Here is a 104162-nt window from a genome sequence, read left to right as displayed (position 1 = left end):
ACCTGCTAAGAACAAGTGTAAACTCAAGTGCTCAGCAATCATCTTTAAAGAAACTCTCCCTGCCCTGCAAGTCTGAGCCCACACACACCCTGCCAGAGGATGGCTACACCCTATGGAGGATCTCTACAGAGAGCTGTGCAGATCTTCCCAGGAAGCAGGGCCTTTACTGCACTAACTTGGATTGCACCAAGAAACTGTGGCAGAAGTATGGCCCAAGAGGTTGTATGTGGGCCGGGGTGCTGTACACCAGAGAGGGAAGAGAAGGCTCTACTGCTTTCCACTTTTCCCTGTGTAATCTTGTGACTTCTGCTGCTAGGCCTATGCCCATCTGGGAAGAGGTTCTGAGGACAAAAGGGAAACAAGGCTTGATCCAGCTCCCACTTCTCCAGCAAGCTGGGAAAGCATGTTCTGTTTAAGCTCCTCTATACACTCCTTTTCTACAAGCAGGTAGCTCCAAAAAGAGCAACTTCTATGCTTTTCAAATATCATACCCAGCCTTGCCTTAAGGGCTCTTGTTAAAGTAAACAACATACCAACATCAGAAATATCTGAGAAAAAAAAGTGTAAGTCATGTGGAAGCAGGTCTTTGGTATCCAGGGCCAGATGCTCTCCTTTTTGCAGCAGAACATCCGTTTTCTACTTCACAAGTACTCACAATTTCTAATAGAATAAGCCACAAGAAAACTAGGTCCACTCTGGTCACCTGACCTATTGTACCAGCAAACACGCATCCCAATTCTCCTGACACTCTTACATGCTCCAGTAGCATCTACAACATACAGTATATTTACTGAGCTTGAAGTCACTTTAAGAAGCAATTTTTAATGTAATTTGATGACATTTTGATGAGTCACACCACTTTATTACAAATTTGGATCAGCTCTTATTTTTAAAATTATTTCTAAAAGTGTAATATGAGTTTTTCAAGCAGATAATTAGGGGTTAATGCCCTGAAAAGCTCCAATCTGTGCCCCTTGATCCTACACATATACAGGTAGACTTGACTTCAGCATCAGGGCTTTAGATATGAATTTGGACAAGGAACAGGCAGAAAGGGGGCAAACCCCAGAGTGACTAAGAGAGCATTCAACATTTTGGTTGCTGTGATTTTTACTGCTTTTCTTCCCTTTCTCCTGAGTTTTTCATCCAGTTCTCACCCGTTCACAGCACGGTGCAGTGGCAGGTGAATCTTTCCTTTGGTAGAGCTGAGAAACTAAAAATCTTGATTTTAGAACTTTAGGAAGAGTCCCTTCAGTCATGATAACACCACACAGTGTGATGTTGAAATACAGCTGGGAATTAACGGGTCAGAACAAAAAATTTTCCTCACTCTGGAAAAAAATATATATTGCTGTTGATTGCTTAATTGCTTTCCAAAGTACATGAGAGAGATTTCTTGTCAGTAAGATTTCAAGAAAAGACAAAAAAAAAAAAAAAAAAAAAGGAAAAAAATCACAGAGACTTTCTGTATTTAGTAGCTTCTAAATTTTGGCCCATTTTCTTGCTAAAAATACCTAAATGGTATTACCTATTGTTGTGGTGGGGGAATCGGTATTCTGCTTTTTACCATCCAATTATCCAAGCAACAAGAGAGGCAGACAATTGCAATTTGATATTCCCTGACAGTTGTCTGCTGAACACAGAGCATTTAAATGCCTATTTGCAGAACGTAGTCCAGTTGGTGCGTGACTGAGGTGCTTGGCAGCACACACAGCTGTGTCAAGGCTCAGCCCAGAGAGCCAGCAAGCAGGATATCAGTGCCACTCCTCACCTGAGGCTGGGAGATAGTGCCCTCATTCCCCTTGGGCAAGGCACAGTGAATGGAACCACAGGCCACCAAAGACAGCAGCAGGATGTGCACAAGGAGAGGGAACATGCCTGGAGCAAGGTACCTGCCCAAACTCTCATTCCAGGACTCCTCTGAGCAACTGGGATACACAATCTATCCTCATTCCTGGATGAGGATGTAAGCTATTTCTTTAGGGAATGTGGGACTGTGCTTACGCTGTTTCTTTTAAGCACTGCCCCAGCATGGTGCCTGTTAGGCAGCCCAGTGCCCAGCACCGCTGATGACCTAAGCTGGGAGCATCCACAGCCTAAGGGGACTTGGTTGTCATAGCCAGCCCTGCTTGGTGCCTGCATCTGTGAGGAAAGTTACTGATGCTGCTGCAGAATTGTGCTGCCCATTGTAACCTGGCTTACGTGAGTTATGTTTTTGGACCAGGATCTAGGAGCAAGTTTCATTGGGTTGGTTCTTAGTTTCAACCTTCTTTATGTGACCAATCATCAATTTCTTGGGACTCAGCCTTCCCTTCAGTATAAATACCACTAAGTAGTATGTGACTACCTCCAAAGAATGAAGTGGATTTTATAAGTATGCATGAAGCTGCTGAGAGCCATTGGTTTAAAGTGCTGAGCTGTATCCTTTAAAAAGTAGCACTGTGAACCTATTATTCCTAAAGACCAGCATCTCAAGCAACAAGAATTTACAAGAGCATCTCTAGTCACAGTGATCTAGTCTCCTCTTCCAAAAGAGTAACAGGGCTTGGGAGGCAGCAAGTGCAATGTCTCAACATTTTGACATGTGACTCAAGATAGTCAAGAGAAGATTGTCTAAATGAATGTGCTGTGGGATAATAACATTTGGTTAGAAAAACATTTCTTTAAAATAGTTATCATTATTACATTGCCAAATGAAAGGTGTATTGAGTGGATCCTACAGGTATTCATTGGAGGGTCCAGCACTAGTCAGTGTTTCCATTAATGACTTGGATAATGGAAGAAAGAGAATACTTATTAAATCTGCAAACGACATCAAGCTGAGTGGGACTGAATACACTAGAGGACAGAAATAGAATACAAGACAATCACACCAAATTGGACAAATGATCTGAGAACACAAGATAAAATTCAACCAGGACATATTCATGGAATTAGACTTAAGCAGGAATAGTCAACTTCATTAATACAGGAAAAGGAACAGCTGTCTAGGCGACAATTCTACAAAAAGGAGTCTGGAAGTTACTACACACCACAATCTGAAAAGCAGTAAAAAACATGTCTCACCAACACAGGACAAACAAGTATCATACTGGGACTCTAATATCAGTCTGACGGACCTGCGATGTAGATTTTTCCCTGAAGGATTATTTCCAGTGTTAGATGTCCCACTCTGAGACAGAGGCCAATTGGAGAGAGCCCAGGAGAGAAGGGGAATGATCAAATGTTTAGGATCCATGGTCAACAAGAGTAGACAGAACAGACAGAGGATGTCCAGATAAAGAAATGATGACTGGGGAAGCATACCATAACAGTTTTCAAATATCTGAACAGCTGCTAGAAGGAAAAAAGTAATCAGTTTTCCATGCCCATGGTGAATAAGGAGCAATAAATTCAACTTCAGCATGGAAGATTTGGGCTAATCTGTTAAGAATAGGGAAGCACTGGAATAAATTGCCCAGAGCTCAGTCAAAATATTGACAAAGGCAAAGGAGGTGCAGCTGGATATGCCATGGGCAAGGAGACAGACTAGATGATCTCTCAAAGCCCCTTCCAATCCTATTTCCTGTAGCTTTTTTGATCAGTAGTAGCAAGTTTAAACCAAAGATATTCACAGAACTCTGCATTCCCCAACCCTCACATCAGATACTTTCCACAATGAAAAGGGAGAGTTTTGAAGTTTTTACAGTACAGCAAAACACACACCCCATTTCCTACCCAGCTTCAGCAAATCTCTTTTCTAAATATGCCAGACACATATGTGCTCTCAATGCTATGTGAAGCAGAGCCTGGAACATTAATCTTTCAGCAACAAAACCACAGTCCTCTTCCAACAAGCCTGTGTAACTGTTCCTAGGGGTGACTGGAGAGCCTCACACCTCCATGGTTGCCTGCACACACCTCCCTCACACCATAGCCCCAGCTAGGAAAACTGTTTATATCCCAGGCTCACTGGTGTGTGTGTATTCCAAAAATATAGAGTTTAGGGGGGTTGTTTTGTTTACATCTTCCCATGTGAACTTCTCACACCCTATATCTAATGCACCCACCCAACAAATTAGTCTCATCTAGAAAGATTATAAAACCCTAAAACCAGTGTCAGTCTGGAGTCAAAGGCTCCAAGAATAGGACTAATGGCAACTAATGTTTTTAATACCTGTAGTTGAAGTCAGCCCCCCATACCTTTACAAAAAGAAGAGAAGTCCTGCCAAGAGCTAGAGCTGTTGCAGGACCTGTGTGTAGGCAGACATGTCACAGTGTTCTGCTGAAGGGCAGAGTGTGCTCATGGAAATGGGCAGGGAGCATGTGCTGGGAGCATCATGGCCTGCAGTGTCTCCATATTGGTCCCATGGTGCTTCTCTCCAAACTGAGGTCATGCTTCCTATTCAGTCTGCCAGCAATAAAGATCATTAAGGCCATTTCTTAGATGAACCATAAAGTCACAGACCAGCACTCAGCAAAGGCAATGAATAACATATTTTGATGCTGAAGAGCTTCTGAGACAAGCTGCCAGCTGACCCCAGCTGTCCCAGCTTCTCCTGCAAGGGCTCAGCTGCGGCTGAGGGGTTTTGCTTCCCTGCTGCTCTGTCTGTCTGGCAGGGGGCTACTGCTGTTGCACACTGGGTGTCCCCACCTCCTGGGGACTTACAAGGAATGAGGGTGTCTCCTTAAGTGGCTGCCCAAGCAGGACATTGAATAATTTTGGTACAAGACGGAATGAGCTCCTCTGCACCTCATCTGGGGAGATACGGGTCCCTGCAGCCTAAGAGGACATGCCATAGGGACAGGACACAATTACGCTTTTCTTATCAATGCACTCAAAGGGGGAACGGGCACCCCTGGGGCAGACTTTCTCTGCAGCTGGCCATTCTTCCTCTCCCATCTCTCGCCCACGGCAACTCCCAGTGATGCTCCCAACACTGGCTGTGCCCCTGCTGCTTGAGTTAATTACAGTAATTATACCTGTGCTCTTCAGCTCCAGCTCACTTCTGTTGTCACTACCCTGCCCATTCATTTGCAAATCTAATCACTCCGTGGATTTTTTCAAAAGAAAAAGGGGTAGGGAGAGCAAGGATACAAATGAAAAAAGGAAGTATGATTCCTACAACAACAATACAACAGAAACTGAGGCGCCATTGAGCAGCACATGGGGTTTCATTTAGTGACCCTGTGAAGGCTGCACGCTGCTCCCAGTTCTGACAGATATAGGCCTTTGCTGGGTTACAGCACTAGAACAGAGTGGGGAATAAAGAAAGAATTGCATCAGCTTCCCCCAGTGCCTGCCAATTGCCTCAAGATACTGCCTGGTGCTTGAGAGCTCACTTGCAAAAAGGCAGGAGAACTTTCTGGGCATCCAGTGTCCCCAGCACAGCAGGATGCCCACATGGGCATAGGCACCATGAACCCCCAGCAACCACTCTGCTTGGTGTGGGTCCTTACCCATTTCTTGGGCAGGTTTTATGTGTACAAGGGGCGCTGCAGGATCAGCTGTGGAAATAGAAATCTCTTTTCATGCCTGGGAAGGCTTTCCAGCACTGACCCTGGAAGAGCCGTAGCTAGATGCATGTACTTCAGGTCACCTGTCTGATAAGGATAGATTTGAGGTCAGTCCTTTGAACACAGAGGTGAAAAAGTGTCGAGAAAAAAAAATGGGCAGAAATGGCTTCCTAATTGTTTGCAGGTGCTCTGAAGAAGAAGAGAAAGCAAGAAGAGGAAGCTGTGATGTGCCCTGCCAGCTGACACTGGGACCAGTGTTATATTGCTGCCAGGCAGCAAAGGAGAGCAGATGGGTTTTGTCACCAAGTACTGTGTATAAGGTTTTGAGGAGAAAAATACAAAACAGTTATTTTTGCCTTTTACTGCCAACAGATACAGTGAGAGTGAGACGCAAAGGGACAGCCTTGTTCCTTTGCACTAAGTGCAGCAATTTAATTACACTGGAGCATTTTCACTGCGTTTTCACTTCAGTGCATTAAATGCACTGAAGCATTTTCACACCAGCCATTACACCAGTTGTTCTGTGTAGCCACACTCTTCTGAGCTTGTTCACAGTATCATCCCAGATGCCAGAATTTCCCACTGTGTGATGACACTTCAGTACCAGGGCTTCTTTCTCTCACTGACTATGCTGGAAAAGCAGCCCAGGGGCTGCAGATGTCCAGGAGGCAGAGAAGGTTAGGATAAACCAATTTCCTGATAAAGTACTAGAAGTATTTAAGACAATAGTTGATGATTCTAATTACCAGAGTAAATGTTTCTTATCACTGTATGCTTTGTACACAAAGTATTTATTGTGTGCGTATCTGCATAGGCAAGAGAGCACTTCTCTGGACAGGAGCAGGAGGTAGAAAGGCCTTCTGAACATCATGGACAGGAAGAGAGGTGATCAGGGAAATATTGGAACTGTAAAGCATTTGTATTTGAAGTTATTATCCAACTGGAATATTTTTGGTGAAGTGAAAGCAACAAATTCATTTTAATGTAACAGACGGGAAAATGCAAACCTCCTAAAGTAATGTCTTGTTTCCAGACAGGAAATATGAAATGAATACTACGCTGCAAAACATGTAACTGCAGCATGGCAGACTAAAGGATCTCCTTTAGGTGACATGCTCAAAAGGGTTTTCTATCTCCCAGGGGGCTGATTGCTGGGGGAGGAGAGAGAGGACCTACAATTAGGTTGATTAAAATAGTGGTCCCAGCATGGTCTGTTCTTCACTGTTGCCAGGAGACTAGAAGGCTAGGATGAACAGTTCAAACTTTTTGTAACAAAAATAGGTGTTTACGTCCACACCATATGATCTTGGCCCTCTCTAAGACCTAGCATTCTCCATTAGTTCACAAAAAAAAAAAATACCAACCCAACTTCACTTTCTTAGACTTGTGTTAAGATGGATTTACCATGTTCAAAACTGCACCAATTCTTCCCTGCCCCCATCATCCCAGCCCAGTGCCAGTCTATGTTAACTGTTCAGTGGCTGTTCTTTCACTTTTTGTAACATTAATCTGGTCTTTCTTTCCAGATCTGGGCCCTAGAACCCAGTAAGCAGGTCAATTCTAAGTTACTTGTCCCCTCCACAGAACGTACATCTGAAGCAAAGGTTGGGCAGGTGGCTCAGCTGATGGGCAAGGACACTGAGATGGGCAGCCATTCACAGGTTATTTGGTGGACATGCACTACCCTCAGTCAGTGACTTATGCTGGAAGAGGTGACTGTAATATATCAGGAAACAGAAGATCTTGATGGAGAAACCAAGCCAGGCTATCTTACCAACTTGCTTCATTTCCCCCTCACTTTTCCCCGCTGATACAGAAGTAAAAGGGAACACTAAGTATATTGGTGGGAGAAGGTTATAGTCCAAAGAGAAGCCCTACTTTTTTCTTCAAGTCCCTTTTGGTTAGCATCTTAAAGTATACAGGAAAAAAAAAAAAAAAAAACAACAAACTTAAAAAAAAAAAACCAAACTGCAGTAGTAGCTGTTCCAAAGTTCTGATTTTGAAGATCTTTATGTATTTGAAGCATTTGATTTAGGTCCTTTGCTTCAAGGAAGGTCTTGTCTTTGCTAAAGCCAAGGGCATTAATAAAACTTAGCCAATATGCCTTTTCTAAGGCTTTCACTTGTTGTACTTGTTACTACAAAAACTGTACATGTCAAGCAATGTGTTTACTTTTTAACACCCCAATGGGTGTTAAAATCCTGAAGCAGGTGGCAAGGGGCTGTGATGGATGGATAGCAGGCATGACAGAGTTTTAGAAAAGAAGGACAGAGATGGCAGTGAAGGTAGGAGATTGCAAAAGTAGCAGCGAAATTAGCTGAAAGCTGAAGTCCTTGCTACAAAAGTACTGTACATGCAGGGTTTGAATGCCAAAAGAGAGAGGATCCTTGCTCCTGTTAACACAACAGCAATCAGGAAATAGCTGGAAAGAGACATTTAAACCTCCCTGTGTAACTGTGTTGCAACACAGTACATAATTACTCATTGTGCTCCTTTCCACAGCCTGCAGAGGCTGCCTGCTGGAATTCACAGAACCACAGAATGGTTTGGGCTGGAAAGTACCCTAAAGATCACCTAGTGTCAACTCTCCTGCCATTGACAGGGACACCTTCTAGTAGACCAGGTCACTCAGAGCCTCATCAAACCTGGCCTTGAACACTTCCAGAGATGGGGCATCCACTACTTCTCTGAGCAACCTATTCCAGTGTCTCACCACCCTCACAGTAATGCAATTTTTCCTAATATTTAAACCTACTCTCTTTCAGTTTGAAGCCGCTCCCCCTTGTCCTATCACTACCTGATCTTGTCAAAAGTCCCTCCCCATCTGTTTTGTAGGCCCCCTTTAGGTACTGGAAGGCTGCAATTAGGTCACCCTGATGCCTTTTCCAGGCTGAACAAATCCAGTTCTCTCAGCCTTTCCTCATACGGAGGGTGCTCCATCCCTATAAAGAACTTGGCCCTTCACTGGATGTACTCCAACAGGTCCATCCCCGTGTTGGGGACCCCAGAGCTGTACACAGCACTGCAGGTGGGGCCTCACCAGAGCAGAGGGGCAGAATTCCCTTCCTCACCTTGTTGGCCACGCTGCTTTGGATGCAGCCAGGGATACAAACTGTGTCTCTGGGCTCCAAGACTTTGGTCATGTCCAGCCTCCCACCCACCACCACCCACAAGTCCTTCCCAGCAGGGCTTGCTCCCATTCTGTTCATCCCTAGCCTGTGTTGATATAGGAGGTTGCCCCAGCCTGGGTACAGCCCCTTGTACTTGACCTTGTTAAACCTCATGAGGTTCCCATGGCCCCACTTCTCAAGCTTATCCACATCCCTCTGAATGCCATCCCATCCTTCAGGCGTGCCAACCACACCACTCAGCTTGCTGTCACCTTCAAACTTGCTGAGGGTGCACTTGATTCCTTCATCTATGTAATTAATAAAGATATTAAATAACACTGGTCCCAGTACAGACTCCCAAGGGACACCACTTATCAACTGCTGTACTCTGTAGCCACTTCAACACGGCTTGGCCACGACACTCCTTGGATACCATCCCGATCAGGCAGAGAGGAATTCACACAAGTACCTAGAAGTTTCCTGACTAAATCCAGTCATGTGCATGAGGCCTTCACAGTCACCACACCAAGCCTGCTGCTTGCTTGTACACTTGTGGAAATACAGCACCATTCACAGGGATCTCTAGCCAGAGAAAGAGGGCAAGCAGCAGGAGCGCTACCACAAAGTCTGGTTTGGTCCTTAGTCTTCAGGTACGTCACCATAGACTGGACAGCAGCCCTGTTAGTGGCCCTTCCCTGCATTTGCTCCAACAAATACACCCAGTACTATGAACAAGGATCTCTGGCAGACACATCCAGGGAGGGGCTCAGATGGGGCATGAAAGCACAGCCACATTAGAGGAGGATACAAACCCACTATTAATAGCACTAGAAAAAGAGCCTCAGCTTTCTCACCAGCATTTTAATAGGATTGTTTCTGTTTCAAAACCACCTTGACTGGATGTCAAGGACACATTATAAAGGCAGGTCAATCCAGGTGTGAAGCAATGTAGCATAGAGATAGCAGCTGAAAGAGTGCCAGAAGCAAAAAACTAAGAACACACCCCAGAACCTTAAGCCCAGCAAGTTCACAGTGGAATTACTAAATGAATTGCTTCCTCCAACCTCAGATGCTAATTATTTTTGTGTTTTAATTTTTGTACTTAACATTCTTCTGTCCGAGTTAAAGTAAATCTAATGTAATGCCCCCACACAGATTCCAAACATCTTTTTCCTTAAGAGCTTTTGCTGCTAGACAGCACCTAGACACCACAGGAGGAATAGTGTAATTTTAACTTCTGTTTTTTGTCTCCATGTTGTGAAGACATTGAATTGTGTAACAGGTAAAGAATGGACATTTAGTAATGTCTGTCAACTAGATATAGCTATCTACCCTTCAACAAAAGCTATTGGGAGGGTAACAGAGCCCAAAGAAATGCATCACAACATGTTAACAGCATCCAGTAGATGCTTCTCAGGTTCATTTCTTGACTCTGCAAGAAGGGAGAGCCAGCCATAGAGCTCAAGGATGCATTTCCAGCTTACCCTCATAAATTCCTATCCATTTACAAACTCTTCTTGGATAGGCAGCCTCAGAGCCTTGCTTATATTCCTTCCATCTTGGATATTGCTCCTCTGACATTGTTCATTCCTCAAGTTCCCAGAGAGTCCTTGTGGCTAAGATAAGATTTAAAAGTCAAGACTGCTTTGTAGGGTCTGCAAAAGCAAAAGTTGTTATTTAGCATCTTGACATCAAAGTAGGTGGTGAATTTACAGAACTATATATCCAAAACCTATTTTGCCACAGATTCCTATCACTTCACAGAAGCTCTTTGCTTCCACCTTGATGACCTTTGCCTCTGATGGTAGGAGAGGAGGACGTTTGTCTCAGCAGATAAATGGCTTCACAGATACAGAGGAATCTGTGAGGTAGGTTATTGAGTAGCTGACACAAGGGGGATTAACAAGAGTATGGGTTATCTTCATAACAAATACAGCTTGCTGCAGACCTTCATATTTAAGAGCAGCCTCTCAGGGTCAGTAGGCTTGGTAGCTTTGGTCAGTCAATAAGACCTAGTACTAGTCTCAGCAAAAGTGTCAAATACTGCTTAATAAAACATGGTTTATGTTTTGAGTCTCCCAGAGATCTTTCTACTGCAACCTTCTCCTCACATGGCCAAATTCTTTAGAAGACCAGGGAGGAAAACAGAGGTGCTGGTGAGCCAACAGGCAGCAATGTTTTCTGTCTGTGTAAGCAATGCGTTGATGCACTCAATCAAAATTTTCCTCAGTGACATGGGGTGAGGAGGAATACACGCTGGCAGACACCTCCACAAAACACAGCTCCCTCCAAAGGTCTCTGTCCTGCTGTGCTTGTCTCACACTTTCTCACATTTGTCCTCAGCTGCCATCACAGGCCATCCCATGCCCATAAACGACACACAAGACAGGATGAAGGTCCCCTCATGGACTCATTGTCAGGCTCACAAAGAAGTTCAAGAAGAGATACACTATCATATTCAAAAGCCACCACCATCTCCAGGAGCAGCACTTCCACTAGCCACCCTTGCCTTGTTTTTGCCCAAAGAAGCAGGCAAACACTCACCTTTCTCCAGGTCTCCAGACAAAACAACCCTGCTCCTTGGGACATCCTCCCTGCTCTGGACTATTCCCCCTGCCCCTTCTTCCCTTCCTTCTTCATATCACGCATGTGTCACACCAAATGAACAACCAAAGCCTTCAGCAGATGCACTCGTTACCTCCAGCAAGAGAAAAGGCAACCAGAATCCAGAGCTGCAACCTCTTTATAATTTGTAATGAGTTGATGGGAAAATATTTCTGCCTGATTAGAATCTTTAGCAATCTCCTGATTATTTTGAGTGGAATATGGCTGGCCTGCAGGAAGCCTATTGCAGGACAGCTTCTAGTACACTGCATTTATCCCTTACCCTCAGCCTAGAAGGAAGAGGTATACTCACTTTTCCCCTTCTGTGCCACACCCTGACAACAGCAAAAGAAAAATACTACTGGTATTAATATATCAGCCCTTGCTGTAAATCAGGGTTACACTTTCTGCTGCTTGGGAAAAACCTTTAGTCATCAGCAATGTCACCAAAGATGTCAGCCAAAGACACTGAGTCATGTTGCACCAGAGAATGTGCTGTGGATGGGGGTTTTAAGACCCTGTAACAAGTGCTTGGAACCAAGATGCTCTTTTTCCCTTGTATTACACCTATTAAAAAATTATTTGCAATGAGTACTGTTGAGTACTGCAATACTGCAAAATAGGTATTTACAAAAAAACAAGCACTCAATACTGAATCATAACCACAGGGATGGAGACTCCCAAGGCTGAAATGCAGCTCAGGAGCTATCATACTGGACACTTGATCAGCTGGATCAATGCATCAATGCTGGAGCCAAGACTTCTTCCCTCCCTCCCTCCCTTCCTTCCTTCCTTCCCAGAGAGGCCATGACAGCAAATGTTCCATCATCCCAAGGGGGATCCCTAGAAGCTGGGCTGTGGTGCATCTGCAAGGCTGTTCTCTTAATCATATCGAGAGTTTTCTTGTCTTCTAGCTTGGAACTACAGATGTCCCCACAAGACCCTGTCCCTCCATAGCCTCCACATTTCCCCAGCACTGTAGGCCCACCAGGCAGTGGCAATCAACAGAGGCCAGACCCTCTCCACCCTATATTTAAAGTGTGGGGATACATAAATACACAGAGGTAAATTGAGGGAGGGAGGGAGGGAGGGAGGGAGGGAGGGAGGGAGGGAGGGAGGGAGGGAGGGAGGGAGGGAGGGAGGGAGGGAGGGAGGAAGGAAGGAAGGAAGGAAGGAAGGAAGGAAGGAAGGAAGGAAGGAAGGAAGGAAGGAAGGAAGGAAGGAAGGAAGGAAGGAAGGAAGGAAGGAAGGAAGGAAGGAAGGAAGGAAGGAAGGAAGGAAGGAAGGAAGGAAGGAAGGAAGGAAGGAAGGAAGGAAGGAAGGAAGGAAGGAAGGAAGGAAGGAAGGAAGGAAGGAAGGAAGGAAGGAAGGAAGGAAGGAAGGAAGGAAGGAAGGAAGGAAGGAAGGAAGGAAGGAATTCTTGGCTGCAGCACTGATGCACTGATCCAGCTGATGAAGTGTCCAGAGTTCTCAGGGAACATACCTGGCCTTTGTAGGGGTACCTCTGTATAGATAGGTTTTCCTCACCCTGGAGCTATGTTTCTCTTTCTATGCAAATTAGTTACAATGCACAGTTCATTTCTTTCTGAAAATGGCTCAGAAGTTTTTGGGGGTCTTTGGTGGTCTTGATCTTTCCCTACAGGACTGACCTTGGCTCAACAGTTCATCACCGCTTCTTGACCTCATACCTGTACTTGCACTATACTCTGTTGTGCTTATCTTCAGGAGCCAGAACAAGGATATTTGTCCCAGAAAAGCACTGCCCTACCTCCATAGGGCGCCTTTCTCCAGCCACATACTGTTCTTGCTTATTTGCACAGCATGTTCTTACCAGCAGTCCTTGGTTGGCTCCATGACTATTTGGCTGTTGGTGTTTGAGACATGCATATTAGCCCCTTATCTTCTAGGCTTCTACAATACCTTTACTGTATTTTTCAAGACACTCTGGAATTTACATGCAGTTGACTGGAGCAACTGAAGTGATCTTGGGAACTGAGATGCCTCATATGGTCTTGGTGATTCAACTCCAGCCCACACAACTTAAGTGCCTAAGATGATCTGGTGACGTGATGGAGCCAGGTGATTCATATGATTAGGAAGGCTCAGACAGGACACCTTAGTGACCACTGTGACTCAGTCTTTGCCACTATTGTATCACAAGGAATGGCTGGGCCCAGAAAGACACAGTTGGTTTTTCACTGTGCCCTGCATTGAGCTGGGCCCAGAAAGACACAGTTGGTTTTTCACTGTGCCCTGCATTGATTATGACAGTTTCAAAGTACTCAGGCACAACTGCAATATTTGTAAATACATACATATATTCATAAATTTTAAGAGGGACAAACTTTCTTGTTAAAAGTTTAGACCTGTTATAATCAGAAGTATAAAGTAGGAAGAAGCTGCTCCACTTGGCAAGTTTTAAGTGTTGTCCATTCGTATGGCTTTTCTACCGCCCTCTGCACTAGCCAGAAAGAACTACTTTTAGAGGCCGTAGGCTGGACTAGATGGAGCATTGATCTAATCTGGCAATTAAGATTCTAGTCTTATGTTACAAATTGTGGTTTTTAATTGTAACTAGTGCTAATATTTTTAATTACTTTTTTTCCATCCATTATCCTTTAGTCTCTGTAATTCCAGATGTTTAGAGCATGTGGTTTGTCCTTCCAGCAAAAGAGAATTAGAAGATTTGTGCCTGAGAATAGGGGTACACATTTGCTTTATACACACAGCCCTGGAGCAGAGGTGGTGAAAAGCCTGCAAGTGCTCTTCAGGAACCTCAGTCCAGGACTGGTGTGGATTTCCCTTTGAACTGACATTGATGAAAACCTACAACAGAAAAGTGGTGCTTACGAGGCTCTCACTTTACGTCTCTTTACTCTGTCCCAAATCTTGCAAAATCCCTGTGCCATATCATAACCTTACATGGCCAAACAAAAGAAAAATAAATTGAAAGACTGCGTGTAGTGGGATCACCCACTGGTACATACCATGACAATATAAACATATCCTGTCTCCTGACACTGGTTATTCAATTTTATACTCAGGCATTGATACTCAGGACTTGCAATGCTTTCAACCCCTATATATCAAAACCCTTCTGTGAAATGAGAGATGCTGTGTAGGCTGCTAGAAGCCTAGAGATAACCTGTTAGGATTTGGAAATAGTGGCTAATATATTCACTAACCCAGATGCAGATCAAAAAAGTGAAAAAACCCTCTGCCCAACATACAGCTGGTTTGGTGTGAAGCCCAAAATGGCTTCCCTGGAGTAATGTAGTATGGAGTTCAGAAACATCTTTATGTGAACATTGTAGTAACATAGAGCTGCCTTTGTAATCTAAATTCCCCTTTTCTTAATATAGTCTCAAGCAGAATCTGTTGTTTGAATCCATGAGGCATAATATACCTACCTGAGCACTTCTCACTGCCATCCCAATACAGGCAATGAGGTCAGAGATTAAACTCTGCTCCCCAACCTCTCCCACATGCAGCGTGTGTGTATTTATGGGCAGAGGCTGCAGTGTCCCACTGTGGAGAGATCAGTGGGCAGCTTTTTTCCATTGAACGTGTGAGAAATCAATGACAAAATGAGGGTGCTGCTGGAGGCTGAGTCCCATCCTGCTGTAATAAACCCCGCCATCTTCTGTCTCTGCTGACCAAGCAAGAGCCCTTGACTTTTTGCTGTTTGCTTTTTATTTCCCTTTTGCTTTCTCTTCCCATCCAAACCACACTGTCTTCTCTTAGAATTGCTCACCCCCTCCTTCTCCAACTGTTGTCCATGCTCAAAGTGATTAACTCTGCCCCCTTTTCTGGGCCTGTTCCTCTGAAGATTACTGTCTCATACTTGGAGTGGATAATCCATCAACCAAATGGCCTGCTGCCACCCAGGGGTCTGTCGCAGTCCTTTGGCACTAGTGCTAGAAGGTCTCTGACTGCACAACCAGTGGAGCGTGGAGAAGGCAGTGCACGGGGAGCATAACCAGCACAGGCTGGAGTTCAGTGTTTCAGCCAGCATGTGCACACATAAAAATCAGCACACATATGCACACTTATACTAGCAGCTCCACAGCCTCAAATCCCAGAATATGGCTGGAAGAGGAATACAGGAATGAATTAGCTGTAAGGAGACAACTTGCCTGCTCTCACACTGCAGTGACCTCCATTAAATCAGATGAGGAAACTCTCCTTGCTAAGAGCGAGATAGGTTTCAGATGCCTTGTGGAACCTGAATAGTGCTATTATCTAAAACAAATATGGAAGTGAGCTGGAGCTGAACATCATGCCCATGCTGAGCCCACATCCTGTGAACACACAGGGTTCCCTGAACCCTGTTCTTGTAATGTTTTAAGACTTTCCTGCCAGAGCTGGTGCTTCTACTGGATGGTTGACAAACTCCTGGCCTGGCGATGCCATTGCAGACTTGGCTTTCCTCATAGCCTTGCCAAAATGCCTCCAGCCTGATTGCTGTGCCTGTCCCAGCTGCCCAGTCTGGGCAGAGATCTGAGTTACACCACTATTAAAGACTAAACTATTGGTCTTTGAAGTGATCTAAACCACACCCAACATTCCTCCACAACAAGGACAATTGATAAGCAACACCAGCATCTTTACAATACAGCCCAAACCACAGCCAGGTCTCTTTTAGCCTGGAGAGACAAACCAAGCATGAGAGAAACATCTCTGCAGAGTGGGCTAAGAAGGAAGGGTGCAGCAAGAAAAGTAACAGGGAAATGACTTGGCACATGGGTCTACCATGCAGACTGCTTTGGGCAGGTGGGCACAGCCCTACCAGCTTCATGCAGCCAAGATGGGGCAACATCTGTCTTGTGGCTAAAGCAGGGACCAAAGGGAAGCTGTGCCCTATGGTCTAAGTCCCCCCCTGTGCCTTGTTTGCTGTGCCCATAGCACCAGCCAGCAGTGCCATGAAATCAGGCACACAGGGTTTCAATGTAGCAGAAACCGGAGAGAAATCAGGCTCAGAAAACTCATTGCAAGTGGAAAAAATACAAAAGAAGAAAGGCAAAGTGCAAGACACAAGCTTCTTGATGGGAGAGGAACTAAGCTGGCCAGGCTGCTGGCAGAGTGAATGGGCATCTGACTGATATAACAAGCCATTTAAGAAATCCATTTTCCTCTACTTTTCACCATTTTTTCTTTCTCTTTTTTCCTTTGTGTTTCCCTTATTAGTCATTTTTTCAAGGGCAGACAGCTTATCCCATCAAGCAGCCCTGAGAGGAGGGACTGGGCTGCCTGAACCTCTACCAGTTTCCTACTGACAAGCATCTATTCAAATCCTTCTCCAGTTTCAACCAAGAGAGGCATACAGATCCCAGAGATAATTAAAGTCTTTTAGATGTAATGAAAATAGGTAGGTGGAGAGAGGAGAGAGGACTCTCTGAGCACCCCCACTGCGAGAGACTGCAGTGTGAGTTAAAATACCAAGTACCAGCAAACCTTCGTGGGAGAAATCCCTTAACCACCTCAGGCCATAGGAAACACATTTAATTTGCCACTGCACTCAGAGGGGCACTTGCAGCTGGACATGGAGCAGGGAGTCAGCAGGCAATGGAGGCAGGCACAGCCCATAATGTTGGATCAGCAGCAGGTCTCTGTTTCTGTGGCCTCTCTGCAGACTGTAGGCACAGCATCTGGGGGCAGATGCATCCATTGCACCCAGTTTATCATGTGGGTTTCCTTCCTGGCATCATTGGCCAGCCCTGAACTGTGCATCCATGTCTGGTACTGCCGCAAGTGTTTAAAAGGCTTCTCCATGTCTCAAAAAGTAAGGAGGATTCTCATCCCTTTTTACATCTGTCCCAAGGAGACTGTATCCTCTATGTTAACGATGCTGGGCCAGCTTTGTAATGAAGCCACACTGTGCCACTAATGCTCCCACATCCTCTAGGCAGAGCAAGGCCAATGAGCCTGCTCTCTGTGCAGCTCTTCCCACACCCTCTCTGCAAATAAGCTCGTGCCAGGTCACAGCCTGACTCCACCGCTGACTTTGCTGGCACATGAGTGCCTGACAGTTCCTTCAGAAGTTGCTGAACAATACGAACCAGGCTTAATGATGGATGCGACTCTTGCATGCTCCCTGCAGATTTTCTGTACTCTGCTTGGGAGATTCCATTTCCTCTCTGAAGGAAGTAGGCAGCAAATGGAAGGGCATTATCCCTCCTATTTGCACCGAAACTTTGGCAGAGCCAGCACATAAAAAATGGAAGGAGCCATATACCTTCCTCTTTTAAAAACAGAAAGACTAGGATGCTTTCCAAGCTTAGAGACAAACTTAAGGCCAAGGCTGACATTTCAGGGATCACTGCCAGTTAACTTAATGAACAAAATTCTCTTCTTCAGCCATGCTCTGCGCATGCTGGAGAGGAGCTAGATTGTTTTCCTGCCCCAGTTCTGATTAATAATTTTTGCTGCATTCACTGAGAGACATCTGTCTGTTTTCATGCCTGCAGTGTAAGCTGTTGTTGAAGTTGCATCTGCTAAGGAGTCTCTCAGCTCCCCATCCTGGGGGCTATTTCAGGGCAAAAGTATCCATTTACTGCTTACTCTGAAGCACACATTTAACAAAAGCATGAACAAAAAAAACATAAGGCTCAAGGTCTGCAGATAAGTCACTGGCTACAGCCATGCCTGAAGAGATGGCGAGGGAGTGGTCATGAGCAGGGTGGGGAGGATGCATAGGCCCCCCAGCACCATGCCTGTGCCATGGCCTTGGCAGCAGGACTTGCTCCTGGGCATCCCAATGCAACCAAAACCTTCGGAATGCACAGTGCCCCCAGACAGCCATTGTTCCCAAGGGCAGCCAGACTCTCATGGTAGCTCTGCCCACTTGCTCACTGGTCTCGGGAAGGACACACACTGCTTCAAATCCTTGCAGTTCCTACAGACCTGAATCCACATCACATCCACCCTCCTCTCACTGTCACCGAGGCCCAAGCAGTGCTCCCCTGCCTCACAAAGGGATGTTTCACCAACCACAACTAAAAGATGCTGAATAAAATAGCAGTGAATTCCAAAATCCACTATAAAAAGAGAAAGGGTGAAAGAGAGGCTTGGGTGTGGTCTGTTTCAGGGGGAATTAATGACTGGAAACAAACCCCAGATCCCTGAAAGCTCAGAGAAAACAGGAACAAAAAGTGGAAGAAAACCACATAAGCAGGAGGGGAGGCAGTGAGGAGAGGGGCTCTTGGTATTGATGTTTGAAACGGTCTCTTTAAAATGGAAGATAATGACACCGAAAATTATTCTGAGCTTTTCAAAGCATAAATGACCAAACTGCCTCCTGACTCCTGAATTACATTATCCAGAAAGAACTTAATAGCATGTTATTATCGCTTCTCCTCGCTGACAGGATTTCAGCACTGAAAAGACAAACAAGAAGTGCATTCATAATCACAACCGCATTCACCTCTGCGACGCACTGGCCACAGCTAATTTCAGGTAAGTGTCTCAGCAGCCAGCCGAAGAGCGCAGCAGTGAGGTAATTGCCTTTGTCACTACCTGAGAGGGAGCAGCTGGGTGTCCCCAGTGGCAGCCAGTGCCAAAACCTTGATGTATGGGGAAGAGGGGCATGCCCTGGACTGGCTAATGACAGCTGGTGGGAATGTACCTCTATGAGGCAGGCCGGCTCCAGTGGATCACGATGTGTCCCATCCTGGCAGGTACCTTTGAGGGGCCCGAGATTGTGTGGATGGCAGTAGGGTCCCTATGTCTGCTGCAGCTGTGGTTCCATTGGCCTGATGGGAGCTTGTAAGAACAGCAACATGACAATAAAGGGGGATATAGGGATGTGTGAGGCGTGGGGAGTGTGAGTAAACAGCATAGTCTGAGCTGTCCAGGTACAGCCCCAACCCTTGGCATTTGTCACATTGTTAGTTTTCATGACCAGCAGCGCTCAAGGAGACAAAAGTGTTGCTGATTTCCAGAGCTGAGCAGTTTTGCCAGCCTCTCTCCCTATTCCCCTACCTCTGCCACCCCATTCCCATGCCTCAATTGAGAGTTCAGAAGGCAACTTGGCCATATTGTGTTCCCTGCTCACATTCATGCCCTGGCAATGTCCTGGAGGGGCCTGGTAATCATCCTGGTGTAAGTTGGGGATGACCCTGCTGTCACATAACACCACAGTGCCACTATCAGAGAGTAGTTTCCTTTGGGCTATTCCCAAGGCTTTTCTTTACATCTTCCTTGTGCTCTCCGAAGGTGTGCCACTGCAGTACAAAGCACCTCTCTCCCAGAGGGTGCTCCATCTTCTCCTGAAACCTGCCCAGTGGCCAGAGATGGGGCTGGCTGCAGCTAAGGCAAGGCAGCATAGAAGCCCAGCCCAGAGGGAAAGCAACAAGGAAGGGAAAGAGGCAGAGAGCCGTGTCCGGCTCTGCTGAGCTGCCACTGCCATAGGATGCATTTGCACAGACACAGATCACGACCCAGCCCAGCAGGATCTGCAGAAGACCATCCCTGCTATGGTGCTGATGTGACAAGGCCAAGCTAAATGCCAGGGGCAGCCTTCACGCTGCACTGTGTCCTGCCCATGATTTATGTCCCAGGTTTAAGAGCATTTCATTTCAGCAGCCATGCTCTGACATCTGCAGGCCCCTGAGCAAGTGAAGAAGGAAACTGCCAATGCTAACAGCCAGCTCTGTGCTCTGCCGCCTGCCTGCTACACATGTAGTTGTGATTTTTTCCCCCACAGCTCAGTATAGCAAATAATCCTTCCCCACTCCCAGCAGAAGACAGGCTGTGGAGAGAGCTTATGCAGTGCACCCAGAGCCATCCACATCATCAGGGTAGGACTCCCCAGTCCATACTTTGCAGAAGGCTCCAGTGTAGGACCATGGGCACACCTGCTCCCATAGCAAAATTTGGATGCTGCCAAGGACAGTGCACATAGCACAGCAGCTTTGCAACCCCATACCCTCCCATGGAGACCCCTACAGGGTCCGTTTCTTGTGCAGCCACTGCTTGGCAGAGAGAGCAAATGCAGCAACCAAAGGAAACCATGGGAAGAACACCTTGGACACACCTCCTTTGACTAAGACCATGGAGCAGTCTCAAAAATGAAGGAGTTCCATCCATCACATAACCTGGGCAGGATGAAGACTGAAGAGCAAACTGCAGGGAACAGCCCTCAGCCAGCAAGAGCTACAAGGGCAACCTTACACAGCCTACGCAGCTCTTCATCACATTCACTGGCTTCAGGAACTCTCCTTCCCTGGAAACACAATTGAACAGCCAGGTATGGTTTCTCCAGAGTAAGACTCTTCTCCTATAAAATTGCTTGTTCATCCTGTTGTGCAAAGTTATCAGTGGTACCACACTTCGCTGATTCCTGCACCGTACCAGTCTGCTTTCTTCCCTTTGTCTTCCTCTGGTGCTCTCTCCAGTTCACACCAATGTGTTTTAGGCCCACTGATACCCTAAAGTAAATCATCAGTCTGCATCACCTCATTGCTTAGGTCTCCAAATCAGCTGTTGCAAAACAGCTATTTGCCTACTGACCTTTTGCTCACAGAGACTACAGTGACAGGCTTGCCCTGCTCCAGTTTATCTGATGATGCAGAGAAGCTACTGCAATCCCAGCGCAGACTGGGTGCAGTGCAGGCAGCCATGGGACTCATTGCCCTGTGATGTATGCATCTTATATTGCCAAATTTTCCTTTCAGCCTTATCAGCATGATGGATAGTTCAGCCTTGCTGAAGTACAAGACAACAATAACAATGCCCGTGACTTTTTTTTTTCATATTTTCTTTAAGAGCAATATGTTATTACCAGGCTTCATGCACGTCACTTTGTTTATTAGCTACCATTTAGTAACCTCTTCCATCTTTGCTTTATTAAAGCTAGATGTCATGTTAGGCTGAGGGTTGAGAGGAGAGCAAGGGCTCATGGGGCGCCACCCTGGGGAGATGCTTGCTTGTGTACATCAATGCTGAGCCTGAAGCTGCAAGCCTGCAAACCACCAGCAGCTAATGTGCATTTTACATGCAGACTTGTCCTGCTAGGTCAGACCCAAGTCCTGTAACCTTCTTAGCAGAGCTTCAGTTACAGGAAGAGACTTTATGAGTGTTTTTTATGCTCGTATGTATCAGAGTATGGAAAAGTAGCCCCAGCAAAAAAGACTCTGAATCAAACTCAAATAAAAAGAAAGTAAAACAAAATAATAGTAAAATGCCAAGGCTCCTCTCTACTCCACTGTTCATGAAGTCTAGGTGAACAGTCTTTACCAGATTACCAGAATTCATGAGTACCTGGTTACAGCAAGCAGCTCAAGGCAAAGCTGTGCACAGAGCATCCAGAGTTCTGACATCGTGGCTGATCTGGAGTGACAATGAGGATGGCACAGAATGATGCTCTCTGGATCACACAAGTCAACCCAAAAAGGTTGTTAGCATTTGACAAGGTCACCATGAGTTGCACAGGGTCAGCAGAAGGTGTCTGGGTAAGAGTACGGTCAATGTCCTGCTCAGGGGTCCCTCAGGGCACTGCTGTGGATGGACACACAGCCATGTTCTCTGCAAGGGACAGAGGTACTGATCACTACCCTGCACAGGTGTAATGCCATTCAGGGCACTCCAAATGCCCTGCCAGGGAAACTTGGAACTGTCCTCATGGGACCTGATTACCATCACACAGGGATCACTCAGAGTCTTTCCAGCCCACTCAGGAAGCCTTCAACTGGTTGTGCATACAATTTACTCCTGGTTTAAAACCTACTTAAAGCCTGTATTAACCACAACAGGGTCCTGGGAAGGCATCCACTGCCTCTTCTCTGGAAGGCACTGCAACATGCAGGTTTTGCCCAAGAAAGGAGGACACAAGAGGCAGCTGGCTGATAAAAACTGCAAGCCAAGCCACCCAGACTGGCACTTGACAGTACAGGCAGGCTCACACACAGCTCCACAACTGAACCAAACAAAAACAGTTGGTAAGCCCTGGCCTAGTCTTCAAAACAAAGACAAGACCTGGTCAGGGATATCTTGCATCTGAGCACAGACAGTGACACAGAAGGAGAGCTGGAAAAGCTGAAACTCAGATCCAACCTCATCCCACAGCACTGACTCAATGGCAATGTGAGCCAGCTCCCTGCCTGCTCCATGCCATGGCTGAATGGCTTCACCAACAGGCTGGCTGGGAGGGGCCACTGGGTGTCTGACTCCTCTCCTGCTGTGAGAGAGACTCTTGCCAGCAGACCAGCTGAGCCACTCTGCTGGGCAGCCAGGATGGAGACCCTTTCTAGGTGACATGTCCTAGTTCTGCAACCCCTTCCTGGTGAAGTTCATTCCTAACTTTGTGAACTCTGACTTGTGGCCATCAGCCCTTGTTTACTCACCTGGTACTGCTAGAAGGACATTGGCTCTAGTTGCCTTTCAGAACCTCCAGCCATTATCAACTCATCCCTTTACTTCTTCCTTGCAGGACTAAACAAGTCCACCTCCCTTACATGCTATAGGAATAGGTCCTGACCACGTCGCGTGCCCTCCACCAGACCCAATACAATTTTCCAGCATGTCTTCAACCAAGAGAACTGAAAGAGGACATAGTTTCAGATGTGGACTCAGTAGCACTAAGCTGAGGAGAACAGGTAGCCCTGAACATGATTTCCACTGTTAAGTTCATGTTTACCTGGGGTGCCCCATAACACCTTCCTGCAGGGCTGCTAGTCCACTAGTAGGTTTTCCTAGTTCTAGTGATACCTCATAGAGCGACATGTGAGGTGATGTCACCATCACCTGTATGATTCTTGGAAAGGGCAATTTTTCTTAGGCAGATAATTAAATTAATTAAAGGTCAGTCTCTTACTGTCCAGCTCTTTTACAGTCCTGGCCAACACCTGAGCAGATGCTGAAGGAAGGAGGATGACCCACATCCTGCAGGCACTTCAGTGGTGCTGATAGAGGGTCACCCCTTCCCTTTGCGATTCCCTTCTTTCCCTTTCCCATCCCCTTCCTCACCTCCCATCTCCAAACTCCCAGGACTCACTAGCAAAATTAATTGCTGCAAACACTCAGAATCACATGCATCCTCCCACTGCTCTGTGAAGAGCAGTTTGCTGCCTGGCTGGAGCACCAACAGTGTGCTAGCCACTGGCCACTGCCACACTGCAGCAAAGCAGCTGAGGCCAAGTCCTCTCACACAAGCAGGGGCTGAAGAGCAATCACCCCCTAAACGGCAAAACTGAGGACTGCCAAGGGGAAGGAGCAGAAAGCCTTTGGGTCTTGCAGGCTCTCTCCACAACATGGCAGGAGGAAGTGAAAATGGAGTGGTGGCAGCAGCAGCTTGCCCCCGGAGATAACAGCAGCTGGCACCTCGCTGCCCAGGGTGGCCCCTAAAAACTTTGGAGGTCCTGGCCCCCAGCACTGCTTGCAGCCTTGCCCAAAGGGTGAAGCTGCAGTTATGTGGGTTAGGACCCCAAAGCAAGAGCAGCAGAGGACGGCAGGATTCCTTGGGTGCTACTGTGTTCAGACAGCAAACAAGACCTTCATCTCAGCCTGCAGGCAGGAGATGGCTCTTTGGTGCAGAGAACAGCCCTTCTGCTGTTTTTCAAAGGACACCAAGAAGGAAGTCATGAGCAAACCCGAAGACTCCACCTCCTTTCTCTACACACCCTGCTTCACCTTACAGCACATCTATCCAAGTTACCGGAGAATCAGCAGCCCCAGCCAGACCTGGATTTATCCTGAGGACTGGGAGCCTCTGAAGCATTCCTCCCACCTTTCATCACAGCAGCACCAGCAAATTCCCCCTCCCAGTACGGTGCACAGCCCCAGCCCACACTCCTCTTATCTCAGTGCTGCTTGTTTGCTCTGGGCCATTTGAAAGCTGCAATACAGACTTCTTGCCATCCCCCACACAAGCACAAACCCTGGGTGACATGGGCATGGACAGAGTTCAAGTTGCAGAGGCAGAAGCTGGCCCCAGCCTCTCACTTCTAGAGAGGAGCCAAGGAGGAAGAAACATCCATCCCCTCTTTCTGAGGAAGAAACATCCATCCCCTCTTTCTAGCCATTCAGTTGTCAGGGGATGAAAGGAATAAGGCACTCACTGCCCTGAGGCTGTATCACTCCAGGCATCCCTCTTCCCTCTCTCTGCTCCCATCTGAATGCTGGGCATCTTGGGACAGCCCACTGTGTGACAGCTTCTTGCATGCTCCAGTACCCAGCCGGCTGCCCATATCTCTTTGGACGCAGGGTATGGGGGTGGAGGAAGTAGTACAGGGAGATGCAGGGATGCACAGTGGAGGTGGGGGAAGAGTCCTACCAAGTGATGCACTGGAAGGGGGAGTCATTGAGAGGGGAATGACTTTGACACTGGCCAAGCTGCGCACAAGTCACAGTCCATAAGACATATGCCGTGGGAAGCAGCGTGTGGTTCATTCTGAAGCTTCTACACTGCAACTGCATGAGGTTTGTACGCCCCTGCAAGATGGCAGACAGCACCATGCAGCCTTGATCTGCAAATCTAAATGTCAGCCACCTGGCATCATTAGCATTCACTAGATGGGCTAGGCAAAGGCTATGCCGTTCTGTCAGGCCTAATGCTCTCTCTGGCTTTTCTTCAGCTGGACGTGTAAAAGCACGTTCACTTCGTACCCAAGATTCTTGAAGTTTTGCAGAGCAACTTCATTTTCCCTGACTGCTCCATTTTCCACCTCCAGAGGATGTAATGATGGTACACATACATGGTAGATGAAATGTCCACTGGTTTCCCAACACGTCTAAGAGCACTAGATTTGTGATGCCATAAGGCTACAACAAAGTACTTCATATTACTGAAAGACGTCCATCAGTTTTGCACCTCTGGCCACAGCTCTAACCCCCATGTTAGTCCTGAGAAAGAGCTGGTGGGCTGCAAGGCCAACATTTAGTGTCTGCACTAAACTTCAGTTCACTCACAGCTGAAGCTGGGCAGACAGCAGCCCATGTGTTGCCTGCAAGCAAAGCAGCAGAAGCTGTATTTGCTGATGGTGAAAACACCATTAAATGCAGGTTGGAATGAGAGGCCAAGTGCACAGACCTGATCCAGGTTACCCGTGTTTGACCGCTGCAAATTGGGATGAGAAAGTGTCTTTTCAAAACCCTGTTAACATATTCACCTTTAAGAGCTTTCAGCAAAAAGACAAGGCAGGAATGTTACAGGGTCAAACTCCATGTGATTGCTTGTTCTTTCTTAAGACAATCCTTCATTGATTGACTGTGGGAAGGGTGAGAGCTGAGTACAACTGATGGAAGAGTCCCTCTGCTAACATTGCAACACACAGCCTCCCAGCAGAGACTAATGACAATATACAAAGCTCGGCCTGCTGCACACCCCCAGAAACCAGTCTCGGGCCTGCTGGTTCCCTACCACTTTTAGAGTCAGGACCTTCCTCAGCTAGCAGAAGTAGCAGTCATATGGTGGGATTTTGAAGAAGTGAAAGAACATGCATGGCTGAGAGCACGTTGTGAGCTTGACAGTCAATGCAAATGATAGCTACAAGGAGCCCCTCCACAACATGGGATCCTCTAGAAATGAAGGCCTAAATGAGGGATGAGCTTTCACTCACAGATGAGAAACGCAAACAGAGCACTGGTTAGTATATCCAGCTGTGAACAGACAAAGGCATTTGCAGAGGCAGCTACAAGATGAGGATGTGCAGCTGGTGACCATTACTAAAGGGTCTCTGGGACTTTAACAAGGTACACCAGGCCAGCTTTCTGAAAGGAGCTCTACTTGTGATGAGAACTAGTCAGTTCCACCCATACTGGCCAGCCTACCAGCTCTAAGTGCCTGAGCAAGGCACTAATACAGCCAGAGTGCTCACATGAGCCAAGATTAGTCATGTACAGACAGGCTGCAGCACCAGTATTCCAAGGCCACAGTGACTCTTTGTCGACTCAGGACTTTCATCCTGCAATTACCACCACTCCATTCCCAGATGCCATCATACGATCCAGAAGTCAAGGGAATCTCTGACCTGTCATTGCATGGGTTGGGAACAAGTTCTGCAAAGGACATTCAGTCTTACCAGGGTTTCTTTTTTGCTCTTAGCAAAGATCAGAGAGCACATCGCTCCTGCTGCTGCCCCCAAAGTAGGAAGGGCTCAGAGAGCTATTGCCAGGATCAGGTGATTGACTACACAGAGACCTAAAACCCACATTCAGTAATACCCTGTCCCAAATTCTGCCAATCACACACCACTTCTTGGCAGTCCTGAGCCAGCCAGTTCTGCCAACATGCTTGTACACAGACACTGTCTGCACATCTGCAGTCCCTAACCCATCGTGCCCAAGCCCACCAGCACCCAGGTACCTTTTCTGGATGACATTCCTTCCCTTTCCCACACAGCCAGCAACATGATTGTTTTGCCAGGGATTCACACACACTTACCCACACTCTGTCTCCTGCTTTCCTTCCCAAGCAAATGAATTCACTTCAAGGTAGGATCTCACACCTGTGCAAGTTGGAAAATTGTATAGAAACTGAGAGAGTGAATGGCCTTCTTATGGCTTGCTCTGAGGCACAGTTAGGTGCCTGAGTAACCCTCAGCTTAGCAAGCTTTCTGACAGTAGACAGACATTCCCATCCTGTTTTTCACGTCCCCTTTCACCAAGATAGTTTATGAGAAAAGCTGAGATGATGGGAGCAGTCACCTCCATCCACCCTTCCTGGCTAAAGGAATTCTTACAAACAGCAGAGATGTCTCCCAGTATCTCAAATATGTCTCACAAAAAGCAGGCCTCTAGGTGGGACTTTCTGGTAGCTACCTCACAGCTGCAGAGTCAAAGCCATCAGACCTGTCACTTGCACCACCAAGCAAATGCCGGGTTTTTGTCTGAGGCTGGAGCAGTAAAATGTCACAGGCAGTGACGAGGTCAAATGCTCACTGTGGCATGGAGGTGGTGACATCTCACAGATGTGCTGCACCACACTCCCACGGGCAGGGAGGAGGCAGGGTCAGTGTGGATCTGGGCAGAAGGGTGTGAGGTGTCCTCCCAGCAGAAAGTTGCCTCCTCCTCCATTCCATCCCAACACACATCTGATGCAGTACCAGAGGACTCAGATGTGGTACAAACCTCTTGGATAGAGATAAGACCAAGTGGACATTTTGCTTACAAGGAATTGCCAGCACTGCTTGGCATCACTCCCTTGTGGAGAAATGGAAACAGGACTTAGGTTAGAAGCCCAAACATAACTAGTGCACAGTCAAGCATCCCTCCTCCAAAGATATTAGATATAACACATTTATTTTGTTGTGTGGAAGTATTTTACAGTACACATACATTACCAGCAGTTTCAGAGACCTGAGTCATCATTCCTACTGCTTTCCCTGTTCTCAATTCTTCCTTGAATTTCAGAAGAGGGGCAAGATCACTGTCCCCTTCCCCCATTTCACCTGCAAGGAAACAGGCCAGGAGAAGTCCAAAAACAGAGGCACTTGCTGACAGGACTGGAGAAGAACCTTAAAAAGCTGGACTCCCAGTCCACCACTCTCACCATTTGAGTCCTCTTTCTATGGTGCTGGAAGAGAAAACCCTAGTGACAGCTCTCCACAAGGTTTCACTCCTCTGAAAAATATTCTGCACACCTAAACAGAAATCAGACCAAGGAGATTGCACAAACTAATATAAACTCTATTGCATTTTAAAGAGACTTACCACCTCTCTCTGAGGGTCTGAGAAATGTTTTGAGACATTCTAGATAGGACTGGGACTCTCTTAAATTCAGTAAGATTGTTTTAGAAAGAGTCAAAGAGGCATTTGCTTCCAGCACAATCCCACTAGAATCTGAGTGGAACTTAACCTGCACAAATGAGGAAAGAAGGTATCCTTTCCTGTCTTTCCTGCACAAGGTATCGTGCACCTACGTTTCCTAAACCACAAAACAGTAGGGCTCTGGTACCAACTACACCTCTCTGTGTCACAGAGGAAGCTAATGCTGTAAAACAGAAGGACAGTGCAGTGTGTAATGTGGAGTAAGACCCAAAAATAGACAGAAAGAGTCAGAAAGGCAAACGTGCCACAGAGAGCAGAAGGGAGGGAGGGAGCAGACAGCCTCTCCCACCAGTTCATGTCAGTATGTGAAATGGTGCAGCCGTCTCAGGAGAGCAATGACCCAGTTCCCCAGCTGGGACCCCTTCAGCCACAGAAAGAGTTCATATAAGTTGATTTGCCACAGGCTTAGGGTTTCTGTGAGTGAGATCTGGGCCCTCCTGTAAAACGAGTGACTCTTGCTCCTCTGGTACCTAGAATGAGAGAAACAGCTGCATTAGATCCCACAGGAAATAGCCCAGGTGGAAGGAGGCCTGTCCTACATCTTCCGCACAACTGACCCTCTCCAGGGGTGGGCACTATCCCCCATCTGCAGAATCCCCAGGAAGCAGGGATTTTCTCTAAGCAGTGCTTCTGAGGAGCTGGGGACTGCCTTTCTTAGAATGAATCTGGCAGAAGAGACAGCCTGCTCCCTTGAGAACTCAGTTCTCTTCCCACTGTGTGCAGTGATCCTGGGTTATGGCATTCCCCTGCTTCTATGCCCAGCTTCACCTCAGCTCACAGGAACAGGTGCACACTTATTGCTTTTCCTGGTAGCACACTTGTATGAGTCTAGCAATCCTGACACACAGATTCCAGGAAAAGTATTTCTCCACCTTTCTTTAGCAGGGGCTAATTTGGATTCATAGGTCCTTCATCAGCCCAAGAAATAACTGTTATTTCATGTACAAGGAGGACAAATCTGAGGCAGAAGTGCACTGATTCATAAGACTCACAGAAGGAAATCACTTGCACAACTCCTGTTTCTGGCTTTTAAACATCAGCCTGATTTTCAGTCAGTCAGCCCAATCCCCTCAATCAGGCTGCAGTGAACTTTCAGATCTATGCTACTTACAAATACTGCCCAGTGGTAATGCATGTAATGGGCAAGAATCTTCTTCCCCTACTCTGGGGGGACAAATCCTAAACCCTCAGCCTAAGGCCTCCAACTCTATCCCTGTCCCCAGCCCCAGGGTGACTGGTTTGTCCTCTGGAGAGGCTGATGGATGTAAGAACAGCACAGACAGAGGCTGAGACATATAACTGAGCAGGGGTAGGACCACAATGAGGGGAAGAGATCCACAGCTAACAGTAATAGGTCCAGAAGTTAAGTCAGGCCCCCTGAGTAGGGCCCTAATAAGCCTTAATGGCCCTGACTAGCCTGGAACCACTCCCAACCCTCTTCTCATAGGCCCACCAACCTCAGTTAATCTCAGATCTGCACCTTCAGTTCCTCCTGAGCTACACTGGAAGAGTAACTGTCTCCAGCTCATGCCCTGCTGTGAAGCCCCATGGCCCAGACCTCAACTCACATATTAACCTCTTTGCTTGACCTCAGCCCTCTCTTGTCACCACGGACCTGCTTGACAACCACTGGACATAATCTACAGACTGAATTTCTGGTTTGTTCTCAGACCTGCCCCATCACCAGGATGCCGCCTTATCATGTGGACTTTTGACTGGATCTGACCACCATCTCAGGGTCTGTCCTGCTTGCCTTGCTCAGCTGCAGTGCGACTGGACCCTCATAGGCCTGCTGTACCTGGGATCTCCCTCATCTCCCAGACCACAGGGACAGTCAGCTCCAGCTGCTCCCTGTCTGGCCTCTGATGCCTGGGTAAGAGACTCACGTGGAAACAGCTCTGATGCAGCAGCGGGACATGTTGAGGAAGGAGCTGGCACTGGCCCGTGTGTGCAGGGCTGACTCAATCCCCCTTAACAAGTCATTGGTCTTCAGCAGAAGCAGCATCTGGCGGGGAACGTTGTTGAGGAGCTGGGTGATCTGGGGCAAGTAAGCAGCAGCGTTGGACCGGATCTCCATGTCCTGTGGCGAGCCAGGTCATGTCAGGGAAAATGGAGAGAGAAGGTGAGCGTACACAGGAAATCCATGTCCAGATGCAGCTGAGATTTGACAGGAAGAGACAGTGTTTTAACAGACCATGACACTGGGCTAGAAGCTACAGAGCTCTGTTCTGCTTTCCTGCAGACACTGGGCACAGCATTCACAGCACAGATCAATCCTGCCCTATCCCATCCAGCCCTCGGTGAGATAAGGGTGAGATAAGGACCTATCCCCTCACAGGCAGGATTAATAGCCTCACAGGAGAACATCCACTCACTGCTGTCTCGGTTCCTGGTCCTAGGCAGCCTGCAGCTACCAGATCCCATTACTGTCCTTGGAGACTTCTCACCTCACCAGCCCCAAAAGTGGCAGAGTTGCAGGTAATAGAATTGCTCAGGAAGGTGGAGGCATGCTGCAAACACAACCAGGCTGCTTGCTCTTTGCTGCCCCATGCAACTGATGACTCTATGCTATACTGATGGAGCTGTTTCCAAGTTTAGTCCTCTGTCCTCAACACAATTCAGCAGAGGTGAGAATTATGCACTTAAGCATCATGTTTACCCAAAAGATCAAAAATCATCAAATTGTCATCTGTCAGATCTAGATCTATATCCTGTATGACAGAAGCCAGCAGCAGATAATTAAGGAAAGAGTGTGAGTTCAAGGCAGTCTTTAATTTTCTCTGGTTCTCCAGATTCCAAGAAACACATTGCCTACTGTAAGAGCACAGTCATAACTTAGGAGCTACAGCCTGAGCCACTTAAGATGAGCTCCTCTCCAAATACAGCCACAAGAGCATGCAAGACAGTCAGTCCTGCCTCTTCTTCCTATTTTCAGATCTGAGAGTTCCCTCACCATCCCAGTAAATGTAGCACAGTGTAGTTGGGAGATGATTCTATATGCATACCATGTCCCTACCTCTTCCTACAGAGGCCATGACATGAATCATGACATGAATCATGACATGAAATCCAAAGACACATCCCTGGAACATCTGAAATCTAAAAAATTGAGGAAGATACATGCAGGGGGGCAGTAAGTAACTTCTTACAGGAAGGAGGCTCCTTTGTGGGAAATGACAGCTCTAAAGCCTTCTCTCTGGAATGAGGGATGGCCTGTAATACATGATGTGGGATCTCACGCTCAGTCTTTGTGAACTTCAAACTTATTATAGAGGAACAGACCTGCACAAATTGAGTGTGCAGGTCATGATGGTCAGAGATGTACACAGCTCACACACCACCATGGTTGCTTTGCTGCTGACAATCGGAATCTTTGTGCCGTCCAGCCTCCATCACTGACCAGATACACAAGGCTTCAGCAAGAAGACGCTCAGCTCTCCTAAATGTTGTTTTGTTCCATTATTTGTTGGCAGAAAATTCCTCCCTGATTATTTCTTATCCCTTTTCCCAGGCAGCATCATTGCAGAGCCTACAGTATTTTCCAGACATAGGTTTTCTTTTCTATTTCTTTTCTTTTTATTTTTAGCTCCAGCTGCTTGTCCACATCACAAAACAACCACATGATCTGTCATCAGAACTGTCATTTTCTGTCAAGGGCAAAGCCTGTGTGCAGAGCAATAAGCTATGCCACAGAACCTGAGAAAAACCCCTTGGCTGCAGCTGCTGAGGCTGCTGCAGGATGCAGCAAAAGACATCGTAAAATCAGATGAGATGAGGCTAGCAGCCACCCTGAGCGATCAGCTGCCTGGCCCTGGCTTAAGGCAGGAATAACTATACCTATGGCAATCCTCTAACATTTGCCCAGCCTGCACCTAAAACTCCAGTAAGACAAACCAAAACCTCCCCAGACCATCTGCACTGGCATTTCACTGCTTTGCCACTAGATATGGCTTTCCTCATGTTTAGCTCAATTTAAACTCATGACTGCTTGTCCTGCTTTCATCGCTCTTTAAGAAACTTGAAAATCACTTCTACGGCTCTTCCTGACCCGCCTTTTCTAGATTTTTTTCTCACCTAACTTGCTCAGACTTACCTCATGGGTTGCATCTGCTTGGCCACTAGTCCTTGTAGATTCCTACTGGACTTGCCCCAGTTTCATCAAACATTTCTCAAGATGCAGTGTCCCAGACTGAGTACAGCACTACAGATAAGATTTTGTTTCAGGAGGGTTGCTTCCTTGTCTCACAGGCTACTGTCATGTTGATACATCCTCAGGCACACTCTCTGGAGCTCTGCACTGATGGTACCTGCCTACACAGCTCTCAGCTCTTGCTGCTGATAAAATCTTTCAAGTTCACCTCTAAAGTAAGGGCAAGCAGCAGCTCATTTCCTAATGCGACAGCAAATCTGCTCAGCTCCCCATTATCTGCTGCAGGATTATCTAGTTTCAGCATTAATTGTGTTATGTAGGCAAAGACAACAGAGCTGGTCCCATACACACAATTCAACTCAATGATAAAGCTCATTAGCACACACAGGGTACCATGTAGCTGCAGATACACCTCTGGCATAACCTTCACAAGCAAGTTGGGAATAAACATTGCTCACTAACTCAGATTCAACACAGGTCTTGCAGTATTGGGAGTCAGTGCTGTGCCAATTTGCTTTGGCACCTCTGAATTTTTTCTGAAGCTACCAGCTCCAGAACTCACCAATGAAGCACAGATCTATTAGATAGTCATTATATTATTTTTGATGTGCAGAAAATTAACTCAGATAATTGGGAGGGGGTCCATTACCCAAGGTATCTGATCTACTCATTGCTATGGATAATGGCAAGCCAGTACAGCAAATCCTGCCACATCCATCAAAATGAAGGAACTTTTAGAAAAGAATTTCATAGGACAATATTATAGTGCTACTTAAATGCATTTCATCCTCTCTACTACAGATGTGTGCAGATAAAAGCAAATCATAGGATACAACACACTTCTACTTACAGACACTCGTCCACCAGCTGAACCACATCACTTTATGTTCTTCTCTAGAAACAGCCCAGTTGGCAGGGCTGCTACTGTTCTTAAGGCAGGGTATTGTGTGTATCAGGTGTGCAAGGAGGCGTGAGAACGATCCCAGCACGTGTGGATATGAAAGGATGGAGAATGTAAGTGGCAATTTCCCAGATTTGAAGTGATTGAGTTGACAGGATCTGCAGTTAAGCAACCTTGACTCCAAGTTAATAAGGTTTTTGATTGGGAGGTAATTTCCAGGGGTTTTTAGGAGTTTATATCAGTGCTGTTAGTCATTTACATGAATAGTGGATAATGCATTATCCTTCTCATGTCTTCCCACTAAACCTTTATGTCTCCTGTACCTTATCCCAACCTCCTTGATGGTTTCCTGCACAGCTGCATTCAACATTTTTTTAAGAAAAGTACAATCTACAAATGTTTCCGCAGCAAGAAACAGTGAACACTTAGGTATTAAAATATTATACAAAATTTAAGCAGCCCATGACAAGTGAATCTGAGAAATTAAATTCAGCTACTATAAAACACATTGCAGAAGGAGTCCTGGCTTTTTCTAGCTCAGCTATCAATGCAGAAATTGCTACAAAACTGACAGAGGCTGCCCAGCACTGCTGTACTATCAGTGGTGCAAGTGATTTCAATGAAAAAAGGTACTGAAGAGAAGGAAGGGCACACATTAGGGAAGGACACACAAGACCTACCTCGCTGGCAGAGACTGGTGACTGGTCAATGCCCTTGTTGACAGATTCCCAAGATCTGGCAGTCAGCATGCAGGCAAAGAGAGGATACAAATCCCCTGCCCCAAGCCGCCGGCTGTACTTCTGCACCCTCTTCATATCGGCCTTGATGAGGGCCTGCCAAAGGCGGCAGTAGTCCATGCGGAATGACTCGCTCAGCACCTGGGAAGGGAGACATGGTCCCCAGAAGCCCACAAAAGACAGGACACAGGGGGAGAAGTCCTGCACCCCTTGCCTGTGCCCTATCCTCCATTTCAGAGTCAAAAAATATCTTTGGAGGGTTATGGAAGTAATAGGAAAAATGTATTCATATATGTTTAGAGGAGGCAAGGCTGCAGTCTGATGCCCAAAGGCAGCCCCACAAAGCCCTGGAAGCCCCTCATACCTACATACCTGGTAGAGCCCATGATCCAGGAGGATAATGTGAGCCTTGCCAGAGGCTGGGCACTTCTTCACCAGCACGTTTCCTGGGTGTGGGTCACAGTGTACAAAGCCATTCACAAAGATCATTTCACTGTAGAGCTTCCCCAGGTTGCGGGAGATCTATGAGGAGACAAGAGATGGTCACACACTGCCACCCACAGTAGGGTGCCTGCTGGGGAGGGGAGGCAGCCTCTGTGTGACAACCCAGGAAGCAAGGGTCTGTATATGCTGATATCCCCATGCAGAACTCCTGCAGCTCCTCACACTGATGGAGGCACGGGGTGGCTGCTGGCATCTACAGGTAGCAGGGTGGTCCAGGGCATTCAGGGAAGGATCCATGATGGGAACACCATGAAGGTGTTTATGGGATCATAGGTTATTTAAAGACACTGGTCTAGCATAAAAAAGAGATAGTACCTGTGGGTAGGACTGGGGTTTCTGGTTAATGAGGAGGAAAGTGGGACAGCAGATAGTGGCAGACATGCATTCACAGGGGAGGCATGGAAATTGCTGCTGGGGTGAGACTGCCTGGAGGAAGACTCAGGTGTTTCCATCCATGGATGGCAACAGGACACAGAAACGAAGGGGTGGGCAGAGACTCAGCCAATCCATCTGCCCGCCAGAATGAACATGGGTTCTCTCTCCTCTCCCTCCATCAGACAGACTGTCCCCCACTTTCCCTCTTCCTTTCCTCAGACCCATGCTAATCTGATTTGCAATGTCTGTGAAGATGAAGAAGCACAGAAAAGCTGTTTAAAGCATCCTGTCACTGCTGCGTCCCTCCATACTACCGCTCTTTATCACCAAGAGATGTTATTAAAGTTAAAAACCTCCTAGGAGAAAGTAAACATCCCCAGGGCATGGGATCAATCCCATGCCATGCAGTAACACAGCAGCCTTGCCCTGCCATTCCAGAGAGGCACAGTGCTACACAGCAGAGTGCTGAACAAGCAATTAAAAGACAGTCATTATAAATTATTCCAAGCATATCTCCAGACACACTCTGTAAGTAGCAAACTGGCAGCTGTCCCCATAAGCAGAGGTGGTAGAAGAGGTAACAGGGATAGTAATGAAAGCTCATCCCGCAGAAAACCAGACAGACAAGAAAGGGCTTGCTTTACCCACCTCTGAAATGTGGCCACCTCTGAGAAGAGCATTCACTATGAATAGTGGCCAACTAACTACAAATGAGAAAGAACAAGAGCCCTTCCTGCAGCTCACCGACAGGGACAGCAGTTGGATCAGGTGAAACAATCCTTTGTCCCTCAAGTGGGACCTGGAACCACTGCTGAATCACGTGAATGCTAGGCCAGCCCATGATGAATCACCCACACAAACAGCACAGCCCTGTGATCTCCTCTAGTGCAGCTTCCCTAACACCATGCAGGTGTTATTTTAAGTACTGACTAAGGGGAGTGATGTTTCCCTTCTGAATCACCAGCAGAGATCACCAGAGCCATGAAGTGACCCTTACATGTCTCCTTGATCGGCAAGCTCTAAAATTAGACAGGACCAAAGTACCAGGTGCTGTGATCTCATATAAGAGCTGAGTAGCCCTTGCTGACAGTCCAAGGACGCGCCGAACAGTCTGTTTTAAGCCCATCATGTCACTCATTCACAAAGCCTCCCAGGGACCCATACACCAGAAGGAATGGACTCAGACATTACGACTGATCACAGCATCAACCCTGACACTGGTGCACACACCGGGCTAACCACACTCGGCCCTCACTGTCTCAGCTGCTTGTCCTCCAAGGGCATGGAGAAGCACAGAATTATTGAAGATGAGGACTTGGGGACAATCTGGGGCCCAACATGATGCCTCATACACATTGAACACAAGTCCAGACAAGGGTTGGCAGTTCTGCAAACCTATTGATTTATCATGGCTGAAGGGGTTGTGCAATCTCCATCCATAGAGGTTTTACAAACCAGACTGGCTAACACCCTGAGTAAGCTGGTCTGATCTCATAACTGACCCTGCCTTTTGACCCTCTCCAAAGGAGATTTGATAGAAGCCTTCCTGAGGTTCCCTTCCAAACCCAAATATCCTAGCATCCTACAAAAATGCCTCTCACCAGGTTATCCATGCCACCCTCATTAACAGCATCTTATGATATGGCTGCAAGCTCCAGATGCAGAGAAGGTCCTCCCTCTTGAGTCACCATCAGCAGAAAGGTGACCAAATAGATCTATGGTCATAGCCTCTTGCAGCCCTAATGCAACACAAAAGCAGCTTGAGATCCATCTTCCCATCCTCCCATGAAAACAAAGTGGTTATAGCCCTGCTCAGACTCACAGACTACCCAGGTCATGGGTAGAAGACAATGGTCACCGCAAGAACCCCATCCTCTCTCTCTTCCCTCCTGTGCTTATACTTACTTATTTCCCAACACGCAACCTTGAGTATCTCCAGTATCTTCAACCAAAATTTATGACTTCTTTAAGACATATGAAGGTATTCTATACTATTTCATTAGCATACAGAAGATATGTTACAGAGATTTATGATGCAAGCATTTAAACAATCTTCGCTTTTGGAAGAAATTTACCATGGAGCTGTGGTGCACACTAAAGGATTTTCACATAATTTTGTCTGTTGTCATACCTCTAAAATAGGATACAAAATAAACTAAGATAGAAAGCAACAATACTGTCAAACTCTAAACAAAATAGGAAGCTTTACACTCTAGGTCTTAAAGTGTAGTATGTGAGTAGTGACCTATCTTTATAATTCTGACAAAGGGAGTTCACATTTCTTGAGAAAAAGTTAGGAAAAAAACATGAAACCTTTATATACATTAATTCTTCAGTACTGTGCCTTGTCACTTCAGGCCCTTACTCCACACTTATTGAGAAGGCCACTGGATAAATAATATCTACAGAATTCACTTTGGAAGAACATGGCTAAGTGAAATGAGAAAACAGACTTATGAAAACCTCTGCTCAGAAGAAGGGAGGAATTCAGCATGCATTTAGGCTATGTAAGACCTCAGGGTGAAGGTGCATCACAAATTAGAAAAAAAGTTTGCAATGATTTACAGAAGCAAAGACCACAGTTAACACACAGGCTTTTTGTTATGACACAGAGGTCATCAGTCCTTTCCCTGTTTATCATCCAACAAACAAAGTCTTTATCATTACCAGTGTCCCTCAGCATTGTTCTGCTGCACACTGTAAAAAAATAATAATCTTGTAATAATAGCCTTGGAATTCTACATTCACTTCCAGACACCTCATTAACTCAAGAGATGCAGACTACACAGAGGGAGTTCAGAGAAGGCAAATAAATGAGCAGGATGCAGGAGGCATTTACTTGGGAAAAAGATTAAAAGAGCTGAAGATTCCAAAGTTGGCTAAGGAATGGCAGAGGAGGAACAGTCTAACGGTTAGGAGGTTTGAATAGCAAGGAAGCAGAAGCACCTGTAGTTCTGTATGTGCTACAAGAAATACAACCAGGCAAAAGCGGGTGTAATCATGAATGGCATAATTTAGGCATAACACAAGAACAAAAACTATGCTGATCAGCAAGCAGAGCTTAGCTTGATGTATCAGGATGACATCAGGCTCTGCGTCTGGCCAGAGGCATGTCCCTGCCTATTGCCAGAACGTGTTTTATTGCCTAAAAGAAGTTAAATTTGCCTGTTTGTGCTGCAGTAGAATATGATGACTACAGTCACCAAGTAAGCCTGTGGCCTTACCAGTCAATATAAATACCAACCTGCCATTGCCAAATTATGAGACATGACCATGACACTGTGTCAGGCAAACCACACATTTTCAGCCCAATGTTTTCATTTGGAAAAAAAAAAACAGTTCTGAGGAATAAACAGATTGCTGACAATAATCAAACAATGGAGTGACAGGTACACGTATAACAGCCAGACTTGGGAGTAACTGTTCACCAGCCTAAGCCCATGAAGTGCTTTTTACATACTCTACCTGGCAAGGATGTTACATGTCACAAACTATCCTATGTGAGTTACAAACAAATACAGAAGAAAGTACGAATGCAGTGCAGACATCAAGGGTTTTTACTGTACAGCATCACACAGTCCTTCTACAAACTGATCAAGCTCACTGGAAATACGTAAGACAGAAAGTATGACTTCAGTAGCTGTTCCAAAAATTTATTCTTTAGATAGTAAGAATGTTTCCCCTAAATCCCAGCCTAACTTTAATGATGTTCAGTTTAAATCATTTCCTTAGCTAGCATAATCCTGGAGTTTAACTAGTTCTGTTCCTCTCCAGTATTTACTACTCCAGTGTGTCCACCAGTCAGATAATAATCAGCAAAATAAACAGCAGAAATAAGCCCCATTTTCTACAGGATGCTCCTTGGTGTGTCCTAGGAGTCCACCTGCCTTTTGCAGTTGCACTGCACAGGAAAAACATCCTGGGACTAATATCCTAAAGTTAATTCTAGTATGGCACTTCCCTCTGACAAACTCCCAGTATATTTAAGAAACTCTTCTCATTAGTTTTCAAGCACATGACTTACCACTTGACATTGCTCCTTTTCATCCCTTTCTACCACTTCAGTCCTCAAGGCCAAAAAGTGCTATTGTTACTCTGGTCCTCCTCTGCAATGTCAGACCTCCCAGCTTGGTGTCATCAACAGTCTCCCTGATACAGTTTTGTTTGTGTTGAGGGCATCACCAGTTTGTTAAATGAGATCTGTTTGAAGAGCAAATCTCACAGAACTCTACTATGGTAACTTCTATCCACCACTGCCTCTATGAGTTTCTTACCCACTTTGCAACTTCCCTACTAATCCCCACTTTTTCTCATTAATGGAGTTATATCCAGTGTACCAAATATTTTAACAAGCACACCTACTGCATTTCTGTCACCTATCTCAGAGGATCCTAAGCTGTGGTGCAGGTACCAGCAGTGATATATTTCTTCTTGTATATGTACACAGTCACAATATGTTGCTGCCATCCGTTTTGAAAGCCTAGACCACCTGTCACCCTGTATGCAACTCTCCCCTCAACAAATCAGCACACCCACTGACAGTGCAATGTGACAGTAACAAAACTCTAGAAAGTTCATCACAAGTGAGTATCTTTACACCAATACACAAGAGTTAGGAAGAAACCACCTATAGTAAAAAGTACATATATCATGCTCATGGGTAGCATGATATAATGCAATGTAACCAACCAGCCTGGGTTTGCTGGGGAAAGTCACTGATACTTTCCTGGACTTGTGAGCAAGCTGGAGTGATTCTGGCTCCATGCCTCTAACTGACATGAAGAAGAAAAGCACAGAAAAAATACTGTGTCACGGTCCTATAGAGATGATCTCACTGCCTGCCCCTGATAAGTCCTAGATGAAACTGCCTGATAGTGCATCATCCCTTCTCATCCCACCTCCATCTGTGACTGTCTCTTTAGATCAGAAGCAGATACTAGTCTCTGGCCTTAATTTGGCTGTAATATTTGCCAATTATTTTAAGAGACGGCGACACTAACTTCTATTGATCTCATTAAAAGTAAAGGTCGTTGTGCAGCTCATTTCTCAGGGCTCAATATTACCTCCTCCGGCCAAAATAATAGCATTGATTTTGGAACCTTAATCGAAGGTTAATTGGATTGAAGACTGTATTGGGTTTTTGCTTGCTTTCTGTGCTGTTATTACAGCCATTGTCTAAGGTTTTGTTTAATCCTGCTAGGGCAATTCTGCCCAATTAAACTGGTGTCAAATTAGCAAAGGGTGTGGATGGAGAATAGCCACAATTTGAAGCCTTCTCTGCCTCTGCTCTGAAATGGCTCTTATCCATAGTAGATTAGGGTGGTCACACAAGAGATCTGATTCACACTCTGTCCTCTGTGATCCAGTTGCGAGGCTCAAAAGTGCTTTGTTAGGCAGTACTATTACTATGCAGTGATCTAGCATCACAGCAAGATGATGTCTGAACACACTTGATATCATTAAGATACAGGAATAGTTTTTAGGACTCCTGGAGTGCACTCCAAGCATGCCCTGTACTCTCTGTTGGGGACTCAGGAAATTATTTTCATGCTCAATGCTCCATCTTCCATGGCATGTAAGTGGGGAGAAATACTCTGACTCATCCACCCAGGGAACTGAGGCACTAACTCGTAAAGTTTGCCCAGATTCTCAAAAGCACACAGCTAGAGAAGACTAGTCGTATTTTTTATTGTTTCTTGCATCCCTGTCAGAACCGAAATGACCATGGGGATCATTTCCCTTGGCTCTAAATGCAGTTTTATTTCCTTGGATTTAATGTAACGCATCTTGTTGGGACTTAAGCAATTGATTGACATTCATGCTCAATACCTACTTTCAGTAAGAAACAGATCTGTGTGTAATTTAACTCTTTTACCTGGTGTCCGTGCACAGTTCAAAAGCTGAAAATACTGGAAGTGACTACTCCTGCTTGTAAGTGCCTTGTGAATTTCTCTAAGCTTCAGACAAGATGAAAAGTAGGAGAATGTGCAAAGAAACCTCTCCCCAGACTAACTCAGTAAGTGCAAAGAGCAAGAATAGCCATTTCCCCCCGAAACAGTGTTCTTTTCCATGCTCCGATTCATCTAACACTTGAGAGTTATAAGCACAAATACTTGAGACATGAGAGGTTTCCACTGCTGACAAAAGGATCCCACACTGGGAAATCCCACTTAAATTTTAGCAGCTACACAGCTACAGCTCCTGGCTCTTGGCAGAAGGGTAAATCCCACACTGAAAGCATATTTCAAGTTGCAAAGCTGTCAAAAACAGGAAGGTGCTGGGCTCTTTATCAAGCTAAGAGTTACCGTTTCAGTGTAGAACCCATTTAGTAATAGAAAGAAGCAAAAAGCCATAGTAGGACGGAGTAACAGATGGCAATAATTGTGCACAGTAGCTCATCTTAAGTACCTTAGCTGTCTGCTTTCAATTTTCAGCTGGACAAAACACGTTTTTGACTTCTGAATCAACCACGGCTCGTGACCAGGCTCTTAGTAAGCTGAAGTACATGGCATTGTTTCCTTTCCTTGACTCAAATCCTAATCAGACTGATCATGGGCACTCTTCACTTGGCTACCTGAGCTGGCTGTTTAGTTTGAGGCAGTACAGCACATGCCATGAGCACATCTGGAAGCTCCACATGTGCTAGAACCTGCTGATACAGCAGCCTCTGCAGAGACAGGCAGAGAACTCACAAGGAAGGACACAGAGAACTCATGTAGTAGACCAAAGGTAACGTTAAGGTTTGTATACAAATAAGATCTCTCTAAATGAATCAGGTATAATCAGAATGGATGCAAAATGAACATTTGTATCATTTGGGATCTTCTTTGAAAATCCATACTCTAAGTAGCCTTGTTGCCCTTCCTTTCCTCCTGTATACAGTATGCTACAAACCCCTTGAGAGCCCCTCAGTCTAATTTTTCTCTCTTTCCTGCTCTACTTCTTTCAAATATACCTTCCCAACCAAGACTGCAAATGTTATTGTGTTTAAAAATAGGAAGAGCCCACTTTACATATGACCCCTTCTTAGCCCTGCCGTGTTCTAGTCTTCCCTTAAAATTCCTGCCAGCTCATTCTTGGTAACACTACTCTCCAGATTTCCCTTTCACTGTCAATATCCTAGTTGCATGTTCCTCCTCAGCTACACTACAGTGTACAAGTACACTTGTACATGAATAAGTAACTGTTCCACAGGCAGATATTTCAATGTTTGCACTTGTCTTTAGAAATCAAAGCCTTCTCTGATTAAATGCCATTACAATCCAGCACTTGGACGGATCCAGAGAGATTAATGTGCTTTTGGGCAGCTTTAATGATAATCCTGCTACAGACGGTATTAAGTAAATGTCAGTAACCTGGTTTGAAGGGAGCTTTCACCTCAGGGATCCTTTCCATTTAGAGGAGAGAGGCTCAGCTTGCTTTTCAAGGCTGCATTGTCACAAAAGAGAAATCCTGCTTCGTGAAGACTCCTCTTCCTCCACACCATAAAACAAAAAGGAGTAAAATAATAGAGGGATTGATAAAATAAATATATTTGGGTGATTTATATGGAGCTAATGCATCTCTTGAAAGCCAAGATTGCTGTCATATTATAAGCCAGGTCACAGTTTTGAAACCTGGGCTGCCACCCCCTCCTCACACTCTTTTCAGTGTCTGCTGCCTTTTGCTCATCTCTCCACCATGCCATGCAGTCCCTTACCCAGGGCAAAAACAGCAGCAGCCAATAATTAACCTAGGCAATATTTGTCCCCACTTGCTGCACCTTGCTGCAGGAGAAGTCTAGGGTGTGCACTGCCCCTACCTCATCTTACTGTGGCCATAATATCAGACCTCTTTACCCATCACATGATTCTGTCAGGCTCAGTATTCCCTCCTTTCTACCTTGCTTTGTTAGCAATCAGTAAAAGTTAATTACTAATTTCAGGTGGTGGGGAGAGAAAAGAAAGAAAGAAAATTCAGTCCTACCACTGAGCTGAGGAACATCCTCTACCTGATAGATGGCTGGAACTCTCTGAGGCTTTTCCTTTGCAGTAGTACAAGTCTGTTGATAACTTTTTAAAAATTACTTCTTAGCTATTATTTAGAGACCAGCTCAGACTCAGGAAAGTACATGATTTCACTGCTGCATGGAACATATTGCACCAAGTCATCACAAAACAACCTTCCCAAAGGCATGAATTAACAAAAAAATTAGCAGAAACTTTCACCCTACATTGCTCCTACCACAAGCAAAAGCCTCTGTAAGTTAGAAAAACTGAAATTAGCTCTTTCTCTACAACTTTGCTACCTCCAGCAGTCTGAGAAAATTCAGAGAAAATCCCAAGGAGCTACACTGTGCTAACTACCTCAATCTCAAAATGCATCTGCTGTCTGAGATCTATGAGGAAGCCTACCTCAAAATCTAAATGTGCATATTGCTCAAGAGCCCTTCTGTTAATGCATCAAAACAAGCCCTTCTGACTATCTCAAGACTTGAGGAATATTCACTCTTCTATCTGAGCATGTGGGCTAGATTTTACCTCTGCCTATAGCAGAAGTAGAGGATAAAGTCACTCAAAGAAACAACTCTCTCACTTTGGTCCAGTTGACCTGTCCAGATGAACGGAGCTGACCACATTTTGCTACAGACAAAAACTTTTCAAATCTCTCTTAATAGCAAAGTCCATGAGATAAAAATAATCAGAAATGGAAGTTATTCCCTTAGGGTAACAGGAACTTCCATGTTGGAACAAACTATGGGTGTCTTTAATGTAAGAGCATGGTCATCTTTCCCTATGTCTCCCTGAAGATCTCCCTAGCTCTGCAGCCTACAGCAGAGTGTTCTCAAAAGGGATTATGTACTTTTCCAAAGTACACAAGAACAGAAATCTCTCAGATTGACTGCTCTGTTCACGTCCGTGTGTGCTTACTCTTCTGTCCCGTCCCATCCTGTCCGCCTCCATTTTGCATCAAGGTCAAAATCAGCTTTGCATTGCTCAGCATGCCCGATACAGAGACGGCTGAGAAAATACCTCATTGACGTTGATGCCATTCCTCTCCATATAGGCCCTGTCATTCACTTGTCCCCCTTCCATAAACTCCATGAGAAGGACACGCCTTGTTGAGAGATCCCAGTAGATCCTGGGGACCTGAAACAGAAACAGATGGGGAAGGTCAGGCAACAGCTTGGGAAAGGAAGGAGAATATATCTCACAAATCCCAGAAAAGGAGTAAAAACGGAAGCAACTGAAGTGAGGACTTGGCTTTTTTGATGAGCACAAGGGAGGTAAATCCATCTATCAGCCTCTTCCACAGGACAGCAACAATGTGAACAAGGATAATACACTAATTCAACTACAGTAGGATCTGATCTCATGCAACATTTCTGACCATGCTCTACAGGATTCTGACCACCTCCCATTCCTAGTGATGTCTGAGATACCTTTCCTACCTGCTCTGCAGCTCCTCTAGTTGGGCTGTTTAACTAGTACCTGTCACAAGTTTCTGAATCATCCACTCAGCTCCTTTAGACAGGAACTGCATTGTTTGCTATGCACAGAGTCCACTTATGCAGCTTTAAAAATTACAAGCCATCGTCATAAATTGTATCTCTGCAGTGCCCCTTGGAACACGAACGCCTTTGAGCTGACAAACCCTGCATACTTAGGCCATCTACAATTGAACTGGGAGAAAAATCAAGTGTCACAAATAAGGGACTTGTCACAGAAACCCTGAGAACCTTAACTATCTTATTGCCAACAACACAGTAACGAGCATAAAATGTCAAAGCACTTTTCATTCAAGCTATGGTAATCAAGCTGAGTGAGGTACCAGAGAAGAGGTCTGGTATCATCCAGGGAGGCAGTGACAAAAGGCTCAGGCTGGCTCCCCATTTTCCAGCCTCCATCCCCAGAAAAATTCCTCTCATGCTGAAGTCCCTATTGTCAAGAGCCATTTTGCTGAATTCCCCTTCAAAATTCCTTATGCTACTGTGCTGACCAAACCCTCAATCTGCCCAAATCTGCTTTTGCACGTAGGTGAAACCACACATGTACATTTTAGCAAAGACGTAAGGGAACTCTGCCCGCTCTCATTACTGTGCCCCAATAAAGAGATAATAATTTTGGATCATGCAAATAGTAAGCCAGCTGTGCAGTCACCTCTCCTCACCCTTCTGATTCGGCCATGGACTCAGGACCAGCACCTTGGGGCAGGACACAAAGCAGTAAGAGGTGTTGTCCATCAACTGACCAAAACCTGGGGATGACCAGCCAGGCCACTGGAGCTCATCATAGCTCCTGAACAAGCAGCATTTGTTGCTTTTAACTATTGACAATATCCCAGTCCCTTACAAACTATCTGCTTCCCTCCTTTTCCTGTCCCAGAGAGAGCACTTCTATGCCCCCACGTGTGTGCCACTTTAGATCAAAGGCTCCTTTGCTGAGCAATTTCAACATCTCTCAGTCCCATCATTCAACACTCCTAGTACACTTTGCACGCGAACACTGCTTAGACTTTGATGTCATAGATCCACTAACAGCAAGGGGGATTCAGACACTCACAGCCTTCCCAGCTTACCTGAATTCTTTGCAGTTAGATTGCTGAGAAAGCCTCCAAACTCCAAAACTAACAGTTCCCCATCCCATCTAGCTCACTGATCCTTTAGATCACTTCTGATGACACTCATTCTTGTCTCAGGATTTACACGGGCAAGTCAGTGGGCTTGTAAAGCACTATTCATGCTGTCGAAGATGCCTCTCTCAATCACAGCCAAATTCTTCAGTGATTTTCTTAATTACTCACAGATGTTTGGCTCTAATGCTTGTGTGTGGAAATAATTTATCTCTGGCTTTAAAAGCTCAAACAGGTTCACAGCACAAAATCTGCTTCACAGCTTTCTAGCATGTTTGGGAAAATTTATGATACAGGAGGCCAATTCTTCTGTTGCTTTTAGGTGATGAACACGTCTCTGAATTGGCAGGTCAGATAGGAGGATCCATTATTTAGCCATCTCAAGTCATTTGTTATTGTTACCCATACTGGTATCATGATAGCTCCTTACCCTAGCAAGGAGCTGATTTGCCATCTCCATGGGGATTTACTTCACAGTATGCTACTTGCCGCTGCAATGGATACACGGTCTAAGGTGCATCACTTCTGATAAGCATCCACTCAGCAAAACCACTGGCCTCTGGCCTTCCATGTGGTGGCTCTTAGCTATCTGTGCCTGTGGGAAGGCCACTGCTACCACTGGGCTCCAAAAAGATTCCAAAGCTAGCATTAGGCAACATGGAATTATAGCCCTTACATGGAAGAAGCAAGGAAAAATGGATATACCAGCCTGTGAAGCCTAACAAAAACTCCTCCTTATTTCAGACCTCTGTCACTTCTGTCTTGGGACTTCTGCATAAACAGGAGCTGACCAGCTCATTTGGAACTGTGTATGCAGGAGGGTCCACAGCAGGATGCATTTTTCGCTGCCTTTTTGTATGTGCCATGGGCACAGTCACATCAGTGTGTGCCCAGTCTGGAAACACACATACTGTGCTTCCAGAAAGCACACACTGGAGGCTCATGTCTCTTGCATGGCAGCAAAAGATTTCTGAATGGGTGACTTTGAAGCTGTGACCTTATGTGTTTCCAAGAAAAAGATGTGTACATGTCTGGTTGTACTTGAGACATTTGTCAGTGACCTAAGTGTGTGGCAGGGGACCTGGGGGTAAAGTATCAGTGGGGAAGACCACACATGGGTGCAATTAGGTTTCTCTATGAAGGTAACATGAATGCATTAGCCTTAGATGTGTATGAAGGATAAATATCCAATTCTAGAATGAGAATGTGGTCTTTTGCAGTAGGAAGGACTCATGTGAATATGCTTTTTCCTGAGATACAAGGTGTCCTCAATACTACTTGACATCATCAGTGTCAGTCTAGCTTTTCTGTTCTATGTCCATTTCTTCCCCTCAGTTGAGAGAGCCCAAGAAAAGGCACATCAGATCGCTCAGCAAAGAATGGCAAATCCACAGTCTCTGAACAAGTTCAGAAAGAAAAGAAAAATGAAGTTCAGAAAAAAAACTTGGGAAAATGAGTAGGCTCCAAAGGCTGCAGGCTCCAAAGGCAGGAGGCTCCAAAGACTGCTGGTCGCAAGCCACCACTCCTGACCTAATAGAGTGCATTCAGTAGGAAACAAACAAGAAGAAAGCACGTCTCAGAGCATTTTCTGGTCTATATCAGCAGAGTTGTCTAGGATGAACAACATAGAGGGGCTGAACTCCATTCTCCCTCCTTATGGTTCCTCCCCTTGGTGAAGAGGGGCATAAGACGCAGTAAGGGATACTACTAATGCACGTACACAGAAATATGTGTGTCCTCACCTTCAGGAAGTCAAAGTTTTTGAGCATATGAGCAACCTTCTCAGCATTTCTGCCTTCATTGAGGAAATCCAGCTCTAAGGGCAGATTCTTCTTAGCTTCTTCCACCAGCCACATGAACTCAAAATCTGGAAAAATCTGCTTCACAACCAAGAGGAGAACCTGAGAACAAGGAAACAGACAATCAGTTGCATCCTGGCTCCAAAGCCGCACAGCTACACACAGTGCTGTTTTGATAGGATTATTCCATATAACTCACAGATAAAAAAAACAAGTACTTTTAGGGTTCCTGTAGTATCACAACACAACACAGTGTCATGCATGGGTCATGTACCACAATTTCTGGCCTCTACTTCCACAGAGGAAGGCACATCTAGGAGTTAAATGATGGCACACACATCAAAGGGAGGCCAGCTGGTTGCTGCCTAGAAGTAAGAGAACAAAGCGCTGGAGAAGAGACCACGTGGCCAGATCTCACCAAGGGTGTTGCCCTGGAGCAATTATCTTCTGAGTCCTATAATTCTGCAAGTCATTCTTTGGCTTCATTTGAAGAGCTTTCAGACAATGTAGATGAGGAAGATCCAAAGTAAGACTTGTCACCTCTATGTTACTTCTTCCACTGCTGAGGACAGAAAATCCTCTGGGCAGTTCAAAGAAAACAGTGGAGTTTGGATACGGTTAGTAGGCTACAGATCTTCAAATACCACTTCTGGTGGGGATCAGAGGGCAAGTTCCTCTTCAGCATCAGGCAAAGCCTTCCTTATATGGCTGAGGAGGTATTTGCCAAGTATCATATATCCACCACATGGAATGCTACTCTTCTTAAAGGGAATAGATATACAGTGACACAGCACCTTGAAAAGCCCAGCCAAAAGGTTCATTGAAATATTTGATTGAAGCAACATTTAAGGGGTGAGTGAATCAACATTCAACAATTGGATAGCATAATCAAAGCTGCACAGTAGCCAAGTACACTTTCTATTCAAACAAAGGGACAGTTTCTCCACCAGAGCCGCAAATTTCCATAAGCTCACAATTTGGACCACACCTTAAGGAAATTAATTTGTTTGGCTGTTTTTAACTAACTGAGTCATAAAATAAGTAAAAAACCCATAAAAACAGAATGTACTTGCTGTCTTTATTTCACCTGTTCTGCACAATTATCTGGAAACAGAAATGGGCTTTTAAATGTGTGTTACTGCACAGTTTCCTTTCCCGATCTCCACCACCGAGGTGGGGACTCCTGCACTGCAGGAGGAACATTTAAAGTACACACAGGAAGCCGCTATCATTGAAATGTATGACAAAAATAAATTTATGAACCATCACTGCTCCTGTTCAGTTGTGTGACAACATTTGTTCTCCACCCCATCTCAACTTCTCTTATCTAAATGTCAGTTGCAAACTCAATGTTCCTTTAAAAATGTAATCACCAGGTTCCAGACACGATTGAATTGTATTTTTTACTGTTATATCTACAGGCATAAATCCTTTCAAATTTATGTCACCCAAATGAAATGTAACCAGCGATCTTCATGAACATGAACATAAACTTCATAGGGTCTTGAAGATTATTTCATTGGTGCCTGACATGAGAAAATTCATGCATTTTTTCACTTTCTTCAAACGCTCTTTTCAATCCATTTGCCAACTTGACCATCAGCAGGGACACCCTAACAAGTATTTCACCTATCCCTTTTCTGACATCTTACATATTGTCTTGAAATAACTATTGATACATAGAGAGCAGTGAGGTATCTCTCTCTGGGTTTATCAGATGCTGTACTGATTTTTAAAGAGTTAGCATCGATGCTATGAAACCTCAAGTGAATTTAGGAATTTTCCAGCTACCTTTTCTTGTTCAGATTCCTTCCCATCAGTCCCTAAATAAGACCATCTCTATCAATATTTAAATTAACCTCTTTACCTAGCTGCAATGTCTGTTTGATTCTTAAAGGACCAGAACACTAGCACATGTGATACGGCTTTCTACGCAGTCTACACAAAAACAGTCCCACACAAGGATACAATGATGCATGTAAGCCAAGACTCCAGAAGAGAGACCTTTCAAAAACAAAACTGCACATGTCACCTTCTGAGCTACTTTCCCAATACCTGTGTATATACAACACGTGGATGGTAAACTACATTGTCTGTACAAGGACAGTACTAAACTACCAAAAGAAAATAAACTGGTTTAGTTTCAAGTTTTCCAGGAGGAATAGTTTAAAACCAGAAAAGACAGGAATCATTCCAAAATAATTTGTTTAAACGTCTCTTACCAGTATCATCAGCAATCACAGCAATGTGGCATGAGGAAGTATGTTTCTGTGATATCCACTATTAGAAGGGCAAATGTGCCAAGGTAAATACCGGTTTTGGCTCATTCACACAGAATCCTCTTATTACCTTGATCCCATACTCTTTCATTACCTGCTCATCCTTAATCCTTTACTGCTCTTTTTCTGCCACCTTGTTTTGGGAGGGAGTGAAGGATGTCATAGGCCCCCTGAGAACTGCTGCACACGTGATGACTCACTGAAACAAATTTACTGGGCAGACCACTGCAGTGAGCCCTGGAGAAAATCTGAATCAAATTCAAATCTACAGCTGGACCCAAAGCCAGTTCAAACAGTTCTGTGTTCTCAAACCAGCACTGAAACAGACAGATCCTATCTTATTGGGACATCTCTTTGGAACCCAAAAATTTCTTTCAGTATGAGTTCAAATTAAATACTCAGCTGCAAACTAATGTGCCCCAGCTGGAACCAGCTGTGCTACTATGCAGACTAGCCAGGATTGCTCAAGGCAGGGTATTTTAACTGCCTAGAGAAGCTTTAGTTATGTCGTATTCTGAGTGGTTCCTGGCAGAACCTTTGATTTCTGATCCTCTGTGATGGAGAACTGTGTTGCTGCATCAGCAATATCCTCCAAACACCCATCAGAACTCCTCAGCTTACGCTTCCCCTCTTTATTTCCATGGACCTACCTGTCTGCCAATAATGTGTATTTACTGTATACATAGACATATCTAGACCTATATCTAGGTATGCTTTAGAAGGAGAGCACAAAGCTTTAGTGCTGCCACTTACAGACCTAATCCTTCCCATCTCCTCCACCTCAGCCCTGTGTCCATTTCCTGTTCTATACCATATCATTGGCATTTTTGTCTGTTGCAATGCAGTACAGTGCTGCAGTTTTTCTCCATTTCCTCCTTTCCATGGCTAGACTTAGAAGTTTGGGAAAAGCCACAGCACTGCACTGGAAAATAGGAGTGGTAACCACCATTCAGAAGAGGAACAGGAGCTAGGCGTTGAAACTTTTTTCCTAGCTGAATCCCTCATTTGTGCTCCTGTTAGGTAACCTGCTGCATATTTCAGTGTTTTTGTTTCTACCATGAATCAGTTCAGCATTAAGGAGCTGATGAAGAAACAAAACTGAATCACAGTAACCTCATCCACTGTTGAATCCACACTAGAATTTAATTGAAAAAACCATGCAAATAATGGACAATGATTTTCCTTGGCCACACAGCCCTGACGACAAGAGAACTGAGACCAGTTAATGGGCACACAGGGTGAAAAGAGACTTCAGGACTCACTCTCTATTTCTTAAATATTATATGGACTTACTCTGATGTCATTTATCTTTACCTGTCTTCTCCTTCTGCCCTCCTTCCCTCTTACCCTTTTGTTCAGTCTCTCCGTCCACACAATCACCAGCACTGCAATCCTCACCAATTTTCTGTATTAATCCTGCAAGACAGCATTGATCTCTGTGGAGGTTTCACAGCCTCAGGTTGGTGTTGTTATACATGCTCACACCATGGGTGAATATGGTCCCCATATGCTTCAATGGAAATTTTTCTGCAAGTTGAAGTCAACAGGTAGTTTTACCTCCATGAGCAAAATATCCTTGGAGCTCTGAGCTTGGACCTTGGGGTGCTGGATTTTCACTGCCACCGTTCTCCCATCCTGCAGCACTGCTTTGTGTACCTGGGCTAGTGATGCTGCTCCCAAGGGAGTGTCCTCAAAACTTATAAAGAGCTCTTTTATCTGCCAAGAGAAGAGAAAGAGGCATCAGCTTGGGGTAACAGAGGTTATTCTCAGGAAAGCCCTGCCCACAGGCCAGAGAGTTCATGTGCCAAAGCTGGGCAGACTCAGCCCTTTCATCCTTCTTCTCTCCCCTTTTTTAGCCTTGTCATTGTTTGGCCTCTGAGTGAAGCCTACCAAACGTGCAAGTGCCCTGGAGATACTCTGTTTATGAAAACCTGTGACAGAGTCCCAGTAGCACGTTTCATCTTGGACATGAAGTGCCCAGGTAGTATGTGAGAGACTTCTTCAGGCTGTCCTGAAAATGGTTTGGAGTGATTATGGTCAGCATCCTGGCTGCAGAAGCCAACAGCTGTTCCTTTGCACGTATTTCTTTTGCAGATATTTAATACCACCCACCATCACCCTGAAACCTGACAATGTGTATTCCTGTGCATTACAGCAGCAGCAGCTAGCTTACTTGGTGAAAGCCAGCACATGACTGGGAGCAGTGGTTAAGGGCTGCATTCAGGGCAGGGGGATAAAAATCGCTGTTTTAACCTTGACAACTTGGCCTAAAAATACGTTTAATGTGATGGACTTTGTACATCACACCTTCTGTAAAAGTAACCAGTGCTGTCAACTCAGAAAAAGCACCACTCAGGGACAGCAAAGCACTTGGCGAGCAGGAGAGGAAATTATTAGAAGCTCTGGCTGAGAAATTCAGGACTAGACTACAAGGGAAGTTGCAGATTAAACAGATTTACCGGGAGAGGGCCAGGAAGCAAAATCCAAAGTAGACATGGGTGAGACAAAGGGAGAGGGTAAAGGCCCATCCGCCCTGCATAACACAGCACCCTGCTAGAGACCCTCTTGGCAGCACCAGGCAGTACATGCTCTGCAAACACTACAACCACGGTAGTGCGATTTCAGCCTAGCTGACAAAGCCCCTCCACACAGTCAGTCAGCTCATAGGAAGGGCCAACACAGATATGTGGCTTCAGGCATAGTTCATGTAATGCTAGATGAGGATTTTTGTCCTGCTCTGTAGGGCAAGGTGAACATAAGCTCTGAGGTTTCCAGAAGTCAGCAAAGGGAACCTGTCCTACCGTTCTCACGGGTTCTACTGATTTCAAGTGAGCAGTTGAGAAGCCTGTAATTTATGCAGTAACAAAAAAGAAAGAATGTCAGTGCATTTTTATAACCTGCTTTTTAAAAGGTAATTAAAGATGGAAGCTGCAACAACCTAGCAATTAAATATGAATAAAGACCTTCTAAGCAAAGTCTTCATGCAAAGCTTTAAACCAATACTCTTTTTGCTGAAAAGGAAGAAAAATCCTACAAGGAGCAGCCTGTTCCCTCCTGCAGCTGCCAAGGAATGAGCCCCCTCCCACACCACCCTACTCCTTTTCTCCCAGCCCCTTCTACAGAAAACTACTGCTAACAACAAACTGGAGCATTTGCAGTAATTAGATACCAACACAGACTCAGCTGCCTCTAGTAATTCACTAGGAAGGTGCATTTTATTTATTTAATTAATTCTCTTGGGTCCTGGCGGCAAAATCAATTAAGTAAAACAACTGCATTTAAAAACAACTAGTTATGTGGTTTTTAATTACAGCAGGTCCATAATTCAAACCTATTGGCATTTGTGTCTCAAGAGAAAATGTGTTCAAGACACAGGGATTTTTACCTTTATGTGAAGTGTATGTACTGCCTGAAGAGAGGATCTGTTAAGGGTAAAGATTTAAGGTGGCCAAGAGCCTGCTGGGCTGTAAGGAAGAAAAAAATGCAAACAGAGAACTTGACACATGAGGTCGAGCTGAGACTTTTTTCAACTCTCTCAGTACCCTACATCCTTGTATCAGAGAGATGTACCCTTTACAAAGTGGTTACTAGTCTAACTGTCCTAAGGCTGGGTAACATCCCCCAAAGGTTAAAAACACAGAATTGGGAGTTTCATTGGCTTGAATCCAGCAAGGTACATTTATAGTAAGATCATATATAAATTGGATAAAATTCCATCTGCTCTGGATTTCAAAACCTCTTAATTGCCTACACTGTCAATCCAGCCTTTTTCACCAGTACTGAATGCATGCAGGGGAAAAAAAGAGCTGCACATGTTCCTTCTGGCAGGAATAATATATACCTCATTATCGTGTGACTAAGTTTTCTAAAGAAACGTAATTGAAGAAAGCTGCGTCTAGGAGTTATTTTGGATAGAAGAGTTTCATTTAAAAACTTGCTACTTAGCACATGGAAGTCAGGTCAGCAATCATGTCTGGTAGAGCCAGCCCAGTGGCCCTTCTGCAATTCCAGGGCAAATTTGTGCATGTTCACAGGCAGCAGACAAGGACAGCAAGGTGAGGGACTGCAACAGAGCCAGAGAATTGATGGATACCCCAGGAGGAGAAGGGCAGAGCATGCACAGGGGGAGGGGGCAGATCACAACTGAGCCATTACATGAGCAGGTGTGAGGCTGAGATAAAGCAGAAGCACAATTATGGCTGGGCTCCAGGACCCCCCACTTAGCAAATGACCCTCGTTCATTATGGAATTGTCTTTTCTTAGCTAGCTGGAGGTAGCTAATGCCTCTGCTGCAGGCTGTGTGTCCCAGACAGGCAAAAGTGAGCAAGAGGCAGTATGGAAGCAGAGAAGAGGTGAGCCTGGTTCCCAAACTGCCTGCCAGGGACTGGGGTCTTTCCAGGGGAAGGTGGCTGCACCCATACAATGCAAGCAGGGAGTTCTTGGAACAGGCTTCAGGGTCTTAGTGCTCACAAGCACCCTTAAAAAACCCTGTAATTTCCAGGATGAATAATTAGCAAGCAAAAGTATGGGACAGTCTTAGAGCCCACCTGACTTAAGGAACTCTCAAGTTTTTTCCAGGCTACAGCTGGTCTCAAATGGCCTCATCAAACTCGCTGTTACCATCTGTAAACCTGGCAGGAGATGAAACAAGCATAGTTTCCCAAGAGGTTTAATAAAGGTTTAAAAGGAACATTAGAGCTGCTCTTTCAAAGGAACAGGACAGCCAGCTGCAGGTTTACAGCCGTACAGGTGAGTGGTGTCCCTGCACACAGTGGTTTCCCTCGCTCCTTCTGCACAGCCAGGTCCCCATTGGGCACATGCTCCACCAGCAAATGAATGTGCACTGTAATTCACTTGCTGGAAACATAGCCCTGACTGTTTAATTCTAAAGAATGAAGCTCATTTGATTTTAAATATGCAAAATATACATGATTGTTGGTATTAGTATTCACACCTCAAGAAACTGACATAAAAGCTCTAACAGGATCTATCAACTTAGACTCTTACTAGTATGTATTAGTGCTGAGGTTGCACCAAGAGACCACATTAAGCCTAGAGTGCCATGGTATGACGTGCACAGCCACCATGGGGCCTGCACAAACTCATGCTTTCCAGGAGTTCCCCGATGTCAGCCTTCCTCACATGCTGAACTGCTTTCTCAAAGCACAGCTGCTCTTCCCAAGGACTGCAGCACTTACTACCTGATGCCACAATGTTGGGCATCAGGATGCCTCAGTAGTTTTTGTGAATCCTGTCCTTAAACACTTAGGAAGATACTGGAAATCAATTGGATTTAAGCTCCCAAATCCTGAGTCCTTTTTGAAAGTATTACCTTACATGACCTGCCTAGCATGTTCTGAGAAGTCTTTGACAGAGCTGGGATTTAACCCAGATATCCCAAGTTCCAGCCTGATATCTTAATCTCTAAACCATAAAAGTTAAATGTGCATGTCTTGCTAGCTAATTTCTTTTGAAATATATTGCCTCTTAATCTCAACCTTTTTATATCCATGTGCTGCAGCAAATGATGGAGTATTACTGCCTGGTTTCAACTTGCCTGCTTCACTGAGTTCTCTTCCCTCTCCAGAAAGGCTAGTCTGGAGCAGAAGCCTAAGTCATGGAGCCCCTCCCCAGCCCAAACACCATATAACATCGTTCTACATGAGATGTGGTGGCTCTGCTCTGCCACTGTGATGAATGTTGGCCATGTGTCAGCAGTTTGTTCAAGACAAACTTAGGGAGCAGTGAGATGCACGATCACTAACAACAGAAGGCATCAGAACTTTTAGAATTCACTTTATCAACACTAGCACGCTATTGCTCTCAGAAATGTGAATGCCCTTCCTGGTTTAAGGAATGTGAACCTCATCCTAGGCTGGTCATCTTTTCAGCAAGATACACAAAACGGCTCAGGCTGCCAAGGACTCACTGATCCCTGCAAGTCTGCAAGACTGGAGTTCTAGCTGTGAGAAAAATGTTACCTTGGTGTAGAGCAATATACTTCCCAGACAGCAAGTGAGGGGTTTTTCCATTGTCCCAGCCTTTCTATCCCCTCTACGAAAACAAAATGTCACAGTGTTGCTCTGAGAATTATTAAGACAGCAAAAACTGAAAGATTAGATTTATCGCAGTAGACAGTGGATTATGAAGAATAATTCATCAAACGTCAGAACAAAAAAGCCCACAATTTATAGGCGGCTTTGTTGAGTCAGTGAAATCTGATTGGACTTCTCTCCACCTAATGAATGCCAAGCTTAATTGATGGTTCCTAAATTCATCTGTCAAGAACATGAATTTATTAATTCAGTATTTTTAATAATATTTTAGATGTATACAGAATAGTGGTTTTGTTTTCAATGGATTTGCTGGTCTTAATATTACATTTACACATACATGCTCATATTATATAGAGAGGTATGTGCTGCATCCAAATGAAAGTTGGTAAAGGTATGTGTATATTCTCATGTGCTGAAACAATTACTGATGGCTTAATACAGAAAATCCCTGGATCTTTCAGTGTACAGGATGGAAAAGTAAGGTGGTTCTTTTCAGGGGGAGATATGCAATAAGGCGCCTGCCTAGAATTTGGAAGAGCTTCGGTGTAACATTGTTTCTCCTTGATATCCCATGTGATGCTGGGCCACACCATGTCACAGCACTCATGCTTCCATGAGCAGAATTAGGGCTGTCAACACAGCTAGAAATCTGCCCTTGTCTAATTTATAAGGACCAAACTTTTAACTTTGCTTTTAAAAACCTATCTGTATAATACATATACAATAGTTACTACACACAGCCACAAACACGTCACTTCACCTGCCAATGGTGAATCACTGCTAATGTTTCACAACAAGAGTACAAAATCAGGGCTGTCCATCAACCATCAGAATTTCTTCTAGAAGAGGGGTTGTGACTCAGATGGGGTGTGAAGTTCACTTTTTCCTGTTTTTTCTATCTCATACCACTTTGGACCTCTGCAGCCCACTACCTGCTAAAACCCTGAGAATCTTCTCTGGGATCCAACCAACAGCATTTTTCAGTTACAAAGCCATTAGTGTTACAGAAAATGAACTCTGCTGAAGGAAGAGTCCTTGATCCCCCTCAGCCAGAGACCAACATTTGCTCACTCACTCACTCACTCACTCATTGTCTGATACCCAGGATCCTGGCTCCTTCCTGTTCTGCTCATCTACAATCCTTTTTTCTATAGTCTCTTTTGGCTAGACAAGCAGCGGAAAAGCCTACACGAAGCCACTCTTGTATTCACCACATCCATCCATTGAGCTGTACAGCAGCAGTATCGGTCCACTTCACTTGCTATAGTACCTTTAATTGTTACAGAGCTATACCCTGAGGAAAAGCACCTTTTATTCCATCCCTGATGACTCCTGCATAACAGTCTGTGCTCAGACACACCATGGAAGCTTCATTTATTTTCCTGAGTAACTCAGATCCTTAAGACATGGCAGAACTGTCTGAAACTATCACTCATGCCAGATCGAAACCTGGATCTCAGTGGTGACAGCTACAACAGGCAGTAAGAGCAATGAGCAGACAGAGCAGATGTATGTCTCTGAGACTCTGTGTGTGAGTTGGACCTCATCTCCCATCTCTCTAAAAGGTGAGCCACTTACCCATGGCTCCCACAAACAAACAATATTCAGCCTAACAAAAGCAAGGATTATCATGGCCAGACTGGAATATAACTGGCTCAGGAACATCCTCCTGGCTGGTACAAGGAGATAAATGTCTTTCGCCAATTAAACTACTGGATGTCCTACTACCTTCCAAAGACACAGGACGCTAAAATTAGCAGATTAGCTCAGCACCCACAGGTGCTTTCAACAGCTGGGAGTTCTACAGGTTTTCCAACAGCATTTCCCCACAGCCTCTTTCGTATTTAGTTTCATTTGGCTGCTCTTTGTCCAGATGCTGGTTTCACAAAGCACTCTGAAAGCAGAGAAACTGCACAATATACTTCTGATGTAAGGCAGATATCGAGCTAAATTGTAAGAAAGCAGAGTCCAGACATCATCTGCAGGGCTAGCATAACAACTTTGGTAGCACAAGCATATAGATGAAATCAGAGAAAAAAATCAGCAAAGCTGGGATGTCTCCAAACAAGTTTCTAATCTAATCTAATCTAATCTAATCTAATCCAATCCAATCCAATCCAATCCAATCCATCCATGTGTGTGCAAACATTATTCCTGGTCAAAGTACTCCACACAGGGAGCTTTCCCCCATGTCTATATCCTCATATGCAGAATTATATTCCAAGAAATTCTACTTCTCAAAAATGTCCATTACCAAAGGAAAGATTTTGCTGTTGGAAGCTACATCGAAATTTTTAACTGCAAGTCCTGTTCACTTCCCTATGGAGAAGATGGAAGGTGGAAGAACCTTGCATGACTGAATCAACTATTTCCTCAGAATTCCCAAGTGATAACAAAGGGATTACTAGTCCCTCTAACACTGATGTGGAGATTGAGAAAATGCTGATTTTCTGTCTCCAGATGCAGTTAATTAGCACAATGACCTGCGACCTGTTCAGCATCCCACTTCCTTCCATCTCAGAATATACCATCTTGTGCATCTAGTCATTTTCCTGATACCCTAAACCATTTCCACACCCCAGCCTGTCGGTGACTGTCCTCCAACAGCAGCCAGTGCTTCCTTATTCTAATGGTCAAGCAAGACTCCACCAACAACTATGCTTGTGTGGAAAGGGAAGATGTAAAGCTACAGTCTCTCTTATGTGTACAGTAAACAATGTCACTGTGCACTCTATGTTGCATGACATAAGTACCTTATAGCCTATGCAAAATGCACAGACCAAAGCAAAGCAAAGCCAAGATGTATGTATACATATATAATCCTGTTTGCTTTCCATTCCATCATGCTGAAAAAGAAAATAGTGAGTTGTGATCTACTTACTCACTCCAACAGTGCAGACTATGGGGCAGATGCTTCCCTGGTCTTCCCTTGCACATACAAATGCTTTGTTTAATTTGCTCTTTTATCTTTCTACCAGTTGAGTAACGCTTATTAAATCCACTCTTTCCTCTCTGACTTTTTGGGGAAATATTACTTCCTCTGCATCTCTCCTGTCTGTGAGAATGGAACCACACTTGTCAGTTGTTCAGACAGACTGGAATCACAGCCCTTCAAGAGCACACAATGACTCTACTCCCAGCCATCTTTTTGTATTTTAACTGAAAGCATTTTTTTTCTTTCCTCCCCCTGCTAACAGAGGGTCTCATTTGTTACCCCAGTGCACAGTGGAAGCACAGCAGAAGACAACTCTTTACTGCATCTGCCCAAAGGGATTCTTATTCCATGGCTGAGGTAGAGCAGTACTGGCCCCTCTCTATTAAAGTCTTCAAGGCTTTCTGTGTTCTTTGCAGCTCTTCAGCTCCCAAGCAATAGAGCTGAAAGTGCTAACAGAGCAGGAACATCCCAGGAGCTGCTAAGGAAGGGGAAGAGTCTCCTCAGCCTTCTGCTCTTTTAATGACTCTCTTAGTATATCTGAGCAGCTGGCTTATCTCTTTCCCAGCTTTCTGGAGCTGTTACACAAAGCTCTGCTCACAACCTCTACCCCCACCACTGCATCTGGATAATAGCTCACATAAAATTCCCACTTCCTTTCTGCTGACTTGTAGTTCTGGCTCTGTATTCTACATCAGCCTGCTTCTAGCCAAACTACAATTTCAGCCTGTTTCTCAGTCATCTTTTTTCAGACAGTCATATCTCTCTTCACATTCAACAAAGTTAAAGCACAGTTCCTAATCTTCTCAGTCAAACCATCCCTTCCATCTCCTTTCTCATCACAACAGAGAATGTCACCAACTTTTTTGTCAAGTATGCCTGCAGCCTTGACCTTGTCATCAACACTGACCTCATTTAGAGGCCTAAATCTAGTACTAGACATCAAGTGCCTGGTGAAATGACAAATAACAGGTCAAAAAAAGACAATTGTCCCCCATCCCCTCGAAGTTCCATTTCTCTTGAGCCACACATGTAGTAAGATACGTGAAGGTCCCCAACACGATGAACCCCTTGACTGAATTGCTGAAGACATATCCCCAAATGATTTATCACCCCTACAGATGCCAGCAGCCTGGTGCAAAGACAGAACATTCGCAAAGAGTCATCAAATCATAGAACAGCTCTGGCTGGAAGGGACGTCAAAAGATGGTCTGGTTTAACTTTTCATGGCAAAGGGAGCCTAGAAGAGATTGTAACATCTTGAAAACCTCCAGTGACGAGATCTCTGCCACATCCCTGGGGAAGCTGTTGCCATTGGTAGTTCTCAATGTAAAAAACTTCCTACCTGTACCAAAATGAAGTTTCACTCGAAATGCCACAGAGATAGGGCCAGTTGGCACATAGGCAAGGTGGTTAGATTTAAGAAAACACCCAGAAGCAAATGAACTTCCAAGACTGTTTTGACTCCAGATATAAACACATCCCCCACCACGCACTGGCTAAAACCTGGGTAGGAAAGGGTCAAGAAGCCACAATAAACAAGCTCCATGTTAGTCACAGCCAGGCAGGGGGAGGCTCACAGAGGACTGCAGAGATGCTCCAAGGGCCCTGTCAGCAGTAAGCCTGCACAACAGCAGCAGTCCTGTGAGAAATAACCAGCTGCCAGAGCCTGAGGATATATGGGAACCTCCAGGAACACACATCACCTGTGCCTCATCCGAAATGCCTCTGATTCAGCTTTGAAAGCCTGGGGGCTTCAAGAAGTGTATAAGACAAGGCAGGGGGGTTGGGGGGGAATGTGTATGGGCAGTTTTATGTGACTATACAGAGTGTGATGAGGGGATGTTTGGAAGAGGTCGGGTACAAGGATTTGGTTAGGAAGTGAAACTGTGCCAAGGCTTGAGCACAGAGTTAAAAAGGAAGCATAGAGCAGGGCATTTGTATACAGCTTATATGGGGAATGGTAGGTAAAATCTATCCACAGAGAGGCAAATGAAGAATAGGATCAGGACAGTGCTTGTGTGTGCACAGAGGCAGGGCGTGCAGGAGGAGTGGAGGGTTCCTCAGTGTGTGTACTGCAGGACAGTACTGCATTTTGTTTTATAGTATCATAGAATGGTTTGGGTTGGAAGGGACCTTAAAGATCAGTTAGTTCCAACCTCCCTGCCATGGGCAGTGATACCTTCCACTAAACCAGGTTGCTCAAAGCCCCATCCAGGCTGGCTTTAAACACATCTAGGAATGGGGAAGACACAATTTATCTTGGCAGCCTGTTCCAATACCTCACAACCTTCACAGAAATCAGAAAAATTAGAATTTTTTCCTAATATCTAACCTAAACCTATCTTTCAGTTTGAAGTTATTCCCCCATGTCCTATCACTACCACACTACTCTCCGGCTCTCTTATAAAGACTCTCTTTAGGTACTAAAACGGGCTATGATGTCTCCCCCAGTCTTCCTCCAGGCTGAACAACCTCAACTCTTTCATCCTGTGTTCACAGGAGTGGTGTTCCAGCCCTCTGATGATCTTCATCACCTGGGACAAAGAGCAGGAATGACAGAAACAGCATTGGACAACACAACAGCTGTCACCAGGGTGAACAGAGGCACAGTACAATGATGACATGCAGAGTGCAAAGCCCAGTCCCAGACAGATTCTGCCCAGTTATATCCTTTCCTCTGGCTTTGGTTATAATCACACAGGTACGAGCAGGCCTGAAGTCTTACTGACACATAACACTGCCCCAGATTAATAGAACGGGAAAGTAGGAGTAGGGGTCTGAGGTGGACCTGGAAGTACATGCAGTCTGGCAGATGTGGGCAGCCCTGCCAGAACTGAACTCGTATCAAGAAAGGGATATAATAAGGTCACTACTTTAGAAGAATTATACTTAAAAGGTAGTAAAGCTCTGCCAAAGATGTAAAGCTCATAAGCCAGTTACTGGTGTTAACTGTGCCTTGATGGGATATTGAAACACCAGCACACACGGCAGATAAGCCAATGTGAAAGACACAGCTCTTCAGCAGTCCACACCACAGAGACCAAGGTGCAGGGACTAAGCAGAAGATGAGGTAGAATTGATGGGGCCCTGGAGTTTGTATCCTTTGCAGCCAACTCTTGGGGAAAAAATGTACAGAGATCAATTAAAGTCCCTCAAAAGAGACAACTGCACAACAAATTAAATCCACAACTGACTTTGCCAATAGTGTCACTGACACCATGCATTAGGTCCTCCCTAATGACCAGTCATACAAACCATGGGGTCCCAAGCTCTCTGCAAAGAGGAGTCCTATGCTAAACCAGCCACATCCTGCCCTGTTTCCTTCTCATCAATCTCTCCTCTGAATATCAATTTTTCCTTTCTTTTCCTGACCATATTTCCCCTGCTTTTCACATGTCTGCTCTGACCTGTTTGCTCCTACAACAGTTCATTTATTATCTGTCTTTCTCCTCTTCCTCCCATGTTTTTTTCCTTGCCCCCAGATCTCAGTGCAGGGCTGCCAAATCCCTGCTTCACTGGTGTAACCCGGCTGATTTACTTTCCTTAAAGCAGTGTCTGCTCTCATGTAAATTACCCTCCAAACCCAGCCAGTGAAATAGGTTTGTTCACTAAACTCTATGAATAGGAAAGTAGGCACAGCTGGCCTATTCATAATCAACATAAAAAATAGATTAGCACTTTACAGATTAAACATTATTGTTTCAACAGTTAACATAAATCAACTACACTTACAGGCCTAGCATTGCTGCTGCCACTGCAGGGTGACAAGTACAGCAAAAGGAAGGGCTGACAGTCCAGGGTACAGTAAGAAACAGCTTGAATGGAAGTTCTCCTCTGACATCCCCAGTGTGTACTGCTACCGGTTGTTACCAGGACAAAAGTGGGCTACAGAAACAAAGCTTGGAAGATAATTTTGATTAATTCACATGCATTTCCAAGCAATCTACCAACCCACTATTTAAAGCCAGAATCCAACGGCCTTTCTTCCTTCCCTCAGGCTGATGCAGCTCAAAAATGGAGCAACAAAGTCAGCCTCTGAAACAGGAGCAGGACAGGACCTCTAAATACTAACTGGTATGTAGCTCTGTTTCCTATAGTTCAAAATATTTGGGCTTCTGTGGATGCAGATAAACAGTTTGGTGGATTCCATCTATTGTAACCATCTCAAAAAGCACCTCATTACAACCCAAGATTAACCTCACCAAAGAGGGGCCAAGTACCAAGATCTACTTCAGACATGTCCTGAGGAGAGCAAAGTCAGGAGGGAGTATCCCAGAGGGGTCAGGCTGCACTTTCTCCCTCATCAGGTACAAGATACTAAGTCACTGGAGACACTCAGTCCAACACATTGTAATCAGTGTGCTATATGCAGTAATTAGAGAGACAATGCCTACAGAACCACTCTGCTCCATACCTTTTCCATTCCTTCCTGCTCACTCACTGAGAACCACCCACTGTCTCAAATGTTTATCTTGGAGCAGCCAATCTGTAATTCCTGACCTGGTTCTAATGGCTGCAAGGGACTGGCAAAGGCCTTGGCCAGGATATCCCATTAAGAATCAGCCTCATACCTCTTTCAAACAAAAAGGAAAAAAAAATATAGAAGAGGAATAGATTGGGTCCAAAGGACAAAAGATGGACCAGGAGAAGAGGCATTGACTTATGGGTTTTCTTGGCCACCAGGGCTAAAACATTAGCAGCTTACAAAGGGCAAGGCAGGAAAAGTTACATGGAGAGACTTCTTTACTATAGCCCCTCTTAACAAGCCCTGGTAATTTTAATTGCTCTAGCCTCCTTCTAGCCTTTCTTGATAAATGGGAATAGCAGTTAATAGACCTAAACCAATCAGCTACATCCAATAAGGTGCTTGAGAAAATTAGCTTTGTTCTCCATGCACAACTGATAACACCTCAGTTCCATTCATTATCCAAAATGAGCTAACTAATGTAAATTTTCTATTAATAATTTGAAATTTGGAAGGATTGGTGCTGAAGAGCATTTTCCAAGAACTTGCCAATTTGAGATGCAGTAGTTATGTGAGCTTTGTAAGGGAGAAACTTGTAGATTTGCTTCAGCTGAGCTCTCCTGGCACAAGCAATAGGTCACGTGAGTTTACTTCTTCAGTTGTCACAGACAGCTTCAGAGGTTTGGCTCTGAACTACATATATCCTGTAAAACTAAATACTACAAAGCTTAAAGAAAATAAGTGTAAAATGTGCCTAATGTTCACAAATGTAACGTGAGAAAACTTCCTCACGCTGGTCTGCCTATAAGGAACAAACACACTGCTCACTAATGATGCAAAGAACATTGAGACACCTTAGATCCCAATTTTTGCCTCAATCCTCAAAACATAAAAGTATGCTGAGTGTGTCGCTTCTCACAAGGAAAATTTCCAGTGCTCCTAGCAATTTTTTCACAGGGAAGAAAACTTGCAGGCAGAGTTGAAGTGTTTTTTATGGCTCAGCATCCTTCCATAGAATCAAGAGCTGCCTGTCAGACAGATCCCAGAAGTGCCATAAAACAAAACCTATTAGATCACCGTATATCTTATAAATTCATAAAAATTCTGTGTGACTATTCTGTGTTTTAGAAAAATACAGATATGTCAAGGTCAGGCCCTGTAATTCCTTATTTCATCTTACGTGATTTGTTTCATCTACAAATAACTTATTGGCATAAGTTGCCTGACTCACTGCATCCTGTTTTCATGTTTCTGATGGGTCAAGAGCCAAGTAACTGTGCAGATGTAAAATCCTGAAAGAAATTAGGAGATAATAACTAGGCAGCATCAAGTAGGACATTAAAAGATCACTGGGCAGGCAGATGACAGGATTCTTCACTCCCTCAGAGAAAAATCAAGCATAGCAAACCCAGCCTGTGACAGATCAGAGCATCAAGAATATTTCAGAGGGCATCAGCAGTGGGTTTTGAAACAGAAGCCAATCCCTCAACATAACAGCTCAGTGTTTCTGCCCCTACACAGATCCTGCTGTGTCAGAAATGCCTGGAGACTGCTGAGCAAAGGAAATACACATTTGAAAAAATAAAGTCTCCATATGCAAGAACGAAGACTATTAATCCCAGCTGCAGACTGCAATTTCCAGTAATTGTTTGGAATTGGAAGGGTTACCCACATGCTGAGAAGTGTTTTCTGTCAATGGCCCGAGCATTGCTGTGCAGCACATCCACCACCTCTGCAGGACATGGACACTGAATACAGCCTGACACAGCTGCCGTGCGTACTGTCAGCCAAGATGTATCTTCTTCAGAGTAACACTTCAGGTGTAATCAAAACTCTGAGAAAATTCTACTGAACACAGCTTACTGTCTGCACAGACACTGAGCCAACAAATTCCATGCAGGTATGTCATACACCCCAGGCACCTAAAGAATTTGTAAATTGAAGGCAAAAAACGTCACTAAGCATCCAGTTCAGAACTATTCAGAACTACTACCAGGCCATTCCCCATTGCACTTTCTGATCCGAAGTTTTTCTCTTCCTTACAAAAGGCCCTCCAAACAATCCTTCAGAAAATCTACTATCCAAATTCCTATACTGTAAATCTTACTAATTTGAAAGAAGTCAAAGGAGATTATGCTCTAATCTATACTCAAAACCCTCCCTCTCTTAGACTATGGGGCCTAGAGTACCCAGTAAGAGGCTGCCATGAGCAGAACCCAACCAAACTCTCCCAGGAGCTCTGAGTGGAGAGAAAACCCGTGGAAAGAGGCAGTACTCTCTTCCAAAGCTCCCCTGGCAGTAAGGACACACCAGGCTGTCCTCAGCACGACAGTAAGGGTCAGTAACACTGGAGCTTGCGTACAGAGTGAGCAGGAACAACAAGAAACAAAGCAAGGTTCACTTCCTGAGCCACCTAAAGCTCTCTGCTTTTCCCATCTGCCCTTGGAGCAGCAGTTCTGGACAGCTGCTGCCCACACAAGGGCTCGGTGCAGAGGCAGCCACACTGGGATCTGCCAGTGACTGGGGTCTCTTATCAGAGACAAGGCAGGGCAAGCACAGCAGAGGCTGCAGCAGCAGCGGGACCTGCACAGGCAGGCACTTGTGCCTTTCAGTTGAGTAATGCAGGACCATTTGTTCTGGGTGACATTAATGCTATTCGCCATCCATCTCAGACTCTTTAAATTACCTTTTTATGGCCAAAATCCTTTTCATAAATGATAAAAATCTCTTTTTTATTTCCCAAGTTATTGAAAGAAATGTGAAGTTTTTTTATTCGTCATTACAGTTTTAATAAAAATGTGGTTTCTATTGACGTCTGCTTGGAAGCCGTGCCGGGTGTACTGCAAGAGACTCCGAGTGGTGGGAGAAGGGCCATATCTTCCCATCCCACTTTCCAGCCCCTAACACTGTCAGAGCAATGGCCACCACAGCTCAGCTTCCACACTGGTGGGTAACACAGGTTAATGCAGAATAAGGAGATTTCCTGTGACTGACAACACCCATAGCAGGCAAAAAAGGCTCTTGCTGACCTAGATCTGGTTGCCCTGAGTCTGTTAGTGATGTAATGAACAATGACGGACTTCACAGACCACCCCAGCACAGCATTGCTGGAGATGGTGTTTTAGGACAGAACCAGGTTCACAAGCCACAGGAGACCTGGGTGCTCAGCAAAACCATTCTGCATCAGTCCACAGCCCCAAGCAACCACGAGAGGGACAGTGCACTGTGCCATACATCAGTGCTTTTGGGCAGAGTACTCAATCACAAGGCTGTACAACACTGGAGGAAGCAGGCATGTGTCCTGCATCCTGGGTGGGTTAGACAACACTGCCCACCTGAGAAAAGGCTTTCTGGAGCCATAACAGAACCTGCAGCAACCTTCATTATGACATGAAGACCTTGCAATCTAGCACAGTAAATTAATCTTCTCTAGAGCACCATATGGAGCCAGCTACAGAAAGTGGCTCATAATTCCTTGGGAATAACTTGGATGCTGTAGGACATGCAGTGTAATACCCAACAGCCTACTGAAGGCCTAGCTCCTCTCCCACAAGGCTGAGCATTACTTGAATCATTCTGCAAATCAGTAATAAGCATATGTCTCGCCAGAGCTTAAAATGCTCATCAACAATTCCAGAAGACAGGGAATCAAGTCCATCCCTCTCCCTGTCACTGGCACAGCTGAGGCTGCCATACTATACCAAGAATTCATACAGAAATAGGAGTAAAAAGAATTTTTTCTCTTCCCCCTATTTCTCATACTATCTTAACAGTATGACGACAGGGAAGTCTCTTACACTGGGGATTAGCACCTTGATGTGGTCTCATTCTCCATCTTTCCCACAGCAGTACACATGGGCATACAATTTTTGTCCCTCCTTGTCAAATGGCGGTGCAGCATGACTGCAGATCACTGCAGTGACCATATTCCCAGGTGTATATGGGTACATTTCAACAACAGATGAATAATATTTCATGTATCTAACCCAAAAAAACACTTGGGGAACTTTGGGAGTGCCCTACTTCCAATCAGGACAGGGTTAATATTTTGCAGTAACTGGGAGGGGTGTGGCCAGGACACTAAAGTTACTTGATACCACTTCACTCTCCTTCTCTTAGAAGAAGGGGTTCCTTCCAATCCAGTTAAAGTGGTGGACAGAACAGTGAGGTACTGTTTATTGTCAGGGGCTTTTCACGTAAATTGTTTACCTGTCTTATACCTTTCATTGTTAATATTCTTGCTGTTATTGTTTGTTTTCTTATTCCATTGCTGTTTCCAGTAAATTGTTCTTATCTCAACCCATGATCTTTGCCTTTTGTGCCTCCAGTTGGTTTTAGCTGGAGTACTAAATTGGAGAATACCACTCATAAGCCAAAGATAGGGAGCAATTTGAAGTGTTGCTTGGAAATAGAACAAACCTTCCCAAACAATGTTAGAATGATAATTTAATAGCAAACCTTTACTTGAAAACCTTCAGGTACACAATATGGAAAAAACCACACATGGTACAGTAATACTACAATTTTTATGGGGTTAGTTGATTAGTATACCTATTAAGTATTGTCCAATTAGAAGAGCAGTTGGTTAGGTAATTTTTCCCTGGGTACTGCCCCATTGGAATTGGTCACATTGGATAGAAAGGGGCTTCTCTATCCCACTTCTTGTTGTGTCTCCTAAGATTCTGGTTGGAAAACAAAATGTCCTTGTTGGTGGTCCTTTTCTTAAGTAAGACTAAAAGTATTTTGGGAATGTGTTAGAAGATTAGCTTATTCTAAAATGTAGACGGAAAGGGTAGGAAAAGTACTAGGAGCTACAGTCATGTATTAGCAATCTACAAGGCTACAAATCTGTGAAAAAAATATAAAAAGCTAAAGATCTTTAGGCATCATTTTCCCCTTTAGACACTTGACAAAAATTCTATATTGTCTAGTTTCTACATTTGACAAAGGGCAGTATTCTTCTTAGCCATGGTTTTGCTGCAAGGACAACGAGTTCTCAGACAAGGAGTATCTGTTTCTTACTTGCACAGCACTGGGCTGTGCCAGGTACAACAGCAGGAATCCAAGGCTGAATCCTCCAAACATCACTGTGGATATGCATCCTCCTTCACAAATCACAGCACAGGAGGTTCCTCTACAACACGTGCTTTGTTTATAAATCACGGTCAAACCACTGATGTATCCTGCCCTGCTCAATCAACAAGCTTCTTTACTGTATGGCTGCAGGAGGTTTCTTGCGAATGGCAAAATAGTGCTTGAATAACCTGTAAAAGCTGCAATTAACTGTGGATGAAAAAGATGGTCTCCTTGGAGTTGCTGGGTAATCAAGCAATTAGAAACTACTTCCCATTACCTGCATTTCCACAAAGCAGAGCTAGAATGACATCCTTCCAAATTACTATCTTTCCATCTGTTTAAGCCCTTTACATGATTTGGCTTCAGCAGAGAAGCCTTGACATCTGAGCTCTCTCCAGCCCTTTCTCCCATCCTTGAACAAAGCAAGCATTGTAAGCAGAACTTTCAAGCACTGGTGTGCTCTCCCTATGGAGCCTGTTTTGCCTCAGCCTTCCCTGGAGCAGAGCAAACTAACCAGCAATGGCATAAGTATGTACACAGATATGGATACTTGCAGTCAGGATTTCTTGGGATCCCTCATTTGATAATACCTGAGACTGTTTAGCTTCAACCATTTCTACTTCTCTGCAATAGTTTCAGCAATTGTTAGATGTGAAGCTAAGTCAAGAGGCAAGGAGAGACACTCACTCCCATGGCTAGTCACATGCCTTACACCAGCCCATCACTCCCAAAGCAACAACAGCCTGGACACAGAGCACCTGGCAGCTGCACTACACAAGCACCCCATCAACATGGGAAAGACACTGCCCTTAGCTGGGGGGGTGCTAACTTTATCCTTGCCCTAATCCCCAAACAACCTCATACCAGAGACAGGAACAATGACTAGAGAACCCGCCCAACAGGAACCTACCAGAAAGGAGCAGGCACTGGGATATTTCTGAAGGGAAAGAGTGACAGACAGGGAGGAAGGGAGTGTCTCCCACTAAGAAAAATTACTTCCAACATGAGTTAAGACCTGGGTAGATCATGGAGTATACAAACATATCAAGGGGGAGAATAAGAAGTCTTAGGGAAAAGGTCAGCAAGTTGACTAAAAAATGCCAATGAGTAAGAACGGGCTGGAAGCTGATGAGCAATAGACTCTGAAAAGTGACATCCTGATGTACACAGGAGAAGTAATACAGTGAGTAGAGCTGGCCTACTGAGATGTGCAATACAAGAAGGTTTTTTGGGACTAGAAAGAGGTAGAAGTGTGTGTTGGCATAGAGAAGAGTACACAAGTATTTAAACTGTAACAGCACTGTGCAGCAGCAGAGAAGTGAGACTCATATTAGGGAATGCACTGGACAGTAGTAGAGCCAGGCAACAGAAAGGCGCGAATGTGGACCTGATATTTTCTGAGCCTGAGAATTGCTAGCTCTTCCCAAGGGAAACTTTTCAACAGTTTTCTTTTTCCCAAAACAACCTTGTGTAAGCAATATTCCTTTCCCATAACAACAGGTGTTGTTTGCTATTTCTGTTACTTAGCCAATGAGAGAAGTGTCAGTCCTATAGACCAATAACATGCCTTCTTAACTCAGCATGTTATAAAAGGGCTGAATGAATTGTAAATAAAGCCTTCTGATTTCTACTGCCTTCTGACTGGAGTCAAACATCTTTGTTTCGTGCCCTATTGCAACGGCACGAAGGATATTTGAAAGACCAGGGTTGTAAAAGCTGACAAGTCCTTCTGCAACCACTCCATCCTACGACAAGGGATGCTGTGAAATGCCCTTAACCAGAACAGAGTGGCATCACCTCCCCAGTATCCCTGTGGCTACATGACAGTCCTTTCCAACAAACCTACCAGAGGGAGGAAATGTCCCTAATTCCAATGCTGTCAAATTTTCTTCCACCTTTTCTAGTTTCTAAGCACAAAGATTTTGTGTTTTTAAGGTGCACCCACACTGAAAGTTTTATTTTCCAGAGCTCCTTGTCAGTCTTTCTCCCTAAACGTGTGGCATCCACCAGAAGTTGTCTGGCTCGGCTCTGCATGCACTTTGTTGAGTTAGCAGTTAGCTGAACTGGCTGTCTCTCCCTGTGTTAATTAATAGTTCTGCAGAGAAAATACACATTTAGCTTGCTTTCATTTTCCACGCTTGAGACCTTTTCAGTTTCAGAACCTTGTTCAAGCAAGGAAGATAAAAACTGAGGTAGGAGAGACTCATTCAGATCTTAACACCCATTCTTATGAACACAGCTTTTCCCACCTGCTCCAAGGAATACACCCAGAACAAGCCTAACCTGCAGTATCTCCACTGTGTCCCCAAAAAATTCTTGCTCTGTGATCTCACTGGCGATTGTTTCCAGGAGTTACAGCAAAGATTTCTTTGTGCAACCTCTCCCACTGCTACTACTTGTGTTACCCTGCCAATCCCACCCCGCCCACCTCAACCTCTTGCATACAACACTCAAGAGAATGATCACCTCCCACCATTACTCATCCAAATCACTGTGGCTGAAATTAGAAACCCAGCATTTGCTCACTACTGATTATTTTTATCACAATGACCCCTGATAGGTACACAAACTAGCCCTGGACTTAAAATAGGGTTGGATAGGACAACCCATTAGTCAGCATATATGATGCTTCTCCTTCTGTGTCAAATCAGCACACATGCCATTCACCTTTACATCAGAGCTACATGCTGCAACTCCCAGTACCTAGCCATGATGCTGGCCTAAAATGGGAGATTCCCCCCAACAGCAGGGTATCAAGTAAGTTTGTGTGGGGAGGACAGTCACGTTGAACTGCCACAAATCCACCTCACAAATGCACTGTCTTTGCTCAAACATCCATCCCTTTGGCATGGTCTCCATTTAAGCCAGTTTTCCCACAAAACATTTGTCAAACATCCAAGCCCGTGATAAGATTCACAGGAGTAGGTCACATCAGAAAGCAGACTATTTCTAATTGACTGAAAATATAATGCTTCTGTACATGAAATTGGCTTTTTTTGATCTTCCTGCCCTTTTGCAAGCTCTTGCCTAATTTTCAGCTTGTCACATTCCTTCCTAGGTATCTCTGTATTTCCAGTTGCTCTTTCTCCCATTTGTTCTGCACTGATCCAAGCTGTATGTAGTTACTTCTTGCCTACACTTAAGATTCATCTGAAGTGCCCTGCACTTGGGCCTGATGGGAGAACTGGAAGTCTTGCCACTGAATTTGAGAGCAGCAGGACTAGGCCTAGGCATCCTGAGAAGGTTCCCTCATTGCCATTTCTTCTTCTATTTGAATTCATCTGCAAGTTCCCACATGTGATGCTGGCCCTAGGAGGGAAAATTTCAGGATCCCTCTCTACACTCTTCTCTGCCCTGATACTCCACCTTGCCACTCTGCCACCTATATTTCAGCTAAGTATATCATATTTAAAATATACTGAGGATCTAGCTACACTGGAATTAAATTTGGTCCTGAAGCAACCCTATTAAACCCTCTAGGCTCCAGCAATGATAGCTTTGGTGCATTTGGTTCCCAAATCCTTTCTGGTTTTAAATATCTTGACTTGGTACCTTGTAACTATTAATATGGGCATTTACATCAGCTTTTAAAACTGCCCAGTTTTACAAGGTCCTTTATTTTTATACATGTTATTCTCTTCATTTATCTCTTTTATCATTGCTCTCTTGGCACCATTTGCTCTCCATCATTTTCTTCCCATTTCTACCTTTTTTTACCCTCCCACCCCCTGTAACTTTAAAATTAAATATTGCCCAGCACTGCCCATGTGAAGGAAGTGAATGCTACAAGGTAAGATTGCTGTGGAGACTGCATTCGAGCTGCTTCACTGGGAATCAATGAGGCACGGAGCATTCCTCTAGTCCCAAGAGGCAAAAAGAAACCAGGGATTATCAGTGGCAGCTGAACATACACTTGAGAGAAAAGGTCCCACCTCCAAGCACCTACTTCAGCCTTTAAGAGACAGCACAAACTGTGCCAGAGGTGGCTAGTGTGGCAATTTAACATGGGTTAACTCTGGGGTGGCTTTCCACAGCTCCTGCGGAAGGGAGATTGCCACATGGAAGCCCATGGAGGCAGAGGCCTGCAGGCAGCAGCCAGGCTGCTCTACTCCATCTATACACTGAGCTATGAAACACAGCTGGTACCAGCCATGCTACAACAATGGAATGCTGATAGAGGGGGCATGGTGCAGACTGAGGCTGACATTTAACCTGCCATTAAACTGTAGGAAAATATTAATGATCATTCCTGGCTAGACAATATGTAGACCCTTAAACAACACATAGACGGACTCTCCCCATTCAAATCTGCCCATATTATACCCTATAGGTGCAAATACTTCACCTCCCTTATGTTTCCCACACACCTCCTTACCACACAAGTCAGACAGGGCAGAACCAAAACAGCCCCAAAACCTCTATATATGAGAAACAACAGATGTACACATTGCCTCCCTTCTTCAACCTTCTATCTTCCTCCCCCTCATGCACACTTTAGCTAGCATCACCTTTGCACACTGTTGCCTCCTGCTTCCCTCCTTACCATGTCAGTTGTGATCCTTGAAATGCCTCTCCTCAACCTAGGCTAGAGTGTGAGGGGACATCTTGTAAAGAGCAAGATGCAAAGTAGCAGAACACCCTGTGTAATTTACTGTGGTTACTTCCCTTATATCTAATGAACACAGTTGCCTACCTACTGATATCAGTGCTGTGGGCTGCTGAGGGTTAATGATGGCACTGATTCCTGAGCTACTGCGTTACCTGACTGCAGCACCAAAAGTGATTTATGCTATTATTTTCTTTGGGGGTTAATTAGGGGCTCGAGAAAGTAAAGGGCTGTCAGTGCTAGCTGGAATTGGTCTACTGCAGCCAGGGGAGAGTAGTCATCCCTCACAGAGCTCTGCCAATATATCTTTGTCCTGAACATCAATACCTCCAGCTCCCACTCCTCAGTGTGGCAGACAGCCCTCCATCCTGACCTCCAGCAACCCTGTTCATCTTGGCATACAGAGTGCTCTGCTGAGTCCTGCCATTTTCATCTGGCACCTTTCACACCCTTAGTTCTCTATCATCTTCTCACCAAAGCTTGCCAATAATGCCCAATGATGGACAGGGGAAAATTCACATGGCCTTCACCCATAAGCAAGGAAGAAGTATGTCCCCTCGGTATCTCTTATAACTGAGAAACAGCATTTTTCCTTCCTCTACCTGCTGTTTTCCTTCCTTTAGCTGTCCAGGGCTTGCTGAGGCCTGAGAAGCCAACACAGGTTATGGCTGCCCCTACCTCTTTGCCCAGATCCTCACGGATAACTTGCTCAATCTCCTGCCTGGTGCTCTGCGGGGCCTGGCTGTGCAGCACCTTGAGGGTGCGGGTGTACTCCTCAGGCAGGAGGTAGTCCAGCGCTCCCAGGTGCTGTCCCACCTTGATGAAGGTGCCTCGGTTGGAGCAGCACAACTCCCGGAGGCGCTCAGCAGAGCGCAGGTGCACCTGTAGAGAGACCAGAACGTCAGTCAAGCCCTTTTGCTGTCTGTTACATGCACATGTCCATATATGTATCTTTTTTGTCCAATATTTAAGCAGACCAAGGATCTCCTTTCTTGATTCTGGGCATCATCATCTAACGTGTCAGCTCACTATTAGGACTCTGGCTGGATTTAAAGCATCTGAACCAGACCAGGACAAGATGCTCCAGAATATAAAGGGCTTCAACACTTGTTTGTATAGGCACCATAATCAGTAAGAGCACATTAGGTTTTGGCCCATCCTTGCACAGAATAAAATGTCTGGCCATAGGGCAACACTGGTTTGTCACTGTGATTCTGCACTATGATGCACAGAAACTCCTTGTCAAAAGACAAAAATCACAACTACAACCATTATGTTAGACTCTTAGCGTAAGTGCAGTGAATTAAAATGAGAAGAAAACCACAGATACCATCCCAGAAACTTCCAGGAACTCCAAAAAAGAGTCTGTTAAAAATCAAAATTACAGATCTCTCCTCGGCAGTGAGGAGGACAGTATGTGGGCAATCCTTCATCTTCCTCACCTCACTTTGACATGCACAAGGGAAAATTACATCCCTCCAGTCCAGTCAGGTCTTGGGTCTTACTGCTTACATTGCCAACAAAGTCTGCAGTGACAGTCATTTGAGCAACTAAGTGAAAGAAGCCTTGCCAGCTGTGCTCACAGTGGCCAAAATACAACTACCAAATGACAAAACCCATTGCCAACCACTTACCTGGTCTGTATTTCAGCTCTTAACGGTTCATTTTGCTCCTCAAGAATATACCAGCCACCACATCCTTCACTGACAATGATTTATTCTCCCTTTATTACTGTCACTAGAAAAGCCTCCTGCCAAGGACACAGCTATATTGAATAATATTTAATGAACTTCATATAAATTTACCCTGATACATTAATAAAACCTAAGCAGATCAATAACAAAAAATAGCTGTGCACCCATCTCCTGTTAACGCCTGACACCAATCTGCATGAAGTGTCCTTATTCCTCTGGCTTCTGTGTCAGAAGTCATTGAAGGTCAAATCCTATGTCTGCAGCACTCAGCTGCACAAGATCCTGTGGTGATGGACTCCACAAAACACCTTGAAGTACGTGACAAAAAGGAACAATACCACAAACATTCATGAACACCACATACACCCAGGCCATTCATTAGCTATCTTCGCTCTCTGTGCAAAGCAGTGCCATGTCACATCATCGGATGGGCTGAGTGTCTCACATTTGGGAATGTGTCGGGGCAGACTGAGTGCTGTGCTGCAAGTGCATGAAACACAGGCCTAGGGGAGTGTAAGGAGAAAGCCTAATGTGCAAGTCTTGCCCTCAGTGTGAGACTTGACAGTTTGATGCATGTGTGTTCATACACATGTACCAACGCATTTTCCTGGGTGGGCACATACAAGCAAATGTAATTTGTGCTAGGTGAGTGAGCTCCCCCCAGCACACTGCCAGCTCAAAAACACTCACACTCACACATATATAGGCTGCAAATAACACCCATGAGTATGCCTCAAGTCTCCCACATCATTCTCCTGCATTTTACACAAGAGTTTTGAAGCCCGAGCTGTAACAAGCCTCTGTCCTGGCTCTTTGCCTGCTCTCCTTCCCTGTGTGCAACAAGGACAAAAGCAGGGCAAAAGGAAACAAGGAAAGGAAGCTTGCTTCCTAACAGAAGATGAGAGAGTAAGAAAGCCAGGGTGGGAGTAATGGGATAAAAGAGAAAGGGAGAGAGAGAGCCAGTGCAGCTGGGTTATTTGTCACAGCACCAGGATTGCAGCCCATCACATCGAAAGAGCTTTTTTGCAGCTCCAATAGTCACCCTCTACCCCCTGCCTCCAGCTGTGTAGGAAAACCCCTGCCAGCAGTGAAGGAGAGGGGTGGCCAGCCACACACCTGAAGGTGTTGGGCAGCCATAGTCAAAGGCACTGGCAGGAAACAGGGGCAAGGCTCTTACAGATATGTTCCAAGAAAACCAGCACTGATCTCCCTGCACTGAGCTCAGGCCAGCACAGGGCCCTGCATCTCCCATGCACAGCAGGAGCCCATCAAATGACTCCAGGTTGCAGCATGACTCAGGGCAGAGCAGCTGCAACCTGGGGCTGTAGTGCAGTGCTGGGTGACAGGCCAAGCAGCCAGCTCAGAGTGGAGGTGCTGGCTCCAGTGTATTATCCACACCACATGGATTCCCAAGGGAGATGGAAAGAACAGGCTGGAAAACTCATGTAGCTAAAAATGCAACTGGTTGTAGACACGCTTGCCTACAGGGCATATCTTCGCATCTGGGTTACTGCTGAGAAGGAGGTGGTGAGGTGAGAGAAAAATTTTGCCCTCACAAATTTATTTATCCACGTTGTTGAGAAGCTGGTTAGCCTCAAGGATGCAGCAGTCCTGGACAAGGGGACCTCTACAGAGGGCTCCAGGAACAAAGAACAAAACCCCATGCAAAGCAGCTTTCACAACGCTCTCACAACCAGCTTGGCTTAAAAAGAGATGGATAGCCTGGCTGGCTGGCTGGACCAGGGAATTCCAGCTCCTGAACTTCTAGAGAGACAAGATGAACAAGCACCTTTTGTCTCAGAAGAAGCAAATCTGTATCCCTACATCTTACAAAACTCCAGTCTGCATTAGAAGCAGAAATACAGTGAGCATGAAGCAGGACTGTGAATGCAGCTTCCAAGGACTCTCTGCTTACCTACCAGATCAGGGTTTTTAGCAGAAAACTTTCCTAATGATATCTATTATTTTCTTGGATCTCCCCAAAATAGGTCACAATCCAGATGCAGCACTTGTTTCTCTGACAGACTACATTCCTCTAATAACAAAGTAAGAGCATCAAATTCCTACTACAGTGTCCAAATAGTGGTGGCCCACATTTCTGTTCCACCTTGAAGAAAATGCAAGGTAAATGGAAATCCCCAGAATGGCTCAGAACTTTTCTTCAAGATACTGCTCTTTGTTGCCCAAGAAATACTTCAAAGATTCTTTCTATCGGAGGAAAGAGCTGGAAACAAGACCACTTTTTGTGTTTTACAGTTCTAGTTTTTACACAGATGTACTTGCATGCACCACCCCCAGGAGCACTCTACAAAGAATGGAAGCACTTCACGTACCGAGGATATCAAGAACAAGCTTCTGGCAGAAAGCCCTTCAGATCACAAATGCTGTCTGTGTGTGTGGCTCTTTCCTCAGTCCACATGGGCACCTCTTTCTATCTCAAATCCCTTCTCCAAATTTCAGCAGGACAAATTCTACATTGGCCCACATGGCTATCAGACTCCTCTGCTTTACCTAACTTCAGTTAGACCGATATTAACACTGATTTTTAAAACTCTGAAACAACTCCTGGGTGTGGAGAGGAGGCATCTCTGGGATGAAGCACATGCTCAGCAAGCAGAGCTGCAAAGGGATATATTTTAATTTATGCTTGATGTACAAGTAGATCTGGTTTCTCAAGTAATTTGATTGCTTTGGAAGGAGCCTTTACACAGATTACTGGCAAAGAACTGTTCATCAGAACATCAGATGTGCAGATGTCATAAACTGGCAGATGCTAATCTGGTCTTAAAAATAAAGAAATTAATTTGAAAAAAAAACCAAACTCGAACTAAAATCTGCCAATGAGAACTTCAGTATTTGATATCTGGTGACAAGACCTGGTGGCAAAAGTGCTCAGAAAGGCCACTGAAGAGATGTTTATATATTAAATATGTTTACCATACATAAAGTAAGTGGTGGAAGCAAGTCCTCCTATGAAATCTCTCAGAAAAGATATCCCAGCTCTGGAGGGCATACTCTTAGCTGGCAAAACGCGAAATGCGGATTAGGAATGCAGAGAAAACAGCCTGCCCATCACTGCTTACAATGGAGACACACTCTCCAAGACAGTATTTCAAGAAAAGCGTCTCCAGAAAACATCTGGAAAACCTCAATCACATAAAAATTAGAGATTAATTCAAAAAGTATTTGAGATGTTAATAACCATAATAAAAGGAAATCTCATATTAAAACTGTTAGCTTGCAAAGGACTGAAAGAGAATAAATGTTGCCCTGTTTTTAAGAAAAATCTATACTAATCTGGGAAACTATAGTCCTGCAAGATTTAATTCTGCATCAACTAAATTAGTTGAGACTATAATTACAGGGAGTACTAAAAATCATCTAGCTAAATGTGATGAGACTGATAAAAAGCCAACAGGGATTTTGAGGGGAAAAAATCATTCTTCACCAGTCCACCAAAATACGGTGAGCTTGTTAATACAATAGCCAACAGAAAAGAGGTATTAGAAAAGAGGTATTTACAGGGACTTTCAAGTGGCTTTCAATAAATATCCTCACAAAGAATGAAAGGAAAACTCAGTAATTATTGGAGATACAAGAACATCACTTGCTCATTTTATCCCATTCCCAGCCCAGAAACCCAGCACTACTGACAGCAGCAATAGAAGATACTCCAATTAGGAGAAAGCTGCAACATTTAGTGCTGTTTTCACCACAGTTTTATTTCAACCTGCTCTGAGCATTTTTAGACCAGATGATCCTGCAGAAGCCTTGTCTATCTTAGGACCTGCATTCATTGTTACTTCCAGGGCAGATGAACTAGCATGGCAAACAGAGAGACATGATGAAAAGGGGAAGAGGTAGTGCACAGAAGGCAGAAGGAGCTCTCTACTACAAAAGGATTGACCTGCAGTACTGTCAAAAACAAACAGCAAAGCGTCCCATTATACCTGTTCTTACACCAAAGTTTAATTTTCCTGCTAATGATCCGGCAAAGGAGAAAATAGTGTAGTGACAAAAATTCCATGAGAGATATTATCCACCACTGTGGAAAAATAAGCCCTGCGAAGTCCCTACCAAAGACAGGTGAAAAATCAATACACCAGGAGATCTCACCCTCAGCATAGATGGCTGCAAGGTTACACATACTGGGAGGTGCAGTCTGTCCTTGCCACACACACTGCTGGACTCTCAATTAACTGGAACCATCCTACACTTGGATAGCGTTCTTGTGGACAGCTCAGCCTGCTCAATGCACAGAGTGAGTCAGGAAAAAAAAAAACTGTTTGACTGTGATAAAAAAGATTAAAATGTTAAAAATATCAAAACACTATTGTATAAATTGAATGTACAACCCCACTCTGGCTTCTAGACATCCTATCACAAAAAAGAGGTAGATAAATAAAAAAGGACAGAGCAAGACAGGGGAAATATGACCATGTCATATAAAAGAGTCTTTTAATAAACAGACTTGAAATGTTGGGAGACTGTTTAGATTACAGAGAGTTGATGCATAAGAAAGAAAAGTTGCATGCAATAATGAAAAAAAAAAGCTTCCATTCCTATTTCCAACTCTCATAAACTCACAGATAATAGGGCATTCCACAAAACAACAACAGTTTTTAAGTTGTTTCTTTTTTTACATCCCATTTTGCACAATACAGCATTAACCAGTGGCACTCACTGTCAGAGGATAGAGAAGCCAAGAGCTTAATGGAATTCAGAAAGGCTTTAGATATTTATGATAAAACAACCATACCTGATTTTATATGGAGCTTTTCATCTCTAAGAGTGCTTTTACAAAGCTCTTTACGAAACTCAGAATCGCTATTCTCCGTTTTACAGGCTCGTAAGAACATTACAGGTAATAAAATGTCTAAAGGGCTTTAAACACTACTGCTCAAGGCATCAAGACAAAAATTACCCCACTGTCTGGCCACAATAATAGAATGCAAACAGGGTGCATTATTAAAACCTTTAGAGAACCTATTTGGTGTATCCAGCTCCCAAATTCTGGTTAAATTTTCTGCTGAGGTCAACCTGTTTCCAAGGGTCTTCCATATTCACTAAATTACCTGCCATTTGAAGGACTTGTGTCATTGATGATGAACTCTTGCTTTCCTTCCACAGAACAGAACTGCTGCTTATGGTCTTTCATACTAAGCCTTTGGGATGCTGGAAAGAAACTTTCGGCACACAGTGGGTGAAAGCATCCCAAGCATATATGCTGTCAGCCATCCTAGACAAGAAGACTCTTCCAGAAATGCCTGCAGTAGGAGACTGGACTGGAAGAGCCAGGCTGTCCTTTGGACTCCCTACAGAGGGAAAAGAGGATGTCATCACCTTTGTGGTGGGTATTGTGGGCTTGATATTTTCTGAGCCTGAGAATTGCTAGCTCTTCCCAAGGGAAACTTTTCAACAGTTTTCTTTTTCCCAAAACAACCTTGTGTAAGCAATATTCCTTTCCCATAACAACAGGTGTTGTTTGCTATTTCTGTTACTTAGCCAATGGGAGAAGTGTCAGTCCTATAGATCAATAAGATGCCTTCTTAGCACAGCATGTTATAAAAGGGCTGAATGAATTGTAAATAAAGCCTTCTGATTTCTACTGCCTTCTGACTGGTCAAATATCTTTGTTTTGTGTCCTATTGCGACAGGTATCACCAAGACATGGTTGAGTACAGAGAAAAGACATGTCAGAGAATACAGGAAAGAAATCTGTTCATAGTCCTTTTCTCTTCCACCCCCAGTAATGACAGGGCCATATGCACAGGACTAGTAAAACTGTAGATACAGCTTTAGATGACCCAGGACAGCACAAACCAGAGAAAAATGAAAAGATGTCCACCTCAGTTTAACACAGTGAGAAACTGGAATCAGTGGCCATGCCAAAAGATTTGTAAAGATGCAAAGGGAGGATACAGCTACTGGTGATATGAATAGGGTACTTGGGTGCTTTAAAAACAGCAATACAAAACGTAGAACCCATTTCAGTGACAGTGTAGTTCTGTCTAAGGGGCTGTTATCTCACTTTCAACTAATCTGAATAAGCATACAGTAAATATAAACTACTACAGCCTTCACTAACAAGCATCTTGGTAATCAAACTGACTGGCAGCAAGGATGCTGCAGGAAGACACACAACTCTATATAACAATAATAACAATTGTTATTGCCTGCTTTTTGCATTATCTTTCCTACTTCCCTTTTACAAAAGCTCATTCCTAGGCACACTAGATATCTGATATTCAAATGCTTCCTTATACCAATAGTAACTGCTCATACTGCCAATGGTGGATAGATCCATGCCTTTGGAATTTAAATAAGTCCTGGTGCGATGTACCTCACTACCTAATAATTTGTTACTTTTGTGAGTTTGTATAACTTAATAAGATCCTTCAGAAATTCTGGCAGAGCAGCTGACTGCCAGTGGGACAGAAAGGAAATAAGAAAAAGAACTTTATAGTTTGGAAAGGATTAAGGATGGAGATGATCCCTCTGAAAAAAGGGGAGTGACAACTTCTTAGCTTCTCAGTTTCATAAGCACAGAAACAAGGAGTCACACAATGAGCAGGATGGCCAGTAAACTCGGTACTAATGGAATACAGACAGTAGGCCCACAGACACTGAAATCTGGGGTTGGTGCTGTGATCTTGTATCAGTAGTGCTACATGTAGCTGAAATTAAAGCAAACACATTTCATAATTTGTGCAAAACTTCCTGGAGATTACCATGGACTCTTCCAAACCTAGGCCAACACATTTGACACTGAACAGATATGCAAGCCCACATCCTCCAAGCCATAAGGACTCTGAATTTCCACATACAAGCACACACAAGAGCTGACATCCCACCTGTGCCACACATACTCCCATGTCTTCCTGCTAAAACCCCTATTCACGACTTGGTTCATATAGGTGACTGAAGGGTGGCCTAGCAACAAACCACTAGTGTGAGATGCCACTTGGTTCAGAAAACATTTTTACACTAGGCTGAGGTCCACCTCCTTGTCCAGTCACTCCCCAAGCTGCTCTGGAGAGTAGGAAGCAGCGTTTCTCAACTGCAGGGCGGAGCACCAGCAGTCACCTTGCTGAACCCTGCCCTTTGCTGGCTAGTGTGTGCACAACCAGCACCAAACGCCTGCTTGTGTTCCATCTTCATTTTACTCCAAGCTCGGTCATTTGTGCTCTGATTATCTCTCATTACTGACGACCTTGCTGTAATGAGTTTTAATCTGCCTCGTATTAATTAGAAACATTTTCATTAGCCAGCTCAATTTTAGGTAAATAGCTAATAGAAGCAACTGAGCTGCAATTAGTTATCTGTGGGGCAGTTCAGGATAAAAATCAGAAGAGAGCAGCTGTTTCCCCTCTAGACACCTCCGTGTTATAATGCACTGTTCTGTGTAAGTCTCCTGAGCCAGGAAAACAAGGAGTACAGGGAAGGGCTGGTCAGAGACAAAGGGAAAACAACATGCTAAAATAACTGGGCTGTAGAACTTCCGTGCCTACAGCAGGAATCTGAGAGCCAAGTTGAGTTTCCTACACCCACAGATTTTGCCTCTGGTGAACAAGGTTCTGCTCTTGAGGCTGTTTTACCCTGTGACTATTCAAGAGGTCCTTCCCGGGGGGCACATATATTATAGTGAATAGTTACTTACACATGAGGATAAGATCAGATCAGATTTGCCCAAGACAGAAGGATTAGATCCACATTGACACAAACATATAGTACTAGCAAAGACAGCAGGTTCATAAAAGTGCATTCAGTGCCTTGTTGTCCTGATAGCTGATATACAAATAGATCTGTCCTGTGCTTCATTGCAGGGAACCCAAGGAGGACAGAAAGTAGTTCAACAGCACGTCTGCAGAAGGCACGGAGACATTCACAGAAGCCACAATGAAATGAGGCACATGTCTTGATCCATTGATCACAGAGCCTGCAGCTCCATGGAGGCAGGTGAAATGATAATAAATTTGACACAGCACTTCTCAAAATCCAGCTAACAAAATTAATTCACTTCAGCTTGGATCAAAAAACATGGGATGCCAGTGAAAACAAGCTGAGTACTGTAAAGACACCATCTTATTTAGTATTGTGTTTAGCTGTGGAGGGGGGGACTCTCACACCTTCCCATCAGTCCTAGGAAGCCCTGTTTCATTTGTTGTTTTCAGTTGCTGTATGCAACAGTATCAACCAAGCTGTGTATTACACTCAGAAGTGCTCCCTACACAGGAGCTGCTGACACACCCTGCAGAAACCACATACTACTGACAGAATAGCAAGAAATAATGTTGTGCAGTAAAAATGACCTGAAGGGAGAACACTCCCCAGACACCTACTTCCATGTAAGAAGACCATGGAAAGGCAGTAGCATGGGAAGTGAGGGCTGGTCTTGGGCCATAGGGAAGGTGGAAGGAAGAGCTCAAACAAGGTCACAGTAGCAATTAGCTGTCACTGAAGCTCATACAGATTTGGCTACACTTTCAAAGCTAAGTGAAGAATTCTAGCAGCAGGAATGAAGATGGAGATCTGACAGCCTGCTCCCTGAGTTCCCACACTCCATCCCGCAATAAAATACAGCTGGAAAAGCCATGAACTCCACAGGAAGCCTCAACATGCAGAAGACAGACTGAAAGGCACACTGAAAGGTAAGTTTTATGAGGATGGATGGCCCAAGCACCATTAAGAAAGCTCAGCTAAGTCTCATCTAGTTCAGCTGAGGGTCCAGACAGGGTAGCTTCACAGTCTGCTCTGCTACTGTGGGTGTGCAGAAAAGTAGGAAGCACAGAGGCAGCTGCTGCAGCTGGAGGGGAGAAATCGTCACATCCACTTTGTCAACGCTGAAGAATCTGGGCTGGCATTTTTCTCTTCCCAACAGTCGAATCCCACCCTACCAGCTGCACGTCACAGCTGACCTCTAGTCAGGACCTATCTGAGTCAACGTCAGGCGATTAAATTGTGCAACAGCAGCTTTTCCCCCTTGTACATATGTAACTTCTCTCCTGGCAAGTCACTCCAACAGCCAGGGGAGCAGAGCAAGCCGGCTCCCTCTCTTACAGCCATGCAGACACACCAGCATTCACCTTGGTGACAGACTCCCAAAAGAAGGGGTTTTATTTCAGTGTCTCTAAAGAGAACACAGCCCCTTACCAAACTGACAGAGGCAGATTGCTTCCCCCTTCTTTAATCTGAGAAGCTCTGACCTTTAAAGTACAGACCTCTTCCCACAGGAACAGGATGTCTGAGGAGGAAAGAGACAGTAACACATGAAATACCTACAAGTGATTAAATTGGATTGACGAGGAAGTCAGGAAAGATAATAACCATGGGATTACGCTGTCAATTCCAAAAAACTGCAGTGACTGTCATAGCACCACATCCAACAGAGAAAGTGGCTGCAATGCCAATAAGTCATCACCAACGGCAAAGTGCAGCTCTACATTCAAAAAAGTGCCTATGTTAAAAAAGAAAAAAAAATCACAAGGAATGTTCCTTTGTTACTCAGCAGGTCTGCTCCCTTCTGGGTACCTGTCAGAGTTGCTGATTTCAGTGAAAAAATATATATAAATAACTCCAGCATTTTCATCTAGTTGACACCACACAGCTCCGCACCAAGAAAGGCAGCTGGTGTCTATTAGCATCCCAACAATGTCACCAGTATGGGAGACTGAGCTAGTGTCTCTTCTGATTCATACACAATAGACTTGTTAAACTGCAATTAGAAGGCCCAGTCCTTTCTTGCAGCCACTCCTGTGCTTTCTCAGTGAAAACAATAGGTTTCTGGAGGTGTCAGTGAAAACAGAATTTGGATAAAACGGTCTTATGTGGGTGCCAGTGAAGGTATCATTTGGTCTACTGAATCCTTATGGCTGCTAGAAACACAAGGAAGAAAGAGAACCTATACTGACTACGAGAGTGCCACTTTAAAATAGCATGAGATAGCAATTTAATAAAGTAAAACATGAATATCTGACATGGCACTAAACTGAGATGAACAAAAGGAGAGCCCAGGTGAGGCCATATGTAATCCAGAGTAGATTACTTTTGCTCCCACAAAAAGCAGAAGGAATTATCATCTCCAACAGTACCGGAGCCAATTGCCTTTACTGGAGCTGGTATCACAATGAACAATATTGTACATGCCTTCCCTGCACTTGGCTGTGGCTCACCAAGGTTGTGAGGGGAATAAAACTGAGATCATCTTTATATAAAACTACATATTCAACATTTCTCCATCAGCAGGCTAGTCAAAGATAGCCAATGCCTGACCTTGGCCAGAATGCAAATAGTAAACTCAAGATAAAAGATATTGGTGCAAAACCTGACAGAACAATAATACTGACAAAGATCCTCCAAAGAATCAGATAGTGTTGGCCAAGTGCAATCACTGTGTATGTTCCCAAAGACAATATTTGCATGGCAAAAAAAAGGACATTAAAGAATTTGCACAACACAAGATGGACATGAAGCAAAGAAATTAAAGCACATGCTAGTAATCCAAAACAAATACTATCTATGACTTCTAGCCTTAAATATTTAATATTAAAGCATTTACATACTCCACACAGAGATCCAATGAAGAATGAAGTTACAGTGAAACTGAAAGTTGATGTCAGCAGGCAGGAGAAAATAGAAAATTATATAAACACGGTCTTGATTCAGTCTCTGGACAAGAACAGAACTTCCCTGTTCTCTCATTAAGGAGATCATGGCATGAATGGGGGCTGCACATTGATTACCTCTGAAGATCTGCTCCTTTTCTGGACAGAGTGCTGCAGTGACAAACACTTGGCTGGAGATGGTAAGAGGGGACTCAGTCTCTACAGAGATCCTTTGATCTGTAGTTGCCTGACAACTTGAGGGAGACATCATAGCAAAGCTGAGAACATGAACAGACATCATCCAGGAGCTTCTTTAAATCTACATTATTTCTGTTTTGAAGTCTATAATTGGGTCCCTCTTAATGGTTTGCTCATCAGCACCTGGCATTCACTAGCACCCCATAGTAGCCAGTCAGCCACGAGATACATAGCTAACTGCTTCTTTGAAAGCACAATTAACAAGTCTACATGGATTGCTGTCCAAACTACTCATACGCTGTGTGAGCTTTTAAACACAGCAGTGAGAAATACACGTATTTCAAAGTCCTCCTCTAAGCACTGACAGAATGGTTCTGTCACAGGGAGGTAAGGTGCCTCAATCCCCTCTACTACAGGAAAGCAGACATGTTTGGGCCACAAGACAACAACTCCTAGAGAGCATACCATAAGAATAATTTGGAGCAGGTAGTCTGCAACTTCCGGGGGACAGAAGCATACTGGCCACTTGGAACTCAACCAGCACATTAATTGGGCCTCCCTGACACAGAAAACCCTTACTAGCAATAAAGCAGTCCAGGTAATCACTTTGTGTCTGGTTCTAAAATCCATAAAATTCACAAATCCAGCATTCTTCACTTCAAGCCTTCATGATGCTGCTCAACCATGACCCAGAGAGAAGACGCTGATCCAATACCAACCATGAAGACCTTCCCTCCATATGGCAATGCCCCTACCCTAGCTCATTTTGGCACATAATGTTGGGAAACCTAAAGCTCAATAAAAGCAAGGTTGGCAACCCATTCTACCCTCTAGTTCTAGTTTTTCAAATCTCCCACATCTAAGAAAAAATCTGTTGGCTTACAGAGAAGCATGCGTTTAGATGTTAGATTTTACTATTCAGTTGCCTGAAAGAAAAAAAAGAAATCCCCTCTGTTGGCCTATTAATCTGTCATAACGAGATTCTTCATAATTAGTTTGTCCCTAACAGTTGCTTTGTAATGGTAGCAAGAGAACATTTCAGGAATGGCAATTACCTCTGGTGTCAAAATGATGAGGAAAACAAATGTTCAACCATCAACAAAATGCAGTGCCTTTTCCACTCCCACCTGATGGTGGGTGACAGCACTGCACATCAGAATTACAGTGCGGGTAATTACTAGGCATGTTTCTACTGAGAATTCATTTCCCCTCTTGAGAAGAAATTTGTTGAGCAATGCAGGTAGAAGGAGGGGCATCTGTCATTGGGATGGGGGTTCTGTGGCTAAATCGTCTTACAAATACACTGCTTCTTTAATCTCCTACACCTGTGTCCAACAATTATAAGCAGTGAACACTAGTTAAAGGAACTTTCCCTTATTAGCTACACATACATCCCCCATCATTTCAAAGATTTCGCAAAAGGACAGAGCTGGACCTCTTTATTGTTACTTTATTTAAATTTAGTATCCTTCAAATCAAATTCACATGTCTGCATTAGTCGCTTCATTCCATACATACTAATAGGAAATAGTGGGTTTCTAGGCTATTTGTAAATGGAAGACTTCCTTGGGCAGTGAGCTCATTGGATTTCAGCACATTGTGGAACCTGACATTTGACTGTCCCTGGAGTGAGATTTACAGGAACAAAACTAAGGCATACACATTGTGGAGCTCATCTTTTCAGATGAGGACCAAGGTGTGCCAAAGCCAGGAATCCTACTCCAGAGAGGGACTGGGAAGGGGAAACCTGCTGGTTTGGCTGCTATTGACACAAGTGTACAGGATGGCAGTAGAAGCGAACAGACAGCTCAGCTGTGTAGGGCCAGTGGGGGAAGCTGCATGCCTTCAGATGGGGATACACCAGGAGAGATGCATACAGGAAGCTGCTTCTGTGTGCATTTTTCTCAGTACTTCACCACATCACCAAACACTTGCTACCACAAAAATAAAACATAGGTTTAAAAGAATTGAACATCACCCTCACTTCTGGTACAGATTCAGTCTGCTTTGGGAAGAGTAGAAGCCAAGGGAAGTTGCAGAGAATACAACGCTGCCAGTCAGGGTGGCAGGAGCTGGTATTGCTCTTGGGAGGCCCACACATGCACCAGACTGCAGTCACCTCTTGTCTTCAAGCACACAGTCCTGAACTCAGCATCAGTTCAGAGTGAAGAAAGTGCCTTTCCAGCTAACAGCCTTGCTGTTTCTCAATCCCCATCATTCAGGAGCCATCATTCCAATTTAACATTTCCCAGTCAAGGATCACCATTCTGTATATTGGCACGGAATAACTCCCAATTGAGACTGACACAGCAAAACCTCAGCTTACTGCAAGAAATAGAAGCAGGGATGTTGTCCTGGAGAGGAAGAAGAGAGACAGAACAGGTGATATCAGGGCATTGAGGAGATGAAACAGCTCCTGCTGAGCTCTGGAAATGCCTGGCTGTGCTGCCTCACTGTGAATGCAAAGGAAAGGGCCCGAGGGAGAAAAGCTTATCTTCCCTACTTCTCTTCACACAACAGTCCTACGATAAACAAAGCCTGCTGCCCTTCAGCAGTTCTGTAAAAAACAACTTGTGTTCAGAAAAGCCCTACAATAACAAACAGGCTGCACAGTTACAGAGTTCACAGGCAACTCAAAATGAGTACATTTTCAAACAAAGACTGCACAGGCAGTAAAGACATTTAAGAGATGGGGTTTCTTTTGAAAAGCAATTCTGCTAGTGACCTTTTCAGTGAATTTACCTCTAAATTCAGCAAAACTAGCAACATAGTAAATGGATTCAGGCTTGGCAGAAGGCATTTCATAAAATACTGGGCAGGTTCATATATGTGCAAGCTCACATGCAAATTATTTGTTAAAGTGGAGCTCGGAACAGAGTGGAGGCTTTATAAAGACAACCCTGTTTATCTGCTGGCTGTGGCCCTCTTCCATGTCACATCGGCTCAGTACACTGACAAAAACAAATTGTTACTGGTGTCAGACCTGCCAAAATGATGCTACTGCAGAGGAAGGAGTAGCAAGCTGCTCTGAATGGTGCACCATCAGCAGAACTTGCAGCCACTGAGACAGAACTCTCAAGCCAAAAAAGATTCAAGTAAATAAAAAACTCAACAAAAATAAAGACACCCCAAGCCATTTCTACGGAACCAAAAATAGGCTTAACTAGTGTAGCAGTGAATGTGATTACCTTATTGGATTAACTCTTCCAAAGCCATCTTTGAACCTTTGACTGTTCAAAACATGGCTGCCTTACTATAAGGACTCCAACCCGAACAAACTGGCACATGTCTACAGGCAAACACATTAGTGCAGTGTCTGTCCAGGTGTACAAAAATCCATATTTCTAGGCAGGGCACATGAACATGAGTAAATAAAGCAAGGGGTAGCTTTAAAACCTGACAGTGAACAATACTTTTTAGTTCATTCCTAGAACTACATCATCAAATACTCTAGTTCAAGAGAAACATAGCTTCCTTTTTTTCTAGTCCACAGGGCTTCTTCAGGCCTGACAGAGTCCTGCCTGACCCTGGGACACCAGATGGAAGAATAGAGCAGTTCCTTTCAGAGACACCTTTCCCTCAAGTATGCAAACAGCGTAGCCCCTACACATGTAAAAGGATTTGCCTGGAACCCACTAAGATGCCTCCCACATTGCGAACAAGTAATGTTCAGAGGAGTGCTTGCAAGACACCACCCACCACAGCAATTCCCTCACCACTGACTTAACTGGCTAAATGAAGACACTTGCTTGGCAGGTGAGGTAATTGTGAGCTGCCCTCCAGCACGTTCTTTTATCAGATCCACTTTGGGGAGAATGTGATAAGGTCACTGCTTTAGCAGAGCACATCTACAATATTTAGTCCCGATCTGAAATTACAGCCTGGCCTAATACATGAAATATCCTCTGCATGCCACCTATTCTCTCCATCCCTGGTTTTACATCTAATTTCTACTCCTAATTTGGAGCGTTTCAAGATAGTCTTTCACTGCAAGCTAACTACAAGAACCTTAGAAAAGGGAACAGAATCCACAATACAGGTCTTGCTAAAGACTCAAAACAACAAACAAACAAACAAACATTTCAGAAGTCCACTTTGGCATTGCAAGTCTCTATCCCCAAATGAAACTTTTAGGGATCTATTTTTCCCAGCCTCAGATAAGATTATTTTTACTCTCAAGCCAACTGTCTTCCTGCTCTTAGAATAGATTAAATACTGGCTACCTGTCAGCTCTGCTGATTTTATAGGTGGCCTTCAACAACCATATGGGCCATTCCCTTAAAAGTTGGACTCAATGATCAATTGCGGGTCCCTTCCATCTCAAAATATTCTGTTTCTGTGTCCTATGAACCATACAAATTGATCAGTAGTTCAAGGCTACACAGTCTTTCATTAAGAAAACATCCCCAATCAGGGTCTGATCCAATGCCAACGGGATCAGCATTAAGTCACTTACAGTGGCACCCTAAGCAATTTCTGCTTTTTGTCTCCTTCCCTCTTTCCACAGACCTTCAGCCTCTGAGAAATCCCATGTTCACTTGTATTTGCACCACTCACATCTAGGGTGAAAATCTAGGCAAATCAACCACGCCCATGAGCTCCTATCCGACCATGATACCATCTCTTGCCATACCTCTTGACTTTGCTCTGGAGTGTCCATTTCACACTGGTACCCAAGGCATAGTCCAAACACTGAATAAAACCTGATTATTTCTTCACTTCTCATTTGTTCCTTTTATAATGTTTCTTATGATGCAAGCTCCTTGCAGCCTGCATCCTCCCAGGGCTTCCTAATGGTTTCCCCACCCTACCAGATGAGATGTTCTTCAAATACTACTCTGAATACTATGTACCTCTTCAACAGCTCTAAGGAAGCAATGCGATGAGGTCCTCGGGGGTTAAATGAAAAGGGATAGCCCCACCTGGAGGAGAGACAGCTAAATGCTCCCCAGGCACACTGTGTCACTCCTGCTGGGAAGCTGAGAGAGACGGCTCAGGGAGTGCATGAAAATTCACACTTATGTTCCTGGAGCAAAGCACTTTAGGGATGAGCATGCACAGCCAGGAAAAAACGTGCAATATATGAGGCACTGCCTCCTTACCCTCATGTCTCTCCTCCCTCCTTCAAAAATGTCACAGTAGATGGGCCATTTCTCTGAATAAATCACTGCAGATGACTGAAGAACATCTAGTTTCATAGGCACAGATCCCACAAAAAATGGATCTTTTTAATGCTACACAGTTAAAACCTAGAGATGCTATGGCCAGAGCATTCAGCTGACACCACTCCAGAAAGCACAAGGAGGAAAAGGAAGTGTCTTATAATTATAAGATTTATTTTACAGCTTGTTATGTTTTCAGTGCAAAGCTTTCATGCTCTATGTGTTGGCAGGAAGTTTGCTAGACAGCAGTGCTCAAATGTAGAGTCATCAAGCCACCAGCTGGCCCTGATAGTAGCTTTTTTAGACTGCATTAGTGTTGACCATGCCTTTTAGATGAAGAGATTTCCTGGGGAGCACAGAACAGGGCAACCAAACATCATCAGCTCAGGGACTGTGGATGGGCTCTGAAGCTCTTCACCTCTCTATTACTAGTTCCCATTTAGTTTGGTGACAGAAAGTCACTGCCACCTAATGGCTATTTCGTGTCTCATAGGAAAGTTCATTTGTTTCTCACCTCAGTTCACCAGAGGCTGAAGCACAAGTAGACCCACCACTGCACACACTGGCTGTGGTGGAGAACAGACCTCATTCACAGCTGCTTTTTTGAAGGAATGCCATGGAGAGTTCCTGGGGACTTCTCTCTGCAGATGCAGACCACTTCCATCAGGAAGAAACTATTTTAAGACATCACTTAATATTTAAGGCACATAGGGTTACTGAATCACAAGGGAAGTCCAAAGACACAGGCTATTTCATTGGTCTAAACTATCCAGAGACTATGGATTATTTTTGAAAACACACACACATGTACATTCATTCCTCTTTTTTCCAAGGTCCTTCAACTGTGCAACTTCACCGTGAGAAAAAACTCATTTTGAAAATACCCACTCCACTGTGAGAAGTAAATATAGCAAAGCCAAGAAGAGCCTTAAGGAGCAAGTAACCGTATTCTGTATGAGGGTGGCACAAGGTTGCACTTTCCAAGTATTTGCCCAGGTACTGACAGCCCAATAACCATAAGTTTGAATGAGGAGAACATCCTCATTCTGCTCTCAAAAGGAGGACATTTAATTAACCTCCCCAAATGGCTTGTCCCTGACAAAGCAATTTTGTAGCCAACAAAGTTAATTCAAGAATGGATTCCCACTGTCTTCTGAGATACCCTGACCACAGATACTTTTTCTCCTTGCTGTCTCCTCTTCATTTAAAAAAAAAAAAAAAAAAAAAAAAAAAAAAAAAAAAAAAAAAAAACTTCACAGCAGTAAGCTTTTGTCTTACAGAGGAAAACAACAAAAAGATATCCTGCTCAAGATTTTCAACTGTGGCCACTTGTGCCAAAATCTACAAGACAACTGACCCATTGCAACCCTCTTCCCACACTGACAACTCAGAATTGATACCAGCCCTTAAATAAACTGCATGTTGTGACATACCTCCTGACTGACAGCAGGATCAACAGAAATTGATGGCAGCGATGAAGAAGTGTCAGCCAAGACATCCAGATGCTACACTGTGAGGAACACCACTGGAAATGTCACCTGATGGGCTGACTTGGTACTGAGGAGACAAACACTGAGAAGGGCCAACATTCATTGAGGCAGAAGAATGCCAGAGAAATGTAGCCTTCTATAGAATAAAATGTTTCGTTGAGAAAACAATAGGTAAGGAAATGGCACAGAGCAGGCTGCCCTCCTTCCTCTGGCCCAGTGCAAGGAGGAATAGAAATGAAAAGAAATGCCCAAGCTTACATGTGCAAAGATGTCCAGAATCACTTAATGAAACAGACATGAAATGAAGAAAGGTTATACCTCCCCTAATACCTCCCCTCCTGACACTAGACCTACAGACATATGACGTCTTGGAGCTAACCAGTGGCTACCACTGCCCTTGACATTAGTACACTGGCAGTACCATCATATGCAGGAAAAGGGCCCACACACCAGGAAAGGACCCCTAACTTAGGAGAAAGATTGAGTTTCCAATGTGGTTGAGCCATCAGTGGTGAAATGAAGCAACCACTGGGAAGGATATAAAACCCAAGCACATAAGCAGGTTCACCTCTACCTCAGGCAGAGCCAGGAATGAAAAATGGCTGTTGCTGAGGGACGGTGATGTGTGCCATCTGGCAAGTGGGTTCTCGTATCTCCTAGTTGACAGGAGATCCAGGGAGATGCAAACTAACCTCAGAATACACAGTGAATTCCCATCTACTGCTTGCCACCTCACAGAAAGTAAAACACTCCCCATCTTCTGGCCATTAAAAAGTGCTGGGAACTGAGGGGCTTAGAGTATTAGCATCAAAAGTGGTTCACAAGGGACAGAAATGTACAGTAAAATTTCAGATAATTCCATGGAGCTAAGCAGGAACCTGGCTAAAAGTCCCTGGGGAAGCCATTTCCTTCTTAATCTGCTTTGCATTTAATTGTTTCCTAATGACTTTGCCCCTGTTTGGCCCCAGTAGGCTCAGGGACTGGTGCTGCCACTGAACCTTCCCATCTTTCATGCAAGGTTATGGGTAATTTAGAGAACCCAGTTTAGTGTCTCACTGGGAATCCATGGAAAACAAGTTAAGCATTATTTGCACTGGAGCAGCATCACCAGTAAGCTGAGTACCAGGAGGAAATCCACAGGAAAAAGTGTTTTTCCACTTCCAGCTGCAAGCACATCACAGGCATATGTGCACCTGCACTGCAACACTCGAGACAGAGGCACAAAAACGAGATTCAGACCTTCTGGCACTATCAGCAGTCCCATGGTCACCACATCTCACACACCCATATACACACACACCTGACTCACAGTCTTCTAGGCACAGCACCAAAACTGCATCTGGAAATCAACAACTAATTCATACACATGCTTCAAAGAAAATTAGAAACTCTCAGTATATGAAGAACAGGTCAAGCTGGCCTCACTAGAAGGACAGAAACAAAGAGATTACAATGAAGGGCTGAGAGTACTAGAAATCTATCCAGTACAGAATCAAGTAGAAGCAATATCTGGGTAAGTATTGTTAAAACACAACACTTAGTTGGGCAGGCCATTCACATTCTCTTGGCCCTATCCAGTGACTAATCTTAAGTACCAACTCCAATGGGGTAACTTCTTACAAGTCATTCTGAGCTAGCACAAGACCAACAAAATCACCTGCCACAGAGAGTTTAAAAAGCTGCAAGGTGGTAAAGACTTGGTTGCCATCCACTCAAAACTGAACCAAGATAAACAGTTTGGTGTGCAATTGCCCAGGTCCAAAGTATCTTCCATGCTAAACTGATGCTTCACTAGCCCAAGCTCTATGGGGTTGTTGCTGAAGAACCCACAAGGGCTGTCCCTGCCAGGCTCAGTGGTGGCACTCCATAACACCTGTCAGCAGCAGGATCGGCCTCCACTGGTCAACGTGTTTCACCAATTCATGCCGTGCCTGTGCCAACTTCCTCCTCTCTCCCAGCTCGTGCCCCTCAATGCAGCTGAAGGCCAGTGCTGGCCATGCTGGCATGCTGTGCTTGCCACTGGCTCAGCCATGTGCAGGGGCTGACTAGTCCTGGCAGCTAGTCCTGGCTGCCAAGCAGGGAGGCCATAGCTCTGCACAATGCCAGCAAACAGGGCTCTTTCTGGCTGCTTGAGACATGGATTGACAAATCATCAAAACCTCCATAACAAAGGTTAATGAAACCATGGAGATACAGGCAAAAGGTGAGGAATTTGCAACAGCTGCAGCAAATTCTGCCAAATGGTAAGGTGTCAACAGTACTGGTAACTCCACAACTTCGGTGCTGCTCAACGAAACTACATGCAGTCCTTCTGCAAACCAGGTTGCAAAGGTTCAGGGCAGAGACATGGGCAGATGGACAGTGAAGCTCCAGACTCCAACACACCTATCTCCAATTTATACCAGGGCATCAGTGCCACTCACTTGGGATGGGGAACTACATTAGAACAGCTTAACATCTCTAGACAGCAGAGGATGAGAACAAGCCCAAGGAAGGCATTGTGCAAACCATTCCAGATACACTAAGACCATATTGATGATGTGGAGTCCAATGTCACTGATTTCTACCTTACCCAAGGCTGTTTTTACAGCTTTATAGTCCCTCCAGTCTGAGAGTGCCTGGAGAGCACCACTCCATGCATTATAACCAACCACATCAGTGGCCTAAAACCTACATGCACCAAGAAGAAAAATGAGGTTTAAGACCTTATTTCAAACACTATGCAAACTTCTATGCAGACTGGCCTAATGTAGCACAAGCTGTACTTCCCACTCCAAAGAGGCCTTGAACCAGAATAGCAGAGAAACCCTGGCTAACATACATCACAAGCACTCAATTAAAACCTGGTGTCATTCACAGCTCAATGAACTATAGGGCTATAGGCTGGAATGAAAGGTGCAGCTCAAGACTTGAGAGGAGCAGTGGGGATACCTGTCTTCCTTCTCACTAGAAATGCTTTTGCTATTATTGCTAATTACTGATATCAAAACACAGCAGTGTGTTTTGCAATGAGATGTACACTTCTTTGCACAATTCACATTTCCTCAGAGATCTGCAAGTCTAATTCATCTCTATTATTTCCTTTTCAACACACTGCTTTTACTAAAATCAGTCAGCCTTCATGTTAGGGCCATTACCAAACAATATGCAGAATAAAAAAGCACTGCCAGGCCACTGTCAGCAGCTGACTGCCACACAAGCAGTCTGGGCAGCAGAGATCTGGCAGCAGGGCCCAAATGGATACACCAAGGACTTGAGTCTCTATTGGACTTAAGTGGGCACTGGATGCATACGGCTACTTCTGACAAAGGACCTTCTCCATTGGGCAATGCAAGTCACGCAAGATGCTGATCAAATATGGGGCTGCTATCTAATCTTGCTGTTAACAATCTGGCTGAAAGCATATTGAATTATTAAGCTGACAGCATTACAGCAACACACCTGTGCCTTTCTGTTTCCAAGGAATGCAGTTCAGTGCTACTACCTACCTGTGATTTGAGGAACTCATACTCCTCTGATCCGTATGGGACACTCCGAAGAGAGGTGAGGTAGTCATAGGTGATAACTGCCGTCTGCAAATGAAACCAGAAATGCTGAGCAAGCTCTACAGTTATCAAAACAATAAGACTTCTGTTAAAGAGAATGCATGTACCTCAGGCTTCAAAGTTCAGGCTTCACAGTGAAGCCTATGACAACAGACTCATTAATACATTAAATGAAAATATTTTAATTCCAATGAACACTTATAAAAAGTGCAGGGGCCTGATTGATATGTAGCTATATGTAAGCAACACTTGACACTTCTAAATTATCTTCTATTTGAGATGCTCAAAGCATCTTCCTAATCTTTGTACAGCACCTTGCAAAGTAGACTCCCATCTTCAGTCAACCATCTGGGGCTTCCACAGTAAGGTCTGCTGCCAGTAACAGAGGCCATCCAGACTCTGCTTGTGCCCCACTAGTTATTCCACACTTCACAGCTTCAAACTGCCTAACCAGCTTGCTCTTCGAAGAGGCACAGCAGGGAACACAGTGACTGAAGACAAACTCAGATTAGCAGAAGCAGCAGTACTTTTGGGGATGTTCAATTAGCACAAAGGACTATGGGGCCAAAGGGTCAAATACCCAATTACAAAGCCAGGATATGGGATCCAGCTCAAGCCTGTTAGTTAGACATTGCAACGGACAACGGAATTATATTCTTAAGTGCCTTAATGATTTCCAAAAATAGATCTAGGGTATTTCACGATTCCTCTCACTAAAGTTCCTCTTTTTCCACAGTCAAAACATCAGTGAATGGGAGAGAATCATAGAGGTCATGTCTGGAGGGAGAGAAGGGAACATACACCTAGAGGAGCCTGTCCACTATGTGCCATTTGAACTTCAAGATCCTTACCACAAAGAATCATTTGAATAATTCCCATTGAAAGTCAAGTTTCCTCAAATCTCACTACTGAATGGGTAGCATTCTATCCTGGCACAGGATACTTGTTTCATCTTTCACCGTAAACATGTCCAGGAAGGGCACAAAGTACAGTCAACATATCATGAAAGCCAGGAAAGCAAGGGAAGCAAACCTGGTTTGAGACAAAGCCAGCAAAACTGACAATAGGGAAAGAGTCAAAAGCTCAGATATGCATCCAAGAGTGGATCAAGCTGGGAATTAGTAACAGACAGACATACTCCCTCCTTGTGGAGGTTAAGTTTCTCATGTTTCCTGTTTTCCAAATTGTAAACTGAACACAGTAATTTTTTTTCTGGTTTTTCATGCTCTCTTGCCCCTGGTGAACTCAGGAGCTGCACAGCTACAGAGACCATTCAGAAGAAAAATTTTTCAAAGTGTCTTCACAACCTCAAAGAACAACTTTGAAGTGGAGAGAGGTTTGAATCAGTCTTGCATGAAGGCTTGAGTTGGTTCTTATTTTATCTCTGGTCCACAAGGGTAATTATCACCTCCAACTCAAAAAGAAGCAGCTAACAGATTGGCCTGTATTACAGAGGAAGAGGGAATTAATTAAGCGGTTGCTAATTACACTGTAATCTTAAACACTAAATTAATATTATGATGATCCTGATAGGCAACTCTGACATTGCCAAATCCCTCCCAGTGTCTAGCTGCTGCACAGAATGTTCCTTCCACATAACCAAAACAACTCGTATACTCTCAAAAGAATACAGCAAATGCACAACGGCTCTGCCAGGTTTCTAATTTTACCAGAATACAGAAACGCTCTGCAGCGTGATGCTGCCCACGCCACTGACTTCGTTCTCATCCAAGACTAGTGCTGTCATTCACGTTACAGTGTGAGACTGGAGCTCCAAGTTATAAAAAGACACACAGAATCAACCAATCCCTCCCTTTACAAATGCCAGATTACTTTCACTGAGCTTGCATCCTGCCCAGTGTTAATGTCCCACTTGGTATCAATGAATTCTCAACACTGTACACTCTCCCACTGCTCCCAAACCTATCCTCAGATCTCACCAATTCATGGCACAATGTTTCCCCTGAATAACTGTCTATCCATACATAAAAGCCAGTTCCCTAAACAGAGAATTAAAAAGAAATTTTCTGCTAGTGAGCTTCATCAAGTTTCTTATGGAGTCTGCAAAGAACTACTGAACCGACATGCTTAAAATGCAACCAGACTCAAATCTCTCTAACCAAACTCGGATGAAATCTGTCCAGAGTCTCACAGTTGTATGTCAGGTTCCTTGATCCTCATGTGTTTTTTTTTTCTCCAGGCTTCTCTTTTGTTTTGTTTTGTTTGCTCCACTGTAACTTGTCTTAAAGTTTTGTGTCTGTGGCTGCTAAACTTATTAGCTCCTAAGAATTGCAGTCTCTTCATTACAGTCTGCTTTTGTCTGGCTGTGGTTCAATAATGGAGGCAAGCAACCAGGTAAGAAGCCAGGGTAGGGCTAGATTGAAGGAGAGATACTTTAGGTCCATGCAGACCTCACCAATATCCAATATCCAAAATCACTTGTTTGCTACAGAGATTTATCTTTCATTTGCAAAAAGAATAATCCCAAAGGTGAGCTTCTTAGAAGTAAACATGTGTGCTCTACTGGCTTCACCTGGTCCATGGCTAAGGAAGGACAGCAGTTCAGGCTGCCTGTGCTCAGATGAGAGCTGAATTCTGACTGTCCAACAATGAGCAGGGAATACAGAGGTCACTGGTGCAGCAAGACTAATTAATCTCTCAGAAACAACTCAAACACATGCAGTCACACATATCAGAGGAAACAGAGATTTCAGAAAGGCATAGAACATTATTTTTTAAAAGTAAACACACAGATTTAAACACATGCTGCCATCATCTACAGAAGACGGAGCACTGGTGACTTGGTTTTGGGGTCACTGCTTGCAGCTATGGGTGCAGAATCCTCTAATGCATTTAAGAGCAGGACCAGTGAAGCACTTTACAGGCAATGACTTGTGACCTCCCTGAAGGCATTTCTGTGATTTGCCATCATCTAAAGCAAAGAATATTTCCTTTCCCCTACTTCCTGTTCTTCAGGCAAGTAATCTCTCACCATCACTCAAAACACAGACCAACTGCACAGCCTCATCACTGTAACTTCTCACTTACTTTTGTCTTAAACAGTAGATTACCACAAAAACAGTGCCTTAAGAAAGACTGAGAAAAACTAATCAAACAAGCAGAACTCAAGGACACATTGGAGAACCCACTCTGAATAACAGATTCTCCTCCAGCAACAAGAAGCTGCATTCTCTCTCCATGCCTCAATTTCCTGTGCTTTAAAAGGGAAAGAGCTGTTCCCTGCCACCAGGCAGCACTACCTTATGGTCAGGGACAGAGCATGAAGCTTAGCACTTGTTAAGTAAGAAGGAAAGATTACAGTTTGTATTTCTGCCTCCACCCTTTCAAAATAAACATTCATTTTTCACAACAGTTTATGATGCTGCACGCACACGGCACCTGAGCCAACCCATAGAGATTGTTTCTTATTGCATCTGCCCTTAGGAGCTAACTCCTTGTAAAACTCATTAACAAAGTGCTTAGAAGTCACAGAAAATGCAGACAGACAGCTGCTTACCACTGGGGGTCTGTAAATGATGGAGATTGTGGCCTGAAGTGACAGATGTATAATGCAAGTGAGGTACAGGGAGACTGATACCCCCTCCAGAGTCTTTGCTCTCCATGTTCCTGACTGCTCATGGATTCATCAGTAAACATTGTCAAGAGAAGGCAGCAGTCTCCATCCTCAGTTTTCTGAGAAATATCAGTGATGCTAGGCAAGATATAGTGTTCATTTGGAAACCATTCCAGTCTCAGAAATATGTAATCACCCATTCTCACTTTACTCTAGCTTTGAGAATGATCCTCAAAACACCGGTCCTTCTCAAATCTCATACCAAGGGTCAAGGGGTAATGCTTACTCTAGTTTATCAATACAACCAGGATACTTATAACAAAATGTAAAAATGGCATATGCAGAGAAGAGGGTTTGAACTAAGGCACTCTTAAAAGGCAGCAGGACACTGCACCTGGACAACTGACCTTGAAGGGTGGCTGATGAAAATGTGGGCCCAAAGTGAGCCCTTGCTCTGAAGGTCCCACCCTATCCATGGAAGCAGAGAGAGCTCTCTGCAGCTCAGTATCTCCATTTTTCTCTTTCCAAAATGCACACACAACAGGTACACTCCTTACATGCTTTCATCTCCTGTATCCCCACTGTGTCAAGGACTTGAAGAGCTCCTCACAGACATTCTGATTTCCTAAGACAGCTGCCAACTGAAAATGCAGACAGGGAATGCAGAAAATCCCAAGTTCTCATGAACTCCAATTCATTCCCTTATTCATCTGGGAATCTTCCTGCACATTCCTATGGTAGAACTTACTGTGGCAATGGCTCGACCCACACGAACAACTCCAAAATCATTAGGATCCAGGAACTTGTTTCCATACAGATAGATGCCAGAAGCAGCTGCCGTCAATGAGGCAAACTTCAAGGCCCTTAGTGCCATGACTGATGAACCCTGCTGAGACACAAAATAGCAACTGTAACAGCTGATAAGGACTTAGTGATCTGATGCCTACAGCCCCAGAGGACCTGACAATCCAACTTTTAATTCTTCCTTTCCTAATGACACATTGTTAGCACTGCCCCCAGCCAAGAGCTCAAGCAATCACCCAGCAACTGAGAGTAAGATGCTCACTGCTATTCCTAACTCAATAGCGTCTACTGGTCACAAATCCAGAAGTAACTCACTGCTAGACCTTGCATATGTGCAACAAAACATTTGTTCAGGATCCCAAAGGCTTTTCAAGGAGACACAACAGGTAGACAGACAGAAGGAAGCATGAGACCACCAAAAGTCAGTTCTAATCCTATCAACAGGCACTTCTTAACACAAAGTTTTGAAGATATCACAGCACAGGCAGATTTTAAGGGGACAACAGAAGATATAAAAAAACAGGGTTTTAAAAGAGCTCTTACAACATCAAAAACACCCAAAGCTTGTTAGAAACTCTGCCAGGCTAGTTCTAAAAGTTCCACACTGATGATGAGTGGTCTAGGAAGAGGCAATGCATCCCAGGAGGTTGTGTGCCACTCCAGAAGTCAGTGCCAGACAACCACAGAGAATGCAGGGGATGGGGGACCTGATCAGAGTGACCAAGTGAGATTTGTTTTCTCATTATCACCATCCCATTCAAGTGCCAGACAGGGAATGTACTGGCAGAACAGTCATCTGCAGCAAGCTACAGCCTACTCCTAGCTCTGTCACAGGCCCAACACAGGCCTGGGGTGAGACACTTCTCAACCATTTTTTTTTCTGTGAGACAAGAGTGGGGAATGAACACATTTCCCACACTAAGCACTTTGTAACACTACATTCATTGTCTGCAGAATATAAAGTAGCATAAACTGTAACTCACTACCTGTTAATATATATTTTTCCATTTCTTTATATCACCATAGAGGACTCAGATATGAAAAAAAAAAAAAGGTACATTTTTCTTTCCTCTCCCTATGGCTGGTATTGGGCAGAAAGTATGACTGACCATTTCTTCTGCTTGTACCACAAATCAAAAGGTATTGTCACTTCTCTGCAAGCTCTGAAGAGCACGCTTGACACAGTGCAGGCTCTTACCCCATCAAGATGGAATCTACTAATCCTCCTACTCCTAGGCTTGACTGAGAAACTTGCCTACTTCTCACTGTGAAGCTTCAGCAGGGTCAGTCTGCCTTGTGCCTTTTCTCTGGGAAGCCTTGTAACCAAAAAACAGTGACATAGGTCAAGTCGTTCAAAAACAGTCCACAAGAACACAATCAGCAAAATAAGCTCATACAGCAAAAGAGACCTTTGTACATCAACCTTAGCCAAACTTTATTATTTCCTTTTATTTCCTTACAAACCCTAGGTAACTGTGAGGCAGAAAAGCTGAGACATATCCTGTCAGTGCCTGTCAGAGCTGCCTGCATCAACCCAGATCTTTCTCCTGCCAGAATGGGTAGCTGGCTGACCAGGACTCCTTTGAATCTATGATCAAACTCAACAGAAAATAAACCTGGGCTCGACTGCAACCAAAGGTACATGCACTTCACAAAAAAAAAAAAAAAAAAAAAAAAAAAAAAAAAAAAAGTCGCCCTCCTTCCCCTGCCTCACTGGAATTCTAGAAATTTTGGGGTTTCTTCCAGCAGGACCAATCTTTGTTTGTACAAAGATCTCTTGTATCCTCTGTCACCTTCAAAAGTAATTTTTTGCAAAGTGTTTTAATTAAACCACTTGTGATCCTTGCACATTTCTGTAAAATTTCTTTCATTGAAAAGTGAAAGGTGCAGTGACATTTTCTTAACAGAAAATATGCCTCTCTTTTTCATTATTTTTTCCTTCACTTTCTCAATTACTAAAAGAACATTTTATTGAAAGCAGGATGCAGGTCCATCTGTTCTTGCATCTTATTCCTACCTGAAGCTATAATCTGCAGTTTGGTACATCACATCTACTGCCATACCCGCCAGCTGTACGTCAAGAACAGAAGATGGGAACTTCAGGTAGCAAATAAACAGGCAGCAAAGCTGAATTCTTCAGCAAGAAAGTTCCTGCTTTCATGCTTAGTGTGTTGTAGCAATAAAAAAGGGAATAATTAAAACCCCTCCAATATAAGGTACAGAAACAGAATTATCCATAGTAAATTGTATTTCAAAGTTTTGCATAAGGTATAGAGGAGCCTTTTCCACGTAAATGAGCCATTACGACACCCTTAGGGATATCTTAAGGGCCCCGTCAGCTGTGAAAGAAGCCTTGGGATGTCACTGTCTCTGTTATTAAGCCCTGCCTTGATAGATCACCTCCAGCTCTTTTTCCACCTGGGTGAGGTGGCTTCTTTGACTTTCACACAACTTGGTGCACCTGAGTGTCCATCGCGTTACAGCTAGGCTTTTCCTATTGCCACCAGGGGCAGCCGGGACGGTGCCGGTTCCCCGTCGGAGCCCCGAAGGTGACCCCACCGCCACCTGCCCAGGCCCGGGGAGCGGCGGCCACCGCTGACCGCCCCGAGGACAGTGGGGACCAGAGCCGCTCAAAGCCCCAGCCAGGCCGCTCCGGCCCCCGAGCCCGCCTCCTCCGCCGCCGCGCCCGAGATCTGCCCGTGAAGGACACAAGGGGCCGGCGCCGCCTGCTCTCCGTTCTCCTTCAGCCCGGGCCGGGTCTCCCGGAGCAGCGTCCGCGCCCCGCGCCGCTCCCGCCTCCACGAACAGCCCCGGCCTCGCCGAGCCTGCGAAAACCGGGTCCCCGCCGCCGGGGCCGCAGCTGCGGGCGGCATTCGCCGCCTGGGCCCGCAGTCCCCGGCACGGGCCGAGGTGGCCGCCGGGGCTGTGAGGGCGGGAGGGTCCGGGCGCTCCGCCGGCGCTCGGGGCGGCACTTACCGACCGCCTCGCCGGCACTTAACTCGCGCGCGCCCCACGCCGCTCCCCCCTCCACCTCGCACACGGTACGGCCCTGCCCCGCGAGGCACGCCGGGAAACGTAGTCTCCCGTCGCGGCCATTCGGGGGGCGGGGCCGCGGTGGGACTGCAAGGGGAGGCCCTTGGGCGAGCCCACGGGGGACTGGCGGGGGGAGCGTCGGAGGGGCGCTGTACTTCGACGGCTCCCCTACTGTGCTGGCGTCTCTGCCCTTGCTGCGAGGTAGTGCGCTGCTCGCACCTCGGATTGCAGGAGTGCTACGTCCTCCCGTTCGGTAACTGCAGGGTAACGCAGTCCCACTTTGTCAATGGGGCTCCCAGAAAACCTGTCTTCTGTGCACTTAAAAAATTTCCACGCTTAAATTAAATTTCACACTAAAATTAAATTTCAAAATCTATTTCACAGAATCAACTAGGTTGGAAAAGACCTTTAAGATCATTGAGTCCAATCTGTGACCTAACCCATTCTTCCTTGTCATATACTTGTGTCACTAAGTGCCACATACAGTCTTGTCTTAAACACCTCCAGGGACAGTGACTCCACCACCTCTCCAGGCAGCTCATTCCAATGTTTAATTATCCTTTCAGTGAAGAACTTCTTCCTAATATCCAGCCTAACCTCCCCTTCCACAGCACAGTTCTCTTACGCTATTGCTGCTTGCCTGGGAGAAGGTGCCCACCCTCACCTCGCTACAACTTCCTTTCAGGTAGTCTTTAGAGAGTGGTAAGGTCTCCCCTGAGCCTCCTCCTCTCCAGGCTAAACAATTCTTGCTCCCTCAGCCACTCCTCATTGAACTTGTGCTCCAGACCCTTCACTAGTCCAGGTAGACAACATCCACAGCCTTCGCCTCATATTCTAGGCAGGTCCCCTGGTCCTAGCAGCAAATAAGGTTGGTTAGGCAAGGCCTGCCCCTCCAAAATCCATGCTGGCTGGGTCTGATCACTTGGGTGTCCTGTAGATGAGGCATGATTTTACTCCAGATTATCTGTTCCATAAACTTGCCAGGCACTGAGGTCAGGCTAACAGGCCTGTAGTTTCCCAGATCCTCTTTTTGGTCCTTCTTATAGATGGGCTCATATTGGGTAACCTTGAGTCATCTGGGACCTCCCCAGGGAGCCAGGACTGATGGTAAATTAGGGAGAGCAGCTTCACAAGCTCATCTGCCAGCTTCCTCGTCATCCTAGGATGGATCCCATCCGGTCCCACAGACCTGTGACCACGTAAGTGGCTCAGCAGGTCACTAACTGCGTTCTCCTCGATTTCAGGGGGACTATTCTGCTCCCTGTCCCCATCTTCTAACTCAGGACACCAGGACAGTGCACTCAAGAAAACATCCTGATGGCAAGTCTCTCTTCCTGGATGAATAGGTTTTACATCCAAGCCCCTGTGGAAAAATGCTGTAAATGTAATTTAACTACCTTGTCCCTGGCTTTGGGACAATGGTGTGTTAAATATTTTCATAAAAGAGCAACATAATATTGGGAACATTTGATGGGTACCTACATTGGATTTGTGTGGCAAGGTTTTGTTAGTGGGGGAGGCTATAGGGTGGCTTTTGTGAAAAGCTGATAGAAGTCTCCCCCATGTCTGACAGGCCCAAGCCCAGCTGGC

The 104162-nt window shown here is 44.7% G+C and overlaps 1 protein-coding gene across 2 annotated transcripts; it reads right to left on the bottom strand.

The window, feature by feature from the left end:
* Window positions 1-27427: 27427 nt before the first annotated feature.
* ADCK1 (aarF domain containing kinase 1) lies at window positions 27428-102563 on the bottom strand. 2 transcript variants are annotated; one of them, XM_066188588.1, is made up of 11 exons: window positions 102516-102563; window positions 99484-99621; window positions 95105-95188; window positions 73147-73350; window positions 50888-51046; window positions 46995-47153; window positions 43653-43769; window positions 34135-34284; window positions 33706-33903; window positions 29861-30054; window positions 27428-28444 (listed from the first exon to the last, which is right to left on the bottom strand). In XM_066188588.1, exons 2-11 carry the CDS (start codon window positions 99607-99609, stop codon window positions 28273-28275), a joined length of 1563 nt encoding a protein of 520 aa, XP_066044685.1. In that variant the 5' UTR covers window positions 99610-99621; window positions 102516-102563; the 3' UTR covers window positions 27428-28272. The 2 variants fall into 2 exon arrangements, with proteins under 2 accessions (XP_066044685.1, XP_066044684.1); XM_066188587.1 differs by lacking the exon at window positions 102516-102563 and adding an exon at window positions 101940-101996.
* Window positions 102564-104162: the final 1599 nt, after the last annotated feature.

The sequence above is a fragment of the Chamaea fasciata genome, unplaced genomic scaffold (assembly GCF_029207755.1).
Source record: "Chamaea fasciata isolate MVZ Bird 193981 ecotype frontalis unplaced genomic scaffold, bChaFas1.0.hap1 SCAF_7, whole genome shotgun sequence".
NCBI lineage: Eukaryota > Metazoa > Chordata > Aves > Passeriformes > Sylviidae > Chamaea > Chamaea fasciata.
This window is presented reverse-complemented; position numbering and strand designations above follow the sequence as displayed.

Excerpts from the sequence above, each read along its gene's own strand:
- ADCK1 (XM_066188588.1), bottom strand. The coding sequence starts at position 99,609 with ATGGCACTAAGGGCCTTGAAGTTTGCCTCATTGACGGCAGCTGCTTCT. Across the intron at positions 47,154-50,887 it reads AGGATATTTTGCTCATGGAG|GTTCTCCTCTTGGTTGTGAA; the intron begins GTAAAACTACCT and ends CCTTGTTCTCAG. Across the intron at positions 28,445-29,860 it reads TGCATCAGAGCTGTTTCCAC|GTACCAGAGGAGCAAGAGTC; the intron begins GTGAGTCTCTTA and ends CTCTCATTCTAG.